Below are 144,179 nucleotides of genomic sequence, written 5' to 3'. Positions count from 1 at the left end.
TTCCCCCCCCCCCCCCCCCCCAGTGGAGAATCCGGTGCAGGAAAGACTGTCAACACCAAGCGTGTCATCCAGTACTTTGCGACAATCGCAGTAGCTGGTGGAGCGAAGAAATCAGAATCATCTTCTGGCAAAATAAAGGTTGGAAAACGTACAATACAAACCCTTGTATGCAGAAGAGATTTGGGGCGTTTCTGAGTCTTGACTAAATTAACTTTACTTCTAGGGGTCACTGGAGGATCAGATCATCGCAGCAAACCCCCTGCTGGAGGCCTATGGCAACGCCAAGACCGTGAGGAACGACAACTCGTCCCGCTTTGTAAGTTTGTTTCCGTTGTGTTCTTTCCCATCTATGTGAGGCCATTGTGATCTTGGGCGAGTTGTGCAAATATAACCAAAGCAACACCTTTCAAACCTTTATTTAAACTCAAAAGGCAACTGAGGTTTCCCTCGTTTACAGTCACATCGAGTGTGCATACAAAATTAAGCCAAAAAAAAGCATATAAAATCATAACAATAAGACAAGTAAGGATAACAATCAGTTAAAACATGTACAACTTGATTGACAAAGTTTGGAGATCAAGGTTTTAAACTCTGCAACAGAGGGGATAATCTCAAGCTTTAAGGACTGTTGGATTTCATTCCATGAGCTAAAGGGGCATCATAGCAAAATGCAGATTTACCCGAGCAAACTCTGGGACCTTAAGGACCAGCCAGTCACTAGAACGGGTTCCATACTATAGGTTCCAACATTCCATTCCAATAATAATATAAGGAGGTAGCTTACCAATAATGATGTAGTATAAGGAGGTAGCCTTAAAAATGTACAAATACCAGTGTTTATTGCGCCTCTCCCTCACACCACGACATCTCAATCTGCCTCAATAGGGAAAGTTTATCCGGATTCACTTTGGAACCACTGGAAAGCTGGCCTCCGCTGATATTGAAACATGTAAGAGTTTTTGTTTCAATATTCACCACGCATTCCCTGCAGTATAATACTATCCGTCCATTGAGCTGTGTTTAATAGGATGTTTCGTGTGGCTTAAATCCCATACAGATCTGCTGGAGAAGTCTAGAGTGACCTTCCAGCTGTCTGCTGAGAGGAGCTACCATATCTTCTACCAGCTCATGACTGGCCACAAACCTGAGCTAATAGGTAAAGACTGTTGATGAGAACTAGGACGTTTACTGATACAATGTACCTGGTCTCTCATGTGTTCCAATACATGTTTTTCAGAGGCTCTTCTCATCAGCAAGAACCCTTTCGACTATCACATGATCAGTCAGGGTGAAATCACTGTCAAGAGCATTGACGATGTGGAGGAGTTCATTGCTACTGATGTAAGTAATGGCTGTAAAAATATATATATAATATATACAGTATATATATATATATATATATATATATATATATATATATATATATATATATATATATATATATATATATATATATATATATATAATGATAATAATAAATAAAAATGCTATTTTAAAAGGGTCCGGTCAATGATACAGCGATACTGTTATTATAGTATTTCATATGTACCTATAAAATCAGCATAGTCTCTTGTCAGGAGGATTATAAATGAGTCTGTTTGACATTTCAGAGGATGTTTTCAAACTTTATTATCTAAAGATGGTAAGTTAGAGTGTTGTGTTCATTCATAGTTAAAGACAGTAGAGGTTTAGTACTTTATTTTCTAAAGATGGTAAGTTAGAGTGTTGTGTTCATTCATAGTTAAAGACAGTAGAGGTTTAGTACTTTATTTTCTAAAGATGGTAAGTTAGAGTGTTGTGTTCATTCATAGTTAAAGACAGTAGAGGTTTAGTACTTTATTATCTAAAGATGTTAAGTTAGAGTGTTATGCAGGGGCGCCACGGTGGCACACCATGTAAGTGTGCTCGCACTATCGCAGCGTCCGGGGTTTGAATCCGGCACAGAGACCTATGCTGCATGTCCTCCCCAAATCTTCCCCCAATTTTCCTCTGCCTGCCATCTGATAAAAAGCTGTAAAAATGCTAAAAAGAAATCTTAAATTTAAGTTAGAGTGTTGTGTTCATTCATAGTTAAAGAGTGTTGTGTTCATTCATAGTTAAAGACAGTAGAGGCTGAGTACTTTCTGGTGATATATCAAATTCACACTCCAAGTGATTTGGATTGATTTTAAAACTACAAATACATTTCAAAACAGACTTCAGTTCTTCAGTGCAAGGGTTCAATTGTTTCTATTGATTTACCCCACAGACGGCTATCGACATCTTGGGCTTCACTGCGGATGAGAAGCTGGGCATCTACAAGCTGACCGGTGCCGTGATGCATCACGGTAACATGAAGTTCAAGCAGAGGCAGCGTGAAGAGCAGGCTGAGCCTGATGGCACTGAGGGTAAGCCACTCTTTCAACATTAGCATTGTGGGAAATTGTTTCGCTAAGGCGTGTCATGAAAACAGTCCTTACATTGTGAAAATGTTGTCCCTTGAATTCTCCCTTGTTTTTTTAGTCGCTGATAAAATCTCGTACCTCATGTGCTTGAACTCCGCTGACGTGCTCAAAGCTCTGTGCTACCCCAGAGTGAAGGTGGGAAATGAGTTTGTGACCAAAGGTCAGACGGTAGATCAGGTAAGGAATAACATCCTCTAAGGCCCAAATTTGTTTAAAGTTTTGATTTATTTGTCACATAAGGTACATGTAGTGAAATGCTTGGTTCTGTATGAGTCTCCTAAGATTGTGCTTCATACAAAAAAATGTATTTAAAAGCTAAAGTTTAAAGGTAAAGACCAACACTATACAAAATGTACAAAATACAAAACGAAAACGTATATATATATATAAAAAGAGGTATAGTGCAAATATGTAGGAATAAATAGATAAAATATGGTGTGATGTTTAAAAAGTGTCTAAAGTGAATGAATGTTTAAGGTGAATGTTTAAAGTGAGTGTGTGCATGAGGGTGTTGTGTGTAGTAAATGTAGAATGGATGAGTGTTACAGTGAGTCCACATTGAGCATCCTGATGGCCTGATGGATAGAAGCTCCTTTTGAGTCTCTCTGTGCTGGCCATGAGGCTCCGGTAGCGCTTGTCTGAGGCAGTTCTTTGTTTGGGTGACTCATACAAAATGTGTCCTTTTATCATATTCATAAATTAACATATGTTTACATCTTTGACAACTATTATCTTTTGCTTTCACCCTAGGTTCACAACTCAACCATGGCTCTCTGCAAGTCCGTCTATGAGAAGATGTTCTTGTGGATGGTTGTCCGTATCAATGAGATGCTGGCCACAAAGCAGGCCAGGCAGTTCTACATCGGGGTGCTTGACATAGCTGGATTTGAGATCTTTGATGTGAGTATAACGATACAATATTCATCTACATGTCAATATTTACAGGTGTATGAAGATCTTCATTTATGCAATCACACTGGGCTTTGTTTCTGTAATAATCTAAGTTTAATTCTCTATGGAAATCAGTACAACAGCTTGGAGCAGCTGTGCATCAACTTCACCAACGAGAAACTGCAACAGTTTTTCAACCACCACATGTTTGTCCTGGAACAAGAGGAGTACAAGAAAGAGGGAATTGAATGGGAGTTCATTGACTTTGGTATGGATCTGGCTGCCTGCATTGAGCTTATTGAGAAGGTGGGTAACAGGCTACACTGTAAAACAAGGTGGTAATGGAATCAATTACATTACATTTCTAATATAATCCTTTCCACTGTGACAGCCAATGGGCATCTTCTCCATCCTTGAAGAGGAGTGTATGTTCCCCAAGGCCTCAGACACCACCTTCAAGAACAAGCTGCACGACCAGCATCTTGGCAAGACCAAGGCCTTTGAGAAGCCAAAGCCGGCCAAAGGCAAGGCCGAGGCCCACTTTGCTCTGGTGCATTACGCCGGGACGGTGGAGTACAGCATCACAGGCTGGCTGGACAAGAACAAGGACCCCCTGAATGACTCAGTCGTCCAGCTCTACCAGAAGTCCTCAATGAAACTGCTGGCTCTTCTCTACGCTTCACATGCTGGATCAGAAGGTATGCGTCTACAAGCATAGCGTATACAGTTACCATACAACATACTGTGTAGCTCACACAGCTCATACGCCACCAAGGAAAACATATATGGATGCAGGGCTTTCCCCAGGATCCCCAAAGGGGATGGTGCTGAGTTGCAACTAGGGGGCTGTGCCCCCCTTCCAGGAGGCAAAATGATTGTCAATAAAGAAAGTAATTTGCTGTAATTTCCTGCAACTTAAAAACATGATTTCAATAAAATAGCAAACACAAGGGTGAATTCCAAATAAGGTTGCACAATAATTTAACGTTGAAAACACACACACGCACACACACAGTGGAACACAGGACTGAGCAGTCACGTATTAGACAATGATGCGTCTGTTTCTAAGCTGGCCCCAAGCTTTCACTGCAATATTTTTTAATATTTATTATTTCTTTTTAAGCACATGGTGGCGCTGGCGTGTTGTCATAGTGGTGTTGTGCCCCTATACCATTGTATTGTATATAGGGGTGTAAGTAACAGTACATGTATTCGTCCCGCGACTTCACGGTACGGACGCCACGGTTCGGTACATCCAGCCATACGACAAATACGTCTCATACGACACTAGGTGAAACTAGGGTTGCATATTTTACAAATGTATGCTCAATATCTTTACTTTACTTTACACTGGCTTACTTTGATCTTTAACGTTCAATATTAAGCTTGTATTGCCAAATTTAGATGATGAATAAAACGTTGAAGCTTGTAAAGGCATGATGACAAGCAGACAGAACAAATTAACAACGCACACTCTGCACTGGGCTGTTTCTCCCCTCCCCTTTACTACAGGTGTCCCTGAAACAAAACCATGAATGAATGATATGTTTGTAACACAGAAGGGTCATTACAATAGGCTGAAAAATTTCAGCCCAATAATGTTAACCAATGGAAAGACACACACACACGCACACACACCAACTTTCTCCCGCGGACTTTCAGTCACAGCTGATCCGAGAAAAACGCACTACATACTTTTCCTGATCATCTGAGCTCCTCTCCAGTCGAGCTGCTGTGGTGTTTAAATCCAAAATATTGATAAATCATCTGCCATTTTTGTGTAACATGGCATCTCTTCTCTAGAGTCTTCTTTCTCTGCTTCACGTGAAGTTAAAGTCTAAATCTACTCTAGAAGTGAAACTGAAACTTAAAAAGCATACACCGTGGGGGGTGGGGGCGGTAGGCAATTCATTTATTCAGTGGATGCCTGAACACAGAATGACACCGGTATCAGTCACTACCGCGGCAAGCATATATGGAACTAAGTATAACTTAATAGAAAATAATTCTATTTCATAATTATTATTATAATAATTATTATAAATATATAATCATAATTATAAATAATGATTTCCCGTTGTACCGAACTCGTACCGATCCGTGACCCCAAAACCGAGGTACGTACCGAACCGTGGCTTCTATGTACCGTTACACCCCTAATTGTATACCATTATTGGATGACATTTGTGGTTTCATCAATTTCACCAGTATATTTGTCGATGTCTCCGATGATAGGAATAAGAGTATATAATTAAAATACTAATGTATTTACTGTGTTCAAGTTAATAATCAAATTTCAACTGTTTATACAGCTGAGGGTAAGAAAGCTGGCAAGAAGAATAAGGGGGGCTCTTTCCAAACGGTGTCAGCTCTCTTCAGGGTGAGGATTACAAATCTTTACTTGCTTCCTTTTTAAATAATATTTAGTGCCATGCTATATTCCTTACTAGAGGCAGTTTTCAGTAACATAGGCCTTGTTTCTGTTTAACCTTCTGTAGTGTGGTAGTGAAAGGGTTAAGTCGGGTCAGTGTCACTTTGTTTTTTGCACTCTTTTAGGAGAACCTGGGCAAGTTGATGACCAACTTAAGAAGCACTCATCCTCACTTCGTACGTTGTTTGATTCCAAACGAGTCAAAGACTCCAGGTAGGCCTAACTGGAATCCTCAAACTTGTACATATTTGCAAACATTGGTCCTCATTCTTGAATGGACATACGTGAAAGTTACCAAGGAATTTCTTTGTAACTCGATTTACATACTTATTCGTCATTCTCGAATGGCTTCGTATTGTAAATTCGTTGTAGGATTTACGAACTTGAAAAGGCAGTCGTAAGTCGGACAGACTGGTGTGTGCCCGTGTCTTCAACAGCTTTTTCTGGGACAAGTCATTGGGGATTGCCGATACTATTGACATCCATGGTATTAAATAATTATAATGATAATAAATACAATAATATTTGTATCATTAACAATTACATTTTGCATTTATAGTCCTGACTCAATGAGGCATTGTGAGCATTACACATACACACGCGCGCATGCGAAATGAATCGTTCCAGCAAAGTAGGCTTCTATTATTCTAATGACTTGTTTTATTAGGTATTATAGTAGTAAGTCCTACATGACATATTAGCATGACATCTCATTTAGTAATGTCAATACTCTTGACTCTTGACAAGCGCACAGTCGTTCAGTATTGGCATTACTAAATGAGATGTCTGGGTTTCATCACCTATACATTGTATGTTACTATTGCACTTTACTGTTACATTTGCACGCTGGTTGGATGGTGTATTGTACTTGTGCTGTATAATGACAATACATTTGAATCTAATCTCATTTTGAGATCAGTCGCAAATCGCTTCCGTGCTACCTGTTGAATGGGTCAGCATGGTGCAGATGCAATGCCGACCCTCTCGCTGTTTTGCACATGGCCCTTGCCGTTTTACACACGCCTCCTTCACCTTATAAGGAGCTGGTGGGGCGTGTCTGTATGCAAATGCAGGTGTACGAGAACGCGTTTGCAGTTTAAGAATGAGTGACGTTTTTCATTCATGAGAACCCTGCGAAGATTTGGGCCACTTAAGGAGACCGTTTCACACGTTCAGGAAATCCGGAGGAGGATTTTTGTAAATTTGTTAGTACGAAATACTAAATATATATATTTACAAAGGTACTTACGAACATGTTCGAGAATGCGGACCACTGTCTTCATGCCGTAGAATCAAGCTTAAGATTTGTCTTGAAGGTCTCATGGAGAACTTCCTGGTCATCCACCAGCTGAGGTGTAACGGCGTGCTGGAGGGCATCAGGATCTGCAGGAAGGGCTTCCCCAGCAGAATCACCTATGGTGACTTCAAGCAGAGGTAACCGACTAAATATCATTATTTAATATACATGATTTAGATTTTGCATATAATTATCTTCAAAATGATGCGATCCATCTAAATCAAATCATTTATGTTTTAGATACAAAGTATTGAACGCCAGTGTCATCCCTGAGGGACAGTTCATTGACAACAAGAAGGCCTCAGAGAAACTTCTGGGCTCCATCGATGTGGACCAGACTCAATACAAGTTTGGACACACAAAGGTAATCGGTTTCTCTCTTATGGGTGTTTTAAGTCTCAAGTGTGAACAGGCAGGGATATTCTGGGAGATATTTCGATATTTTTACAGATATTTCGGGAAGCAGGTGCTCAACCAAAGATATTTTGGGGCATGTTTTGCTGTGGTCTGGAACCTTTTTTCCCCCTCGGGCGACAGTGGCTCAGGAGGTAGAGCAGTCGTATGGTAATCGGAAGTTCCCGGTTTGATTCCCGCTCCACCCGGGCAGCATGTCGAAGTGTCCTTGAGCAAGACACTTAACCCCTAATTGCTCCCGATGAGCAGGTTGGCACCTTACATGGTTGCCTCCGCCATCCGTGTGAGTGAATGGGTGAATGTGAGGAACAAAATTGTAAAGCACTTTGGATAAAAAATGATTTACTCTCTCTCTCTCTCACTCTCTTTCCCCCCCCCCCCCCCCTTACTCTCCTTTGCAACTTGTCTTGCACTGTTGAGCCCTCGATGTTTACATTATGGTCAAAAGCATGACAATAAGTAATTGAATATAATAGAATCCAAGTAACACCAGCCAGAAAGAGGCACTTTTTGACTCTGGGGGGAAGAAGGGCAGGTGCTCAAGCATCCTATGTGTGCACAGTGCCTGTGAACAGTGGGGTGAACAGCGTCAACACTTGTGCAGCTAAACGTTGTGTTTCAGGTGTTCTTCAAAGCTGGTCTGCTGGGTCTCCTCGAGGAGATGAGAGACGATAAACTAGCCACCCTCGTCACCATGACCCAGGCTCTCTGCAGAGGCTACATCATGAGGAGAGAGTTTGTCAAGATGATGGAGAGGAGGTAAGAGGTTTAGCTTTAAACATCAGACAATGTGGGTAGATGTATCAAAGAGGAAGGTACTGGAGACACGGATCATCTTTAGAAACATATTTAATAGGGTGCAAAAAGTCACTGACGTTTCAACACAACAGTGTCTTCTTCAGAGTGATACATGGCATTAGAAAAACACTATGTGAAAACTCTTTTAAATAGTCTGTGTTTCTAATGCCATGTATCACTCTGAAGAAGACAGGGTTGTGTCTATTGATATTTAATAGGGTGATTTTTTGCGCCCTATTCAATATTTTTCTAAAGTAATTTTTCGTAGCAAACATTTGTAGCACCGGTACTCATCTGAACAGGTTTAGTGCATGAACTCTCAAATGGGTATGCTCGTATTATTATTATTATTATTATTATTATTATTATTATTATTATTATTATTATTATTATTATTATTATTATTATTATTATTATTATTATTATTATTATTATTATTATTATTATTATTATTATTATTATCATCATCATCATCATCATCATCATCATCATCATCATCATCATCATCATCATCATCATCATCACCATCATCATCATCATCATCATCATCATCATCATCATCATTATTATTATTATTATTATTATTATTATTATTATTATTATTATTATTATTATTATTATTATTATTATTATTATTATTATTATTATTATTATTATTATTATTATATTTGATTCTAATTACTTGACCCAAATATTCTGTTTTTAATAGGGAATCAATCTTCAGCATCCAGTACAACATCCGTTCATTCATGAATGTCAAAACATGGCCGTGGATGAAGCTCTACTTCAAGATCAAGCCTCTTCTGAAGAGCGCCGAGACGGAGAAGGAGATGGCTCAGATGAAACAGGACTTTGAGAAAACAAAGGAGGATCTGGCAAAGACTCTGGCCAAGAAGAAGGACTTGGAGGAGAGGATGGTTTCCCTGCAACAGGAAAAGAATGACTTGCAGCTACTAATTCAATCTGTGAGTCAAACTGCTGGTAGAAATTGTTATTGTTCTATCACTTATTCTTAACTCATTGACTGCCGGGGATTAGTCGCTCTAGCCACTTTAAAAGATAGGACTGCATCACCTTGTTTGTAGAGCTATAACTATATTCTATATTATAGCTATGGATACAATACTATGGCCCATTTGACATCACCTATCTATCGTTCAATATGTGAAAAAGAATAAATGTTTCCATCCATACGTTCCCGTGTTATACCGTGGTGAATATAAGTATGGTTTTAGAGCGGTCTAGGGTAATTCATGAAATGCTGAGTTATAGCCATACACGTCAATTCCACTATAGACGTTGCCATTTCTTGCCTGTATACGCTATTATCCCGAAATCAAATCTATATAATAGGTATTATGTTCCATCATGAATGCATGAAAAGGGGGGGGGGGGTCGTTTCTGATTATTTGATTGTCAGTAACGGCACTAAAAAACGCTTATCAGCCCGATCGATATCATTGCATTGCAGGATCAAGCAAAAATTGACGTCAAATCGTGATCGGGAGTATTCCAAAAATAATATTCCAATTGTTTGATTGCCATCTGGTATATCCAATGTCCATTTGGTCCACGGCATAATCCACCACAACATATGGATCGGGAATATTTGACGCGCTTAAATGGAACCGAGAGAACCGTTCGCCCCGCCCGAGAAGGACAAATGAAACCAGAGAAATATTTTTTTTAGCATTTTTACAGCTTTATTGGTCACGCAGGACCGACAGAGGAGAGGGCGAACGGGAGGAGAGGTGGGGAGGACATGCGACAAATAACGACAGGAGCTGGGATCGAACCCGGGTCGGCCGCGTAGGTGCGCGAGGCACTATGGTATGCGCCACGAGGGTGCCCCGAAACCCGAGACATTTGGCCATCCCACAGCCCAGGATACAAGGTTACAAAGGGTGCTCGATACCGCCGTCTAGCGTGATGCGGCCAGTATTGCACTTTTACATTCTCAGGCTGATTCCCCATGTTAACCCTGAGTCCGTGTGCCTATAATGAATAGAAATATTGAATAAAAGAAATAACGATCAAATAACGCGTTCAACGATTGGCGCCCAATAACGAGTATACTCGTCGTTGGCGGGGAATGAGTTAAGAATATAATATTCTTATACAAAATATATATATACAGTATATAAGGCGGTGTCACGTGCCTTTAATAGTGTATGGACCTAAAGAATGTAGTGATCTGTTTAAGGGTGGTGACACTGTCGGTGTTGGCGTTGATGTAGTCCACAACGGAGGAGGTGTAGGAGTCAATGTCAGTATGGCAGTCCAGAGTGGCCTGGGTGGGAAACATACTCCAGTCTGTGTGTTGAAACCAGTGCTGCAGCTCAGAGAGAGAGTCAGGCCATGTTTTGGACTGTTCTAACTGAGGGCTTAACATGTTTGATGAGTGGGGTGTACTTGGGTAGAAGAAACAAAGAAACTGATGGTCTGATTGTCCCAGGTGGGGGAGGGGAACAGCTTTGTATTACGTTGGAGGTCAGTGCCAATCTCTTCAAAAACTAAAAACATTTCATACTAAGAAAGGGGCTTGTTAGTGATCGATGGAAGAGCTCTCAAAATCCTGAAATGTAATTTTAACACTTAGGAAGGTGAGAACCTGTCTGATGCAGAAGACAGGTGTGAGGGGCTCATCAAGAACAAGATCCAGATGGAGGGAAAACTCAAAGAGACGACGGAGAGACTGGAGGACGAAGAGGAAGCCAATGGTGAGCTGACTGCCAAGAAAAGGAAGCTGGAGGACGAGTGTTCCGAGTTGAAGAAAGACATCGATGACTTGGAGCTCACCCTGGCCAAAGTGGAGAAGGAGAAACATGCCACTGAGAACAAGGTTGGTACATCATTCATACAGTTTATAACCACATAGGTGTTGAACACTGCAGTACATCAAAGTGCTTTTTGCTATGTCACCTGTATAGGTTAAAAATCTTGTGGAGGAAATGACTTCTCAAGATGAAATCATTGCCAAGTTGTCCAAGGAAAAGAAAGCCCTCCAAGAGTCCCACCAGCAGGTCCTTGATGATCTCCAAGCAGAGGAAGACAAAGTCAACACTCTGACCAAGGCCAACAGCAAGCTGGAACAGCAAGTGGATGACGTGAGACCAATAACACCAATATGTGAATAAAATGTACTTGAAAATGAATAACGAAAGAATAATACTTGATCTTTATTTAAATAGCTTGAAGGTTCCCTGGAGCAAGAGAAGAAGCTCCGCATGGATCTGGAGAGAGCCAAGAGGAAGCTTGAAGGAGATCTTAAACTGGCCCATGAATCCATAATGGATCTGGAGAACGACAAGCAGCAGTCTGATGAAAAGCTCAAGAAGTGAGTGAAATAAATCAGGCCTAAATCATGACTTCATGAACTTCTCCATGAGTTCTTTCCTCTTGTTAATCAGCATTAATTCAATTGAATAATAGTCTTTAACCTAGAACTGGAGAGCCTGGACTGGTCAGAAGAGCTCAGTGGTACACTAGTTGAAGAAACATGGCTTGGTTTCAAAACCAAATTCTCAACAATACTAAACGACATGGCCCCCCTAAGAACCACCAGAGTAAAAAATCGCGCTGAGCCGTGGATGCACTATGAAAACCAGAGACAAAAAATGCTCTGAGTTTCGTAAAAGTCAGTCAAAGCTTACCATTAAAATTTTCAAATGTATTCAAACTAGAAATGGTAACAACAGCTGAGGTACTCAAAAAAGTGAGCGCCCTCCAACCTAACAAGGCCACTGCCATGACAATATCCCCTCCAAATTCCTCAGAGACTCAGCAGCCGCCATCACCCCAGTCATCACACATAATAAACCTCTCCATAAAACAGGGACACATACCCAAAGACTTCAAAATTGCGAGAGTAACCCCCCTGCACAAAAAGGGCAGCAAATTAGACCCAGACTGTTTCTATTTTTTTTTCTTTTTTTTTTTATCTTTTTCCTCCTTCTTTTTCCGATTTTTCTCCCACCCCAATGTTAGTCGTTATGCCAATTCCCAATCCCCTTCCTGGTCGCGTGAATACTTTACCCAAGGCAGTTGTCCTTCCGCGTTTGGTTTGCGCGCCCTGATTGGCCTCTCAGCGCCCAATTGCGTTAGCCCTACTATCGCCGCACTACTCGCTCAATATACTACTATCACTCAACCATCAGCTTTCAGTTCCACCACAGCCCAAGTCCTCGCCCATTTCCTCGTATTGTTTTAATCTCCGCCGTGCATCATATACTAAAACTAACTATCACTCAACTCACTATCACTCAACTCGCTACCGCCGTGCATCATATACTAAAACTAACTATCACTCAACTCACTATCACTCAACTCGCTACAGAGAGATGAAAACAATACAATTGATGCACAGCGGTAGCAGTATAGTGATGCACGGCGGTAGTAGTTAGTGCATTCATTGATGTGCTAGTTAGTTAGTATATTGATGCACGGCGGTAGCGAGTTAGTTGATAGTAGTATATTGATGCAGGTAGGTAGCTGATGTGATGGACTTGTGGAACTGAGAGAAGTTCTGAAAGTTAGAAGCGAGTGTTAGGAGTAACGCGTAGGTAGCTGATGTGATGGACTTGTGGAACTGAGAGAAGTTCTGAAAGTTAGGAGCGAGCGTTAGGAGTAACGCGATTGGGCGCTGAGAGAAGCGGCAGTGGCCAATCGGGCCGCGTAAACCGAACGCGGAAGGACTTGGGGAAAGTATTCACGCTTCCTTGTCGTTGCGCACTCTACCCCCTACCGTCGGTCCGGGAGGGCGGAGACTATCACATGCTTCCTCCGACACATGTGTACTCAGTCCACCGCTTCTTTTCACCTGGCAGCGCGGACTCTCACTGGGAGAGTGTAACGTGTGGAAGGTCACACTACCTCTCCCAGATCCTTCCCTTGCTGTGCAGGCGCCCCGACCGAACTGTAGGAGTCGCTGTTTACAACGACCTGGACCCACCCTCGCCGGGTTTCCCACCCGCTAACACTGCCAATTGTGTTAGTATGGACGGTCGGCCAACTCGGAAGCACCACAGCTGGATTCGATCCCACTGTCTCTGTGGTGGTAGACAGACGCTTAGTCTGCTGCGCTACCTGGCCGCCCCTTCCTGTTTCTATTCTTACCTCCATCTCGAAAGTCATGGAAAAAATGTTATACGAACGGAAAAAAATCGAATCTATGAATTCCAATCTGGCTTCAGAACATCCCACTCCAATGACACATGCCTTCTCTATTTGAACAACGACATCAAACAAGAGGTGGACGCGGGCAAATACTGCGGCATGGTCATGCTGGACCTACAAAAGGCCTTCGACACTGTCAATCACTCCATTCTGATTGACAAGCTAAAAGCAATTGGTTTTGATAGTCTATCAGTGAGCTGGATGCAATCCTACCTGGAGGGGAGAGAACAGATGGTGGAGGTAAACGGTACCCTATCCCCCTCCCCCTCCCAGTGAGCTGTGGTGTTCCACAAGGAAGCATACTAGGACCGCTACTGTTCCTGAATTATGCAAATTACATGTCGTCAGCTTGTGACTGCAACTTGTTCCTGTTTGTGGACGACTCAGCCCTGCTGGTCTCTGACAAGAACAAGTTACAGGTTGAAAAAACCCTCAGCTCTGAACTAGGCAAAATCTGCACCTGGCTCGCTGATAACAAACTATCATTACACCTGGGTAAAACAGAGTCCATTCTCTTCGGTTCAAATAACAAACTCAGCAAGACCGACGGCATCTCAGTTACAGTGGGTGACAATATTGTCACAAGGAAAGATGAAATTACATACCTAGGTTCCATCCTAGAGGCAAATCTTTCCTGTGACAAAATGGCATCCAATGTAATAAAAAAAGTCAACCAACGAACTAGATTCTTGTACCGGATCTCCTCTCTGGTAAACAAGAATACCCTGAAGACTCTGGCAGGAGCACTCATTCAAGGGTACTACGACTATGCTTGCACCTCATGGTACCAAAGCACCTCAAAGGCGCTAAAAACAAGATTACAAACATCACAAAACAAACTGGTCAGACTACTGCTTGACCTTACTCCTAGAACCCACCTCACGCCTTCCCACTTTGACAACCTAGGATGGCTTAGAGTAGACGACAGAGTACAGCAACTTGCAATGGGCCTGGTCTACAAGATACACTACACGACTAAGGTACCCATGTACATGTCAAAATACTTCCCAAATGTCAGTGAATACCACGCCACAACACCAGAGGGAGCTCCATAAATCATGTTAAACCCAGATTCGGCTCAAATAAGGGACTAAACACGTTTAGCAATTATGCCACATCAATGTGGAACGCCCTACCCACAGCTGTAAAGGAATGTGAATCACTACCCACTTTCAAAACCACTCTCAAAGAGCACCTACGGGAGACTGCAATTCAAAACTGGCCCCTGTAAATGTCCTAACCCAACCTCCTCCAATGTACAGTAAATGTTCTAACCCAATAATACACGAGACCCTCTTCTTGGGACCAAGTAAGGTTTCATCGATAATCCAATGAGTGTTGATGATTTGTTGTCCCTATACAGAAAGGACTTTGAAACAAACCAGCTTCTTTGCAAGATTGAGGATGAACAATCACTTTCTGCTCAGCTTCAGAAAAGGATCAAGGAACTTCAGGTTAGTCCAGTAAAATACAGCAACTTTTTTTTCTGTGGCCTAGGTGAACCATATTTAAAATCATATTCATTTAATAAGTAGAATAATAGAATGCATCTACACTGTTTGTAATCCTTACAATTTCATATTTCAGGCTCGTATCGAGGAGCTAGAAGAGGAGATAGAGGCTGAACGCGCTGCTCGGGCCAAGGTGGAGAAGCAGAGGTCTGATCTCGCCAGGGAACTTGAGGAGATCAGCGAGAGGCTGGAAGAATCTGGCGGAGCCACGTCCGTTCAGATCGAGATGAACAAGAAGCGTGAGGCCGAGTTACAGAAGCTACGTCGGGATCTAGAAGAGTCCACCCTTCAGCACGAGGCCACCTCTGCAGCTCTCCGCAAGAAGCAGGCCGACAGTGTGGCAGAACTGGGAGAACAGATCGATAACCTTCAGCGCGTCAAGCAGAAACTGGAGAAAGAGAAGAGTGAATACAGGATGGAGGTTGATGATCTCTCAAGCAACATGGAGGCGATCGCCAAGTCAAAGGTAATAGATGACTCTTTCAATTAAAGATATCAATTAAAGCTATATGTAACTTTTTTTTAACTGTAGATGTTTTCTTAAAAAAGGTATTTGAAAGCTAACAGCACTTTGCTGAGTCAACATTTAATCGATTGTTTATTGAATGAATTAGTCTTGCAGTACCTTTATTCACTGATGACTACTATTTTATACAACATTAGCTCAGGAGGTAGAGCGGGTAGTCTGTTAATCGGAAATCGGAAGGTTCCTTGCCACCTCTGTCGTCGGTGTGTGAATGTGTAAGTGAATGGGCGAATGTGAGGAACAAAATTGTAAAGTGCTTTGGATAAAGGCACTATATAATGCGCCATTTACCATTTACCATTGAATTGACCCTTTCATTACAGGTCAATCTGGAGAAACTGTGCCGTTCTCTCGAGGATCAACTGAGTGAATTCAAGAGCAAGAATGAGGAACATGTGCGGCAACTGAATGACACAGTGATGCAACGGGCAAGACTGCAGACAGAAAACGGTGAGAAAGAAACACATGCAAATTGAGCAAAAGATTAGGAAAATTAACAGTAGGGTTAGCTTACCAACTCTTACTAGTTACGCTGCTGGCCAGTATATGACTACTACCATACTGTCTTTATACCTGTATCACTGTACATATTAATACTACAACTCTGTACATATATCTGATTAGCAAGCACTACACTCAGTAGTACAAATGTTTTGTACCCAGTTTAATCACCTGTACATTGTATATTGCTGTTGCACTTTACTATTACATTTGCACTCTGGTTGGATGCCAAACTTATTTTCGTTGTACTGTACTTGTGCTGTATAATGACAATACATTTGAATCTTATCTAAGGCTAATCTCAAATGTGTTCAGAGCAGAACGTTAGTAAGGCTAATCTCAAATGTGTTCAGAGCAGAACGTTAGTAAGGCTAATCTCAAATGTGTTCAGAGGAGAACGTTAGTAAAGTTAATCTCAAGTGGCATAATCATTTTCTCCATCCATTTCCAGGTGAATTCAGTCGCCTGCTGGAGGAGAAGGATTCCCTGGTTTCCCAGCTGACTAGAAGCAAGCAGGCGTACACCCAACAGCTGGAGGAGCTGAAGAGACACAATGAAGAGGAGATGAAGGTACAGCTGCAACAAAACAGTGGTGTAGTTAAGCATTACATCACGCGATGATGTGTGTTATAGAAATTAGATCACGCCTATGGGTGGTTGTTAGGCCCGAGGCGCAGCCGAGGATCGTTAGACCCCCATAGGTGTGATCTAATTTTTATAACACACGACTTCAAGTGGTGTAATACTTTTATACAATGGCCGAATTCATCCAACCTTATTGCTATACAATAAACACACAGTAATTGAAGCATAATGGAGATTTATTCACAAAACCATCCGCAGAAAAAGTAGGTCAAAAAATTTTATAAAAGAAGTTGCCTCTGTGTCTAGAAGCAGCTGGGAGGTGCGGTGCTTCAAAGCATGCCATCTAACAAAACCAATTACATAATCCAACATTTTGTAAACAACTAACATATTCCAGTTAACGGTATCTTTTTTAAATTATTCGTTACGAATATATCCATACTTCCATTGTGTCCGGGACGCGTGTAACTGTTCCGCAACAGTAAGTGACTTCCGGGGTAGGCCTGATTGGCCCCGACAGGCACGTGACGCGCAACTTTCTCTGCCGCGCGGCACGCTCCGCGGAGCCGAGCGGCAGAGCTTGCGGAATTACGTAACCGTCCAAATACGCCATAACTTTCATTCGGCGCTATAGCTCACCTGGCAGAACAGTGGTCCTGCGATCCTGCGGTCCGTTGTTGGTGAGTTCGAAACCCATCAAATCTTTTTTTTTTAATGTGATTTTTTTTTAACGTGTATTCTTTCGCCGGTTAAGGTTAGGCATGGTTAAGGTTAAGGTTAAGGTTAGGCATTGTTTCGGAGTTGGTTAAGGTTAGAACGGTTAAGTTTAGGCGCTGTTAAGGAGCTGGTTAAGGTTAGAGTTTGTCTTAGAGAATGGCAATATTCTTTCTATGGTTAAGGTTAGGCATGGTTAAGGTTAAGGTTAAGGTTAGGCATTGTTTCGGAGTTGGTTAAGGTTAGAACGGTTAAGTTTAGGCGCTGTTAAGGAGCTGGTTAAGGTTAGAGTTTGTGTTAGAGAATGGCAATAGACAGCCTATTTCCGCGCGACAGCTCTCAGCAGCCTCGTTGCGCGTCCTGAGTTTGCCGCATCACGTGCCTGTCGGGGCCAATCAGGCCTACCCCGGAAGTCACTTACTGTTGCGGAACAGGTACACGCGTCCGGGACATCCAGTGAAATCGCTTCGTGCGACAGTGTCCTTTTGTAGAGGCAGGTTGCTACAAAGCATGCCATCTAACAGTGAAGTTAACGGTTGTTATTTGATTGATTGATTGATTGATTGATTGATTGATTGATTGATTGATTGATTGATTGATTGAAAATGTTATAACCAGATTGCAGAATGGGTACAATACAGTACGGCTCAATACACACAATTGTTAAGGGGATGCAGACCAGAGAAATACTTTCGTCTTGTTTACATCAGGGTCCCCCATTTTCAATGCATCATAACATATATGACATACAGATAGACAGTGCTACATCTATACATAGGTTGCTACAAAGCATGCCACCTAACAGTGAAGTTAGCGGTTGTTATTTGATTGATTGATTGATTGATTGATTGAACATTTTATTAACAGATTGCAGAATGAGTACAATACAGTACAGCTCAATACACACAATTGTTAAGGGGATGCAGACCAGAGAAAGACTTTCGTCTTGTTTACATCAGGGTCCCCCCCATGTTCAATGCATCATAACATATATGACATACAGATAGACAGTGCTACATCTATACATAGGTTGCTACAAAGCATGCCATCTAACAGTGAAGTTAGCGGTTGTTATTTGATTGATTGATTGAAATTTTTATTAACAGTGAAATGACAGTGTCCTTTTGAAGGAGAGGGAGGTTCTACAACGAATGCCATCCAACAACACACTTCCCGCGATTTATATTTTGTTTCACAATGAGTCATGACCAACCAATTACATAATCCAACATTGTGTAAGCAACTAACACATTCCACATGACTTTATCGCTTTTGAATGAGTCGTTATGACGATATCAATACATCCATTCATAAAGATTATTGTCCGCCATCTTGGTTTCATTCATAAAAACACAAACGGCGGAGTGATTCGGAAAAAAAGTTATTCTGTTGTGGGCGGGTTCTGGGATCACGTGGAGTTGGAGTGTGTTATAAGAAATAACAACGTCTGAAAGAAGTGTTTCAGCCAATCAGAATCAAGAAATTTGAGCAGGTTGGCACCTTGCATGGTTGCCTCCGCCATCGGTGTGTGAATGTGTGAGTGGATGTGTGATTGTCTGAATGTGTGAATGAATGGGTCAAATGTGAGGAACAAATTGTAAAGCGCTTTGGATAAAACCGCTATATAATGCACCATTTACCATGTTTCCTGGAGAATCCCTCCCACCCCTCTACAACGAGCTAGTCAAGATGAGAAGCACGTTCAGTCACAGACTCATACCCCCCCGACACTCAACTAACCGCCTCGGCCAGTCCTTCATACCAGCGGCCATCAGGCACCACAACAGTGGGCAGGGACTGCTGCCAGACATCCAACTACAACTACTAGGAACCTAAAAAGGACAATAACACTACCTTATGCATACTGCACCTTATGTGAATACTGTATATCTCAGTTAGTTAGTTAGTTAATTATATTGACTTGTTATATTGTTTACACTGCTTGTTTTTACTACCTGTACCTCCCCTCCCCCTCCCCCATGCTGCTATGATGCCTGAATTTCCCCAAGGGGATCAATAAAGGAATATCTTATCTTATCTTTAATTCAAATCTGACCTTCGACCATTTTTTGTTCACATTATAATATATGTGTGTGTGTGTGTTCTCTGCACAAGGCCAAGAATGCCCTGGCCCATTCTGTCCAATCATCTCGTCACGACTGTGACCTGCTCAGAGAGCAGTACGAGGAGGAGCAGGAGGCCAAGGCTGAGCTGCAGCGTGGAATGTCCAAGGCCAACAGTGAGGTGGCTCAGTGGAGAAGCAAATATGAGACTGATGCCATCCAGCGCACTGAGGAGCTTGAGGAGGCCAAGTACTGATGCATAGTTCATATATTATAGGAGTACTGTCATGAATAGAAAGTCACTTCATCTAAAATAGGCCAACAGTCTGATACAAACGTGTATTTGTACAGGAAAAAGCTTGCCCAGCGTCTTCAGGATGCAGAGGAGTCCATTGAGGCTGTGAACTCAAAGTGTTCCTCTTTGGAAAAGACCAAGCAGAGACTGCAGGGTGAGGTGGAAGACCTCATGATTGATGTGGAGAGAGCCAACGCTCTGGCTGCCAACCTGGACAAGAAGCAGAGGAACTTTGACAAGGTTCGATTTTTATTCAGGCCAGTGGATCGATACAAATGGACCAGAAAATAAATTAATAAAGACTAATTATTTTCATCATGGTTTCAGATTCTTGCAGAGTGGAAGCAGAAGTTTGAGGAGAGCCAGGCAGAGTTGGAGGGAGCTCTGAAAGAGGCTCGCTCCCTCAGCACTGAGATGTTCAAGATGAAGAACTCGTATGAAGAAACCCTGGACCAACTGGAGACCCTGAAGAGGGAGAACAAGAACCTGCAACGTATAGAATTCGTTTTTTTTAAGCAACATTTTCTGATGGACGATTTGCATATAGTCTACAGCTCTGTGGTTTGACATCAGTACCTTTGTATAAGGCATCCAAATATTGGGTGCGTTCATCATTTTGAGCTCTAAGCTCAAGAGAGTGTTTTCTTGCCAAAGTGCTTTGTATCCTGATCCAGGATACAAATTGATCATTGTGTTGCAAACCAACGCAATGAACGTAAAAGAAAATACATTTTCTTTATCATTTTCTTTTACAGATCACGTTAAACTGAAATATTAACCAATTCAATTCAGTTCCCTGCTACTGTAATGACCACTGACTCCTTGTTTCTTACAGAGGAGATCTCTGACCTCACGGAGCAGATCGGCGAGGATGGAAAGACCATACATGAGCTGGAGAAGGGAAAGAAGATCGTGGAGTGTGAGAAGACAGAGCTGCAGACGTCGCTTGAGGAGGCAGAGGTACTGTTTGTCAAGAGATCTTGTATGAAGTACTGTTTTTTTTTTTAACAATAAAATAATCTGAAAATAACAATGTTACAATACAAAGATCATTTGCTGTGAAAATAAAAAATAATAAAGTAAGATAAGATAATAAACAAAACAGCCTCAAGTAATAGGGAAAAGCAATAATATGCTTATAGAATAGAAATACTTTATTCATCCCGAGAAAATGTTGGCACTACAAATCGCTCACAGTAAATAGTAAACATTTAGGTAGACAAACCAAAGTCACGAATAAGAATAAAAATAAGCCTAAGAATTAAGAATAAAATACGGTCCGGGATTTACATTTCCTATGTTACAGTATTCTAATATCATTCTTTCATATATCAATCACTTCATCATTAGTCCTACATTACCAAGTAGGCTACACCTTCAAACACAGTGTTCAATTGTCTTCCAGCTAAATCATCTGCAAACAAAAACACTTGACGATCAGTCCATCGATCAAGTTAATATACAACCATTACTGTTAATAAATAATAAGTTATTTTACAATCAATAGGCTACTGTCCATCCAGTATCTTTATAAAGCAAAAGGTATATGCTGACTAGATCAGAACAAAAACTGTAACAAACTAAGAACAAGACAAGTAATTTCTTTCAATATCTCCATTAATGAGAGTTACAACCTCTCTCCTGTTTTTTTTGTTACAGGCTACACTGGAGCACGAGGAGTCAAAGATCCTCCGTGTTCAGCTGGAGCTCACGCAGCTCAAAGGTGAGGTTGACAGGAAGATCGCAGAGAAGGACGAGGAGATCGACCAGATCAAGAGGAACAGCCAGAGAATCATTGAATCCATGCAGAGCGCTCTGGACATTGAGGTCAGGAGCAGAAACGATGCCATGAGAATCAAGAAGAAGATGGAGGGAGACCTCAATGAGATGGAGATCCAGCTGAGCCACGCCAACCGCCAGGCTTCTGAGGCCCAGAAACAACTGAGGAATATCCAGGGACAGCTCAAGGTAAATGACCTTATATTGAAATAGTATAATCAAATAAAGGACGATTTCTCTGTTTGCAATGCGACTACAATGTCCAAGACATCGCTTTATCACAATTTCAGGACGCCCTGCTGCACCTTGACGATGCTATCAGAGGACAGGAAGACATGAGGGAGCAGGTTGCCATGGTGGAGCGCAGGAACAACCTAATGCTGGCTGAGATCGAGGAGCTGAGAGCTGCTCTGGAGCAGACGGACAGAAGCCGCAAAGTGGCTGAGCAGGAGCTGATCGATACTAGTGAGCGTTGTGCACTGCTGCACTCTCAGGTAAACAGCGGCTCCTCACACTTCATTTCACATCAAACCTTTATTTAAACTCGAGTTTCCCCCTAAATAAGCAAAAAAAATAAATGGCATATAAAGTCACACAGCATATAAAGTCATAAAAATAAGACAAGTAAGGATAACTCTGCAACAGGGGGGAGAATCTCAAGCTTTAAGGACTTTGCTAGAGGCATCATAGCAAAATGCAGATTTACCCTGTTCCGAGCCACTAGAACGGGTTCCATAGGTATCAACATTCCATTCCAATAATGATGTAGTATAAGGAGGTAGCTTACCAATAAGGGCCTTAAAAATTTACAAATTCCAGTGTTTGTTGCGCCCCTCCATCAGCAAGGACCAACCAACCTACCACACAGTCGTATAAAGTTGCTACCAAATGATGACACTGTAATCACCAAAGACAAATGATTTGTTTAGAATACCAGCCTCCTCAATACAAAGAAGAAGCAGGAGGCTGACTTGATCCAGATCCAAGGTGAACTGGAAGATACCGTCCAGGAAGCGAGAAATGCTGAAGAGAAGGCCAAGAAGGCCATCACTGATGTGAGTCCTCCTATGGGTTATTATTAGCCAGTAAAACATACAGTAGCTTTTCTGCATGCACTGTAATCTACCATGTTAGCACACCTCATCAGAGGCCATGACTCCATCAGATCCAATGCTCTACCACTGGCTGGAGCATTGGGAAAGGTCTATCCTGCAAAATCGTACAATCTTACAACATTTCAGGCGGCCATGATGGCTGAGGAGCTGAAGAAGGAGCAGGATACCAGCTCTCACCTGGAGAGGATGAAGAAGAACCTGGAGGTCACCGTCAAGGACCTGCAGCTGCGCCTGGATGAGGCTGAGACCCTGGCCTTGAAGGGTGGCAAGAAGCAGCTCCAGAAACTGGAGACTAGGGTATGCGTCGTGAGGACTAGTATATTGCCACTTATTTTAAGAATATTTTGTCATTTTAAAGACCCATTTTCTTTTTCATTGAAGATTCGTGAGTTAGAGGGTGAAGTTGATGCTGAACAGAGACGCGGGGCTGAGGCCATCAAAGGTGTGCGTAAATATGAGAGGAAGGTGAAGGAGCTCACCTATCAGGTATGTTGCTGTTCTGGACAAGATGGCGGAGGATACTGAATACAGTAGGCTTAGGTTTGTCTCCCGTTAAGCCTTTATCATTCCTGACTTACAACAGACTGAGGAGGACAGGAAGAACGTCATCAGACTTCAGGATCTGGTGGACAAGCTGCAGCTCAAAGTGAAAGCGTACAAGAGACAGACTGAGGAAACTGTAAGTGCACGTAGTTCCCGTAGCCGTATCGGAGATTGTGGTTAGTGCTGGAGTTTTCCTGAGTTAAATTTGGTTTATTGTACAGGAGGAGCAGTCCAACACACACCTGACCAGGTACAGGAAGGCGACGCATGAGCTGGAGGAGGCCCAGGAGCGCGCTGACATCGCTGAGTCCCAGGTCGGCAAGCTGAGGGCAAAGAGCCGTGAGTTTAAGGTAAGCTCAACACAATATGACCTATTTTTTTTATTATGACTCATTTCTCTTAAAGGTCCAGTCCGTAATCCAAATGTGAACAAATGGGTAGCCTCACTACCAAAAGATACTGTTTTCATTCTATAGTTGATTGACTGAGCTCTTGATATAAGGGCCAATGCTACAAGTACAATGAGTTTTTAATTGTACTTGCTGTATTTTGTGGCTGTAAAAGGTTTGTTTATGTTGGTAATATGTGTAACTCTGGGGTAAAACTCAAGACATTTTCAAAAGGCTTATTTTCTACAAATCAAACTTTTCAAGAAAGTACATCAATACAACTCAAGTTTAAAGGAACACACCAACATTATAAGAAATGCGCTTACCGTCTTCTCCAGAGTCAGACAAGAAAATAGATACCAAGTTCCTCTCTGTGCGCTCAGTAGAAAGCTATCTGGCTGCAAGCTAGCCTAGCTTAACACAAATTAATGGAAGCGGATACAGACCAGCTAGCCTACTGATCTGCTTCCATTCATTTGTGCTAAGCTAGGCTTGCTTGCAGCCGGATAGCTTTCTACCGAACGCACAGAGAGGACATTTGTAGGAAATTGTTAATAGTAACAAAAAAACAACCCAGATCAGGGCTTTAATTTGCTCTAATTTCAACTCACTTTGCCAAAATCTGATCAGTTATTGTTTTTTCCTTCTAGGGCATGGATGCAGAAGAGTGAAGATGCAAAGCAATGTGAGACGAGCAACAAGGAGTCATACAATATGAATGTCTTGTTAAATGTCCACTGCAGTATTTTAATATGATTACTTTGGCAATAAAGGTAGATTTATGGCATCCTGTGTGTGTCTTAACCAATTCATTTGTTTACATGCAACTGCAAAAATTAACCCATTAATGGAGCAACAAGGCTGTCAAACCACCACCTCTTCCCTCTTCCTCTATCCAGCCACAGACATTTCATTTCAAACCTTTATTTAAACTCGAAAGGCAACTGAGGTCTCCCTCATTTACAGTCAGAAATAAGAAAACAACAAAAAAGGTATATAAAATCATAACAATAAGACAACAAGGCAAGACAAAAGTAAAGATAACAAATACATTAAAACATGTACAACTTGATTGACAAAGGTTGGAGATCAAGGTTTTAAACTCTGCAACAGAGGGTAGAATCTCCCTGTTGGAGTTAATTCCATGAGCTAGGGGCATCAAACAGTAGCAAAAGGCCGGTTTACCCTGTTCCCGAGCAAACTCAAGGGACCTAAAGACCAGCCAGTCACTAGATTATTTTAAAAATAAATTGTATTAAGTTTATTTGAATAGGAACAGTGCACATTATTCAACAGCAATGAGACAAAGTATCACCACTGTAAATATGCCAGTATTAGCTGGGTAGCTAGTTTTCAACTGCAGTCCCTAGGCAAGATGATAAATGCCAGGTAAAAACAGAACAGAGAGAGACATTTGAAGAGCATAATTATAACAGTATTCGAATATAACAGCATAGTTAAAAGTGGTCAATGCTATTAAATACACAATTAAATATTGGCAAAGTGGGGAAATTACAGAATAGGATGGGAGAATACAATACAGAACATCAGCAACATGTAGGCTTGCAAACAGGCATACAGACATACTGTACATTATTAAGAAACACACACTACTAATTAATCTATCATTAGTGTTGAATCTGAGGGCAGAGTGATATACAGAGTCCAGGGTTGAGGCTGCAGCGTGCCTATACAGTAATGAAATGTGGTGTGTGTCTGCACAACACACTGTATAGTAATGAGGTCAACACACAACCAATCAATCAATCAGCCAACCAATGTAGTACAAACAGTGTCATAGATGTGAAGCCAAGTGGTCTGTGAGCTGCCACTGTAGAGGTCGAGTGGCTAACTGTAAGTGAACAGGTTTAGTGCTAATCAGATGTATGTACAGACTACAGAGTTGTAGTACAATATGTACAGTGATACGGGTATAAAGACATGGTAGTAAGTCATATTGGCAGCGTAACTAGTAAGAGTAGGATATGTACAAATGTAGGATATGTACATATATATTAACCCTTTCACTGCCACACTACAGAAGGTTAACCCTTTACTATCACACTACCGACGGACCGACGGTTGTGATAGTAAAGGGTTAACCTTCTGTAGTGTGGCAGTGAAAGGGTTAACCTGCTGTTATGTGGCAGTGAAAGGGTTAACCCTCTGTGTATTGTCGCAGTGAAAGGGTTAACCGTTTGGTAGTGCAGCAGTGAAAGGGTTAAGTGGTACCATTGTATAATAATTCTTTACAACAACAACAATAATAATACAATAATGCTGTATACAGTAGAATGTATATTTATTCTCACCATATTATCTATCTATCCATACCTGTCTGTACTTACCTGCACATAATAATTTTACATATTTGTAGATACTAGATCTATACTATATATAGAGATATAGATCTAGTATAGATAATATTTCCATTCATAGTATTTTATCACTAGTCACCATTATGTTTTTGGAAGTACCATGATACTTTTCCGTAACGATGAGGGAGGTTCCTCGCCAGCTTCCTGAGACTGACCACTGAACAATTAAAATAAGGGTCTTCATTTTAGATTAAGATGTACATTTATTGGAGGAAGTGGATGGATAGAAGTACCACTGCTATTCAGTTTTGGGTCACCAGAGGTCAGCATTGCATGAAAAGCAATCTTCTCCGTTGCTGTCAGAGGGCTGTGGTGGTGGCTCAGCTACGTAATACTCGTTAACAGGGCACACGGGCCAGTGGAGTCTAAAAGTGGGTGGTGGTTGCCTGGTTGGTGGTGGTGGTGGTGGAGGATGCTGCACACCATGATGGTAGAAATGTTTTGTCGTTTGTATATTTAACGCAATCGTGCGAATTTGTTTTAAGTATGATTATTACAACCAAAGGACGCTGGATGAATCATTCAAGTTTTTGCAATGGGTTTTGTCATATTTACCGTGCCTACGAGTCTGCTCCTCGCGTGACGTGCGCAGTGCTCCTGCTGCATTCATGTAAACAACACTGCGTGCGGCTTCAGCGGTTGTTGTGAGTGAAGAAGCTGTACTGTTACAGCTTGAAAAGCTAGTTTGATCACAAACACGCGCAGTTTTTTAAGCTTTACGAGTTCAATCAATGTGTGTAATGGGGATAAATTAAACTAATAATTTCAAAGAATGCCGAGCAGATTTAAGGTTAGTCCAGTTACTTATGCAGAGGCTGGGCATCCATCCGTTAACGGTTAAGGTTAGCGACCACCGAGCGACCTCCGATTGACTTGTTGTCAGATGGACTTTGAGATCAGTATTAGCGTGCGGCAACCCACTTATTATTGCTATGCAGTCATTCGCGATTCTGGATTGATGTACAACTTCCAAGTATTCTCGGAAAATGACTGAACCACGGAAAAGCATAGTTGATGATGATGATGCTGATGATGGGGAGGATGCGGCTGCGCCCGCGAGCTCGAGAGCGCCGGTGACATGCGAGCGGATCTCTTTGCAAAAGAGTAGCATATGCTCCCGCTCCTACTACATGGTTGTGATGGTGTTTTTTCACGTCTACATTATCAACGTGATAATACTGCTACTGTATGTGCATTACAACAATGGTGCAGGGGAGCTCGCCACCCTGAGTCGCGAGGAGGCGCCGAGCGGTAATAATAATCAACATCAGCTCCTCGACTCCCAGTATGTTGGGCCGCCATCAAAATCGGAGTTACTGCGTAATGTTTTTCTTCCACGGGTCGAGGGTATAAAGGTAAGTCGTGTCTATCCCCATACTGTCTGTCTGTCTCTCTCTCTCTCTCTCTCTCTCTCTCTCTCTCTCTCTCTCTCTCTCTCTCTCTCTCTCTCTCTCTCTCTCTCTCTCTCTCTCTCTCTCTCTCTCTCACACACACATCTTCCTTCTATTTATCTTTCAGGTGGGACATGTCCAGAAGGTGTCACTAGTGCCAGGCAAAGTACATGAGATGAGGACACTTAGTCTGAAACCTCTGCTGTTTGGTGAGAGTACATCCACACCCTCCTATGATCTGACACTGTATTCAGGCATAATATTTAAAGCTGCACCTTGTGGTTTTGGAGGAGTACTGAATAAAATATCCCTGGAGCTGTTTGAAACTTGAATAACAATGTGTGTAGATATGTGTTTTCCACCAAATTGTAAAAAAGTACTGAAAATGGCTTAACAGCATCTCTACACCTTTACGCTCATTGAGAATGGAAGAATATATAAATATGCTAATTGGAAACAAAGCACCCATTGATATTTTTACCAGTAATTCCAAAAACTGTAGCCTACCTACTCAGCTTTCAAATCATATCCAATCACATTTATTTGTAAGGCCCGACAACACACGTTAATGTCCCCATGGGCCGGACACGTCTTCTTTATACAAGTCAAGAAGAAACATCACAATAAATCAAGAACAAAACAAAAACACCATGAAGTCCAAAATAAAATGTAAAATAAATAAATAAATGCAACACTCTCCCAGACATACCCCACGCGAAGGTAAGGAAAAACTCACTAAACCCTAGCAATAGGAAAAAAGCAGTTCAAGGGGGGATCTCCCTTCTTAGATGTCGGTGATGATAGTAGTTGCTATAAAACAGGCAAAACAGTTGGTAACCATGTACATACAATACGTGTAATGAAACACAAATAAGGACATGCAATAGCAACTGGGTACTGGGGTACATAAGAACATTTTGAAAGATTAAAAATAGAGCTGATGACGGATCCATTTGAGGTAGGCTTTCACCTATTAGCGGCACCAATGTACAGTTTCTACGTCTAATGTATATACTCTTTTCTTTCTGGACTCTTTTTGTATCACAAACAGTACTGTAATTGCAAATCTGGTATGTCATAAATGTATAGATGTAGCAGTACTGTCTATCGGTATGTCATGTATGTCACATATGTTACGATGAATTGAAAATGGGGGACCCTGATGTAAACAAGACGAAAGTCTTTCTCTGGTCTGCATCCCCTTAACAATTGTATGTATTGAGCTGTACTGTACTGTACCCATTCTGCAATCTGTTAATAAAGTTTTCAATCAATCAATCAAAACCACACATGCAACTCAGATTTCAGGGAAGTACAGAGAAGCTCTCCCTCTCCAGGGGAAGAAAGCTTTGCACAAATAGCAATCTGTATAGTCAAAGCCATGCCTTTTTGAGTAAAGGACCATACCAGTGTAATTTTGACTTATCGCCGGAGATTGCCTCAGTCTTTACAAATTTTGTGTTTGTTGCATAGGTGTGTATAATTTGTGTTTCAGTTTATCTCAGGCAGCGTACCTTTCTGAATGGCATTCACACTGCTGTCGATGTTGAAAGGGGGTGGAAATTGCTTTGTGATACTTGAAAGTTGTTTAGAAGTCATTAGGCGTAGGACAACCCTTGTGAAAGCCACAAGGTTGTATGTTTTTGCTAATATTATTACTTTATTACCCGACTACAAGCCATCCAAATCCATGCATCAATCAGGATCACCCGGAAGATCATACCAAGCGCACCCAGAAAGTGAAACCAAAGGTTCGACATGGGGATTCTAATGGCTTGTAGCGGCAACATTTACAGCAACATTTGCGAAAATAATGCAACCTAGTGATTTTCACAAGGGTGCCTAGTGACTTTCAAACACACCACACATTACACACTACACACACTACATTACACTGTTGGGTGGAATAAACCTTTACAACTATTTGGGTGGAATAAACCTTTACAACTATTTCTCACGCTAAGGGATTTAACTAGAGATGTCCGATATTATCGGCCGATATTGGCATTAAAATGTAATATGGGAAATTATCGGTATTGATTAAAAAGATTTGTTTTTATTTTATTTAACCTTTATTTACCCAGGCAAGCAAGTAAGAACAAATTATTATAAAAGCAGCCTGACCATGGGTGCCCTCGTGGCGCACCGCATAGTGCCTTGCACACCCACGCGGCCATCCCAGGTTCGCATCCCGCTCCCGGCGATATTTGTCGCATCTCTTCCCCACACAAGATGGCAAGATACAACGTCAGGAGAGCAGTAATAGAGGCAAAACGGCGTTACAGGGATAAAGTTGAACTTCAGTTTGAACAGGCTGACTCTAGAGGCATGTGGCAGGGCCTCAGAACAATGACAGACTACAAAGGAACCCCCCTCAAACTGAACAGTGACATCTCCTTAGCAAATGATCTCAACTCCTTCTATGCGAGGTTTGAGGCTGTGAATAACAACACCAGCCTACAAACCACGGCAATGGGGGGGGGGGGGTCTGCTGATGGAGACTCAGTGTTCAGGGTAACAGAGCATGAGGTGAGACGGATCTTTAAAAAAGTGGATATCAGGAAGGCAGCAGGACCGGACGGCATCCCCGGCCGCGTCCTAAAAGTCTGTGCCGACCAACTGGCCCCGGTATTCACTGACATCTTCAACCTGTCCTTGGAACAGGCCGTCATCCCCACCTGTCTGAAGAAGTCCACCATCATCCCTGTACCCAAAAAATCTACGCCCGCTTGCCTCAATGACTACCGCCCTGTAGCCCTCACCTCCATAGCCATGAAGTGCTTTGAGAAGCTAGTGAAGGGCTACATCTGTTCCTCCCTCCCCATCAACCTGGACCCTCTGCAATTTGCATATCGCCCCAACAGGTCCACGGAGGACGCCATAGCCCATGTGCTGCACACAGCAGCATCACATCTGGACAAGAGGCAGGGGAACTATGTGAGAATGCTGTTCATCGACTACAGCTCAGCATTCAATACCATAGTCCCCTCCAAACTCATAGCCAAGCTCAGGGACCTGGGCTTGAACTATGACCTGTGCCAGTGGGTCCTGGACTTCCTGACGGGCAGACCCCAGGTGGTAAGAGCCGGCAACTGCACCTCCTCATCCATCACGCTCAACATAGGGGCCCCCCAGGGCTGTGTTCTGAGCCCCCTCCTCTACTCCCTGTACACACATGACTGCGTAGCACAGCGGAACAACAACACCATCATCAAATTTGCTGATGACACAGTAGTGGTGGGCCTGATCTCTGCCAACGACGAAAGGGCCTACCTGGAAGAGGTAGAGAACCTGTCACAGTGGTGTCAGGAGAACTGCCTCTCCCTGAACGTCAGCAAAACAAAAGAGATGATTGTGGACTTCAGGAGGTCGGGGGTCAAGGACTACAGCCCCCTCAGCATAGACGGGGCACCAGTTGAGAGAGTGAACAGTTTCAAGTACCTCGGAGCCCACATATCCGAGGACTTGACATGGACCACACACATTGACAGTGTTGTGAAGAAGGCACGACAACGCCTCTACTTCCTCAGGCGCCTAAGGAAGTTCCAAGTCAGTCAGAAGATCCTTAGGAACTTCTACTCATGTACAATAGAGAGCATCCTGACCGGCAACATCACCTCCTGGTTTGGGAATAGCACTGCACAAGACCGTAGCAGACTACAAAGAGTGACACGCTCAGCCGAACGCACAATTAGAGGGGGGCTTCCCACCCTCCAGAACATTTACAACAAGCGGTGCAAGGGGAAGGCTAAGAGAATTATTAAGGACTCGAGCCACCCGAACAACTGCCTCTTTGAACTGCTGCCGTCAGGCAGGCGATACCGGAGTCTTATGGCGAGCACAGAAAGACTCAGAAGGAGCTTCTATCCCCAGGCCATCAGGCTGCTAAACGAACAATAATCGCTAAACGAACAATATTCACTATGCAACAACCATCAAATGCACACAGCACACACACCCACACGCACACACTCACTCAAACAACAACACACTGCAGCACCCACTCTCCACACTTTAGATCACACAAACACACTTACACTTTATATTTATTGATAAAGGATTTGCACTACAACTCGTACACCTACTGTGAATTGTACCTAAACTGCACCTCGTCCATTTATGCCTTGCATTATATAGTATTGTATATTAGTACACTGCACAGTATTGTATATTGTATGGTAACTACGTCTACGAACATTGTACATATGTCTAAACTGAACACTGTGACCTCTTTTTTTACTTCTAATTTTTACTATGTTTTTATTTCATACTTACCTTGTCATGCACAGTCTCTGGAGCGCAACAGTAAGAAGCATTTTGTACAAAAGTATTCTGTACTTCTGTATGACAACTATTAAAGAAACTTGAGAAACACATCTCCTCCCGTTCGCCCTCTCCTCTGTCGGTCCTGCGTGACCAGTAAAAGCTGAAGAAATGCTAAAAATAATATATATAAAAAAAAGGAGCCTGACCAAAAAGCAAAATCCTTTTGAGGGACGGGACAGGACAGGACGGGTGGGAAGCTGCAACAAAAACAAGGTTATGTACATGCATACAAGTAAATAAAATGCTAAATTACAGTAGCAATAGTATACAAGGAAAATTACAATGAATAAGTGAGAGATATCGGTGTTTTCAATGTATGTAATGTATATTGGGGGAGATGACAGCAGCTGGAGGGGCCAGGTCAGAGAGGTCGAAATGTGCATGGTTTAGCAGAGGGTGGTGGAAGCAGTCAGTGTGAGCAGCACACTGAGCAGCGAGCAGGGTGTTTACATTCCATCAAGAACATCAACAAGCTGATAAGAATAGCAACAGGCACAGGAGCGAGGGAGAAAGGTTTGATATCATTAATGAAACAGACGTTTAAAATGTGTGTTTAAAGGTTAAAGCTGTTGTCATGGCAGCGGCACATAGTAACCAGGAGAGGGGCGAGGCCGTCGTTGCTATGACGAAGATCCTATAAATCCGACAGTGTTTCCGGGTGTAAGGCAGACCAAGAGAGACTAGGGCAGACCAAAGAAACGAATCCCACGGGAGAGAAGACACCATCAGAGACTTTGAGACGGCTCCCTCCTCTCATCACAGAGAGGGGGGGGGGGGGGGGGGGGGGGGGGAATGCCACATCATCATTAGCTTTGGCTAACACGAGGAGGGTTTTGGCTAACGACAAAGGACTGAGCCACTATTGGACTGAATAGCAGAAGAGGCGATAGCAATGACAATACAATCTGATAACATCTGATTATGAGGTTCTGTTGATATAATAAACAACGCTCTTCCAAGAAAGGTATCATGCTGTCAAGGTGTCGAATTCTTACGAAGGTGGTGAATTATTATGGTTGCAGATTGGATTAACGGGGAAAGATAAGGATTGTACAGCCAGTATGAGAAGACGTCGGAGAGAAACAAACACAACGCAGAGGTCAGTAGATGGAGAGGATAACACAAGCCAAACAGACGAAGACGTGATACTGGCTGATTGATCAGAATCTAACATAAGGGAGAGAGAAGGAAAAAGAGAAAGGGAGAGTGAGAACCAGAGGGAGAGCGAGAAGAAAAGGGGAGATGCACAGATAATGTTTACATTTAGAAAGCCTTGTTGAATGCATCCAGTGAAATTAACCCATCAATGCATACTTTTATTGTCAAAAGTATGCCACTGAATGGCATTCACACGCTGTCGATGTTGAAAGGGGGTGGACATTTCTTTGTGATACTTGAAAGTTGTTTTATAGTCATTAGGCGTAGGTAATTAACCCTTGTGAAAGCCACAAGGTCGTATGTTTTCACTAATATTACTTTATTACCCGACTACAAGCCATCCAAATCCATGCATCAATCGGGATCACCCGGAAGATCATACCAAGCGCACCCAGAAAGTGAAACCAAAGGTTCGACATGGGGATTCTAATGGCTTGTAGCGGCAACATTTACAGCAACATTTGCGAAAATAATGCAACCTAGTGATTTTCACAAGGGTGCCTAGTGACTTTCAAACACACCACACATTACACACTATTACGCTATTACACTGTTGGGTGGAATAAACCTTTACAACTATTTGGGTGGAATAAACCTTTACAACTATTTGGGTGGAATACACCTTTAAAACTATTTGGGTGGAATAAACCTTTAAAACGATTTGGGTGGAATAAACATGCAGTTAAGGTGGCTGTTGTAAACAATACCCAGGCCCAGGTACGATGGCGGACGGTTATCCCATGATTTATGACGTAATGTTGTCTAATGTAATTAGATGGTATCGGCCTCAGAGAAGAGTGTCCTCCTCCCTACAGCTCTGTCTCTCTGTGCCTCACTGTGCAGAGATTCCCGGGTTCCTGTCTGACGACGAGTGTCGAATTGTGATGCAGCTCGCTCAGCTCAAGGGTCTAATAGAAAGCCAGCTGATGGTGCAGGAGGGACAGGAAGAGCTGGCAGAGGAGCTGAACCTCAGTCCAGATGAGATCTTCACCCTCCTCGATATCAACCAGGATGGCCAGTTGCAGCTCCACGAGGCACGTGTACATTAATGTGGCTTGAGAACAGGACTTCAGACGTATATAGTTATATTATCGTATAGCTCCGCTCTGCGTCATACTGGAATACACTTCCATATCAGTCTAAGCACTGAATAAATCTTCACATGCACCTATATACACACATCCATCTGGCCACACCCCCATCCGCTCCTCTACATAAGCAGGGGTGTGGCCATACTATCAGCTCCTTCCTTAGTTTTCACCACGGCAAGTGCCTGTACACCACTTTGAGATGGTGAAGTTTTGAAGAGGAGATACGATGAAGGAGCTACGTTGACATTATATCTTTGTTTTCTCTCTCACTATTTTCGAGGAAATACAACGATAATGTCTTCGCCACTGGGGTGTCTAGAAGATGATGATCATTCTGACCTCCACCGGCATTTTTGTATTAGGGGCTCGCGTCGCTGGCCTAATCCCCACCTGCATTCCTCCAAGCTGCAGCTGGACAGGTATTACCTCCGCTGCTGCAGCTGGACTATGCTTGAGAGGCGATTGGCTGTTGTGAGAGCTAGCTGCCTCTCCGGGTGAGTGATGGTTTTGATATGCGAGCGCCAGTTGTGTTGTTATGAGGGGAATAGCTACACGATTTACGAAAGCCGGCCCCAGGCTGGTACCCTTTTTTCTGCCTCTTAACGGCGTGGAGAGGGTTCTGGTTTGACGCCCACGCTGCATGAGCTCCTCATCGGGAGCTCTACTTGCCTGGGACCGTGTCCGAATCTGCGGTTCAAACCCCCGGATCTCTGGACTAACGGATACTATCTGTCACCGTGCGAGGCCCCATCTTTCAAGATGAAAGTTACCCAGCACGAGGGAAGTGGGTTTTGGTGTTTCGTTATCGGAATTTCTCCACGCCCCACGTTGGCTGCAGCCCATGGGGAATTGTGCTGGCACCGCTGTATCTGTTAATCACCGTTCTGAAGACTGTGTTAACTTCTTTTTCTCTTCTCTCTTAGGATGAGGAGGGGGACAGACGGCGGCTGTCTGAAGTGTTGGCCTATATTGTGTTCTCGTTGTACAGTTCGGTGATAGCTGCTTAGCTTGCGTTCTAGCTGGGTTGAGCTACCTGTTAGCCAGTTAGCTGTTAGCTGCGGCGCTAGCTCTGTATGCTCGCTAGGCTAGGAACGTTAGCCTCCTCAGAGTTTCAGAGCCTCCTCCTCGGAGAGTCCTAGTCCAATTGTTACATAGCTCAATGTTGCAATATTTCTTTTCAATTTATTGCTCACGTGGGAAGTCTCTCTGGGGGTTCCCCGTCCCCTCCTTTATGGAGCAGGTTGACAGGGTATTGTTTAGGGATTTCCCTGACTCCTCACCTGTAATGGTCTGTTGAGTCATGGGTTTCCCCCCGTCATAGGGTACGTCGCTCCCCGTCCCCTCTTTTATGGAGCATGGTTGACGGGGTGTTGTTTTCCCTCAGCCGCGTCATATGGGACCCATGTCTGTATTTTTTTCTGTGAAAAAAGCGGCTTCTTGTCGTTCTCCCAGGCGGCTTGGAGGAACGGTATCTGGGTTCTTGTTAGAATGTCCATTGATATGTTTTGGGTCTCGAGTCGACGTGTACATAGTGCTGGCCCTGGGTGCTTCTGATAGGAACCACGCATGGGCTTGCGTGCCTTGGTTGCTCATCATGGGGCAACTGGGATGGAGTTTATCTCGATGAATTCTCGTTCATATCTGGGGGATGTTAACAGAATAGATCAAAGCATTGGTAGAGGGGTCTCACGCCCTTGGGGTGGGCCACCGGGCGCGGTACGAAGGGGACCGTCTGTGTGGCGCCCTCTATAATGTTTTGGATCGACACGCGTACCTACCCCCCTCCTGGGACTAAGGATGGCGGGCACGGGACTGATTCTGGTCGCGCCGGTCCAGGTCAGTTAACCCGCCGGGGCGCAGATCTGCTGTTCTGGTACCCTGAGGGACTTGTGTTTTTTTCGGGGGGGGAAATGCCGGGTCGGCCCGGGCGTTGCAGGGTTTGACGTTATGGAGATGTTCGTGGTTGTGTTACTACGTGTTACCCCTCACTGTTGCTTGGTCCATGTTGTGTTGTACCTTGCGCTGCGCTGAGGGAGCCTGGTCCTTCTCCATTCTTTTTCGCCCCTCTCTTCTCCTGCTTAGGCAGGGCTGGGAGGGGGCTGTTGAGGTGGTTCTTGTGGAACTCCCCTGGCATCCCTGTGTACGTACCGGTCCGCCGGGCCCGGGTTCGAAATTGTTTTCGTTGACCCGTTTGGCCTGGGTTAACCCCTTTTTGAAAACTGGAACACTTGTACTGCGGTATAGCCAGTGTATACCCGCAGTTGTGTTTTGGAGTTTTTTATTGGGGGGTTATAGGAACACCCGCCTCATGTTAGAACCAAGGGGGTGGTTGGTTCCCTGGTGTGTTGGTAGCGGAGTCAACTCTTGGGGTAGGCCGGGTTTGGCCCTGTCTACCTGTGAGTGTGCCCCCGCACCTTTCATGACGTCTGCCAATCATGTCAGCCTTCTCTGCCTCGGCCCCTCTAGAGAGTCAAGGTTTTTTTTGTGGAGGCTGTGACATGGTGCACAACATGCCAGCATACGCCCCTTCCGCCAGGGTGCTGTTTCAGCAGACCCCTTTGGCGCCTGTCTAGTCCGCAGTGCTCCAGGCTCAGGTCGAGTGGCCTGTTGCCTGGATTGAGGGATCGACCTCTTTTGGGGGTCGTCTCCCCAGTGCGCTGCCTGCTCCCGCTGTGGGTGTAGCCTCTTGAGTGCTTCAGGCTTACAGCCATACCAACCTGAACACACCCGATCTCGTCCGATCTCGGAAGCTAAGCAGGTTCAGGCCTGGTTAGTACTTGGATGGGAGACTGCCTGGGAATACCAGGTGCAGTAAGCTAGGCGGCGTGCTGTAGGGGGGAAGGGCCTGCTCTTGGATGGGCCCTGTCCAAATACGCTGGCGATGTGGGGGGTGGTGTCACTAGCAGGGTTTCCGTTAGAAAAAATTGTTGCCGGTCTCAGGGTCAAATGAGAGAAATTCTGGTCAGAGTTTATTGAGCTTAAAAACAATTGATAGGCAGGCTATATAAAGAATGACATCCTCAAGGCATGTAGATTTATAATATTTTAACTTAAAACTACTTTTGCGTATACAGTCATTATATTCTAAATAAAATAAGTCCCGAGACTCCGTGCTGCTGCTGACTTTAAATCAAATAGGTGTCTGTGGGTAGTCGGCCCGACATTAATAAACAGCAGTCTGTTATAATCACATTTTTATGAGCTAACGAATTCCGTTATATTGGACATTTGTATTAATTATATCAAGCGAAGAACTGAGAAATTTGGCAGAGAGAGACGGCAACATTATCGTGGGTTTGCGTGATGACTCTCCACCTCCCAACGACTTATTTGCGAGAGTATGCCGCTGCAGAGCCACAGATTCAGCTGTTTTCAGGCCCTATCTGGGGACCGCTCAGCAGCGCCCCCCACCCAACAGCTGAATTGCCAATGGCTGAATTGGAGTACTGCACTGTGCCGGCACAGCTGGTGTGCAGCTGCGGCTCTGCAGCTGCATGCACTCGCAAATCTAGCAGCAAGCTCCCGCTGACACGTCATTGTCATTATTAGACCTGCTTGGTGAAGCAACGATGAAACAAATGTAATGATTGTTTCGTTCATCGCATAGGCTATTTAATTTTAGCCTATTTTAATACAATTCAAATAATCAAATTGTGCTTAGAGGGAATTATTTTCACCGGACATTAACACTGGAGAGATTAAATATGTCGGACTTCAACAGATTGTGCCTGTCAAATACCGGTAATTACCGGACAACAGAAACCCTGGTCACTAGTGACCGCCTGGTGGGGTCTCGATGCTGCGGCGTCGTTGGCCTCTCCAGGCCCCCTTTTCCGGGGGGGTCCAGTCCCTTCCTGGGTCTGGGTCCTCCTTCGCGCTCCGCTGCTACGGCCTTGCCACGGGGTTGGGCTTTTGCTTTTGACCCTGTGATATTAGGGGTTGTAACAGGGGTTTTGTTCCTTCCGTTCGTTCTTTAGTGGCATGTGGGTTGCGCGTTTGTGTAGTCGTGGGTGAGTCCCACGGTCTGCTCACCCTGTGCGTTTGAGTTGCTATACTCCTCTTCGCACAGTCGGATCCGATACCCTCCCGTCCTCCGCTAGGGGGGTCCGAGGGCTCGGGTCCTCCCCTGTTCTGATGGTTGTGGGGGGCCTCAGCGGCTACATTTGTCGAGCTCTCACTCTGCTTAGCTCCTGTATTCCAGTATGACGCAGAGCGGAGCTATACGATAATATAACGTACGGTTATGTATATATAGTGACGCTCTGCGTCGGACTCACTGAGGACCCCGTGGTCTTGCCTTTGTGGTGAAAGACTTGGGAAGGAGCTGATAGTATGGCCACACCCCTGCTTATGTAGAGGAGCGGATGGGGGTGTGGCCAGGTGGATGTGTGTATATAGGTGCATGTGAAGATTTATTCAGTGCTTAGACTGATATGGAAGTGTATTCCAGTATGACGCAGAGCGTCACTATACTCATATAACTATGGTTATATACATAACCGTACGATTCGTTTCTCACGCTAAGGGATTTAACTAGAGATGTCCAATATTATCGGCCTACCGATATTGGCATTCAAATGTAATATGGGAAATTATCGGTATCGATTAAAAAAATTTGTTTTTATTTTATTTAACCTTTATTTACCCAGGCAAGCAAGTAAGAACAAATTATTATATACAAAAGCAGCCTGACTAAAAAGCTAAATCCTTTTGAGGGAAGGGGGGGTGGGAAGCTGCAACAAAAACAAGGGTATGTACATGCATACAAGTAAATAAAATGCTAAATTACAGTAGCAATAGTATACAAGGAAAATTACAATAAATAAGGGAGAGAGAAGGAAAGAGAGAGAGGGAAAAAGAGAAAGGGAGAGTGAGAACCAGAGGGAGAGAGAGAAGAAAAGGGGAGATGCACAGATAATGTTTACATTTAGAAAGCCTTGTTGAATGCATCCAGTGAAATTAATCCATCAATGCATACTTTTATTGTCAAAAGTATGCATAACGTTGTGTTAATTCCACGACAAGAGATATGTGATGTTAGTGACCTGGGGGGCCCGCATATATCTGTATCGGTTGATATCAGTATCGGAAATTAAGAGTTGGACAATATCGGTATATCGGTAAAAAAGCCAATATCGAACATCCCTATAACTAAATTATTTCCCGCTGGGCCTTCCGCAGATCCTGACGCACTCTCGGGTGAGGGACGGCATCTGGCTCACCCCTGAGAACCTGAGAGAAATCTACGCCGGGCTCAAAGCTGACCGGGATGGTAATGGTAAGAAATTAACCATTTTGTCATTCTAAATATTAGTGGTTTCTTGCTGGGTTCTTGTTTGACATTTGAAGAAGAAGTATCTTATTTGTCATGCAGCAACATACACATGTAAGACGGGCGACACACAGGAACACACACACACAAGCATTGGGTCACCCATGAAATGCCTCTCTGCACTTGACCCATTCCGTCGTCCTTCCCCCCCCCAAGGGCAGTCAACTTTCCAGTCCTATGGATCCATGATAGACTAGTATATCTTCATATTCAGTAAACATTCCAGCCCTACATGGATCTATGATGGTATACCTTCATATTCAGTTTACCCTCATATTCAGTATACCTTCATATTCAGTTTACCTTCATATTCAGTTTACATTCATATTCAGTTTACATTCATATTCAGTTTACATTCATATTCAGTTTACATTCATATTTAGTTTACATTCATATTCAGTTTACCTTCATTCAGTTTACCTTCATATTCAATAGACCTCCCACCCCTTTTGATAGTCTAGTCTAGTTTGATATCAGTGAGCTGGATACAATCCTACCTGGAGGGGAGAGAACAGATGGTGGAGGTAAACGGTACCCTATCCCCCCCCCTCACAGTGAGCTGTGGTGTTCCACAAGGAAGCATACTAGGACCGCTACTATTCCTAATTTATGCAAATGACATGTCGTCAGCTTGTGACTGCAACTTGTTCCTGTTTCGGACGACTCAGCCCTGCTGGTCTCTGACAAGAACAAGTTACAGGTTGAAAAAGCCCTCAGCTCGGAACTAGGCAAAATCTGCATATGGCTCGCCGACAACAAACTATCATTACACATGGGTGTAGCCGGTCTGATCTTGTCTGCGTTGTGTTTTAGTCCATTTGACCCCTGTTAAGTGGGAGTTGAACCCCGGACGCCTGCGTCGCGGGCGGCATCACAGACCACTAAGCAAGAAGTGAATTCACTACTTGCTTCCGGGTCTGGATGCCTCTGGGGAGTGAGTTTTACTTGCAGTACCGCTTACCATCCACAGCCACGTCACTACTTGTACCCGTGACTGTGGATATACTGCGGTACCTCCGTTACACTCACCCCCCTAAACTCACTCCACCCAGGGCATCCGGGTCTAACGGCACCACATGTAGCCGGTGTGATCTTGTCTGCGTCGTGTTTTAGTCGATTCGACCCCTGTTAAGGGATCGCCCTGAGTGGGAGTTGAACCCCGGACGCCTGCGTCGCGGGCGGCATCACAGACCACTAAGCAAGAAGTGAATTCACTACTTGCTTCCGGGTCTGGATGCCTCTGGGGAGTGAGTTTTACTTGCAGTACCGCTTACCATCCACAGCCACGTCACTACTTGTACCCGTGACTGTGGATATACTGCGGTACCTCCGTTACACTCACCCCCCTAAACTCACTCCACCCAGGGCATCCGGGTCTAACGGCACCACATGTAGCCGGTGTGATCTTGTCTGCGTCGTGTTTTAGTCGATTCGACCCCTGTTAAGGGATCGCCCTGAGTGGGAGTTGAACCCCGGACGCCTGCGTCGCGGGCGGCATCACAGACCACTAAGCAAGAAGTGAATTCACTTCTTGCTTCCGGGTCTGGATGCCTCTGGGGAGTGAGTTTACTTGCAGTACCGCTTACCATCCACAGCCACGTCACTACTTGTACCCGTGACTGTGGATATACTGCGGTACCTCCGTTACACTCACCCCCCTAAACTCACTCCACCCAGGGCATCCGGGTCACGGCACCACATGTAGCCGGTCTGATCTTGTCTGTGTTGTGTTTTAGTCAATTCGACCCCTGTTAAGGGATCGCCCTGAGTGGGAGTTGAACCCCGGACGCCTGCGTCGCGGGCGGCATCACAGACCACTAAGCAAGAAGTGAATTCACTACTTGCTTCCGGGTCTGGATGCCTCTGGGGAGTGAGTTTTACTTGCAGTACCGCTTACCATCCACAGCCACGTCACTACTTGTACCCATGACTCTGGATATACTGCGGTACCTCCGTTACATGGGCAAAACAGAGTCCATTCTCTTCGGTTCAAATAACAAACTCAGCAAGACCGACGGCTTCTCAGTTACAGTGGGTGACAATATTGTCACAAGGAAAGATGAAATTACCTACCATCCTAGAGGCTAATCTTTCCTGTGACAAAATGGCATCCAATGTAATGAAAAAAGTCAACCAACGAACTCGATTCTTGTACCGGATCTCCTCTCTGGTAAACAAGAATACCCTGAAGACTCTAGCAGGAGCACTCATTCAAGGGTACTATGACTATGCTTGCACCTCATGGTACCAAAGCACCTCAAAGGCACTAAAAAACAAATTACAAACATCTCAAAACAAGCTAGTCAGACTACTGCTTGACCTGACTCCTAGAACCCACCTCACCCCTGCCCACTTTGACAACCTAGGATGGCTTAGAGTAGATGACAGAGTACAGCAACTTGCAATGGGCCTGGTCTACAAGATACACTACGCGACCAAGGTACCCATGTACATGTCAAAATACTTCCCAAAGGTCAGTGAATACCACGATCACAACACCAGAGGGAGCTTTTATACACTCTTTTTCTGGACACTTTTGTATCACAAACAGTACTGTATTTGCAAATCTGATATGTCATAAATGTATAGATGTAGCAGTACTGTCTATCTGTATGTCATGTATGTCATATATGTTAAGATGAATTGAAAATGGGGGACCCTGATGTAAACAAGACGAAAGTCTTTCTCTGGTCTGCATCCCCTTAACAATTGGATGTATTGAGCTGTACTGTACTGTACCCATTCTGCAATCTGTTAATAAACTTTTCAATCAATCAATCAACCCTACATGGATCTCTGATTGTATACCTTCACATTGGGTATACATGTACAGTACCTCCGAGCCCTACATAGATCCATGACTGTATACCGTCACATTGGGTATACATGTACCTCCCAGCCCTACATGGATCCATGACTGTATACCTTCACATTGGGTATATATGTACCTCCCAGCCCTACATGGATCCATGACTGTATACCTTCACATTGGGTATACATGTACCTCCCAGCCCTACATGGATCCATGACTGTATACCTTCACATTGGGTATACATGTACCTCCCAGCCCTACATGGATCCATGACTGTATACCTTCACGTTGGGTATACATGTACCTCCCAGCCCTACATGGATCCATGACTGTTAGGGGTGGGGGAAAAAATGTATACGTAGTAGTATCGCGATACTTTGCGTGGCGATACTGTATCGATACAGGGACGCCAAGTATCGATATGAAATTATTCATAAAAAAATAAATGCTCTCAGCCACATGTCTTGCTGTCTCCATCAGGCTTGCTGAGTCTGGAGGAGTTCAGACGTCTGAGCAGCGATGCATTCCAGAGGTTCCTGCTGCAGCAGGGGGTGGAAAGCAGTCAGCTGGTGAGGAACAGCAGACACACCTGGCTGTACCAGGGCAGAGGAGCCCACCAGGTCCTCCAAGACCTCAAGAACAGGTGAGGAACAGCAGACACACCTGCAGGCATTAAAGCGTTCCGTCTTGAGACGGAATTCCGTCCATTTGATTCGGAGTTCCGTCCATTTGATTCGGAGTCTGACGGATTTCCCGTCAATTGGCTACCTGGTATAATATGATTTGTAGATGCATACAGATTGAAACTAAATTGAGCCAATCAGGCATCAAATATCATGAAAAAGGGAATTTTTTTCCTACCGCGGCCACGCCAAGCAGTCATGGCGAGCAATAATGGCAGGACGCACGCAGCGACTCGAGAGACAGGATTACGCTAATAGTAGAAAAAAGTTTCAGTCAAGCGACCTGCACAACCCCGCCCCCACACACACACATGCTACTGCATCAAAGTTACTTATGATTAACAAAGGCATTCGATTTGTGGCATTAACGTTATAGTTACACGTTCAATAACATCAGCATATTTACCCAACCATATAGCATTGTTGTTGGTCATTCATAGCTCAGTTCCTTCCTTTGCTCAGAGAGCCCGTACTGAATTGTACCCATTCTGCAATCTGTTAATAAAGTTTTCAATCAGATAAATGTATAGAAAAGCTTTTATTATAACATTTGTTGCAGTAAAATCATCATGCCTCGTTTGGTACTCCTGTTATTAGCTCCGGTACGTTTGTTATTGATTCTCTCGTGTAAATCAATGGCGGACTTCCCGGAAGTAAAAAACGAATAAGCGCTTGCCGATTGGTGGTAAGAACAGCAGAGGCGGGTGCAAGCGGTGTGACGTAATTGGCAGAATCTACTGTCAATCAAAATTGTTCTGTTGCTGTCTACCTGCATTGCTTTGGTTGAGAGAGATAGTGCTCTCTTATTAAAACTCATAAACAAGTCTTGAGCAAGACAAGTTAGTCTGTTAGGTTATGAAAGCCAGTGAGTATTGTATGACTCAGACTTCAGCAATAATCATGACTCATGAGCATTATAAAATAAAAACACACATGGCATGGTGGAATACCATAAAGTACCATAAGTAAGTAAAGAGGCCTATGTTCATATCGGTGAGCACAATTTGTAACACAAAAAGAGAGACGTGTAGCCTATTTATTTATTTAATATTTTATTTATTAATTTTATTATTATTATTTTATTTGTTGCCATGCCTAAAATAATAGTCAAGCATAGGGCTAAAACATTTTCATAAACAATAATATAATTTTTTGTTATATGGTTATAATAAAAGCTTTTCTATACATTTGTCTGATTGATTGAAAACTTTATTAACAGATTGCAGAATGGGTACAGTACAGTATGGCTCAATACACACAATTGTTAAGGGGATGCAGACCAGAGAAAGATTTATTATGTGTCTAATCTGCCCTTCGCTTATCAATGACTCGTTTGCAGTCAACATTGTCGAAACGGATTGTTTTTTTATCGGTTCATTTTCGTTTTATAGCATTTTGAAAAGCCCTCGTTTTCAAGGAAAATATAAAGATTCCATGATAAAAGACATTTACTGGAATATTCTAGAATACACAAAAACTTTGTCATTTTTCGGCCTATTTATGAATAGTTTTCAAATAAACGCTAGATTATCGATAGTATATGTGTACGTATGCACGCTATAGACGATTCTCTTATTTCCTCATCAGCGATCACAGCCAAACAGCCACATCACACATAGGGGACACAAGTCAAGTCAAGTCAAGAGTTTTATTTGTCACGGCATACGAGTATACAATGAAATGCGGGTGGTCTTGCCCGCAACGATGTGCATAATACAATAGTAATAACATATAATAGAATCCAGCGAATTATTATCTCAGCGAATACAACTCTGATTATCCCAAGACTGGTCAAATAGATTCCTTACCTCAGATCAGATGTTCTCCAAAAAGATTATTCCAATTCCTGATCGCCATTCCAAATATCGATCACGCTTATTGATTGATTATTGGCTGCTGTAAATATATATTCCAGGCTGATTTCCGTCCTGCGAGCAGATCCCTCTTGAGCAGACTGCTCGCCAGCACAAGGAGCCAGTTGGCTCCCCCCCCAGAGATCTACAGATCCCAGGTCAGTCTAAGCGACTGACCTGCAGTTACACAGGGATAGACGATAGGGGGCACTTTTTTCCAATCTGAGCTCCTGTAGGGGCTGGTGTACCAACGGGAGACTCGGTTGATGAAATATGAATTCAGATCGCTAATAAAAAAATAAAACGATATTTGTCGTCGTGGGCACTCAATGGGGGGGCTGATAAAACGAGATATGTCGTCCGTGGCACTGAAAGGGTTGAAACGCTAACGCTATTAAAAAAAAATACAGTGGAGGTTAAAATAAGAATATGACTTGGCCTGAAAAAAAGTTCAGTCAGGAGATTTTTTTTGCTTTAATCCCCTGCACCTGGCTGTACCAGGGCAGAGGAGCCCACCCGGTCCTCCAAGACCTCAAGAACAGGTGAGGAACAGCAGACACACGCTTAAAGGATAGTTTGGATTCTTTTTACATAAATCAGAATCAGAAAAGTCTTTATTGCCAAGTAAGCTTGCAAGGAATTTGTCTTGGTCATTTGGTGCATCAACATTAACAGACAATATCAACACGTACAAAGCAAGTAGGAGTAAATTAAGAAATTGTAAATGAAAGTAGAATAAATTAAAATGGAATATATAAACTAAATTAGAATAAGAATACAGTGGAATAGAATATATATAACAGAGCTGTGCAGTATTGTGCAAAATATATGAACAGTGTCATGTTCAGATGCTCACAGTTTTGAGTATATGTGCAAATATATAGTCCAGGAAGGATTTGTTAATGTAACACACCCTTTTGGTATGAAATACTTGTGTAATCAATGCACAGCCATTTCCTGAGATAGCGAGACTTGTGGTCGATGTTCTGGCCACGTTTTGAGCAACCTAGGCAGCTTCAGGCAGGCAGCGCGCAAGGGTCCGGTAACAAGAACCTTTGAACCCATAGTACAACATGCAAACAAAGGTTATAACCTGTAACGACCCCTAGTGGTCCTGGGATAAGAAAGGGAACATAGAACATTCTCTTCCTCCTTTCCGTGGTCTCATGCCGCCATCTAGTGGGCACCATCAGATGGTGCAGGTGGCCATTTTGCCTATTCTGATAAATGTAATTAATGTACTTAATAGTTTAGGTAATGTAATTCTATGTGTGTTGTCGTTGTTGACGTTCCCTTCCCTGGTGTGATGTTTTCCCCTGTCTGGTTGTGTTTGTAATTATGCTTGGTTGGTTAATTATAATTATTTGTGTTTTAGACTGGCCTGGCCAGCTGTTGCCAATCATAATTAGTCTGGTATATATGTGTGTGTCTTCCTCTCCTCGTTGTGGCGTCATACCTCCAGTTTTCCCGTTTCCTGTCCACGTCGTTGTTGCCCTTTGTTTCATTCTAAGTAAGTGTTAGTGTTTTGATGTTGCCTGTTTGTTTTACGCATTCTCAAGTTCGTTCTCTAGTGCCAGCACGGCTGCGCCGTTTATGTTCTTTTTGTTTGTTCTCAAGTTCATTGTTTATCGTGCCAGCACGGCTGCACCGTTTATGTCCTATTTTCGTGTAGTGTTAAGTGAACTGTGACGGGGTCCTCTCTCGAACTCCGTTGATTCTCTCATTAACAGGTGTAGTCGGAAAGATCTCGTTGGTGGGTGTTTATTTCCCGCCTCCCAAAAGTGCAGAGGTGATATAGTTTTACAAAAAATGTGAAAAGTGAAAGTAACGTAAAACAAAATACCCTATACTTACTATATCTAACAAAAGTGGAAAAAGATAAAACAAATAAACAAAACACAATATACTTAATACTTAACACTACACAAAGTCTAAATACACAATATACACTACTACTTCCACTACAAGCAATACAAACACGTTTTACTAGGGATTCCGGTTACCTTCACTGTAACTCAGTCCATTCAAGACTGACCTCCCTGGGCCAACGCAGCTCCCTTGTATCCAATAGCCCCTCCCACTAGGCTTTAAACAGGATGTACATATTATTATTCTGATTAACACATTAAACCAATTCCTACACACAAAATATATATCCTCCACTATATCACATAACTTCCAACTGTTTTAAATTACAGATAACCAAGTAAACAGTACAATACAATAATATCGCTCACGTGACTATTACCTTGCGCCAACCCCTCCCATTTAACCTGGCGGATATGTGTGCTTCTGCTTGGCCAAACACGTCAACCTAGGAGTGCAGAGCGAAGCGAATGCATCATGACTGTGATGAATGAATGTCTTGCTGTATGAACGTCATTCTGCTATAACAACGGAAACGGAATGAAATTATTGTGCGCATTCGGACATCCTACGAAAGCTGACAGGAGGGAATGTTTGGTGTGTGTGTGTTGCTCCGCGGCATATGGTGTGTGTGCGTTCCCATGTGCGCTGTCCACATGAAACGCACCACATTACATTATACGGTTATGGTATATGAAAAGACAGACAATGAGTGTGTGTGTATGTACAGTATGCGCACTGCCCGCAAAGTCAGTGACGGAGCCGCACCGTCACATGAACTAAAGTAAAGTCATTATCTACACGAATCCTGCCGCCTCTGCCTCTCTCATCATCATTGTCCGCATTATTGGGTTCTCTCTCCTTTCCTCACTACCCCCACTCATAACAGAATGACGCCACCATTACAAAACCCAGCGGACAGATTAAGGGGAACGATGAGTATCTTACACAAATTAATGGAGGGGAACATGGCTAGCTACGCCCCAGCTAAATGTATTTTTTTGCTGCAGACAATTCAGTCCGTCGCGGATCAGAGTCCGGACCAGGAGGCAGAAATGAGGGTGATGGCCGACCAGGTCGGAGTCCTCATGGGGAGGTATTGTTGCTTTCCACCCTCTGACCTGCCTCGTTATCGTGGTCCTGCAGCTAACCAGTTCTCCACAGTGGGGGTAGCTCCGGTAGCTAGTTCTGCCCCGACAGCTAGCTTAGCCCCTACAGCTAGCCCAGGCCCCACGGTTAGCCTACATAGCCCCCACAGCTCGCAGACCTCCGAGGCCTAGCAAGGCTCGGAGGGCGAGCAGGGCTAGTACCGCTAACAAGGCCTCTACAGCTGATCCGGCCGTCGCTGCCAGCCTGGTTCCGGTCGGCGTAGTCCCGGCTGTCACCGTTCCCCCTCTGGCTTCCACGCCCAGACCAGCCGCTACGACTGGTTTGGCTGCTACGTTGGGTCCCGTGCCCTCATCTCCGGTCCCTACGCCATGCCTCGTCGCCGAGACCGGTCCAGTCTCCACGCCCTGCCCAGCCTCTACGCCTGGTCCGGCTGCTACACCGGGTCCAGGTTCCTCATCTCCGGATCCTACGCCTCGCCGCCGAGACCGGTCTCCACGCCCTGCCCAGCCTCTACGCCTGGTCCGGCTGCTACGCCGGGTTCCGGCTCCTCAACTGATCCTGGCTCCTCGACTGGTCCTGGCACTCCGTTTGGTCCAGCCCTACGCCGTGACCGGCGCCCTGGTCCTCGCCGTGGTCTTCGCTGTGGTCTTCGCAGTGGGCTACGCTGGGTCTTACTCCGGGGCTCGGCGCTGTCGCCCCTCCATTCCGGCTCTCCTGACCGGCCCTCTGTCCCCGTTCCCGACCCCCCTCTCCGGGTCTCTGCACCCATCCCCACCTCCCCTCGTCAGGCCTCTGTTCCCAGCTCCAGCCCTCCTCTCCGGGTCTCTGCACCCATCCCCACCCCCCCTCGTCGGGCCTCTGTTCCCAGCTCCAGCCCTCCCCTCCCGGCCTCTGCACCCGTTTTCTGCCCCCCTGGCTGCTATGCCCCTCCTGGGTTCTCTTCTCGGGCTCCCGGCCCCAGTTCTCCGGGTCCTCGCCCTCACCTCAGTCCGGGGTCTCGGCCTCCTGCCTCGCCCATTCCCGGACATTATCGAGCGTCTGGAAGCCGCCCGTTCGGGGGGGGGGGGGGGGGGGGGGGGGTACTGTAACGACCCCAGGCCCACAAGAAAGGGAACATTGGACATTCTCTTCCTCCTTTCGGTGGTCTCATGCCGCCATCTAGTGGGCACCATCAGATGGTGCAGGTGGCCATTTTGCCTATTCTGATAAATGTAATTAATGTAATTAATAGTTTGAGTAATGTAATTCTATGTGTGTTGTTGTTGACGTTCCCTTCCCTGGTGTGATGTTTTCCCCTGTCTGGTTCTGTTTGTAATTATGCTTATGTGTCTAGTTGGTTAATTGTTTGTGTTTTAGACTGGCCTGGCCAGCTGTTGCCAATCATAATTAGTCTGGTATATGTGTGTGTGTCATACCTCCAGTTTCCCAGTTTCCTGTCCACGTCGTTGTTGCCCTTTGTTTCATTCTAAGTAAGTGTTAGTGTTTTGATGTTGCCTGTTTGTTTTACGTGTTCTCAAGATCGTTGTCCTCTAGTGCCAGCATGGCAAGGACGCGGGAAGTCGGTCAGACTTGGGGGTGCGGGAGTCAGAGATAAATAATAATAATAATAACGTCATATTAAATGCATGCGCGAAGCGCATCATTCGTGATTTTCCATTCATTTGAAAGATCAATATTTTACACTACAACAGACAAACTTGAACATGTGGACAGTTCACACACGAAATGCAGCAGTTTTTTCTCTAATCAGAAGACGATTTATTGTCGATAGACGCAACTAGCGTTTGGACTTTCGTTTCGCACACCGCACAGGATCTGTGTGTGTGTGTGTCACTGTCACAACAACAATCGATAATAAAGCGATAATAAACACACATTACCTATTCCGAAGACGGTAAAACACCGAAGGTGGTCTTGCGTTCAGGAGTGGTGGAAATAAACTCCTTCATGACAACATGAATGTCCAGAATATCCTGATGCATATGCTGCAGCAAGTCCAGGTTATTATTATTAAAGAAATCCGATATCGTTTTTGAGACATTTCTTTTCTGAGACACACACACTCTCCACTTCAGTCAGTCCTCCCTCTCTGCAATTCGTTCCCGCTTACAACATCGCCGACAGATATATTCCTTTACTGCGAATTGTCCCAAAAACTATTCCAGGCCGCTATTTATTTTACCAACGGATTTCCAGTTCCGCGTTGACGCTTCCAGGCCGCGTCTATTCGAATCCCAACTGGTTCATGAGTCAGCTACACGCTGCTTTAATAACACTGCATTATCGAGACAGCGCCCCTATGGATCTGGCAATGAATTCCAAGAATAGGGTAAATCTGCAGTGCCGCTCCGCTCTATGACAATGGAATAAAGGCCAAAACAACCTTGCAGTTGCAGTTACACTCCCCGCCAGCAGGAGCACCCCCCGCACCCTCACTTCCCGCGCCCCTGCAGCACGGCTGCGCCGTTTATGTTCTTTTTGTTTGTTCTCAAGTTCATTGTTTATCGTGCCAGCACGGCTGCGCCGTTTATGTCTTATTTTCGTGTAGTGTTAAGTGAACTAAAGTAAAGTCATTATCTACACGAATCCTGCCGTCTCTGCCTCTCTCATCATCATTGTCCGCATTATTGGGTTCTCTCTCCTTTCCTCACTACCCCCACTCGTAACAATAACCATCCATAACAGAATGATGCAATATCTTGGAATATTGTGCCCCAGTGCGTTATGAAACAAAGTAGTTCCAAGATATTGCATCAGTCTGAAGAATCAAGCATGGGAAATACATGAGGACTGGTTAAAACGTGTGTTTGAGGGTGGCTGGGTAGCGCAGTGGACTAAGCACTCGCCTCGCAGAGACTCAGTGTTAGCAGCTGGGAAGCCGGTGGGGTATGTGTCCAGGTTGTTGTAAACTGTGACTCCTACTGGTCGGTCAGGGCGCCTGTTCAGCAGGGAGGAGATCTGGGGGAAATAGCATGAACGCACACGTTACGTTCCCCCAGTGAAACTCCTCGCTGTCAGGTGAAAAGAAGCGGTTTGCGACTCCACATGTATCGGAGGAGGCATGTGGTAGTACTACACCCTCCCCAGGCGGACAGTGGGGCAATGCATGCAACGACCATGAAGGGAATTGGCATAACGACTAAATTGGGATGGGTGGAAAAAATACAGAAAAGCCCCAAAATAAATTGAATAAAAAATTTAAAATGTGTGTTTGCATGTTGTGGTGTGGATTAAAAAGAAGATTTTTCTCAGACCCTGTGTGCTGCCTGTCTGAAGCTGCCTGGGTCTCGGTAAGTCAGCTAATGGCTCTGCATCAATTACACTTCTGGCAAGTATTTCACATCACTTTAGGCAGAAAATCAGAACTATTGCCAAAGTAGAGCATGCACATCCACTCCGGTGATCAGGTGCAGGACAAACTAAATATCAGCATCAGAAATAATAGAATCTGCACACTGTTAAACTTGCTCCCACTGTATTTATTGCGATCAACGTTTCAATCAAAGGATCTTCATCAGAAGTAGTCCTGTAGTCCTCTCTTCTCTTGCATTCTGTTCTCTATCAATCTATCTAACAGAGGGGCACACCTCTGGCAGCTAAGGGTAAGTGATATTGTTCGTCTAGTAGGGCCGAACTAGATTGCTACACTTTGTGTGCATAGTAGTATAGACATATTAGCATAGTAGGTAGGTAGTATTATAGGCATAGTAGCATAGTATATATATTGTATATATGTATATTGAACACTTTTGTTTACACTTGTTTATGTACTTTTGCCTTTCTATTTTATACTATTTTATTCTATTTTATCTAGCACACTCTCAGGAGCAAAACAGGAAAAAGCATTTCATATAAAAGTATTTCTGTATAACTAATAAAGAAACTTGAAACTTGAACTAGTACAATGTTGATAGTAGTATAGACATAGTAGATAGTAGTATAGACATAGTAGCACAGTACATAGTTGATAGTATTATAGACATTAGCATAGTAGGTAGTAGTATAGGTATAGTAGCATAGTACATAGTTGATAGTAGTAAAGACATAGTAGCATAGTACATAATAGTAAAAGACAGTAAGAAGGTTATTTCTGTATTTAAAAGAACAAGCCAACTCTGTGTGTTCAGTAGAAAGCTATCTGGCTGCATGTTAGCCTAGCTTAGCACAATGAATGGAAGCAGACATGTACGGGTAGCCTTCGAGAGAGGTGTTAGTTAGACAATGCGTAGCCCGTACATGTCCGCTTCCATTCATTGTGACTAAGGTAACGTGCAGCCAGATAACTCTACTGAACGCACAGAGAGGAAACTGGTATCTATCTTCTTGTCTCTCTCTGGAGAAGACAGTAAGCTAATTTCCCAAAATGTTGGCGTGTTCCTTTAATGTTTTGATTCAGATATTGATTCATGAAGATGTTTTCCTCCTGTCTGACAGGGTGACTGGCCTCACCCGGCTCCCCCCTGAGCTGGTGGACCTCAGCGAGCCTCTCCAGGTGGTTCGCTATGAGCAGGGGGGCCACTACCACGCCCACCACGACAGCGGCCCCGTCTACCCCGAGACCGCCTGCGCGCATACCCGCCTGGCCGCCAACACCTCCACTCCCTTCGAAACATCGTGCAGGTGAGGTCAGAGGGGGTCTGCGGTCGTTGAACTGGATCGAATCGACCAGCGTTATTGTATTGTTGTGTCATTCGTCCCTTGTGATTACAAAAAATGTGTGACGTTTCGCTCAATGCTCCGTATTTGGCTTTCCATCGTGATAACTGTCGGCATGTTCCTTTACATTAGCAAAGATGCGTTTGTTTTGTAAAAGACGTGTTTGTTTGTTGTGTTTGTGCATTTTGTGTGTCATTTTGAATATGTGACGCACCCAGGTACATCACAGTTCTCTTCTACCTGAACTCTGTTGAGGGGGGTGGAGAGACCGCCTTCCCTGTGGCAGACAATAGGACCTATGATGAAGTGGTGGGTAACTGTGTGTGTGGGTCGATGAATGTGGGTTAGGAATGTACATTTTACAATTTCATTTGAATTTGAAATATATTAATTTGACTACAAAACTGCTAGTCGAATGTAAATACAAAAAAATATCTAAAAATTGCGATGCAAACCAATAAATGGGTGTTACAAAACACAGCCCAATGACTAATGATAGTTTCCTATATAGACCACTGCAACACTTCCGGTATTCTGAAATCATGGGAGAGAGAGTAGGGGGATAAAATGAATGAATGTGGATGAGATTGCCCACGGAGTCTCTCCAGAGATCTAGGTTTATCAATCTGCACATGCAGAGTTGGGGAGTAGGTGCGAAAAAGTGGCTATAGCTCGGCCGAGAAAGTCGACTTGGGACTGGTCTCTCCGTGTTCAGGAAACTCAGGCGTATAAAAGTCTATTGGATCATGTCTCCAGCACCCCCACAGCCGTAGCACAACCACTTAATGTCAAGGCTCTCATCCACATTCATTAATCCCCCCCCCCCCCCCCCCCCCCCGCTCTCTCTCCCATGAGCTCAATGTAACGCAGAAGGGCAGTGGTCTATTGGTACGACCCGTAATAGCAAATACAACACACAATGAACTTGTTAATTGTAATAATTTTACACCTGCTTTTATGTGGTAATAATATTATTCGTCTTTAATCGTTAATATTCAAATTTCATTGACATTTGCCTCATCTCAGCCTTGTCATTGTCAATGGTATTCTTCAGGATAATGTGTCGGTTATGAGGTGGTGGGTAACCTCATGTATATGGGTCTCTATGTGTATATAGGTAGTAGGGCTGAACGATTAATAGATTTAAAATCTAAATCGCGATTTGAAATGATGCAATTAGCAAATCGCAAAGCCTGCAATTAAAAAATAAAGAAAATAAATATTTATTTTATTTTTAAAAACTTTACATTTATTTAACCAGGAAGTCCCATTGAGATACAATATCTCCTTTGCAAGGGAGACCTGGCCAAGATGACAGCAATAACATTTGCAATACATCACACAGCAATAAAATGTGCGATACATCACACAAGAACGTAATAAAAGTGCATGTATACAATATACAATACATCACATGAAAACACAAAGCAGAATAGTCTACATCAGGGGTAGGCAACCCTAGGCATGCGTGCCTGCATAGGCACGCGGGGGAATTTGCACATGCACAGGGGGCAGCATTAAAAAAATCAAAAATAAATATATTATAGTTTTTTTTTTATCATTTTTTTTTTTGCTTTGAAATATTATAGTGAAATATTTTGCACTGTTGTCGCATTCATTTTGTTGAAATCCTCCCACAGGTTCTTTTTACTACCACATATTTAATTGAGACCCTTTATTTGTTTATTATTACAATTTAGCTGGAAATACATTGCTACATCATTCAGTAACATTTGCAGAGCCTTATAAGAAAAACATTATTACGGTCACCATTGTGACCAGTGGGATTAATCAACTAATTTTATTATTTATTTTTCTATTTCATTGAACATTGCACATGTTAAAAGCAATTTTTTTTACTCAAAATGTGTGAGTATTACCAAGTCAACTTGTGTTCTTAAAACAATGACAATAAACATAGTTTTATTAGGTTGAAATAATGTGGTTGTGTACTTATTTTTCTGTTAACTTATTATGGATTGAAAACTGAAAACCTTAATGCACAGTAACTGAACTCAATATTTTTAAGTTCTGGTAATTTATTATTATAATTTTTTTTACAGTGTAGTCTTGCGATCAATCAAAACTTATTTACATGATATACCTCACATTCACCCTCCATTCACATCCTGGTGTTCTCCTGGTGTTCTCCATTAGGCCTGTAGGTGGAGCTATGACAGCACACGTACAGTACACACACCGATGGTGTGTGATGTGTCCAAAAATGAATGGGCAAATGTGAGTGAAATGGTCGCACTGTATGCAGCTGTTTGTCTGCATTGCATTCCCCCCCCCCCCCCCCCCAACTCAGATTTAGGGTTGATACAACCATCATAATAATATTGTTAATAATAACATTAACAATAATGATGTAATAATGTAAAAATTATCATTAAAAAGACCTGATTATGAGAAAAAAAATTACGATGCATGGAATATTGTTGAGGCACACTAGTTACAACTATATTTCAAACAGGCACTCCATGTCAAAAAGGTTGCTGACCCTTGGTCTACATGATAGTAAAAGTGTATGACAGTATAATACAGGGTAATACAGTAATTTTGCAGTTTTGCAGTTGGGACCCGACTACAGAAAGCAGTGACATTCTTCTTGTAGGAAGTTATGTAATACAGATTTAAATTCACCAAGAGATACCGGGTGTCTAAATGGATATGGTCCTGTAGCGTAGCCCATTCCATGCCCAAGGTGCGAAGCTTGAGAAAGCTGTTCCTAGCTAACCCTGCTCAAGACAGAGTAAACATCTGAGCTGAGTAAGGAAAGGGTGGGGGAGCGGGGCTTGGGGGCGGGGGGGGAGCCCGTCTCTCTCTCTCTACTGGTTCAATTAATGTTTAAGTAGAAAAACGTTGCACTATAAAAATGAACTGGATAGTTGATGATAATAAACATTTAACTTCATTAGCTGAAGTATTCTAAAATCATTTAAGCCATTCTCCTTTTCTGTGTGTGTGTGTGTGTGTGTGTGTGTGTGTGTGTGTGCACGTGTCTCATATCTGGTCTGACATCAGAGGAGTTTGATAGTATTTACTGAGGATTGCCAGATAATGTTGATATTTAAACATAAAAAAAATTATAATACAAAATAAATATACATGATCATGCAACATAAAAAAATGTGTTGTAGGAACGGTTTTGGAGAGGGAGGTAAGGGCTTTTAGATTGTGTGTTGTGAAGTTTAGACTTCAGAGAGGGAGAGTAAAGTACAGAAAAAAAAGGTACCGTTGGGTACCGGTATCGATTCCCAGGTAAAAAGAAACATTTTCAGGCTCGGTGTCCCGAATAGACCCACCGCGTAGGCCAGATGCAAGCCGCATTTTACAATAAACCTCTGTGGGGCTGCTTAAAAAAATTATAATTATAATCCCAACTTTTTTTGAACAAGGTTTTTTTATTTGAAGATTCAGTTTTCACAGGCGGTCCCACATGGGCCAAAATAAAATAAAAATAAAATAAGGCCCTCCCCTCCCCCCACCCCTATACCAGACAAAATCATTCCAAAATACCTTAAAGCATTTATTAATCATTGTTTTTCCTTTTAGCTTTTAAATCACCAGACAGCAGTGACATATGCATCTCTTGTATTCTGTAGATAGAGAAAAAGAAAAGCAAGAACACAAAAGAATAACAAACTGAGAGACTAGGAAGGCCAGTCAGATCGCCTCTGTCACACCATCCGCCTCCATACCCTCAAAGAAAGTTAGGAAAGGATCCCAAATATTGTGGAATTTTTCGGTACAACCTCTGACAGTATACCTGATCTTCTCCAGTTTAATATGATACATGACCTCTCTCATCCAGTGGCCGTACACCGGTGGACCTGGGTCTTTCCATTTGAACAGTATTAGCCTTCTGGCCAAGAGTGAACAGAAGGCCAGCATTCTAGATTCCCACCATCTAAAGTGGATGTCCGTTGGGGCCACTCCGAATAATGCAATATATGGAGATGGCTCTACTACCTTTCCAAATATCTTAGAGAAGGTGTCAAAGATGGCCTTCCAATAGTTGTGCAACTTTGGGCACGTCCAGAACATATGGAGCTGAGTGGCTGGAGCCTGTCTGCAGCGGTCACATAGAGGGTCTATGTCGGGATATATTTTAGAGAGCCTGTCTTTAGACCAATGCAGTCAGTGTACAATTTTAAATTGGATAACAGCATGTTTAAGGCATGGAGGAAGAGAAAATCCCCTGTATTATTTTGTCCCATGTGTCCTCTGTGATTGGCTCATCTAAGTCTGTCTCCCATCTGGCCCTAAGGAGATCCAGAGGTGTCAAGTTGCTTCTATTAAGTCATTCGTAGATTCTGCTTATAGCTTGTTTCTGGATCAGTTTACAGTTCAGGATTGAGTCTAAGAGAGAGGCAGGAGGACACAATGGGTAGCAGTCCGAGTTTGAAGTTACAAAGCTCCGGAGTTGCAGATATCTATAGAAGTGTGACCTGGGGATTTTGTATTTCTGTACCAGCTGTTCAAAGGAGGCAAAGTTGTCGTCTATATAGAGGTCAGACAGTGTAATCACTCCACTTCCAACCCAACTGTCAAAGGTCTTATCCATCATTGAGGGGATAAACATGTGGTTTCTGCTCTCCCCTACCTGGTTGTTGTGCGCATGTTCCTCCTACTGGTCGGTACAAGGGAACCCTGAAGTCCACCACATGCTTCCTCCGACACATGTGGAGACAGCCAGTGGCTCTCTTCTCACCTGGCAGCGAGGACTCTCATTGGTGAAGCGTAACGTGTGGGAGGTCACGCTGCCTTCACCATTTCCTGCCTTTCGCTGAGCAGGCGCCCAGACCTGACCTGTAGGCGTCGCTGTCCACAACGCCAGATTACCACCCACGACTTCCCTCCCCCTAACTCAGCCAAACGAGTTAGTATGACGACCGGCCTAAGCCGCAGGGCAATGCTGACTCCGGGAGATGAGACCGCAGCCTTTTGCATTGGTGACGAGCGCAATCTCCGCTACGCCACCCGACCGCCTAATTGGTAGAAAGTTTTAAAGCATTTATTAATTGTAAGGTTGTCAGTGGCTTTTGAGCCCTGCTCGTCATTGATAGTGGGGATGGTCTGGTTGGCAGTTCTTTGTCGCAACTGATGGGCAAGTATCCATCCGGCCTTTTCCCCGTGTTCATAGTACCCTTGTCGTGATTTAGTGATGAGATATTCAGCCTGTCGTGTTGACAGGAGATCAAACTCAGTTCGTAGTGACATACGTTTTTTCAATGTGTCAGCTGATGGCGAGTGGCTATATAATCTATCTAGCTCCAGAATCTCGTTTGTCAGTTGTTTAAGGCGTGCCGTGTTTATCTTCTTTTGGTTGGCGCAATATGAAATCACCTGCCCTCTTAAGTACGCCTTCAGTGACTCCCATATGGTTAAAGAAGACATTCCAGGGGTCTGATTAATGTTCGAGAAATAGTGTGATTTCCGAGGTGATGAAGTTTGTGAAGGCTTCCTCTGAAAGGAGCAGCGGGTTGAGTCTCCACTGGCGGTGGCCGAGCTGTGTATTGGGGATACTCATTCTCATAACTAAGGGACCATGGTCCGAAATAACTATCACTCCATAGTCACATTTGGTTACGAGGGAGAGGAGTCTCTTATCCAAGAGAAAGTTGTCTATGCGCGAAAAGGTATTATGGACTGGGGAGAAGAAGGAGTATCCTCTGGATGTAGGATTACGAAACCGTCACACGTCAGCTACCCCATATGATTTGAGAAAGAGCTGTATTGCGCGGGCTGATTTAGACAGGGGGGCCCTTCTGGGTGAGCTACGGTCCAGCACCGGGGAGAGTGCGCAATTCATGTCGCCGCCTAGGATGAGATGGTGTGAGGTCATATCCGGTAGGCGAGAAAAAAGGCTGGTGAAGTACGAAGGATTGTCCCAGTTTGGCGCGTAGATATTAGCCAGAATGACCAGGAATTAATGGAGCTTCCCCACCACTATAATATAGCGCCCTGCGGAGTCAGCCTCTACACTTGACATAGTGAATGGTATGTTTTTATCAATTAATATGGCTGCTCCTCTGGCCCTTGAGTGGAAGTTGGAGTGATACATCATTGGATGCCATTTTGTCACAGGAAAGATTTGCCTCTAGGATGGAACCTAGGTATGTAATTTCATCTTTCCTTGTGACAATATTGTCACCCACTGTAACTGAGAAGCCATCGGTCTTGCTGAGTTTGTTATTTGAAACGAAGAGAATGGACTCTGTTTTACCCAGGTGTAATGATAGTTTGTTATCAGCGAGCCAGATGCAGATGTTTGCCTAGTTCTGAGCTGAGGGTTTTTTCAACCTGTAACTTGTTCTTGTCAGAGACCAGCAGGGCTGAGTCATCCGCGAACAGGAACAAGTTGCAGTCACAAGCTGACGACATGGCATTTGCATAAATTAGGAACAGTAGCGGTCCTAGTATGCTTCCTTGTGGAACACCACAGCTCACTGGGAGGGGGGGGGGGGATAGGGTACCGTTTACCTCCACCATCTATTCTCTCCCCTCCAGGTAGGATTGCATCCAGCTCACTGATAGACTATCAAAACCTATTGCTTTTAGCTTGTCAATTAGAATGGAGTGATTGACAGTGTCGAAGGCCTTTTGTAGGTCCAGCATGACCATGCCGCAGTATTTGCCTGAGTCCACCTCTTGTTTGATGTGGTTGTTCAAATAGAGAAGGCATGTGTCAGTGGAGTGGGATGTTCTGAAGCCAGATTGGAATTCGTAGATTAGATTTTTTCCCGCTAGGTACTTTTCGACCTGTTCGTATACTATTTTTTCCATGACTTTCGAGATGGAGGTAAGGATAGAAACCATTCTAATATACATTTCTCTCTGATAAATCAGTGGATTTAGAATTTTACGCTGCAGTTTAAAAAAAAGGAGAAATCGCTAGCTAAAACTAGCTTAGCGTCACAGATCAGGTCACGCGACGTCAACAGCATCACGTCATGTAGGGTTGGTTAGCAATTTGGCTTTTAGAAATTGGAACGTTAACAAAACATAAAATCCTTTGGTGAAACGCAATTTTCCCATTAACCCCCACATGTAGCATCAAGGACAACAGAGGAAATGCACCCCACATGTAGCATCAAGGACAACAGAGGAAATGCACCGGGGCTCCTCATAATGATGTGAACATGTGAGAGGTCTATTGTTTGTCAAGTGCCTGTTATTTAGGTCAATAGTTTCCCTGAAGTTCTGCTGTGTGTTCTTTAGTCTCTCATACAGAACGACGTGGACCTTCTGGACACCAGAAAGAACTGCGACAAGAGCAACCTGAGAGTGAAGCCGACCAAAGGGACCGCTGTGTTCTGGTACAACTACCTGTCTGACGGCAGAGGTGCGTACCATCGGCACAAGTCGTGTGCTATCTGGAGGGGCGTACCATCGGCACAGGTCGTGTACTATCTGGAGAGGCGTACCATCGGCACAGGTCGTGTACTATCTGGAGGGGCGTACCATCGGCACAGGTCGTGTACTATCTGGAGGGGCGTACCATCGGCACAGGTCGTGTACTATCTGGAGAGGCGTACCATCGGCACAGGTTGTGTACTATCTGGAGGGGCGTACCATCGGCACAGGTCGTGTACTATCTGGAAGGGCGTACCATCGGCACAGGTCGTGTACTATCTGGAAGGGCGTACCATCGGCACATGTCGTGTACTATCTGGAAGGGCGTAGCATCGGCACATGTCGTGTACTATCTGGAGGGGCGTACCATCGGCACATGTCATGTACTATCTGGAGGGGCGTACCATCGGCACAGGTTGTGCACTATCTGGAGGGCGGGCTTAGGACAGATACTGCCGCAAGCGGTAATTCTGGGCGTCTGGCCCATATGGGAAGATTAATGATGCGACAGTATGTAGGGCGTATGCGATACGAACATAAAGGTTAATGAGATAGAGATTAATGTTACTCAGACCTGGGCCTTGTTATTTTGTGGGATATTTATTTTAGATTTATTTAGTTATTTAAGTGTTTTTCTGTGTTTCTTTTTTTTTCTCTGTTTAGTGAATAAAGAGTAATACAAATCTATAAATATAACACGCTGTAATTGCGTAAGTAGGGTCTATTTATAGAAACGGGGCAGTCTTGGACTTGAGGAGGGAGAATCAACCCTGACATTTAGTGTCTCAACCAGCCACTAGTCATCCAGACCCAGTGAATCGGACACGCATTGAGCAGGCAACCATGAATAGGGAACACAATAGGGCTCTCAGCGGAGAACGAGAAGTCAGCTAACTAGGAGCTCTTTTGTACTGATGCTGATTTATTTCTCCTCACAGGATGGGTGGGGGAGCAGGACGAGTACTCTCTCCATGGAGGCTGCATCGTCACCCGTGGCATTAAGTGGGTCGCCAACAAGTGGATCAACATCGATCCGGACTACCAGCGCCAGGCTCGCTACCAGCAGCTGGTCTCGGATCAGCCGGAGGGGGACGAGGAGGAGCGGGCGAAGCCGAACCGGGAACTGCACAACACTGACATCCACCAAGACCTGTAGCTACCCAGCAGCTGGTCTCGGATCAGCCGGAGGAGGGACGAGGAGGAGTGGGCGAAGCCGGACCTGGAACTGCACAACACTGACGTCCACCAAGACCTGTAGCTTTAGAGACCAAAACGAAGTCTTCCTGCACCTTTGATTTACATCCCCTGCGGCCAGTAGAAATAAATTATATTCAGGGACTGAGGTCACAGTGGGTTTATGCAAATGTAAAGGGATCTTTGTTATGTTATTCAGTGTTGTTTTCTTTTTTAAGTTACCCGTTTTAGAGGATTTGCACTGGTACTTTACATTCATAGATGAGAAAGCTTCTCTTTGCATGTTTTAGCTGCACACTTTTTTTCTTATTGTAAGTCGTCACGGACAATAATTGCACTTGAAAAATTAGATGGGCTATATTGTAAACATTGTGTTGTTCTATCTTGTTATTTGTGAGAGAGAAAAAAGAAGAAAAAAAAGCTCTCATACTTCAAATGTGATGCATGTTTATTTGACTTAAAACACATTATTAATTTATTTATATCTCTTAATTTATATTATAAAATCTCCTTGATTAATGTACTTCAGGTATGGTTAAAAGTATATATATTTTCAGATGATCCATTTTCATCTTTTTTAATGCACTGAATCACTTTCCCTTGTTACAAATAAAATATTAAAGTTTAAAAAAAAATAACTAAAACCAAATCAGTATTCAAGGTGTTTTGTCTTAGTTTCTTTACACATTTACACTTATTGGAAACAAATACATAACAATAACTTAAGAACAAAATCTCTATTTAACTATAATTTCTTTCTCAACCTGCCCAAATACTTAGGAAATATTTACAAAATACTTTCACAAGCTCAGCCAAAGCTCAGGATGAGTATTTTATATGAACTTCTCATCGCCCTCGTCCAGACTGTAATGACCACTAAAAACAACCAATGTGATGTTCTTATCACTAAATGAGATGTTTTGCATCCTTTAGTTTCCTGCAGGTGTCTTGATGGTGAAAAGGTCCATCGTCACAGTCTCACGCTGAACTGTGTTTCCTGCGTTTCCTGCAATGAGACATAAATATATATATATATATATTGTTTAAAAAATGTTGTTCAAACGAGCGTCGTCTGCTGTAACGGACAGATCAACACTTGTATGTGAGTTAGATAGATAGGTAGATAGATGATAGGTAGATAGATAGATAGATAGATAGATAGATAGATAGATACTTAATAGTTAGTTATAGTTGTCGCTACAGCAACGTACCTCTGGACCCTGTAGGCTCGGCAGTGATAGCGCTCCTTGATGGCCGACACAGTGCAGCACAGCGTCGTGGACGCTGGCGAAGAGGCGGCTCTTTGTGATGGGGTCAGAGAAGAAGTCTCCTAGCTCCAGCTGCTCCACCACAGAGGCTGGGGAGAGGAGGCACAGAAGAGCAGAATAGGGCCATGATAAAAAAATATATGATAATTACATTGTCCTTTGACTTGAGAATGAAGTCAAGATTTGGAGAATATAGTTGTCATTTTGAGATAAAGTCAAAACTTTAGGATAAACTTTTGACTTTTATTCTATTCTGAACGGATAATATTTTTTTTCTTCATGGTCCTCCCTGTTACTCAAAAAAGGAAACACAGACACACTCCCAAAGGGCTTAAAGGAACACTCCAAACATTTTGGGAAACATATTTGCCATCTTCCCCAGAATCAGAAGAAGATTAACATCAGTTTAATCTCTATGTCCAGTAAACCCCAGAGAGGGTTTTATTGTGTTTTTATCCTTTTGATCAATATTCTTTGTATTGTATTGCACAATCCTTGTTTTATTGCTTCAATAAAGACATCGATCAATAAAGAAAAACTCCTTTAAAACAGCTCTCAAAACCCACTTTTTCACTTTTGCTTTTGACCACTAACTGGTTTTTGTTTTGTTTTGTTTTGTTCTGTCTTTTGTTGCTTATATTGTAAAGTGTCTTTGAGCACTGTAAAAGAGCTATAACAATTTAATGTATTATTATTATTATTAGTATTAGTATTATTATTATTATTATTATTATTATTAGCTCCATCAAAAGTGAAGAAATGTTCCAACAACTCCAAAATTGACACACAAGAGATCCAACTGTTATGATTTTTTCTCATCTGACAGAATAAGGTACAATCAAATGCAAATCTACTTCCAAGTGTTTCATTGTACAGATGCACAGATGATGACACCGTCAAAACAAGGTATGAACTGAGACATCCAAGGAGGAACATCTTAGACAACAGCCATGAAGGAGGTAGTAACTTACCCTGACACCCAGCCATGAAGGAGGTAGTGACTTACCCTGACACCCAGCCATGAAGGAGGTAGAGACTTACCCTGACACCCAGCCATGAAGGAGGTAGTAACTTCAAGTCAAGAGTTTTATTTGTCACGGCATACAAGTATACAATGAAATGCGGGTGGTCTTGCCCGCAACGATGTGCAATACAGTGGTACAACATATAATAGAATCTAATAAAAATAAACAGGTAACAGGTAACATGGTGGGACATCTCGGTATCTGTACATAGTTATTTACAGAGCATATAGGACATGCTGGGTCCTTTGGTAGTGCAATACACTGTTACTGTTGTTATACTATTTCTAAAGTGACCTTTCCCTTTTGGCCATAAGTGTGGGCGTGTACGGCATGAGTGTGTGCCTGCTCATGTTAAAGTGGCTGCTAGTGTGTGAGCGTGCACAGCGTGCGTGTCATGTGTGCTTGTGTGTGAGAAGTTCAGTGTTCTGTGGCACTCAGTGTTCATTGTTCAAGGCTCTGATGGCCTGGGGGAAGAAGCTGAGCCGAAGCCTCTCTGTCCTAGTAGCTGGGGTTCGCAGGCGTCTGCCTGACCTCAGCAGCTGGAACAGGCTGTTATTGGGGTGGTGGGGGTCTTTCATTATTCTGCATGCTCTGGATTTGCACCTCTTGTTGTATAGAACCTGCAAGGGAGGTAGTGCAATACCCGTGGTACGCTCGGCTGAGCGCACCACTCTCTGTAGGGCCTTCTTGTCCTGTGCCGTGCTGTTTCCATACCAGGCAGTGATGTTTCCAGTCAGGATGCTCTCTACAGCTCCGGAGTAGAAGGACTGGAGTATCTTCCCTGATACTCTGAACTTCCTTAACTGTCTCAGGTGGTAGAGGCGCTGCTTCGCCTTTTTTTACGACTGTCTATGTGTGTTGACCATGTCAGATCCTCTGCGATGTGGACCCCCAGGTACTTAAAGCTGCTCACCCTGTCCACGGTAGCCCCGTTTATCATCAGTGGTGTGTGTGTCTCCTGCTGTCCTCTCCTATAATCCACGATTAGCTCCTTGGTTTTACTAATGTTCAGGAGCAGGCTGTTGTCCTGGCACCAGCGTTCCAGTACCTCAACCTCCTCCCGGTAGGCCTTCTCGTCGTTGTCCGAGATCAGCCCCACCACCACCGTGTCGTCTGCAAACTTCACTATGGAGTTGGAGCTGAACTTGGCCACACAATCGTGTGTGTAGAGTGAGTACAGCATGGGGCTCAGAACACAGCCCTGGGGGGACCCGATGCTCAGGGTGATGGTGTTGGAGGTCTGACCCCCCACCCTGACCGCCTGGGGTCTTTCACTCAGAAAGTCCAGTACCCAGGCGCTCAGGGCGGAGCTCAGACCCAGCTCGATCAGCTTGTCCACCAGTCTGGTGGGGACTATGGTGTTGAACGCTGAGCTGTAGTCAATGAACAACAGTCTCACATAGCCCCCCTTCTGACGGTCAACTTACCCTGACATGAAGGAGGTAGTGACTTACCCTGACATGAAGGAGGTAGTAACTTACCCTGACACCCAGCCATGAAGGAGGTAGTAACTTACCCTGACACCCAGCCATGAAGGAGGTAGAGACTTACCCTGACACCCTGACATGAAGGAGGTAGTAACTTACCCTGACACCCAGCCATGAAGGAGGTAGAGACTTACCCTGACACCCAGCCATGAAGGAGGTAGTGACTTACCCTGACACCCAGCCATGAAGGAGGTAGAGACTTACCCTGACATGAAGGAGGTAGTGACTTACCCTGACATGAAGGAGGTAGAGACTTACCCTGACACCCAGCCATGAAGGAGGTAGAGACTTACCCTGACATGAAGGAGGTAGTGACTTACCCTGACATGAAGGAGGTAAAGACTTACCCTGACACCCAGCCATGAAGGAGGTAGAGACTTACCCTGACATGAAGGAGGTAGTAACTTACCCTGACACCCAGCCATGAAGGAGGTAGTGACTTACCCTGACACCCAGCCATGAAGGAGGTAGAGACTTACCCTGACATGAAGGAGGTAGTAACTTACCCTGACACCCAGCCATGAAGGAGGTAGTGACTTACCCTGACACCCAGCCATGAAGGAGGTAGTGACTTACCCTGACACCCAGCCATGAAGGAGGTAGTGACTTACCCTGACACCCAGCCATGAAGGAGGTAGTGACTTACCCTGACACCCAGCCATGAAGGAGGTAGTGACTTACCCTGACACCCAGCCATGAAGGAGGTAGTGACTTACCCTGACATGAAGGAGGTAGTAACTTACCCTGACACCCTGACATGAAGGAGGTAGTAACTTACCCTGACACCCAGCCATGAAGGAGGTAGTGACTTACCCTGACACCCAGCCATGAAGGAGGTAGTGACTTACCCTGACATGAAGGAGGTAGTAACTTACCCTGACACCCAGCCATGAAGGAGGTAGAGACTTACCCTGACACCCAGCCATGAAGGAGGTAGAGACTTACCCTGACACCCAGCCATGAAGGAGGTAGTAACTTACCCTGACACCCAGCCATGAAGGAGGTAGTCACTTACCCTGACACCCAGCCATGAAGGAGGTAGAGACTTACCCTGACATGAAGGAGGTAGTAACTTACCCTGACACCCAGCCATGAAGGAGGTAGAGACTTACCCTGACACCCAGCCATGAAGGAGGTAGAGACTTACCCTGACACCCAGCCATGAAGGAGGTAGAGACTTACCCTGACACCCAGCCATGAAGGAGGTAGAGACTTACCCTGACACCCAGCCATGAAGGAGGTAGTAACTTACCCTGACACCCAGCCATGAAGGAGGTAGTCACTTACCCTGACACCCTGACATGAAGGAGGTAGAGACTTACCCTGACACCCAGCCATGAAGGAGATAGTAACTTACCCTGACATGAAGGAGGTAGTAACTTACCCTGACACCCAGCCATGAAGGAGGTAGAGACTTACCCTGACACCCAGCCATAAAGGAGGTAGAGACTTACCCTGACACCCAGCCATGAAGGAGGTAGTAACTTACCCTGACATGAAGGAGGTAGTAACTTACCCAGCCATGAAGGAGGTAGAGACTTACCCTGACACCCTGACATGAAGGAGGTAGTAACTTACCCTGACACCCTGACATGAAGGAGGTAGAGACTTACCCTGACACCCAGCCATGAAGGAGGTAGTAACTTACCCTGACATGAAGGAGGTAGTAACTTACCCTGACACCCAGCCATGAAGGAGGTAGAGACTTACCCTGACACCCAGCCATGAAGGAGGTAGTAACTTACCCTGACACCCAGCCATGAAGGAGGTAGAGACTTACCCCGACACCCAGCCATGAAGGAGGTAGTAACTTACCCTGACACCCAGCCATGAAGGAGGTAGAGACTTACCCTGACACCCTGACATGAAGGAGGTAGTGACTTACCCTGACATGAAGGAGGTAGTAACTTACCCTGACACCCAGCCATGAAGGAGGTAGAGACTTACCCTGACACCCTGACATGAAGGAGGTAGTAACTTACCCTGACACCCAGCCATGAAGGAGATAGTAACTTACCCTGACATGAAGGAGGTAGTGACTTACCCTGACATGAAGGAGGTAGAGACTTACCCTGACATGAAGGAGGTAGTAACTTACCCTGACACCCAGCCATGAAGGAGGTAGAGACTTACCCTGACACCCAGCCATGAAGGAGGTAGTAACTTACCCTGACACCCAGCCATGAAGGAGGTAGTCACTTACCCTGACACCCAGCCATGAAGGAGGTAGTAACTTACCCTGACACCCAGCCATGAAGGAGGTAGAGACTTACCCTGACACCCAGCCATGAAGGAGGTAGTAACTTACCCTGACACCCTGACATGAAGGAGGTAGTGACTTACCCTGACACCCAGCCATGAAGGAGGTAGTCACTTACCCTGACACCCAGCCATGAAGGAGGTAGTAACTTACCCCGACACCCAGCCATGAAGGAGGTAGAGACTTACCCTGACACCCAGCCATGAAGGAGGTAGTCACTTACCCTGACACCCAGCCATGAAGGAGGTAGTAACTTACCCTGACACCCAGCCATGAAGGAGGTAGTCACTTACCCTGACACCCAGCCATGAAGGAGGTAGTCACTTACCCTGACACCCTGACATGAAGGAGGTAGTAACTTACCCTGACACCCTGACATGAAGGAGGTAGTAACTTACCCTGACACCCAGCCATGAAGGAGGTAGTAACTTACCCTGACACCCAGCCATGAAGGAGGTAGTCACTTACCCTGACACCCTGACATGAAGGAGGTAGTAACTTACCCTGACACCCAGCCATGTAGACATGTACATCAATCTCACTGAAGTCCTGGAATATCTGTCAACAAATGAGACAGGAAGACTCATTTTTGTACAAACCCTTTCAGAATGTATTGTTCTATTGTTATTAGATGCAAAGCACCTCTATAGGCAATGTCAATAACCCCTGAAACAGACTGGAAGCACCTCTATGAACAGGCGATGTCAATAACCCCTGAAACAGACTGGAAGCACCTCTATGATAAACACCTCTGCAAGACCTCATTCTATCACCTAAAAAATATATCCAAACTCCGTCCCACTTTAACCCTGTCAGACGCAGAGAAGCTTGTCCATGCCTTTGTCTCCTCAAGACTGGACTACTGTAACGGACTCTTCATCAGGATTCCTGGCAAGAGCATCCAAAAGCTGCAATACATCCAAAACAGCGCTGCCAGGATCCTGATGAGAGTCCGTAAACACGAGCACATAACCCCCATCCTTCACTCACTACATTGGCTCCCCGTCTCATCCCGGATCAACTACAAAATCCTGATGCTCACCCATAACTGCATAAATGGACACGCATCCCTATACCTTCAGGCACTCATCACTCCACAATCCTCCACCCGTACCCTCAGATCTGCAGGTAGCCTGCTCCTTCGGGTCCCCAGTACCCGGCTCTGCACCATGGGTGACAGAGCCTTCTGCTTGTCTGCACCACGCCTGTGGAACAGCCTCCCCATCCAGCTGAGGGCACCACAGAGCCTGGACTCTTTTAAAGCAGGCTTTTTTTTGTTGTTGTGCTGTTGTCTTGCATTTTCTGTTTATACTATGTTTTTAACTATGTTCTATTTTTTATTATTATGTTTTTTTTAATTTATTAACACATTGGGGACGAACAACGGATATCTCCGTGTTTCGATTCCACCCGTTGTGGACAGAAGCACGGATATATCCGTGGCAAGTTGTTATTGCTTTTATTCCATTTTAATAACCTATTCAAGGTCGCAGAGCGGCACTGCAGATTTACCCTACTCTTTGAATTCGAGAAGGTGCAATACCAGCCAGATCCTCTTAGGGGCGATATCGCGATAATGCAGTGTGCACTGTGGCTGAAGGGAGCAATCTTTTTTTTAACTTTTTTTTGAGTTTCCAGTAGCTGGATTCTATATGTGTAGCCTGTACCTTGGATTACGTTTTGCATCGCAGAAATAAGGGGATTTATCATCAGCCAATGGACATATCGATCTACCAGATGGCGATCGATAACGGGGAAATGCTCGGGGGGATCCCACCGGACCACGGTAAGATCTTTTTCACGTAAAGTACATCCCGATCGGGCCTTGTTTTGATAGCCATCCAGGAGTTCGGCCTATGAGGCTAATGAGGCTAACGCGGTTATTGGTAATCAATAATCAGAAATGACGTCCCCGCCCCCCCCCCCTCTTTCATGCATACATGCGTGAGGATCGTGCCGATCATATGCAGTTTGAGTCTTAACTGGAGCGTATCTATAACCGAAATGCCATTGGATTTAACGTTATTAGCTATTAGCCCTGTATCTCGGCTTCCAGGAAATATACTAGACCAAATCCGGTATAACGCTTATATTCACGGTGCTATAAAATGAGAACGTATTGATGATTTTTTTTTCTTTAAGCCATTTTGAAGGGACGGTTTATGGTCTCAATTCACAATGAGATTGGACAGATAGCAATACTATAAAGTATAGATTTAGCTCTACAAACAGCCCCACATCTGTTTACATTTCCTGGTCCTCTTGAGAATAATTAGACTCATCCCAGTGGCCGCGATTGTGTTAATAATTATTAAAAAAATTACTATGTTTTAACCCTGTAGCACTTTGGGATCCTAGTGAATGAAAAGTGGAATACAAATACAATTTATTATTTTCTGAGCACACTGCAGCAACTACAGAATACATTTAAAACCCCCATGCTTGATGCGTTTGCTCTACCGCTAACATGCCTATCATGTTATGCTAACCATGCTGCTTCGCTTCTGATCTGTTTCTGGGGTAACTCACTCGGCTTGCTAGTCTCGCGTATAGCCATATCTCTCTCCACACTATGTTAGCGCTGGCCAGAGAACGTCAAATCCTCTACCGAACTCCTAACCTAAATTGTATTTGATTTACCTTGTTTTAACCATACATTTCCAAAACCAAGAGGATTTGATTACGCGCATAATTAACCTCTCCGGTTCCACCACACTTCCCTACCTGGTCCCAACCTAATCCTCACCAACTCCAACGGCCTTGCGCCCCCTCAGAGACAACGCCTCTAAAAGACTTACGTTCCTCATGGTCTTGATGGCGACAGTATCGATGAAGTTGGCCGTGGAGAGGTCCAAGACGATGGAGTGAATGTCCCAGGTCCACTTCCCCAGGGACCCGAGGGAGATGCGCTCCAGGTCGCGGCTGAGGGTGTCGTCGTCGCTGTTGGAGCCCAGCGTGGTGGTGTCCCCGTCCTGTAGCTCGGACATGGACCCCAGGGTGATGGTGTCGGGGTCGCCTCCCTTCAGGTACTCCCAGCTGCGGTGGTGGCCTTCGGGCGCCGTTGGCGCGACGAACACCGTGCCGTTCTCCCGCTCGCTCCAGTCCTTCCGCTCCTCCTCCTCCTCCTGTGTCTCCTTCCCGTCTCTCCAGCGCCCGGCCTCCTCTTCCACCGAGAACACAGGCCCTCCTCCTCCTTCACCTCCTCCTCCGGCCATCTTTGCAGCTGCCCTCTGAGCCCGTCTCTGTCCGGTGGTCAGTAGAAGTCACACTTAACGTGGCACTTCGCCGAAAAACCACGCTGATATATTTAGCACATAATCTCCTTCTTTTGTGTTAATTATAGCTCAATCAAATTATGTAGATGAAAAAATAGGGATTTCATTTCATCATTTAATTGAGCCATAATTAACGCAACAGTTTCAGTGTCCTCCGATGACATCACTGGAGGACTTATTCAAACTCGTTAACTCATTAATAATTGTCAAAAACGAAATGAATAGTAAATCAGCATTGTTTCAATGAGTGTGAGAATACAAGGTTCATTGACACACTGGTGCAGGTCCACAGGTGACCAGGACGTCACAGTACCTTTCTCTTGGCCTCTCTCTTTGCTCTCCTCTCGGCTCTCCTCTCCCTGCGTCTCTGTTTGGCCTCCTGTCTCCTCTTATAGATGATCATCTTGCTGATGTCAAGCCCACTCTAAATACAAGTCAAGTCAAGTGGTCCTTTATTAATAAGAGGTACAGGCAGGAAAAAAAGATAATAGAAATAGTAATAATAATAGAGTAGAGTAGAACATAATAATAATAGTGGATTGACAGAATAGCAGATGTTTGTAATGACAATTTGATTCACACAATTTATATCAATGACCTGCAGTCGAAGGAGACTGGTCTCGAAGAGATGTTAGGGAAACTAGATGTAATGGCAATAAAAGTGCCCATATGAAAATGAACTGTAGTCAAACCTATAGTATTCATTGATTGAGTGATTCATTGTGTTCCTGTTTTACTATATAACGACTATGGTATTAATATAGTATTTGGTGTGAATGAGGAAAAGAAAACTATAATAAATACTATAATACTATAGTTAAAAAATATATCAAATGCCCCTTTTCATATGGGTAAGGACAGGTGTTTTTTGTCACCGTAAAACATAAGGACAAACCTTCTCTTTCAGAGCTTCCAGGTAGAGGTCGGCGTTGGCGAAGTACACAGTGGCAGAGGAACGGAAGATGGTGACACCTGGGACCTCTCTCGCCTGATGGACACAGGGTGGTCAGAGACCATGGACGCAATGTTTTCAATCATTTAAAGGGACATGTTATACGAGGGGACATGTTATGAGGGGACATGTTATGATGGGACAAGTTATGATGGGACAAGTTATGGGGGGACATGTTATATGAGGGGACATGTTATGATGGGACAAGTTATGAGGGGACATGTTATATGAGGGGACATGTTATGATGGGACAAGTTATGAGGGGACATGTTATATGAGGGGACATGTTATGATGGGACAAGTTATGAGGGGACATGTCATGATGGGACAAGTTATGAGGGGACATGTTATATGAGGGGACATGTTATGATGGGACAAGTTATGAGGGGACATGTCATGATGGGACAAGTTATGAGGGGACATGTTATATGAGGGGACATGTCATGATGGGAGATGTCATGAGGGGACATGTTATATGAGGGGACATGTTATATGAGGGGACATGTTATGAGGGGACATGTTATATGAGGGGACATGTTATGAGGGGACATGTTATGGAGAATGTGGTTCGCTGAGTCTTTGTATGGATTTGTCAGTCTGAACCTTTATTTAGGCGATGGGGGGAAATTACATAATGTACTATTTGCCGTTTGGCCAGAGTTTGAAGTCTGACCAAACGGAAGAATTAGCTTTAATAAATCAATTAACAAAAAAAAATAAAAAATCAATTAACTGTGCTTTTCGGAGCCAGGAACACTGCCCCTATCTAATGTATCGCTTAGTTTGTGACGTTTTTTACTCTTGGGTGTGGGGTAGCCAGGCAGGGAAGGATATAATTAATTTAAGAGGTGCTGGAAAATATTTAGATCTAGTTCATTTGCTATAAAAATATTAAATGATCAAGTAGTATAGAATGATTGAAAAGATACATAATATGTCCTCTTTAATAAATAATAATCTATAAAGATACATAATATGTCCCCTTTAATAAATAATAATATATAAAGATACATATACACTTTAAGGCATTATTTTCTCTTTCTTCCTGTTGCGTCTTACCTCTCTGTGAGTCTCCATGTCCAGATAGAGCTCTGTACCAGCGATATGTCCCAGAACAGAGTATGTTGGCCTGAAAGATAAGACAGAAACATTGCTTGGTACAGCTTTTACATACTCATAGTATCACTTAACTAGAGCAGTAGTTTGTGTTAAATAGTATCACTGAACTAGAGCAGTAGTAGGTGTTAAATAGTATCATTGAACTAGAGCAGTAGTAGGTGTTAAATAGTATCACTGAACTAGAGCAGTAGTAGGTGTTAAATAGTATCACTGAACCAGAGCAGTAGTATCACTGAACTAGAGCAATCGTAAGTGTTAAATATTATCACTGAACTAGAGCAATTGTAAGTGTTAAATATTATCACTGAACTAGAGCAATCGTAAGTGTTAAATATTATCACTGAACTAGAGCAATTGTAAGTGTTAAATATTATCATTGAACTAGAGCAATCGTAAGTGTTAAATATTATCACTGAACTAGAGCAATCGTAAGTGTTAAATATTATCATTGAACTAGAGCAATCGTAAGTGTTAAATATTATCACTGAACTAGAGCAGCAGTAGGTGTTAATATCACTGAACTAGAGCAGCAGTAGGTGTTAATATCACTGAACTAGAGCAGCAGTAGGTGTCAATATAACTGAACTAGAGCAGCAGTAGGTGTTAATATCACTGAACTAGAGCAGTAGTAGGTGTTAATATCACAGAACTAGAGCAGCAGTAGGTGTTAATATCACTGAACTAGAGCAGCAGTAGGTGTTAATATCACTGAACTAGAGCAGCAGTAGGTGTTAATATCACTGAACTAGAGCAGCAGTAGGTGTTATTATCACTGAACTAGAGCAGCAGTAGGTGTTAATATAACTGAACTAGAGCAGCAGTAGGTGTTAATATCACTGAACTAGAGCAGCAGTAGGTGTTAATATCACTGAACTAGAGCAGCAGTAGGTGTTAATATCACAGAACTAGAGCAGCAGTAGGTGTTAATATAACTGAACTAGAGCAGCAGTAGGTGTTAATATCACTGAACTAGAGCAGCAGTAGGTGTTAATATAACTGAACTAGAGCAGCAGTAGGTGTTAATATCACTGAACTAGAGCAGCAGTAGGTGTTAATATCACTGAACTAGAGCAGCAGTAGGTGTTAATATCACTGAACTAGAGCAGCAGTAGGTGTTAATATAACTGAACTAGAGCAGCAGTAGGTGTTAATATCACAGAACTAGAGCAGTAGTAGGTGTTAATATCACTGAACTAGAGCAGCAGTAGGTGTTAATATAACTGAACTAGAGCAGCAGTAGGTGTTAATATAACTGAACTAGAGCAGCAGTAGGTGTTAATATCACTGAACTAGAGCAGCAGTAGGTGTTAATATAACTGAACTAGAGCAGTAGTAGGTGTTAATATCACTGAACTAGAGCAGCAGTAGGTGTTAATATAACTGAACTAGAGCAGCAGTAGGTGTTAATATAACTGAACTAGAGCAGCAGTAGGTGTTAATATAACTGAACTAGAGCAGTAGTAGGTGTTAATATAACTGAACTAGAGCAGTAGTAGGTGTTAATATCACTGAACTAGAGCAGCAGTAGGTGTTAATATAACTGAACTAGAGCAGCAGTAGCCAGGTGTTAATATAACTGAACTAGAGCAGCAGTAGGTGTCAATATCACTGAACTAGAGCAGCAGTAGGTGTTAATATAACTGAACTAGAGCAGCAGTAGGTGTTAATATAACTGAACTAGAGCAGTAGTAGGTGTTAATATAACTGAACTAGAGCAGCAGTAGGTGTTAATATCACTGAACTAGAGCAGTAGTAGGTGTTAATATAACTGAACTAGAGCAGCAGTAGGTGTTAATATAACTGAACTAGAGCAGCAGTAGGTGTCAATATCACTGAACTAGAGCAGTAGTAGGTGTCAATATCACTGAACTAGAGCAGTAGTAGGTGTCAATATAACTGAACTAGAGCAGCAGTAGGTGTTAATATAACTGAACTAGAGCAGCAGTAGGTGTTAATATAACTGAACTAGAGCAGTAGTAGGTGTTAATATCACTGAACTAGAGCAGCAGTAGGTGTTAATATAACTGAACTAGAGCAGCAGTAGGTGTTAATATAACTGAACTAGAGCAGTAGTAGGTGTTAATATAACTGAACTAGAGCAGTAGTAGGTGTTAATATCACTGAACTAGAGCAGCAGTAGGTGTTAATATAACTGAACTAGAGCAGCAGTAGCCAGGTGTTAATATAACTGAACTAGAGCAGCAGTAGGTGTCAATATCACTGAACTAGAGCAGCAGTAGGTGTTAATATAACTGAACTAGAGCAGCAGTAGGTGTTAATATAACTGAACTAGAGCAGTAGTAGGTGTTAATATAACTGAACTAGAGCAGCAGTAGGTGTTAATATAACTGAACTAGAGCAGCAGTAGGTGTCAATATCACTGAACTAGAGCAGTAGTAGGTGTCAATATCACTGAACTAGAGCAGTAGTAGGTGTCAATATAACTGAACTAGAGCAGCAGTAGGTGTTAATATAACTGAACTAGAGCAGTAGTAGGTGTTAATATCACTGAACTAGAGCAGTAGTAGGTGTCAATATAACTGAACTAGAGCAGCAGTAGGTGTTAATATAACTGAACTAGAGCAGCAGTAGGTGTTAATATAACTGAACTAGAGCAGTAGTAGGTGTTAATATCACTGAACTAGAGCAGCAGTAGGTGTTAATATAACTGAACTAGAGCAGTAGTAGGTGTCAATATGGTGTTGAGGTGACGCACAACTGAGTCCTGAAGATAACAGTCAGCAGAGCGAAGGTGATGGAAGCTGCCAGGCCCATGTCCAGGTTGAACAGTAGTGTTGCCACCCAGGTGACCAGCCACACCACCTGGGGAGGAGAGGAGAACGGGGTCTTCTATATAGACAGCAGAATAATACTGCACTTCCTCAGACTTAACCCTTTCTTTCACTACCACACTGCAAAGGGTTAACCTTTCACTACCACACTGCAAACGGTTATCTGGTACCAGTAGTGTGGTAGTGAAAGGTTAACCTTCTGTAGTGTGGTAGTGAAAGGTTTTCTGTAGTGTGGTAGTGAAAGGGTTAACCTTCTGTATGTGGTAGTGAAAGGTTAACCTTCTGTAGTGTGGTAGTGAAAGGTTAACCTTCTGTAGTGTGGAAGTGAAAGGTTAACCTTCTGTAGTGTGGTAGTGAAAGGGTTAACCTTCTGTAGTGTGGAAGTGAAAGGTTAACCTTCTGTAGTGTGGAAGTGAACGGTTAACCTTCTGTAGTGTGGAAGTGAACGGTTAACCTTCTGTAGTGTGGTAGTGAAAGGGTTAACCTTCTGTAGTGTGGAAGTGAAAGGTTAACCTTCTGTAGTGTGGTAGTGAAAGGGTTAACCTTCTGTAGTGTGGAAGTGAAAGGTTAACCTTCTGTAGTGTGGAAGTGAACGGTTAACCTTCTGTAGTGTGGTAGTGAAAGGGTTAACCTTCTTAGTGTGGAAGTGAAAGGTTAACCTTCTGTAGTGTGGTAGACAGGCCACCTTGTTAATAATAATGCAGGACCTGTTGCAGAGGTTTATGGTTTGATTCAGTTTTAAATAGACAATAATAAAAAGAGTAAGATCAAATAGACAGAGTAAAATAGTGCAATAGAATAGAGTAGATTAAAAAAAAATTACAGTGCAATAAAATAGTTCTGGATTACTGTTCAACAGTTCAAAGTCGTCTTTACCTTCTCTGTTTGGTATCCACATAGTGAAAGGGTTAACCTTCTGTAGTGTGGTACTGTAGACTGGTAGTGAAAGGGCTAAAGACCCCATGACCTTTTCACCTGATGACTGTGGATATACTTCTATGTATTGACAGGAATCTCGTATTTTTTTACATAAATGAATTCCCTTCTTATATTAAGTCCCAAACAAATATCCTGTTTGATTTGGAAAACCATGGAGACAAAATGCTCCAAATTACATTTCATGGGGTATAAACCTTTCACTACCACACTACAAAGCGTTAACGCTTTCACTACCACACTACAGAAGGTTAACCTTTCACTACCACACTACAGATGGATAACCATCTGTAGTGTGGTAGTGAAAGGGTTAATCTCCTATAGTGTGGTAGTGAAAGGCTTAACGTCTTATGATAATATTTGTAATGAAAGATTGACACATTTATACGTTTATTCTCCTACCAGATCAACTTTGCTGCGTCTCCACAGAGTGATGATGTCAGAGTACTGCTTGAACATCCCCTTGAGATTGACAAAGACGATAGCTGCAAGGACTGCCTGAGACAAAACAGATTGACAAAGATGATATCTGCAAGGACTGTCTGAGACAAAACAGATTGACAAAGATGATATCTGCAAGGACTGTCTGAGACAAAACAGATTGACAAAGACGATAGCTGCAAGGACTGTCTGAGACAAAACAGATTGACAAAGACGATAGCTGCAAGGACTGCCTGAGACAAAACAGATTGACAAAGATGATATCTGCAAGGACTGTCTCAGACAAAAACAGATTTACAAGGACTGTCTGAGACAAAACAGATTGACAAAGACGATAGCTGCAAGGACTGTCTGAGACAGGCACGTGCACACATAGAGGCCAAGGGGTGCCTGAGCACCTGCCTTTTTGAGCCTCATCAAAAAAGTGCCCTTTTTGAAAAAAAATTAAAATAATTTTTTTTTTATTTTATTTTATTTTACTGTTACGCATATAGACTGCCCTTCCAACTGAAAAATGTCAGGATAGAATCAAAATATTAGGTAAAGAGAGAGAGATGCCCCATATTCCATTGCTGTTTGCACGGCCTCCTCAGCATGCCTCTCCGCGGACCTATATATTTTATGCATAGCGTGGGTGGTGATGATGATCATGATAGAAACCGCTGTTGAATGCTGGTATTACACTCATTGAGGGACACAAAGAAGTCAAGTCCGATGGGATTTGGGAATCTCAAATACAAATCGGGATTGGAATAAAAAATGCATTTATATTAAACAATACAGAATATACAGCACTTCTTGGGGTCTGTAGGGTAAGCACTTATTCCCCCCCCCCTGAACATTTATGGAGATGTAGGGCCTTTTAAGTCAGTGATAAAAGTGTCTTTCAAGGATAAGTGAGCTCCTGCACTGATTATTATAGTTCAATATTCAATATTTGATCACCAAAACCCCCCAAAAAGCATAAAAAGGGGGCCCCCCGCCCGAAAAGGGCCCTTACAAATCGCGCTCGCGCGCTAAGCGCGCTCGCTTAATATATATACACAAGTGTAGTGCCCTTTTCAGCCTTTGAGCACCTGCCCCTCTAAAGTCCTGTGCACGTCCCTGGTCTGAGACAAAACAGATTGACAAAGACGATAGCTGCAAGGACTGTCTGAGACAAAACAGATTGACAAAGACGATAGCTGCAAGGACTGTCTGAGACAAAACAGATTGACAAAGACGATAGCTGCAAGGACTGTCTGAGACAAAACAGATTGACAAAGACGATAGCTGCAACTAGGACTGTCTGAGACAAAACAGATTGACTCACTCAAAAGATAAACAGGACATAAAGCAGAGAGACGTGTACCTTAGGCAGTTCCTGGAACAGTGATAAACAGGACATAAAGCAGAGAGACGTGTACCTTAGGCAGTTCCTGGAACAGTGATAAACAGGACATAAAGCAGAGAGACGTGTACCTTAGGCAGTTCCTGTAACAGTGATAAACAGGACATAAAGCAGAGAGATGTGTACCTTAGGCAGTTCCTGGAACAGTGGCCCAAGCTTCAGTATTGTCACCAACACTATTACAGCTGACGCCATCCCAGCCATCTGCAAAAACAAAAACAAAGGTAGTGGATTTATTATGTTTTTGATTAATGAGCATCGGACCTTTCAGAACCGGAAGTGGTTATTTGACGGAACGCCTGTCTAATGACCACTTCCAGTTCTGAACGGTCCTGAACTTCCCGGTCACCACTGATGCGAAAATGATTGATCACCGTTGTAGCCAACGAGCATCCGCTCCGAAAGAGATCCCAACACGGGCGGGTGAGTGTGGGGAAAAGTCGAAGAAGTCCATTGTTTTGACCTGCGCGACTGAATGAATGGCAGCAGACGGCCATTTTGGATAATCATGCTGTATTTTTACCGGTACACACATTACCAAAACCTTTCTCAAACACTCATTTTCCGTTGGATTTTTATAAAATTTGGACCTGTACTACATAAGACTTCAGGCTATGAAACCGCTGTGTTTTCCAGCTCCTACATCTATGCTGGAACTTAAAAACAGACATTTGGCAATCTTTATTGACTTAGCAACTTCTCTTTCAAAAGAGACCAGACTCATGCATGTGCTATAAGTATAAAGTATAAAGCTAAGCTTTTCAAAAATGGTATGCAGTCGTCAAAAACTAAAACAAAAATGGCCCCGTTTTTGGGTGAAGCTTAGAGGTTAAAAAAGACATGTAGACAGTTTTTTTTATCTGCTTGACCATGGTACCGCCTGACCGTGTTACTGCCTGACCATGGTACTGCCTGACCATGGTACTGCCTGACCATGGTACTGCCTGACCATGGTACTGCCTGACCGTGGTACTGCCTGCCTGACCGTGGTACTGCCTGCCTGACCGTGGTACTGCCTGCCTGACCATGGTACTGCCTGACCGTGGTACTGCCTGCCTGACCGTGGTACCGCCTGCCTGACCGTGGTACTGCCTGCCTGACCATGGTACTGCCTGACCGTGGTACTGCCTGCCTGACCATGGTACCGCCTACCTGACCGTGGTACTGCCTGACCGTAGTACTGCCTGCCTGACCGTGGTACCGCCTGCCTGACCGTGGTACTCCCTGCCTGACCGTGGTACCGCCTGACCATGGTACCGCCTGCCTGACCGTGGTACTGCCTGCCTGACCATGGTACTGCCTGCCTGACCGTGGTACCGCCTGCCTGACCGTGGTACTGCCTACCTGACCGTGGTACTGCCTGACCGTGGTACTGCCTGCCTGACTGTGGTACTACCTGACCGTGGTACTGCCTGACCAGGGTACTGCCTGCCTGACCGTGGTACCGCCTGACCGTGGTACCGCCTGACCGTGGTACCGCCTGACCGTGGTACTGCCTGCCTGACCGTGGTACTGCCTGCCTGACCGTGGTACTGCCTGCCTGACCGTGGTACCGCCTGCCTGACCGTGGTACTGCCTGACCGTGGTACTGCCTGCCTGACCGTGGTACTGCCTGCCTGACCGTGGTACTGCCTGACCGTGGTACTGCTTGCCTGACCGTGGTACTGCCTGCCTGACTGTGGTACTGCCTGACCGTGGTACTGCCTGCCTGACCGTGGTACTGCCTGACTGTGGTACTGCCTGACCGTGGTACTGCCTGCCTGACCGTGGTACTGCCTGACCGTGGTACTGCCTGACCGTGGTACTGCCTGCCTGACTGTGGTACTGCCTGCCTGACTGTGGTACTGCCTGCCTGACCGTGGTACTGCCTGACCGTGGTACTGCCTGCCTGACCGTGGTACTGCCTGACCGTGGTACTGCCTGCCTGACCGTGGTACCGCCTGACTGTGGTTCAGTGTGTCCCTGGTTCCTCTCACCTGTGTTTTTCCTCCAGTAGTCTCCTGGACAAGACTGCGGGACATGGAGGAGCAAACAGAGTAGCACTGGAAGAAGCCTCCCACAGCGTTACTGAGACCCAGCGCCACCAGCTCCTTCAGCAGGACAGAGATGGAACAGGTAGAAACAGGAAGGAATGTGTGTGTGTTGGGTGGTGTTGGGTGGTGTTGGGTGGTGTTGGCCATAGTCATGTCATTGTTTGTAGGTACTTTTACTGAACAGTATAGATTCAGACCATTAATTTAAGGTCTCTGGACAAATACAATATTAAGTTAAGATAGAATAAATTTTTCACCATTAGAGAGATCTAACATCTTTCTGTGTGAATATTGAGTGTCTTCGTTTGCATTTCTGTATATGTATATGTCTCTGGGGAAATTCTCCGGATGTCCAGTATCGTATCGGAGCATCATTTACATCGGGAGTTCCGGTTCACCTGGTTGCTGTCCACCTTGTAGCCATGCTTTAGTGCAAATGTCTTTCCAAGTGAAATGGATATGGCATATCCCACGATGGCCAAGGCGAAGGCATCACTGATAACTTCTCCGAACAGGCTCACGTCAGGTAAACATGGCGGACTTAGACTGGTGGATAGGTAAAGAAGGAAGAAGGATTGTTCATGAAGGAAGTGCCAAACCAACCAACCAACCAACCAACCACAGTTCACCAGACGTTTACTTACCCACTTGGAATGTTCCCCACTACAGAAATAGTGTAGTTGCTGTTCAAGTGAGTATAGGATGATATCAGTGTGGCTGCTGCAATCTAGTCACAGAAAAAAAACATTATATGCACGTGCACACACACATTAACATTTTATTTTATTTTATTATTATACATTTTTGCCTTTCTACCTTTTTCTCCCATCCCCCAATTTAGTCGTTATACCAATTCCATTCCTGGTCACTGCGCTGCCTTACTGTCGGTCTGGGCAGGGTGTAGACTACCACATGCTGCCCTACTGTCGGTCTGGGGAGGATGTAGACTACCACATGCTGCCCTACTGTCGGTCTGGGGAGGATGTAGACTACCACATGCTGCCCTACTGTTGTTCTGCAGAGGGTGTAGACTACCACATGCTGCCCTACTGTCGTTCTGCAGAGGGTGTAGACTACCACATGCTGGCCTACTGTCGGTCTGGGTAGGGTGTAGACTACCACATGCTGCCCTACTGTCGGTCTGGGGAGGGTGTAGACTACCACATGCTGCCCTACTGTCGTTCTGCAGAGGGTGTAGACTACCACATGCTGCCCTACTGTCGGTCTGGGGAGGGTCTAGACTACCACATGCTGCCCTACTGTCGGTCTGGGGAGGGTGTAGACTAGCACATGCTGCCCTACTGTTGTTCTGCAGAGGGTCTAGACTACTACATGCTGCCCTACTGTCGGTCTGGGGAGGGTGTAGACTACCACATGCTGCCCTACTGTCGGTCTGGGGAGGGTGTAGACTATGACATGCTGCCCTACTGTCGGTCTGGGTAGGGTGTAGACTACCACATGATGCCCTACTGTCGGTCTGGGGAGGGTGTAGACTACGACATGCTGCCCTACTGTCGGTCTGTGGAGGGTGTAGACTACCACATGCTGCCCTACTGTCGGTCTGTGGAGGGTCTAGACTACCACATGCTGCCCTACTGTTGGTCTGGGGAGGGTCAACTACCACATGCTGCCCTACTGTTGTTCTGCAGAGGGTCTAGACTACTACATGCTGCCCTACTGTCGGTCTGTGGAGGGTGTAGACTACCACATGCTGCCCTACTGTCAGTCTGGGGAGGGTGTAGACTACCACATGCTGCCCTACTGTCGGTCTGGGTAGGGTGTAGACTACCACATGCTGCCCTACTGTCGGTCTGGGTAGGGTGTAGACTACCACATGCTGCCCTACTGTCGGTCTGGGGAGGGTGTAGACCAGGGGTGGCCAACCCACGGCTCGCGAGCCGCATGCGGCTCTTTGCCCGTCAATGTGCGGCTCTTCCATCCATAAAAAAAAATAAAAAAAAAATAAATTTTTTTTTTTTTTTTTTTTTTTTATGTCACTCATTCAATAAGGACGTAGAATAAACATTTACAATTTTTTTTTAAATTGTCCATTTGCATGTTCTTGGTATCTGAATCTAGGGACATATATGGATCAGTGTCAGAAATAGTGTGTCTGTTACTAGGCTTGAGTAAATTGTAATGAACCAAAGGAGAATATCAATTCTATTTAAAAAAAAAAAATCTTTGACTGTAAATAACACCATGCTAAAATTGACCAGACCTGAAAAATCTAAGCAAATGAATAAAGGGAAGATGATTAAACAGAAGGTTTTGTAGATACAGTACTGAATTCTGCCATCTTTTTTATAATGTAAATTTCTCCACCATTTTTCATCATATTGCAACACCGTTTTTTGCAAGACGTTCACAGAAAGGTAGAGAAACGAACTGCGTTCTGTTTTATGGCAATAACGTTCAGGTTTGTGGGAGATAATCCCAAAAAATAAGAGAAATTAAAAAGTAAATCCAGAAGTCAGATGATTGACAGGGGCTGGTGTGAGCTGGGTAGGGTAGTTTTTCGAAATTTGAAAGACCTGAGTCTCTTCCTTCAAAAGACTACACTCACTTTTGGCTGTGCCACTTCCTCCTGTCAATATGCGCCGGTTTCCGACTCAATGCCCTGAGATTTCTATAATCTTATATTTCACTAATAACAGTTAAAATAATTGGTAAACAAACATAATGCTGAAAATATACACTTTTACTGTATATCTCGGGCTTAAGAGGTTAACCCTGTGAGGCCCAAATTAAAAAGAAATTAGCAACTTCAGAGGCCAGAGGGTGGGACATATAAACACATTTACTATCAAATAGCATTGTGAGGCTGAACAACAGGACCAATTGACTATACATGTGCTTAAAGGGGAACTATCTTATAAATGGCTTTTTTCAGTGTTTACCATTGTTTCTTAGCTATGTGGACTTATATTAATAGGATATATGTCTCTAATTCTCATATTGGCGAATTCTTCCAATTCTCCTCTCACAATATTCACCCTCACTGAACTGAGTCATCTGAAAATGTGCATATCTGTGATGTCAGAGATTTCTCAGCTGCATAATAATGTGGCAGTTGATGTGGCAGTTGGCACCAGGCCACACAGTGGTTGGAGCCCAGCCTCAAAACGGCTTAAGATCTTGAGGTAGAAAAATGCGGTTTTTAGTACTTGATTAGAAATACAAAACAATGCATTTTTTTTGAAAAGAACCTAGGTGTTCCATAGACTCACAGGAATTGTGTAAAAGTGCCCAAATAGTGAAAGAAATAGTAAAATAGTTCCCCTTTCACATTTTTTAAATAAACATTATTTTTTTAAATGGCTAAAAGTGATTTTGTAATTTTGCAACCGTGGGTCTCACAGGGTACTTTTAACCCTGTGAGGCCCAAATAAAAAAGACATTAGCAACTTCAGAGGCCAGAGGGTGAGACCTATAAACACATGAAGGGTGCCGTGACTGAAAAAAAAGGTTGAGAAACGCTGGTATATGGTGTGGCTCTTTGTGGTACCACAGTCATTTTTTTGTGGCTCTTAGTCTCTGACTGGTTGGCCACCCCTGGTGTAGACTATGACATGCTGCCCTACTGTCGGTCTGGGTAGGGTGTAGACTACCACAATCCACATGCTGCCCTACTGTTGGTCTGGGGAGGGTGTAGACTACGACATGCTGCCCTACTGTCGGTCTGGGTAGGGTGTAGACTACCACATGCTGCCCTACTGTCAGTCTGGGGAGGGTGTAGACTACCACATGCTGCCCTACTGTCGGTCTGGGGAGGGTGTAGACTACCACATGCTGCCCTACTGTCGGTCTGGGGAGGGTGTAGACTACCACATGCTGCCCTACTGTCAGTCTGGGTAGGGTGTAGACTACCACATGCTACCCTACTGTCGGTCTGGGGAGGGTGTAGACTACCACATGCTGCCCTACTGTCAGTCTGGGGAGGGTGTAGACTACCACATGCTGTCCTACTGTCGGTCTGGGGAGGGTGTAGACTACCACATGCTGCCCTACTGTCGGTCTGGGGAGGGTGTAGACTACCACATGCTGCCCTACTGTCGGTCTGGGGAGGGTGTAGACTACCACATGCTGACCTACTGTCGGTCTGGGGAGGGTGTAGACTACCACATGCTGCCCTACTGTCGGTCTGGGGAGGGTGTAGACTACCACATGCTGCCCTACTGTCGGTCTGTGGAGGGTGTAGACTACGACATGCTGCCCTACTGTCGGTCTGGGGAGGGTGTAGACTACCACATGCTGCCCTACTGTCGGTCTGGACTGGAGAGGGTGTAGACTACCACATGCTGCCCTACTGTCGGTCTGGGGAGGGTGTAGACTACCACATGCTGCCCTACTGTCAGTCTGGGGAGGGTGTAGACTACCACATGCTGCCCTACTGTCGTTCTGTGGAGGGTGTAGATATACCACATGCTGCCCTACTGTCGGTCTGGGGAGGGTGTAGACTACCAAGTGCCTCCTCTGATACATGTGGAGTTGCCAGCCACTTCTTTTCAACCAACAGCGAGGGGGTTCACTCCCCCAGATCACCTCCCCACTGAACAGGTGCCCAGACTGACCAGTAGGAGTTGCTGTTGCAACGATCAGGACTCATACCCCCATGGCCCAACTGTGTTCATAGGGACGACTGAACACAGGTACTGCTGACACTGGGATTTGAACCTCTACACTACTCTTCAACACACTTGAATCACTAAACTTATGGTAAAATCTGGTCAATCATATATCACTAGTGTGCCTAATGATTAGTTGAAAATGCTTCATTTTCTGCTGTGTCTAGCAGAAATACACTGAGTGGCCAGACCCCTGATTCAGCTTGTTCTATTTTTTATTCCACTGTGTCCACTGTCTTCCAGTGCACCAGATGGTACACAAGAGGTGTGTCATAGATGCAAAGCATCGAGGCAGATTCTCTCAACATGAATAGAAGTGGGCTGAGTGGCTAACGGTGAGTGAGTGAGTGAGTGAGTGAGTGAGTGAGTGAGTGAGTGAGTGAGTGAGTGAGTGAGTGAGTGAGTGAGTGAATGAGTGACATTGCAGGGCTATGAGTATGAGGTGCTTTGCACAGGGTGGGAAAGTACTTTTACTCAAGGAGAGAGAGAGAGAGAGAGAGAGAGAGAGAGAGAGAGAGAGAGAGAGAGAGAGAGAGAGAGAGAGATAGAGAGAGAGAGAGAGAGATGTAGACTGACGGTGATGAGTTCCACCGGGATGGGCACTGGTAGCTTGGGGCTGAGGAAGGAGTTGAGCTCTTTAGCCGCGATGAGGAACACCATGGACACGGCGCTGACCAGCAGGGTGGGGAGGTGGGTCTTGGGAAGCAGGGAACAGACGTCCACAAGGGTCTGAGGGGAAAGGAAAGGCAGTAAAAGCACATAGCAAGTGGGTAACGGCACTGGTACCGTTCACAGTCATCAATCTGAACTGTAGCTGTATTTTGTCCAGTTCAGCATAACTGGCCCAAACTGTGCTTGAAAGGACAACGCGAGCATAAAGACAGTGCAGACAAGCACTACACTGTTAAAAAGGGTAGGAATCAGTACAAAATACTTGATGGTAAATGGTGCATTTATATAGCGCTTTTATCCAAAGCACTTTACAATTTTGTGCCTGACATTCACCCATTCACTCACACATTCACACACTGACGGTAGCGGCAACCATGCAAGGTGCCAACCTGCTCATCGGGAGCAATTAGGGGTTAAGTGTCTTACTCAAGGACACTTCGACACGCTGCCCGGGAGGAGTGGGAATCGAACCGGGAACCTTCCAATTACCTCCTGAGCCACAGTCGTCCCTGGTGACGGTACTCACATACACCAGTGACATCGGCCCACTGTGACGCGTTGGTGACACTCCAAAGATGTACTTCAGCTGTGCCACCACGGCGTGGGCGGCAGCGGCTGTGGTGTAGGCCCGCACCAGTGGCTCAGACAGGTAGGTTCCCACAAAGCCAAACTTCAGCAGACCCAGGACCACCTGTTCAAACACACATTCGTGAACACCTTTATTTTGGTCCGTGGTTGTAGCAGTAGTGATGATGTATTGATGTGGGATGAGGTCCGACCTGGATGAGACCCCCCAGCACGGTGGTAGCAGCAGCCACCTGCACCCTGTATGAGTCCCTGGCAGCTACGTCCACCTCGGCAGTGAGGTTGGTCCCGTTCACGATGAGGAAGGCTGCGTCCGGAGCGAGCCTCTCTGTCACACTGCCCACCATGATGCTCAGCACCGCGAATGTACCTGAGCAACACACACACACACACACGCATACACACACACACACACACACACACGCATACAGATATATACACACACACACGCACACACACCCACACACACACACACACACACACTTATACACACACACTTATACACACACATACACACACACATACACATACAGTACACACACGCACACACATACACATACAGTACACACACACACATACACACACAAACACACATATACACATACACACACATACAGTACACACACGCAAATACATACACATACATACACACACACATACAGTACACATACACACCCACACACACATACATACATACACATACACATTTATACAAGGCCATTACTGGTGATCTTCCATCTTATATCTCCACACTGTTGAACTGGTCATTGATCTTTACCATATACTGGTTCCAGTGACTGGCTTGTACTTCAGGAACCTAAGTTAACACATGGAACATTTAACAATCCACTCTGAAACTCAACACATGGAACATTTAACAATCCACTCTGAAACTCAACACATGGAACATTTAACAATCCACTCTGAAACTCAACACATGGAATATCTTACAATCCACTCTGAAACTCAACACATAGAACATCTAACAATCCACTCTGAAACTCAACACATGGAATATCTTACAATCCACTCTGAAACTCAACACATGGAACATCTAACAATCCACTCTGAAACTCAACACATGGAACATCTAACAATCCACTCTGAAACTCAACACATGGAACATCTAACAATCCACTCTGAAACTCAACACATGGAACATTTAACAATCCACTCTGAAACTCAACACATGGAACATTTAACAATCCACTCTGAAACTCAACACATGGAACATCTTACAATCCACTCTGAAACTCAACACATGGAACATCTAACAATCCACTCTGAAACTCAACACATGGAACATCTAACAATCCACTCTGAAACTCAACACATGGAACATCTTACAATCCACTCTGAAACTCAACACATGGAACATCTAACAATCCACTCTGAAACTCAACACATGGAACATCTTACAATCCACTCTGAAACTCAACACATGGAACATCTTACAATCCACTCTGAAACTCAACACATGGAACATCTAACAATACACTCTGAAACTCAACACACTGGTATAAATTGTTCAGTTTAGATCTTTGATCACCAATAATTCTGTCACAGTCTGCAGTTTCAAATGATTTTAAATTGTACTATTATAATTCGTTTAATTACTCTCTTCTCATTGTTTAACTTTTTATATTGTGTGATTTTCTCGACATCATTGTAAACGAGAGCTTTCTCTCAATGATCCATCGAGATTAAATGAATTGAACTGAATACATGTAAACCCAGGGGGGTCTTGTACCACTGGTACACTACCATTTCTATCGACTTACCTATGGAAATATGGCGGGACGTCCCAAAGAAGAAATAGACTAATGCTGGATAGAGAGATGTGTAGAGTCCAAATACGGGTGGTAAGGAGGCCAACAGAGCGTATGCCATGCCTGCAGAATCAAGGTAAGAGGTCTAGTTGCTGTAGCCTCCCACAGAAACAGTTTCACAAAGCTTTACTCATCTAGGTTTAATAGCAGAATACCTCTCCTCCTCAAGCGGTAGTATAAATGATAGTACTTCACCATATACTTTCTTCTTCTTTCTTCTTTCTTTCGTACATGGGGGTACAGTTCATCTTTGCACAATATCTCCAACATCTTTTTTTTTAACATGATATACACCCATGGCCGAAAAGGAGCAGGATGAAGAAAACTTATGTTTCCTGCCCCCTTCCAAACTTCATAATTATTTTAACATAATGGTCAGCTCAAGTGCACCTTACAGCTTCATACCACATAATAATAATATAATAATAATCATTACCATAACTATGATAATAATAATAATAATAATAATAATAATAATAATAATAATAATAATAATAATAATAATAATAATAATAATAATAATAATAATAATAATAATAATAATAATAATAATAATAATAATAATAATAATAATAATAATAATAATAATAATAATAATAATAATAATAATAATAATAATAATAATAATAATAATAATAATAATAATAATAATAATAATAATAATAATAATAATAATAATAATAATAATAATAATAATAATAATAATAATAATAATAATAATAATAATAATAATAATAATAATAATAATAATAATAATAATAATAATAATAATAATAATAATAATAATAATAATAATAATAATAATAATAATAATAATAATAATAATAATAATAATAATAATAATAATAATAATAATAATAATAATAATAATAATAATAATAATAATAATAATAATAATAATAATAATAATAATAATGGGTCTCATTCCCCAATATTTTCCAAAGAGTTCTCTTGGAAGACTTATCTTGGAACCGACTGAGACAGAATCAATGACAAGTTCACTCTGAGTCCTCCACACGCTGGTAATATGTCTTAAGTGTCTCAAACAATCACAGCTGTGATATCTGCGTTGGGGAATGGCACCATGTCTCAAACATGAACGCGTGTTCCCGTCTAGGTCATTTGCATACAAAACAACGCCTCCAGAGCTCCTTATAAGGTAACTAATGATGCAGCCATGTGAAAATGGACGCGGAAGCGTTTTACGACCCATCGAAATTAGATTAATTGTATTGTCATCATATATAGTACAGCTCGGGCACCTGCCGCAGCGCGCGCACACACACGCGCGCACGCGCTGTACTGTATAGCCCCCATCAATACCCTTCACAACACAACATTGGCAACCGGTGGGCTGAGCCAGATGTGGCAGATCTGGCATCAGCTCACACACCTAATTAACATTATCATCTGCCATTTATGTTTGTTATGTTCATTGTCTATGTTGTCATTGTTGTTTCCATTGTGTTAGATTTGTGTTCCCCTGTCTGTGTTTTGTAAAGGTGTTTTAGTCTGTTGGTCTCAGTTTGTTCTATTGTTATTGTTTTCCCCTTGTGCTCTATGTCTGTGCTCTGTGTTCTGTTAGTTTTGTCTACCACACCTGTGTCCTGTTTGTAATTACCTTTTGTCTCTAATTAGTGTTTGTATATCAAGTGTCTGGACCAGCAGAGACTTGCTGGTTCATTGTCTAAATGTTACCTGTGTTTGTCGTCGTGTATCCTGTCTTGTGAGTAAACACTGTTATCGTCACCACGTCGTCTCTTCGTATTCACTCTGCTACCTGGGTTCACCATGCCGAGTAAGCGCAATATATGCTCTGCCCTATACAGTATAGGTACAGTCTGTATACAGACTGTACTTATACTGTACGTAGGGCAGAGCAAGTAACTAGAATATATTAAGCCTATACTGTTCATTCATTAGACACGTAGGCCATACTGGCGCACACAAGACTTGTTATGGAATATTAATGCAGTCTATTTCCACGCGATTAGCTTTAGTTCTTATTTATTTATTTATCCACTGTCATTTCAGTGTTGGTGTATAGGCTATATAGTGTATTTCAATATAAGTTTAATTGATTAATGATATATTCGAAGGAATGCAGGTTTATAGCTATATCAAACAAAGGTCTGTCCCATTGTATACCAATCAATGGGATATATTGCATGTTGACCTGCATTCTTTCAAATGTATAATTAATCATTAAAACAGATATGTAACAAATAAGAAATACAAATTCCACAGAAGGTATTAAATAATTATTATTTTCAATCATTTCACAATAATTGCATAATTGTGTTTGAATATCTGAGTAATTAAAGTAATTATACATTTGTCCAAAATAGCTGGTTCAGATATGGTTAATCCAGCTGCCCTGTGATCAGATGAATCCATATTATTTATTTTTCCGACACCAAATGCGTAATTTCTTATCGTACAAATATTGTCATATTTATTTTAATTATGATTAAGTAATTAATTCCAAGGAGGCCTGTAGCGTTGACATGAAGGAATCACTATGAGAACACAGTCTGTCAAGTTAATAACATTTTCAATTAGTCAATCAATCATAAGTGTGCTCCTCAGCACTCTTAAATCTGTTCTCAGCCACGCTCAAATCCAATCTCAGGAAAATTTGGGGAATCGCGCTACCAGCCCTAATATGTCTTAAATGGGCAGAAATCTGCCTAAGAGGACATTTTTGGTCGTAAATACGTTCGGGAATGAGACCCATTGATAATATGACCATGAATAATAATAACAATAATAACAGTAATATAACAATAATAATAATAATATTGCTAGCTACCAATAAACAAACAAACAAAAAAAAACTGCGTCACGAGCCTCAGGCCCTGTTTAGACGGAAACGCTAGCAGGTGAATCCGCAAAAAAAAAATTCGGATGTGCCTTTCGTATACGGAAACAGCGTTTTTACGGGGTGAAACCGTAAAAAAGTGAGACCACCTTCCAGGGTGGAATTCCTAGAAACGATAAACCTTCGCGCTCTCATCTAAACTGTCAAACCGCATAAAACGATGACGAAAGGGTTGTCAAGGCTCTCGTCGCGCGTACTGCTTACATCACAGACATGCGCCAGTAGCCTAGAAGCGTAAACAAAGCATGTCTGATTCTATCCATGGCGATCACCTGAAGGCTACATTGGCAGTACTTTTAAATACACAAGAATCTGTCCCGCGGCTATCACAACTATTAGTGACTGGACCCACTGTCTGTGAGTGACTCTGCTTTGGTCCAATCACATTCCCCCACCCACAGTCTGCGAATCAGAGGCAGAGTAGGGCGGGTCTTCACAGCACGTCATGTGACATATGCGCCAATCGTGTGACAGCGGGGCTCCGTCGTCTCGAGTCGTTACAGCCTCGTATGCACGCAGAATTCCATCCCAAAACGCTAGTCTAAACGCAAAATTAAAAGTGAGACCGCAAGACGACTTTTGCGGTTTCTGTTCAGACTCTCTCCGTCTAAACGTAGCCTCAGATGCATGAAAAAAAAGAAAGAAAAAAAAATCAGATACAGAGAAATGTATACCTGCTGTTCATATGTTCTCATTGTTCTGTCTTTAAAAGTCTTTTTTAGTTGGAAAATATTTGTACAGTATACTTCAACTCATTATAAAGAGAATTCCAGAGTTTGACTCCCACCACTGATATACACATCTGTTTCAGGGTTGTCCGTGCACACTGATGTTTAAAATGACCTTCCCTTCTATGCTCTCCATTTTGTGATATGAGGACAAACCTGTTTTGTAGATTGGCTGGTAATGCTTTACTTTTGGCCTTGTGCATAACTACTAATGTCTGTAACTTAACTAGCTCTTGCAATTTCAATAATCCAGAATTAATAAATAATATGTTAGTGTGTTCTCGATAGTCTGCTTTACAAATAATCCTAATAGCTCTCTTCTGTAGGAGATACAGTGGTTTTATATTACTCTTGTTACCCCATACTTCCACACAGTAATTAAGATAAGGCAATATGAGTGCACAGTACAATGTTCGCATTGCTTTGTTATCTTTAACTTTATTCACAATCAAAATACTCTTAGAATTTTTTTTCCTTACGTGTGCAATATGAGGTTTCCAGGTCAAACCTTCGTCGAGCAATACTCCCAAAAAACACAGTTATGTAACCCTTTCAATATTAACTCCATCTATTGACAATACAACATTTTCCTCTTTTTTCTCTTACTAAAGATCATAAACTTTGTTTTTTTTCCACATTTAATGATTTATTTTCCTTAAACCATTTCTTGAATTTGTCCATGCATGATAATGCTTGCTAAAGCTTTTAAATCATATCCTGAGCTGTAAGAATTTGTATATACTGTATATACACGGTAAATGCTAAATGGTGCATTTATATAGCAGCTTTTATCCAAAGCGCTTTATGAGTTTGTTCCTCACATTCACTCTCACATTCACACACCGACAACGGAGGCAACCATGCAAGGTGCCAAGGACACTTCAACATGCTGCCTGGGAGGAGCAGGAATCAAACCTGGAACCTTCCGATTACCAGACGACCGCTCTACCTACTGAGCCACTGTCACCCCCATATATATATATAGTTGACCATTCAGGACAGTTGTTACCTTGTGGTAGGTGCATTATGCCCACACTGATACCAGAGATGAGGTCCGGCATGCCGTATTCCCACACAGAGTATTTGGGCAGCCAGTATAGTACAGGCAAACTGCCCAGTACAGTTCTCTTCAGCCTGGGTACTGTACATCTTGTGAGAGATTTTGGGCACAAGGAGACATACAGTAGGTGAAGCAAAACAAGACTTGGAGAAACATTGTCCATGTATTTATTTGCATATATGTGCTTCAAAACATACTTTCACAGAGGAACGATCAATCCCAGATCAATTAAAGATAAGATCAGACAACAGCACTTGTGACTCTTGTAGTGTCAGTCGCCTTCCTTAAGCCAGTGTTAAGCTACTGTATGGGAAGCAACCCGTAGGTTAATGGCCCAGGTCAGATTCAGATTTCAGATTCAGATTATTTTATTGTCACAGCTTTTTAAATGTACATACAATCGTAGTAGATTTGTAAACATAGTACACAACGTATATTCTATCTATACAAACTATAACTATAAGCTTTAACTATAAATATACTGTAAACTATAACTATAAACTAAATAAGCTATAAACTATAAACTAAAACTATAAAACTAAACTAAACATAATACACAACGTATATTCCATCTATACAAACTATGCTATACTAACTGTATACATAATCTATAAACTAAACTATAGAACTAAACATAATACACAACATATATTCTATCTATACAAACTTATACAATATGAGGTATATATGAGCTGCAGTGTGCTTGTGTGATGTGTAAGTCGACTCAGGTCTATGTAGATCAAAATCATCTAAACTTCACAGGCGATCAAGACACGCGATTGTCTCCTTACCTCAGGGAGTCTTTGAGGCGTTCAGTGAGAGAGGGGTGAGCGTCGGAATAGCTCATCCTCTGAGCCACCTCCTCCAGCCTCTCCTCATCCAACACGTCCCTCTCCACCCTGTACCTCCCGGGCCTGCGAGACGAGGCCATCGCCCTCAGAACCTCTGGGCTGAGTTGTGAATCTTTCACTCTCCCGAAGATCCTCTAAAAAGAGGGATATTCCAACCACTTTTTTTTCTTTTTACTTATATCCCAAAGGCTTTTATTTTCAATATGTCTGATTGAAGTGTTCACACAACGCAGACTGTCCACCCAAAAGACCAGAGCTGTGTGTGACCACTGTGTCGCCTACATGTACTACATGTACACCAAACTAATGTTTAACTACAGAGGGGAGAATAATGATTAGTTGGCTTTTTTATTACAACAAAGGGTCACAGGAAGAGACAGAACTATTGGTGATTACTACACCAGCAGAAGTGATCCTAATGAGCCGTGAAATACTCAAAACACTGAGTCCTGTCATCTATTACTGTCTGCTCTTTCCAACCGGAAGACGTACAAAGTATGGAAAATGCAGTGTCGGTCGGAAAATGATTATAATTGTCCTCGTCTGTCGACAAAGCAGTATTCTAGTGAGGATAAGCATTTAATATGTTTAAAAATGTAACAGTGGCTTATTTAAAATATCTGACTCATTATTTATAATGTGAATACAGAATAAGAATGAGAATAGCTGGCGGCTGGGTGGCGCAGCGGACATTGCACTCGTCACCAACGCAAGAGACACCGGGTTCGAATCCGGCTGTCGCCGTTGCCTCCGGCTTGGGCCGGCCGTCATACTAACTCAATTGGCAGAGTTAGCGGGTGGGAAGTCGAAGGGTGGTAGTCTGGTCGTTGTGAACAGCGACTCCTACAGGTCGGTTGGGGCGCCTGCACAGCAAAGTCAGGAAAATGGCAGGGGCAGTGTGAGCCTCCTACACGTTACTCCTCACCAAATGAGAGTCCACGCTGGCAGGTGAAAAGATGTGACAGGCTGCCTCCACATGTATCGGAGGGGACATGTGATGCAAGGCTTCTATCCTCCCTACAACCGGCCAGTGGGGGGCATATGCGAGCAACGATCAGGACAGGGGAGGGAGAATTGGCACGAGAGGTAAATTGGGATGGGGAGAAAAAATCACAGAAAAAAGGAGGAGAAAAAGTAGATACAAAAAATTAGAATAGCTAGTACACTTAGATGTAGGGCTGGGTATTGTTTGACATTTTTCGATACCGGTGCTAATACCGGTTATAAATTGTACTATTTTTTTTCTCTATTCCTTACTTCTCTGAGTTATGTGCGTTGCGTGTGCTGTGTGAGCCAATCAGAGGCTTTGTTTACATTTTGGATGATGGTTGAACAGAAGAAATGTCTTGGAACAAACATGCTTATTGGCTCACTGTCACTGATGAGATAACTACTTAGATATTGAATGTGTCAACTGTCAAGTCAAGTGTTCCTTTATTAATCCCCTTCAGATGTCATAGCAGCTTGGGGGGGGGGGGGTTACAGGCAGAATATGTAATGATAATAATAGGACTAGAAATGTAACATAGTAATAATGGTGATAGTGATAATAGTGATAACACTGCAGTAGTGAATGGCATGATTCAATCAGTCAATAATAATAGTGATGATAGTATACATGGTCCATAACGTAATAACTAGTGCTGTCAATGGATTAAAATATTTAATCTGATTAATCGCATGATTGTCCATAGTTAACTCGCGATTAATCGCAAATCTATTTTTTTTTAAAGTTTTAATACTCTTATCAACATGAGTCAACAAATGCCTGCTTTATGCAGCCATTTAACACAAAAGGATGACCCATTGCAAATTTGCATCAAATTCAAAACAGAGTGATGCACAAAATAACTTAAAAGAAAATAATAATTTATAACCATGAATAAAGTGTGCATGAAATAATAGGGGAAAGAAAACGTTAGGAACTTGTTACATTCACCCACACAAGGGCTGAGGACTCACAATTCCGTCCCCCCCCTCTCTCTCTCTCTCACACACACTCTCCCAGCTCTCTTTCTCTCTTGCACCTTCCTCATCTCTCTCACCCCCCCCTCTCTCTCTCTCTATCTCACACACACACACACACACACACACACACACACACACACACACACACACACACACACACACACACTTTGAGTCAGAAAGTAACAAAAATGATTATTATTATTTTTTTAAGTTAATCGTGAGTTTAAAAAAATAGTGGGGTTAACTTTGACAGCCTTAGTAATAACACCAGAGTCGGTGCTGCGTTTATTATTATAAGAGTCAGTCCTAACAGTTCTCAAGTTCACCAGCCGTTAGCTTTCCAGCAATTGGCAGCAGTCCATGCCCACGGTTGTGGAGCCTGATAGCTGATACCATAAAAAGCCAAAGCCTGAGCCTGATAACCATAAAGGTTTATCACTTTGATACCCAGTGCTACTTAGATTTCTATAAAAATGGTTGGAACTCAACTGTAGGATCAGATCTACACTAATAAACAGGGTCTATCTTCAAATGTCCATACTTTATTGATAAATATTAAAAGGCCTGTACCACACCAGTCACAAAATGTCAGCAAGTCATATAAATAAAGTATGAACAACTGAAGATACAGCCTGCTTAACTTTAAAGTTAAGTTTTGAACCTTACTTGCACCAAAACCTACAACCATGATCTGATATCCCTCTTTACCACGGTGGCCCCTTCCTCTTACCCTTTGAAATCTGTGTTGTTGACTGGGCCTTTAAGAGAGAGGGCTGTCATGAAATCTGAACCCAACCTCCCAGCAAATATTTCAGTTCAGAATGATTGCAGAGACACATGCACACGTGACTGCTGCAGCCAGAGCCACAACTAACAAGTGTAGCTATTTGTCTGCTATACCGTATAATAGTTAGTCAACCAATGAATGACTAAATGACACGTTGTTTGTCACTGTGTATTGTGTTGCAGAGTGCAATAAAAAGAACATCCTAAACATAACCCAAGTCTCTCTGACCCCCTTGCCGCCACAGGCCCACAGCAGTCTATTTTTGGGTTAGTTGCTCAGAGGGGCAGAGCAGTCAGGGGAGGGTAACCCGCTTTGTCCCTGGATTGCGAGACCCTTCTTTCCAATATATTCAACAACATCAACAACACATGCAGAGCGATGAAAGAACGGGATAGTATTGGTCTTTTTAGGCCACAGATAACTGGATTTCTGAAGAGTGGAGGACGTTGACGTGTTTGGTAAGCTTATAATTACATGGGAAAGGTCAAACAGTAATCGCTTATCTCTAACATTAACAGTGCACACCGTATTGGTTTGTGTGGTGATATTTAACTGGTTTGTGTTGTTAGATCCATGTGATTCTGTTGAAATTGAAGCATACTAGGGCGGCTAAGTGGCGCAGTGGGCAAGGCGCTCGCCAACAACGCAGGATATGCTGGGTTCGAGCCCAGCTCTCTGCGTTGCTTCCGGCTTGGCTGGTCGTTCATACTAATACAATTGGCAGTATTAGGGGGTGGGAAAGCCGGTGGGTGGGGATCGGACGTTGTGGACAGCGACTCCTACAGGTCGGTTGGTGCGCCTGTACAGCAGAATCAGGAAGTATCGGGGGCAGCGTGAGCCTCCCATGCGTTACTCCTCGCCACTGAGACATCGCGCTGTGCAGGTGAAAATATGCGACGGCTGCCTCCTCGTGTACCGGAGGGGACACGTGATGCAAGGCTTCATCCACATTGCAGCTGACCAGTGGGAGGCATGGTCTAACAACGTTCGAGACAGGGGAGGGTAGAATTGGATAATACGAAATTAGGATGGGAGAAAAATAGAAAATGGGGAGAAAAAGTAGATAAAAAAAATAAGTAGTATAATCACTGCTGATTAAAATAAAGGCTAATGCATTATTTGGACTCCCGACAACTCATATGTAATTCTGCCGAGGTGGTTGGGGTTATTTTAAGCATAAGCAGGATGGATATTATGGTTATAAGAATAACATGATGTTTTACAAACCATTTATGGTCAATTAAGTAATTACCCAGAAATTACTAATCTATGATGAGACGTTTTCCTATTGACTTTAGAATGAAGAAAATAATGATCAATACAAAGTTGAGAATTGCTCAATAGTTCTAGAACAACAACCAGAAACTCAGATAACTTAATGTTTAATTACACTACTTCAGTGGCTGTTATCTTGTAAGTAGGATGGCATCTCAACACTTGTTTCCCCCTCTTCTTGTTTCCAGAGACAACCCCCACGCACGGTTCTTACCAGTTATTTTTAAGACCCCTATCCACCTTATTTTACATTTCAAATCCAAACTGTTTCTGAAAAGTGAACTAAAATGGATCTCAGAGCCAAACACGGGCTGGTCCTGCTGGACCAGTTGAGGAACATGAGGGAGACTGATAAGCTTTCGGACGTGGTGCTGGTCGCTGAGGGCATCAGCTTCCCCTGCCACAGAGTGGTGTTGTCCGCCTTCAGTCCCTACTTCCGGGTCATGTTCACCTGTGGCCTGCGTGAGTGCAGCACCAGGGAAGTGTTCTTGCGGGACACTCCCGCGGACAGCCTGGCCTTGCTCTTGAACTACATGTACTGCTCCGATCTCGCGCTCACCAACGACAACGTGCAGGGTGTCTCCATCGCGGCGTTCCTCCTGCAAATGGATGACGTCTTCACCCGCTGCCAGCAGCACATGACAGAGAACATGGACACCTCCAACTGCCTCGGGGTGTACTACTATGCCCGCGATCTGGGCGCAGAGAAACTGGCCGACCACGCCCAGCGCTTCCTGCGGCAAAACTTCGTCCAGGTCTGCCAGGGCGAGGAGGTGATGGAGTTGGAGGCCCATCAGCTGGGGAAGCTGCTCGGTTCTGACGACCTCAACATTTCACGGGAGGAGACCATCCTGGATGTGGTGCTGCGCTGGGTCAAGTGCAGCACTCTGGGAGACGGAGAGGAACGCAGCCGGCATCTCCCAGAGCTCCTGAAAAAGGTCAGACTGCCTCTAGTGCACCCCGACTACCTGAGAGAGACGAGGAAGAGGAACACGGCCCTGCTGGCCGATGCAGAGTGCCTGGGGATGCTGGAAGAGGCTCTGGAGGCCACGGCGATGCACCCTGCAGCCGCACCGCGCAAACTCAAACTGCGCTTCGGCATGGAGACCACGGACCTGCTGGTCTGCATCGGCAACGACGCCGGAGGGATTAGGTCACGATACGGCAATTTAGCCGAACGCAGCTTTTGCTACGCCCCGTCCACGGGCCGCACGCACTACATCACCTCGCCTCGCTACGGAGAGGCCCTGGGCTACGTGTGTGCAGGTGTCGTCACTGAAGAGAATGACATCATCGTGGCAGGCGAGGCGGGCGCACGCAAAATGGCTCGACAGAAGGACCAGCATGTGGAAATCTTTAAGTAAGGAGAATTCACATGCACCTGAATGAGATACCGTACATTTAGACAGACGTGTCCCACGTTTCATCCCATGTAAAAGTCTTTAGACTTTTACTCATTTAGCTGACGCTTTTATCCAAAGTGGCTTGCAAGTTCTGCACATCAGGTCAGCAGGAAGGATACAACTCTGGCAGCTGAGTAACAATGTTCATCAAACAGTGTTGAAACTTGGGTGCTACAGTCTTGAGTGCATAGTAGTGAAGACATATTAGTATAGTAGGTAGTAATATAGGCAAGGAAGATTATTTAGTGGAAAAGTGCATGATAGTAAAAGACAGTAGGCTACTATCAGTACAGGTTCGTTTTTTCACATTTGATGTAACTTCCCATGCATAGTAGTAGCTAGTAGGTGAGTGATTATTGTGATTGTCTGGGGTTCCCCAGGTACAGAGTGGAGGCCCAAGGCAGCTGGGAGCAGCTGAGCTCAGCGGAGTACCGTGACTCCTACGCTCTGGGCACGCTGGGCGACACCGTGTATCTGCTGGGGGGACAGATGAGACTGAAGAACCAGTTCCTCATCACCAACTCTGTGGAGCGCTGGTCTCTGCAGGGCGGGCCCTGGCGCAGCTCCGCCCCACTCCCCATACCTCTGGCCTATCACAGCGTGGTCGCAATGAAAGGTCGCCTCTATGTTATGGGTGGTCGAACTCCACAGGTAATGTGAACAGTAAAGGAATTTCATTACACACACACATACACATTGTTGTTTGATACAATTGCACAATTAGAGTGCGAATCACAGACTAGCTAATACAATAGTCCTCGACTTCACAGTTATGAAATATAATGTTGACGTGTGATACATTACTGAGTGTGTTGACATGCATTATTGTCTGCGATATTGACTATAATATTCCAAATAATAGCTCATAACCCTGTTAATTTGTTACTGAAGATGAGCTCAAAATTATATGAATCTTAATATCCAGATCGGTATTACGCCAACATCCATTGAATAGCTAAATATTCTGAATATAGCCATGGAAACTGAGCTCACACAACCAAAAGTAAACAGGAAAGGCTTATACAAGTATCCTGAATAAGTCAGCCTCAACAGGCACTTTTTCAGGTTTCTCATAAATGACATAAGAACTTATTCAGGTTATTGTAAATGGGATATATGCACACAAGGATATAAAGACTACCAAGGCCCAGAAATAGTAATATCCTATTAGTTTTATGTCACTTGGAGATTCATAACCATAATATTAAATGTCCAGGTAGGGAAATGAGGAAATATCCTGCAGCTGAATGGGGAAACACCATAGGGAAGACTGAAGATGGAAATGGATAAAACATAACTTTTCACAATGGCGCGAATGCTCAATGGCGGCCAGTGTTGGAAAATAATTGCTCGACTTAACATGATGCACTAACAAAATAAACGTTTAAAAAATTTAATGTTTTTTTTGTATCCACTTTTTCTCCTCCTATTTTCTTTTTTTGTGATCAAATCTTTTTATTTTATTTTTTCCAACATGAAACAAAACATATCACAATACAATAATAATACATAAAAAGACATCCCAGGACAATAACTTAACACAACATGACAAGACAATAATTGAGACAGACTGTACCGTGATCATCCCCCAAGCCCCCTCACCATACACAGCAGCCACGATCCCCAACCCTCGAGGACCCCGAGTCCGGCGCCCCAGCAAGTCAAAGCATCATGCCTCTTTAACACCACGACCCGCCGAGGGCCCCCCCCCCCCCACCCGAGCCTGCGACCATCCGACCCAAAGCCAAAGGGGCCCAGAACATACACATAATCAATTATACAAAAAACACCAACAACAAAAAAAGAACGAAAAACCGATATACATGGACACTCGCTTGTTTTTAGAATTTCCAAACTTATATGTGTTCTTTTAACTTTGCCACAGCAGCCAACCAAATAGCGATATTAGATTCATTAACCCCTATAGCACGTGCAGTGGATATCTCCAGATAGATCACATAGGTGAGAATCCATACCTTCGGGCAGAGTTTGTCTGGGTGAATCCAACGTGAGGCAATAAAAAAATGTGCGGCTGTGAGGCCGGCCAAAATGAGTCTTTTCACATGTGTAGCATGGGCGGAGTTTATGGGGGTTCAGGGGGTGCATTGCACCCCCTGGTGGCCGGGGGTGAAATTGCCTTTTTTTTTTTTTTTTTTTTTAATCAAGATTATTTTTATTTTAATAAAATTATAATAATTGTGAGAAACAAATCTGAATTCTATTATGTTTTGTTTTACAATACATTAATTTTATAGTAGTAATCATGTCACATTATAAGGCGAACCTTCTGTAGTGTGGCAGTGAAAGGGTTAACGGCAACGCGGGCCAGCAGCAGCAGCAGCAGCGTGATACAAAGCCACTTATTCTGAGATGATAATTAATGTATCTGGATAACCAATGCACGAATTTTGTCGAGGCAGGTAGCGTTATTTCGGGAAAATTGATATCTATAGCCTGGTATATTTTTCGTCCACGAAAAATGGAGGCTGTAATAATTATTATTGCTCGAGTCTCTATGAATAATAATAATTAGAGCCTAAGTCAGTTAAAAATGATCCCCCGTAGTGCTGTGTGTGTGAGTGTTTGTGTGTGCTGCTGTACTACCTAAATAAAATAAAAAATTAGGGGTTAGGGCATTGTAAAAACGCTAAAATAATAAAATAAAGGTCCAAAAAAATCGCGCGTTCGCCAAGCAGTCGCACCCCCTGGCGTCAAGTTCAAACTCCGCCTATGATGTGTAGAGGTCGGTAATTGAGAGACATCATTCAATAACAATACAGAAGGAGATACAGGTATGGTCAGAGTCAGAGAGAAAATATCTGAGAGCTGAGAGGTAACATTTTCCCCAAAAATCTCAACAGGAGGGCATTCCCAGTACATATGCATAAATGTTCCTGTGGCACCGTTTGGACACAAGGTACATCGAGAGTCAGGTCTGAGACCCATTCAATTCAATCGTCTCTAGGGGTTAAATAAGTCCTGTGAACAAAATTTCAGAGAGAGAGCCAGATTCGATACCAGAGTCTCTGCAGTGGTAGACAGACGCTTAGTCCGCTGTGCTACCCGGCCGCTCTGCAGACAGTTTTTATACAGGCTAAATACAATGGCGGTCAATAGAAACAGTATGTTTTTCCCCTCAAAAGTAGGTGTGACCCCGGAAAAATAGAAAGTACCCGGATTTGCCAGTCTGATGTAATCCTTTCCCCCTCCTCTCTGACTGTGCACCTGTTCTGGTCTGTCACCCCCCCCCCCCTCTCTACCCCCAGTCCCACCGGGTGGATGATGAGCCGGATCGCTTGAGTAGCCGGCTTCTGGAGTTTGACCCTGACGAAAATAAGTGGGTGGAGCTCAGACCGATGAAGTACTCCAAATATCGCTTCAGTGCTGTGGCACTCAATGGGGAAATCTACGTGATGGGTAAGATTATGTTTATTTTGTAGATGTCTTTTAAATAGTAAAAAATTTTAATAAAAAACTTGACATTGCTGCTCTTGCATTAAAACACATTGATTCCAATGTTGGCCTGTTTGATAAATATTTCCCTTAATCAAAGGTTCTTCATGTGCAGAGTGCGTTTCAAGATTAAAACCCATTCAAGAATCCATGGTGTAGTTTCAAATGAATAAAGTCATGATAATTATTTTGTTAATTCATGTAAAGTTGACTTGTTGGAGATACAAGGATCTGATGACAGCAGTCTGTACATGTGGTACTATATCTTCATTATGGTTGTCTGCCACTGATTGAATTCATATAATAATAATAATAATAATAATAATAATAATAATAATAATAATAATAATAATAATAATAATAATAATAATAATAATAATAATAATAATAATAATAATAATAATAATAATAATAATAATAATTAATAATAAGAAGAAGAAGAAACGTATAGTTTATAGTAGTATAGTACCATACAAGAATTGCAGCCCAAAGTGCTTCACATCAGTAGAATAGACATACAATGAGCATAAAATAGACTATAATAAAAGCAACGTTTTTCACCAGATTGAAATGCGTTATTTTTGTAGACGTTCACAGAAAGGTATAGAAACAATATATATTGTATTTTATGGCAATAACGTGAGATATAATCACGAAAATAACGTGATTGACGGTGATAACTTGCCGTCACGCTCTAAGACAAACTCTAACGTTACCTTGTCCTTAACCTACTTCGAACGAAGAGTGGCTTTCCCAGTGTAGAAACTGGCGTCGGCCAATCAGAGAGCGTCTCCGCGAAATGCGGCTACGGAAAAAAACTGACGTCGGTCAATCAGAGAGCGTCTCCGAGAAATGCGGCTATGGAAATTATAGACGCTGCTTGCTTAGACCGCTTCAAATCGCGCCCGGCTTCCATCATAATACATCATATTTCAACGCACAGCGCGTTACGCAGTGATTGGCTGCGATGGATACAGCGATGAAACCAGTGCACGGCGTGCACGCGCACTCAAAGCGCTATTGCGTCTAGCCCGAGAGAAATGCGGCTAGGAGAAATGCGGCTACGGTAACGGAACGTATTCTCTATCAGACGTTATATTGTGCATTGGAAACACAAATATACTTAAAATTGGTAAATATTATTCATTTTAAACATGTTTATATTTATAGGGCTATAAAAATAAAAATAAAAAATTTTATATTTCTTGTTCTTCTCTCTTTTAACCAGGGTTAACCAGGGGGGGCGGCGCCCCAGCGCCCCTAGTGGCGAGCCGCCACTGCTCTAAGACAAACTCTAACCGTAACCAACTTCGAAAGAGTGCCTAAGCTTAACCAGTGATAGAAACAGGCGTCACACGATTGGCGCAGATGTCACATGACCAGAAACGTCAGTGGCAATCAGATCGCAGAACGCGAACGCGGAACTGGAGGTTAGTTGGTAAAAGTATTGACGCCCCCGGGTCTCCTCTTTCTTAGGACTACAACGGTTTCATGATGGCTTCCTTTATTTGCGTCTAATTCATCCGGTTTCCGATCCAATGCGCTGAGATTTCTATGAACTCATATTTAGCTAAAAACACTTCAAATCATTTGTAAACAAACGTAGTGCTGAAAATATACACTTTAACTGCTGTTTTGATAGGCTTAGGGTCTTTACTCTTGGCTACATTTGAAAAAGAAACGCAACATTAATTAATACGGACTGTATTAATTTATTTATGACGTGAAATAAATCTCGGGCCGGTCGTGCTTAAGGGGTTAAAGCCTGACAGTTTTCCTTCCTGTTTGATACCCACAGTTTAAAACTGGACACTTTGTTCCTGCTTGATACCAACCGTTTAAAACCTGACAGTCTTTCTTCCTGCTTGATACTGTACCAACAGTTTAAAACCTGACAGTCTTTCTTCCTGCTTGATACCCAGTTTAAAACCTGAGTCTTTCTTCCTGTTTTATACCCACACAGTTTAAAGCCTGATGGTCCTTCTTCCTGCTTGATACCCACACAGTTTAAGAATTGATTTCTACAAGCATCTGTAACACAATGATCTCAACCTTGTTTACACCGATAGGGGGCATTGGCTGTGAGGGGTTGGACTGTGGGCAGTCCCGTCGCTGCCTAGATGCCGTGGAGATCTACAACCCCGATGGGGACTACTGGAGGGAGGGACCTCCTCTCCCGTCGCCCCAGCTGTCCCTGCGCAGTAGTGCCTCAAACGCAGGAGTAGTGGGAGGCAAACTTTACGTGTGTGGATACTACAAAGGAGCAGGTATTGGATCAATATGTCCATTAGATCAATCCAATATGTGCTTTGTATGACTTTCTAAGGTGTTCAAAACATTTGTCTCACCACGTCAAATCTGTACCTCTCTTCTTCTGTTCCTCACTAGACCGCCATGAAGACATAACAAAGGACATTCTGGAGCTCGACCCATGGGAGAACCGGTGGACGGTGGTGGTGCGGCAAGCTCTGATGCACGACAGCTATGACGTCTGCTTGGTGGCGACCCTCAACCCCCGGGGACTCATGTCCCCACCCGCAGACCTGGTCGCTCAGTGACACCTCGGCAGTGTTAATCTTGGCAGCTATTTTAATTTTAGTTTTAGTCTTAGTCATGTGTCAAATGCTCCTTTTTCATTTTCACCATATTTAGTCACCTGCATTTATTTTTCGTCTAGTCAGTTTTAGTCAACTACAGGTCTGAGCATTTTAGTCTTAGACAGTTTTAGTCTCGATTTTGTCCTTTTTTGTTTTAATTGCAGAAAACGGATGACATTTTTGTCTAGTTTTCGTTGATGAAAAAAAAGGTACTGCTACAGTCAGTCAAATTCACATTAATTTCTATTGGGATCATAGACTCATGTAGACGCCCCTCTCCCCCCATAACGTAATGAGTTAAAGATGTAAACAGTTAAAGACCCTCACCAGTCTTAAAATAACAGAAACAATAAAGTGAACCGAACGTTTCCACAGCCCATGTGAAGCAGACATGACCCCTGGTTGTACAAAAAGAATATACATATAGAGCATAGAAGTGCTCCACATATATACACCATAAGACATAATCGAACCAATAGTTTTAGTCTTAGTCATGTGTCAAATGCTCCTTTTTCGTTTCATCATATTTAGTCACCTTCATTTATTTTTCATTTTAGTCTTAGTCAGTTTTAGTCAACTACAGGTCTGAGCATTTTAGTCTTAGTCAGTTTTAGTCTCGATTTTGTCTTTTTTGTTTTAGTCTAGATTTAGTCAGGCGAAAAAGCTTCGTTGACGACCATATTTAGTCATCATTTTCGTTGACAAAATTAACACTGCACCTCGGTCGAATCTCGTGATGCTTAGAAGACATTGTGAGAGCTTAGTAAGGCACTTATCGCTGGGCCAAATAATCATGTATAGCGCTGCTCCTGTTGCTGTTTGTTGCTCACTAAAAGGTACTAGCCCCTTTCGTGACGCGAAACAAGTATCACAGAGACATTTCAAAAGTACTCACAGTTGCACAAGGGTTTCGGACAAAAATCCGGGATGGTTTGAAAGCTTGGCGTTGCTAATAAACATTTTAAATATTTTTTATAAACGTGTAAACATCCACCGAGGTCAGCATTGCATCAAAATGGCTTCTTCTCTTCTTCTGCTTTGTGACATGCCTGGTGCCATATATATATATCTATATATATATATATCTATGCCTGGTGCACCCAGCAATCACAGCGCTCCGGCATGTCACAAAGCGGAAGAAGAGAGTAAGCCATTTTGATGCAATGCTGCAATGCTCGGTGGATGTTTACACGTTTATAAAAATTATTTAAAATGTTTATTAGCAACGCCGAGCTGATTGATTGAATTGATTGAAAAGTTTATTAACAGATTGCAGAATGGGTACAGTACAGTACATCTCAATACATACAATTGTTAAGGGGATGCAGACCAGAGAAAGACTTTCGTCTTGTTTCCACCAGGGTCCCCCATTTTCTTTCAAACCATCCCGTATTTTTTCCGAAACCCTTGTGCAACTGTGAGTACCTTTGACATTTCTCTGTGATACTTGTATAATGAACGGTTCGGCCAGAACCAGTCCTTCATGGGCAACATTGCTTGGTATCCTATTGAGGAGCAAGTGACTGTGTTTTCACGGCCAAACCTTGTTGGCGTGCATCACAGTCACGAAAGGGGCTAGGTGTTCACATAACTAACTCTGACCTGACCTGAGGGCACTGCACAATCTACTGTATGTCAATTTACGCACATTTTACGATTAGGGAGGATGAATGAAACATAATTTTGTAAATATTTTTTTAATGTTAATTTATTGTGCCTACATCTTGTCCAAAGTTTGATACATTGTAACATGCAGCATGCTGTTATGAAGAGTATAGGGAGGTGCAGTACTTACGTCATTGTTGTTTCCAGCTGGTCCACCTCGCTTGAAATTGCAATGTATTTCCAATGGACACATTTCTAAATCGTCTTGTTTATAACAAATAAAGCATGAACATTGGCATGGTATGTATTCATCCACAATATATAGCTCAACATGAAACAATTCGCAATTATTGCTTAAACAATAATGTTAGTGATAGAAGGGAACTCATTTTGTGCAAAAATGGATAGCTTGCCAATGTTCATGAGGCAGAATTATTACAATAGCCGATAATACATTTTCCCAATGATAAATCCCTATACGGGTGGACCGCATGGGAAACTAAAGTGACGTCAGACTACACCTCCCTATAGTGGACATGGAATAACTCTACAAAGAGGCGCACACCATTAAATACATCACCCTTCCCCCCACCACCATTAAATACATCACGTCCCCCACCCCAAAAAAAGAAAAATGCACAGCACTTTAACCACATGTACAGTATGTGGTTGGGTTGAGATGCCGGATCAGTCATTTCAATTTGAATGGGAATAAGTAAAAACAGAAATACTTGCAAATTAAAGAGTTTACAGTTTGTATGCTAGTATTACAAAAGTATCTATGCTTTTGCAGACAAAAATTGCTGTCTTTTATGAACCTGCTTTAGCAATAAACAGGCACATTAGCCTTGCATGTGGCAAACAGAAACACAGAACACTTGATTGTTTTGAGTTGTGGTTTTAGATGCATAATAATGTGTTTGTCCATTTATTAATGTTCACAAGATGTGAGATGTGTCATGCCAGGTTGGTGCAGCTACTGTACACGTCATGGTTTTCGGCTTGTGTTTCTCTGAGTAGGGATGTAATGTATATCTGTGAAGACCAAGCCAATATTCAAAAATCACATCACTAAATTATATGGGGAAATCATCCGAGCATAGGTAAAAAGGTTTCCATTTATATGGCTCTATGGTTACCTCATCTGTGCCGCTGAGCTGGCCTAGAAAGGGTTAAAACTGTGTCAAATGTTTTACATGTATGTGAGCGAGGTCATATCCGTCTGCACTATAATCCCGAAAACAGGTGATGGTAGAGGGAGGTGTCCAGTTAGTGACAACTGACACGTGACCAGCGAGTGCTGACCTTTTTCTTTTTTTCTTTCCTCTAAGGGAAATAACTGCCGGTTGCTTTTCAAAGCTCATTCCTATTCTGTCACGCAGAGTGTGTTCAGAGCTATTTGTTTCTCAAAGACACAAAGAGGTCAGAACCCGTGGATTGTGGAATTTTTTTTATGGGAGAAACTATCCGTAATTCATGCCAAAGCCTTTTCAGGTGTCTGGTTGCCGATTTATTTTGTACATAATCTCATATGCAACCAAACACTCTAAACAGTTATGCAGACATTCATTTAGTTTGACAGTTATTGAGTTTGACTATTGCCACCAGTGATGTCATCTGGGACATCATTGTGTTGTGTTCATTACAGCTCAATGAGGTATAATAAGTTACATGTAACAGGATAAGGTAACAGTCCCCAATACCCCAAGACAAGGTATTGCTATTTTCTTTTTTACATCTACATAATTTCCTGGTGCTGTAATTAACACAACATATTCCATGGCCATATTCAAACTAATTTACTCTCAAAGATTGGAGAACTAAATTAATGTGTGCAAAACTGTTTAGTTTTTGGACGTGTGAGATTATGTGCAGAATTGTGCCCCTTTAACAACCACACTATAGAAGGTTAACCCTTTCACTACCACACTACAGATGGGTAACTGTGTGGTAGTGAAAGGTTAACCTTCTGTAGTGTGGTAGTGAAAGGTTAACCTTCTGTAGTGTGGTATTGAAAGGGTTGACCGTCTGTAGTGGTAGTGAAAGGTTAACCTGTAGTGTGGTAGTGAAAGGGTTAACCGTCTGTAGAGTGGTAGTGAAAGGTTAACCGTCTGTAGTGTGGTAGTGAAAGGGTTAACCTTCTGTAGTGAAAGCGTTAAACCTTTGTAATGTGGTAGTGAAAGGGTTAAGCTAAATAAAATTCTGCAAGCTAATAAAAAGAGCGGGAAAAGGTAGTTGAATGAGGCTGCTGGAACAGACCAACATTATGGGAAATGCGCTTAGCGTCTAGATTCTAGTGTGTTCCTTTAAGATAATATTTAGGGCATTTCTGCTCTATTAGGACAGTGAATAACAAGGAGTCAGGGGGGAGAGAGAAGGGGGGTGACATGCAACCAAGATCTCAGGTCAGATTTGAACCTATGTATGTTGCACTTAATGTGGTCTGGGCCTTAACATGGTGAGTCACCAGGATGCCACAGCAGCCTCATTCAACTACCTTTTCCCTGCTCTTTTTTTATTAGCTTGCAGAAGATAGACACCAATTTCCTCTCAGTGCGTTCAGTAGAAAGCTATCCGGCTGCAAGCTAGCCTAGCTTAGCACAAATGAAAGGAAGCTGGTCTGTATCCACTTCCATTAATTTGTGCTACTTGTCGTACAGAACTTGTAAGTCGCTTTGGATAAAAGTGTCAGCTAAATGACAAAATCTAAAATGTAAATGAGAAGATGTTAAGCACATTTCCCATGTTGGCGTGTTCCTTTAACATTTTAGGTACATTTAAATATGGATAGTACCTTGTGTGACCCAGACTTGAAAGGTGTCAACTTTTCCATCCTTACACGACACAAAAGAACATTAAACACAAGAGGTAGTGTCTATAATATTATAATATTTTATTGCTGCTGATGACGTGCTGTTTAACATTTCAGTGAAGGAGTTTGGAAGAAACAAAACACAGCTCAGAGGAGCATAGTTAACACATTTTAGAAAAGAAACGTGTATACCAGTCCAGAACTAAGAACACAATAGCTTTTCACTCAAGCTCCTTACTCCTCTACAGGGAACGGATCAGAATCACAGCTGTCAAACAACACCTGCCAGAAGTCGTTCTTTATCTTGGTCCCAGTGGGCAGGTTTGCAGTGATGCACGCAGGGCTGCTAGTGTCCAGAGACCACAAATTGTACGGGGTGAGGTTGCCTCCTGTGGTTTTGTTAGAACTGGAAGCCCTGTCGCACCCTATCCGAGGGTCTGGCTTGGGACTGGCCATCCTGTTCCAAGAGTGATGTTGCTTGAGAGGTGACGGCACTTCCGGTTTGATGTGTCCGGTGTTCTCGTCCCAAACGCCGCCGTGTGCCGGTTGTCTCCTGTTCCTCTTGCGGCGTCTCGCGACAGAGCTGCCCTCCACCACGACACAGTCAGGGGAGGTAACAGCGAGCTGTTCAGGCGGGCTATTCTGCTGGAGGCCGGAGAGCGGGCGGACTGGCCCCGGTGACGTCTGGACGGTGCTGTCAGTCACCCTGACAGGGTCAGGCTGGGCGGGATGCTTGGACACCAAGGTGCTGAGCAGGCCCAAGGCCTCTTGAAGCATGTTCTGTTCTCTTCCCTGTTCCTCTCGAACAGCCTCCAGGTTCTTCTGCAAGGCCTGCACATGGGAGCTCATCTCTGTAGACGCCTCATCTGTCTGAAACAAAAAACGATAAATAATCATTATACAATGGCATGCACATTTCTTGATTCTGATTGGCTGAAACAGTGAAGTTACCGGTTGTTATTTCGTATACCACACTCCACGTGACCCCAGAACCCGCCCACAACTGAATTACTTTTTTTCCGAATGAATCCGCCGTTCATTCTTTTCCAAATTAAACCAAGATGGCGGACAATAATCTTTATGAATGGATGTATTGATTTCGTCATAACGACTCATTCAAAAAAGATACAATCACCTGGAATATGTTAGTTGTTTACACAATGTTGGATTATGTAATTGGTTTGTCATGACCCATTGTAAAACAAAATATAAATCGGGGGGGGGGGGGGGGGCGGAGAAGGAAAAAAGACATGCTGACATTGACGAAAACGAACGTATCATTGTACATTTTGATCTATGTACATGTATGATGTTACCCCGAATATGTAAAGCCGCGGGGACCGACACGATTTACACCAATCATTGTTTAAGAAGCACAGTGAAGTTACCGGTTGTTATTTGATTGATTGATTGATTGAACGTTTTATTAACAGATTGCAGAATGGGTACAATACAGTACAGCTCAACACACAATTGTTAAGGGGATGCAGATCAGAGAAAGACTTTCGTCTTGTTTACATCAGGGTCCCCCATTTTCAATTCATCATAACATATATGACATACATGACATAGATAGACAGTACTGCTACATCTATACATTTATGACATACCAGATTTACAAATACAGTACTGTTTGTGATACAAGAGTAAAAAAAGAGAGTATATACATTTGACAAAGAAACTGTACATTGGAGGAGGTTGGTAGGTAGGAGATTGGTAGGTGGAGTGGAGGGGGGGATATTTTGTACAACACACTCCACGTGACCTCAGAACCTCAATGTAAATAAACCATAATCACCCTACAAAAACAGTACTGTATTTGTAAATCTGGTATGTCATAAATGTATAGATGTAGCAGTACTGTCTATCTGTATGTCATGTATGTCTGTAAACTTGTGCATAACGGAGTCATTTTATATGAAGTTTGTTGTTAGATGGCATGCTTTGTAGCAACCTCCCTCTGCTGCAAAAATGAAGCAATTTCTCTGGATGTCCCGGACACAATGGAAGTATGGATATATTCGTAACGAATAATTAAAAAGGGATAGTCAACTGGAATGTTAGTTGTTTACACAATGTTGGATTATGTAATTGGTTTGTCATGACCCATTGTCAAAACAATAATACATCGCAGGATTTATATGAAGTTTGTTGTTAGATGGCATGCTTTGAAGCAACCTCCCTCTGCTTCTAGACACGGAGGCAATTTTTTTTTTTTTTGCCTACTTTTTCTGCGGATGGTTGTGAATAAATCTCCATTATGCTTCAATTACTGTGTTTATTCTATAGCAATATTGTTGGGTGAATTCGGCCATTGTATAAAAGTATTACACCACTTGAAGTTGTCCGTTATAGGAATTAGACCACGCCTATGGGGGGTCTAACGACCCTCGGATGCGCCTCGGTCCTAACAACCACCCATAGGCGTGATCTAATTCCTATAACACACTGTCACGTGATGGAATGCTTAATCATGTTACTGTAAGTATTGATTGTTAAAATAATTGGAATTGACTCCATTTGATTTTCTTCTCCCTGCTCTTTTTTGGTCATGGAATTTTCTAATCGAGATGTGCATTGATTATAAAACACTTTTATTTTATGGAACTGTGCATTACCATGAACAGAACAAATAAAAATGTAATTAAATCACCATGATTCAGAAATGACAGTCACTGGCTGCCAAGAGAGGAAGTCACATTTAAGGTTGCTATCATCTTGCTTAAAAGCGAAGTACTAATCACCTTGAGTAGTCTTTCCCCCATTTTTGTCAGCTCTTGTGTCTGGGAGCTCACTTTATTCAGCATAATCTCAAACTGCTGTACAATGTCATTGTGAAGACTGGAGAGATTGTGCTGCACTGCAATAAACAAACAAATAAATAAATAGTAGAATGAATATAAATGTATGCAAATGTCTATGTGAAACATTTCTTTCAAAGTATGTCTCTGAAGACAACTATTTCAAGACAAATTAAATTTCTCCAAGTTAGTTTACATAACTTCCTTGCTGGGTAAAGGGCACCCTCTAGTGGTCATGGAACACTTCATGAATATTAAAGAAACTATATCATTGGTCCAAGTTACAGGCGTTTAACAAACCGATGCTCAAAATAACGATGATGATTAATATACTACAGATAAACACTTCCTAGGACCCACAAGGAAACATACGTGTTGTTGCAAATTTGTCAAATCCCTCCAAGATTGTTTTGCATACAGCAGTGTTCTTCTCTGTGTCAACGACTGAGTGTTTCATCTAAAAAAAAGATTATAATAAAAAGATTGCAGCGTTATAATTCCACATCAAAATTATGAGAAGAAATAAATACAAGCTTGTGTGTATTAAAAAAGAAAGGAAAATTGTTACTATGACTTACATTGTTGAGCATTTCTCGAAAATATAGGCATTCCTTTGCTAAGAGATCACTGATGAGATGACACAAACAAGGGCCAGGCATTACAATGGATTTTTCTTTTCAATCATACAGGTAGAAATCCAGTGAATTTTCATATTTTAACCATTTTCCATTGAACAAATACCTTTCACTTTTTTCTTTTGCCTTTTTCTTATCCTCTTCAAACCTCTCCAGCATGCGACCCCTCCCTTCTCCTCCAAACAGGAAAGGTTTAGTGTGGTAGTTACTTGGATTCTTTGGGTCACTTCCCTAGACAGCATTTGTGTAAGAATGTTTAGGGAGGACAGATACGTGACACCATGTGTCGGTCTTGATTGAATTAACATTTACACATTAAAGGGGTATGTCACCCATTTTAAGAATTCACATGTTCTTCCTGTGCCCCACGACAGTTCAGTCAGTATTTGTGAACATGCACCACTCTCTCCTTAACTACAAATCAGAGAGAGAACCCTCAGTGGGGTTGGGTACTGAAATTAAATGTTTTGTTATTACAGAGAGTTAAATACAGAAAAAAGGTAACATTGGGTACAGACTACCGATACCGAATTCCAGGAACTGGTACCGGTACAAATGGGTCGGGTTGGGGTCCTATGTAAATGGTCTCATACTACTGTAATCAAACCAGGACACCTATATTATTCCACAATCACCTAAACCTGAAAAGGAGAGAACGTAGTTATGAGGCTCTTATTTCAGGAAGAGCCTGGGTGTACAGCAATGTAAAAACTGAATAAATTGATAGTGCATCCATTAAAATCCATAAAATACCTCCTGTGAGTGTGAGCTTTGTTGTGATGTCCTAGAGGGACAACTCATCTCCTGAGACATGCGCTGTGATGTCCTAGAGGGACAACTCATCTCCTGAGACATGCGCTGAGAGTTTTCAGGCCATAATTCAGAGCCACACATAAACTGTGAGTCTGTTAAACCGGCATGGTTAGTCACTCCAATCCTGTTGGTATTGCTGGTAAACAAACAAACAACAAATCTTATGTCTTTGCAACACAAGTTAAAGAAAGGTATAATACCCAGCACACAGTTCCATCAATTATTTGACAACATTGTATTATTATTATTATTATTATTATTATTATTAATTATTAACAGTAATAAGTAAGGGAATAGTCAGCCACTTGTAATTTTACCAATCATAAAGTACAATACAACCTCCAACCTGGATGGTGTCAGACATTGTCTGGTAAAGTATTCAAAATGTATTTGCTAGCTACCATATTATGAGGCGCCGACTTGGTGGCAAAATAAAATGATGGTTACTGTAGCTCAAGTGTTCTTGCTTGGTAAACTAATACCTGTTTCCAGCTGGGATGCTAAACATCTCTTTAATGTCCCACACATTAGGATTCATTGCAGCAGCTCACGGTGACCCGTCCTGTTTTGAAAGATGATGGAAGTTAACGTTAGTTAGCATAATGTTAGCTTAACAACATGTCACGTTAGTGACAATTAGGCGACACGGTACACCTGAGCTAAGTTACCTGATTCAGCAACACGGTGTATGAAATGTTAGTTAGCTAAGTGCTAACCTATTGTTGTCCTAAACCTACCTGTTTAGACACCGCGGTGATGTAATGTATCAGTATTGCATAATATACTGTTTTTAAAATAACTCCAATCTCCACATATTTATCACCAAGGCGAGCTGTTCCTGATCAAGTGCGTCAGGACATTTAAACATCCCGCCCGCCAGTGGCCGTCACGCGCGCGAGCGAGGCTTCTGTGGCCAAACGGACTACAGTTGCGATTTGCGAATGAGCCAGCTGGCTAAAACTGACACAGAAATGTTGATTAATGTTGTGTACTTTCTTTAAATAAACTGAAACTGAAGTATCCCCTCCATTTAAACAGTGTTCCGGTGAATCCGGTGGCTTCCATGGGGGCAGTACAGAGTTGCAGCCAGGCCTCAACCTCCTGCAAGGATGCTGCAAGTACTAAAGGTTGTACACTATTGATTGATTGATTGATTGATTGATTGAAAACTTTATTAACAGATTGCAGAATGGGTACAATACAGTACAGCTCAATGCACACAATTGTTAAGGGGATGCAGACCAGAGAAAGACTTTCGTCTTGTTTACATCAGGGTTCCCCATTTTCAATTCATCACACTATGTATGTAACTATATAAACACACACACATACAACGTTCAAAGTTTAAGTAGTATTTAAAGCCTAGTGCATTATTTTAAAGTATTTATCATATTCATAAAATGCTCCTTAATTCGAAATGATATAATTTAATTCTTAACACGTTCATTGTGGGGCTGGGGGTGTAGTAGTTGCTTGCACCCCTGATTCCACTTGTGGAGGAGGGTGCCTGACTGCCCATCATATGTATACTCTGTCAGGATCTAGGGGTAACAGTACTGTATATTTGAATACCGTTTATGTCACAAATGTATCAGTACTAAATACCTATATGTCCCTATGCCATAAATGTCATGTATGTTGTGTATGTCATAAATGTCTATATGAATTGAAAATGGGGGACCCTGATGGAAACAAGACACACGTCTTTTTCAGGTCTGCATCCCCAATTGTATGTATTGAGCCGTACTGTATTGTACCCATTCTGCAATCTGTTAAATAAAGTTCATTCATTCATTAATTCATTCATTCATTCATTCATTCATTCATTCATTCATTCATTCATTCATTCATTCATTCATATTGAATCTATGGAGCCACAACTATGGAGAGGTGCTGTGCCCCCACAGCCCTTGAGCAAAGCACTGGACCAAAACTGTCCCGAAGGCACTGCACTACTATGTGAACTTAATTGACAGTGGAATATGCGGCCATTTTCCGGTAGCTTGTGTAGTTCCCCACAAGCTACGTAAAAGTAGAGTGAAATATTGATGTGTTGTTCCTAAATAATATTTCGTTTGGGTTTTTATTTTGAAAAACGCGACCCGGAAATACTACTGTCCACTCGCCGCATACAACAATAACAATAACACAGCTGTTGACAAGTTCGCTGATTGACAGCTCGGAGTCAGTGTCGTAGTTTGCTGGTAAGTTGTTGCACGTGGTGCGTTTCTAATAACTGACACGCAGCAGTTATCTGCTAGGTATGTCATCGGCAACAGAACTGGTATAATAAGCTAGCTAACGTTAACCTGTACTGTTTTGTCAAATGTGTCTTGTTTCTCTCTCTAGCTGAAGCTACCACTAACTAGCTAGTTATCGGGTCGCATAATAATAATAATTCCAATGCCATTTAAAATGTGACTGCACGTTTCACTTTCAGCTAACGTTAGGTGTAGGCTTTTTCTATTGTGCAACTGTTGTGCAAAATGTAAGTAACCATTTGAACAGATTTTGGGGGCATGGGGAATGTTGTGTAGCCGAGGGCGTGATTTGTGTGCTGCTGAACCCACCACTACTACTAACCGCAAGATTTCCTGGCTTGTTGCGAGGCTACTAAACTACTGATGCATACAACTGATTTGTTTTTATTTTATTATAGAGCAACGGGCGAACCACTATTGAGTTCGATCCCTAATCGGCCCTAAACACAGTTGTGTTCAACACAGGTAGAGATGGGCACAAAAACATAAAATATAGTTACAAATGAGTGACAAATGCTCCTTAAACAATGCATCTAAATAAACTGCAAAATACTGGTAGAGACTAATGTATTTAAAATCGAATGCATGTATTTTGAATTTTCTAAATCATGAAAATACATAATTTGAAACAAGGATTTCTGAACATTCATAAGTAAACAAACGTCTACCCATTTTGTTTACACCAAAACAGAACGGCTATCGCGTGTCTTATTCTCTGTCTATTTAGTTGGGAAATGCTATTTCACTTATCGGTTTCCATTTGATATGGTTGCATAATTGAGCAGCCTATATTGGTGTCCCACTGGTCTGAGAATAGTTTTAATGGTACATAACTCTATTCCACTGATCTGAGAACAGTGAATGGTAAATAACTATTCCTCTGGTCTGAGAACAGCCTGAATGGTAAATTACTCTGTATTCCACTGGTCTGGAATGTGATTTAATTTGAAAGAATATCCATTCTCATTAGACTAATATGACAGCTGTCTCAGTGGCTTAACAAAGTTGTTTTTATAAATGTGTCTTACATATCTTGAGAGGATGTATTTTCTAAATACAAAAGTACTGTCATCAAGATTAGATTAGATTAAATGTATTGTCATTATACAGCACAAGTACAGTACAACGAAAAGAGGTTTGGCATCCAACCAGAGTGCAGAGAGTCCAATAAGATATACAAAAGACAAAATACATCAAAGTAATAGGCCTACATATTTCAAATAGTCTACATATCATGGAAATACTGCCCATCTCTGCAACTACTAGCTAGCTAACCTTATTAACCAATTAGCCTGCCTAAACTAAGTTTGTTTTACCCTAATTGTGTCTGATCCTAACACACTTATCTTACCTGCCTTACCCTTCTATTGCTTAATTTCTTCGCTGAGTCAAATTAATTGTGTCTGTATGTGTGAGATGGGCAGTAGTTGCATTACATGTATTTGAAATGTATGCAATTACTTTAACGTGTTTTGTATTTTGCAGCCATCATAAAATCATCATGTAATATGTAACAAGACGGTAGCCCTACTTGTGTTCTTCTGAGCATAGTATTTTTGGATTTAGACAATACCAAAATACTTCCTCATCAAAGATGGGTAAGCAAAATAAATACAAACAACCTTTTCAAGCCACTGGTACAGCTGGATGCTGCATATAATGTGAATGAATACTGGTATTAATTTAGAAAACGGGCAACATTTTAGGAGTACAAGGCCGGCTCTTTACCCTTTCTAATCTTTATCTTGTATTTTTTCGGTATGGGTAGATTTACTTTGTTCACGAATGGTCAGAAATCCCTGTTTCAAATATGTATTTTCAGTATTTAGAAAATATGAAATAGGGTATTTTAATTAAATTTACATTCCTTCCCACCAGTACATTTGTTAAAGGGAGTATTTGTCATTTGTAACAAGATAGCATTTTGGTGTACATTTGTCTGTGCGTGTACTCACTGTATGATTATATTATTATTAGGGGTGCACCGATATGAAAATTGGCCACCGATACCGATACCGATTGTTCAACTAACACAATCGGCCGATACCGATACCGATACCGATAATTGTGGCAAAAAATAAGTGTTTTTAATTTTTTTTATTTATTTTTTTTATTTTTTTTTATTTTTTTAATGAAACTACTGTATATTTGTATGTGTGTTTGTATTTGTAGGCCTCTTTACTTACTTAAAAAAGGAAACATCAAGAAATATGTTTATGGTATCACTGATCCCTCTCCCAGTATCGTCTGGCGGCCTGCAGAGGGATACTATTTTCTCAACCAGAGCTTTCAACCAATGCAATGGAACCATTCTGGCGGCCTGCAGCGGGATACTATTCTCTCAACCAGAGCTTTCAACCAATGCAATTGAACCATTTTGATTGACAGTCGATTCGGCCAATTACGCCACACCGCTAGCACCCACCTCCTGCTTACCACCAAGCGTTTATTCATTTTTCTACTTCGGGGCATGCCGCCATTGATCTGCTTGCGAGAATGCGAGTCAAACTTAGAACCACAACAAGCTAATACGTTAGCTGCCCGGCAGTGCCCGCCGACCAGCGCGCTCCACAGGATGGCCAAACGAGACACAATGATTTTACTGCAACAAATTTTATAATAAAACAAAGCCTTTCTATACATTTGTCTGGTTGAAAACTTTATTAACAGATTGCAGAATGTGTAGTTGGGTACGGAATGAGCAACGGAATGTAACCGAGCTATGCACGGCTTGCTTGCTATCTTCGGGTAAATACTATGCTGATGTAATTGAACGTGTAACTAACTATAATAACGTTAATGCCACAAAACGAATGTTTGTGTCATTTTAACAGCAGATACTTTCTTAAATGCCATCCTCCCGACAGAGCGGTGTTGATGGGGAGCTCTGATGGATTCGCTTGGTTGTGTTATTAACATTGAACAGCTAACCGAAAGCTAGGGTTAACTAATGTTAAAGGTTTAGCCATAACGTTACGTTGGCTAAAGTTGGGGCTATTCTTAATCCAGTAATAATGGCTGCAGACCTGCAAGCAAAGTACAGCAAGTTGGCAAAGGAGTATTCCAACGTAAATCACATTTTCACCAGTAACGTTAGTCTTCTGCCTCCCGGCTATGAACGGACTCGGAGTAATGCCTTGCTGCTATGGGTAATAATAATATGCTGATGTTATTGTCCGTGTAACACTAACTATATAACGTTAATGCCACAAAACGAATGCCTTGTTAATCATAAATAGTAACTTTGATGCAGTAGCTTGTGTGTGTGGGGGGGGGACGGCGGGCGTTGTGCAGGTAGGTCGCGAGTGAATTTTTTTTTTGCCTTTTGACGCTACACAAATGGATGGTTAGTTATCGGCGACTGCTATCGGCACATTTGAGCTTATCGGCCGATAGGCCGATAGCAGTCAACAAGGCACTTATCGGCCGATACCGATACCCGACCGATATATCGGTGCACCCCTAATTATTATCTTGATATGGAAAAACACATTGAAGCTACTTCCTCCTCAAAATACTTAAAAAAATGAGAAATTCAGCTTTTGACCCCGATTTCTTCCACGGAGAATTGCATGGAACTTCTCAAAACTGTACTTAATAATGAATTCATATGACACATTTATGAATGAAATGCATTTTTGACCGGTTGCAGTAAGATCTTGAGAAGCAGATTTTTTTTTGTTCAGTCATTATTGCGATAAATGTTCCATCTAATTTCAGTCTGTTTTGATCTCCAAGGGTCCAAATATGGCTCTGCCTTTCCTTATGGTCTTGGCAGCGACTGTGATTCTTATCAGACCCGAGACACCAGTAACTAAGGTAGAAGAAATGGATACAATTTAGCTACAGGACTAATGTTTCTTCAGTTAACATGTAGCCTGGGTATTGACGTGTAAATTCTATTATATCCATAGGCTCTACGTCAAAATGCACTGGAGTGTTGTGGGGAAAGACAGCGATCGAACAGTTCGTGTTCAAATGACACGCATTGTGAACCAGGTAACCTGTCCTCTGTCACAGAAGGTTATGAAGCAGCAGCCACACAACAAGCTCAAAGTATCTCGCACTTGCTGAGATTCAGACTTACTTTCAGCTTTAACCCTTTCACTACCACTCTACCAAAGGGTTAACCCTTTCACTGTGACAATACAGAAGGTTAACCCTTTCACTGCCACACAACAGAAGGTTAACCCTTTCACTACCACACTACAGACTGTTCTGTTTCATTAGGGGCTCTGCTTGGCATCAGTACTGCACTATCTCGCGTACGTGCACGCGTACTGAATAAACCACAAATGTACCTCTAATACCAGTATTAGTCTGACCACACCCCTCATCAGCTTACCTTCATAAGCAGGTGTGTGGTCACCTGCTCTCCTCCTTCTCGCTTTCACCACAAGGAAGAAGTGCCTCGGTAGATCCCCACACTTGACACCATGATGGAAGAAAGGTTTAGGAGCAGCTTTGGGAAACAAGGATACGTTGACATCATATCTTTATTTTCTCTCTCACTATTTTCGAGAAAATACGGCGATATTGTCTTCGTACTGGAGTGTCTGGAAGATGATGATCATTCTAAAAACCCTCCACCGGTTTTCGTATTGGGAGCACGCCGCTGCATGCTTCTCAACTGCAGTTCCTTGCTGTGTTTGTTGGGGTGAAACCTGTCAGGCCACAGCTGAACTGTCGGACATGCCGCTGTTGTGAGAAGCGGTGCGTTCCAGGTTGGGTGAGTAGTGTTTGCTGGCGGGCTCCACTTGTCTGTTAGTGCTATGGGGGCTACTTGACAAAGTTTATGGAAACCGGCCCCAGACTAGGGTCCTTTGTTCAGCCACCTAGGCGACAGAAGGCCTTGGTCTGGAGACCATTATAGTTTTAACTAGTGGGCCGCGACCATTGACACTGGTGATCCCTGTGTGTTCTGGACGAGTGGATTCTCTCTGTCACCGTGTTAAGGCCCCATCTTTCATATCCAAATGAGAGTATTCCTTCACGAGGGGATATGTGCATGTAATGTGTGATAGCGGCAGATTCATGTTCAAAGTCAGCTACACAGGCCAGTTGGTACTGTGCTGATTCCGTCGGATGTGGTAATGTCACCGTTGTGAAGCGGTGTTGACATCTTGTTTTCTCTTTTCTCTTAAAAAGTGAGGAGAGGTTCAGAACGGCGGCCTGTCTGGGTGAGTGTTATGTCATTGTTTACATGTTCATAGCTTACGGTTAGCCGGTCAGCTGTTAACTGCTGCGTTAGCCTGCTGGATCGCTGCATGGCCTGCTTAAGGCCTACTATTAGCCAGTCAGCTGTTAGCTGCGGGGCTAGCATGTCGTGGTCGCTAGGTAACGTTAGCTTGCTGCTATGGCCATGGCCTGGCGCGGGGTAGCTTAGCTTCTCGCGCGCCGCCGTGAGCTCGCTTCTGATCGCGTGCGTCGTTAGATCGGCGTCTCGCGAGCAGAAGCAATAGCACCCGAACGGTTGGAGCAGCCGTTAGCTTGATGCTATTCTGTTGAACGTGCTTTGATTTTAACATGTTTTACACTCTTGACCACGACGTCATCCTTGACGGGGGATGTTCGTCGACCCTGCCCTGAGCCTGGACGGGGATTGCGTCAACAAAGAGGACTGTAGCGACTGGTTGGAGCGGCGACGCTGCCCGGATCGAACAACACAGGACGGCTGTGTTCTACGGTGTCTTGTGACTGCACTTCGCTGATCTGCGTTCCGGGTAGGAACGGGGTTGACCAGACCTCATAACACGTCTTCTGGTTTTACTTTGCTAAATGTATTGTGAATAACGGTGTTTTTCCCAAAACGTGTGTTGCTACAATGCATTTAGGATACGTTGCGGGTTATGTGCGAGCTGTTTTTGTCACTGGCAGTTAGCTTCTCCGTGCAAACGGGATGTAATGATCTGGTTGTTGTGTGAGTAACACGGCCGTGTACTCACAACTAAGGTAACTAACCTATGAAGCTATGCTTGGTGACAAGTGAGTAAAAGAATGTTCTTTCTCAGACTGTAATGACAATGAACAGTGTGTTCACACATTAACAGGTTTTCCTGTTTTAACTGGCCGTATTGAGGGTAAAATAGGAGGATTGTGTTTTCCCCCCCGGTTCCCTGGGGACTTTATCACCTCCTATCAGACATGTTGTGCATTAATTGTGTCTTTTGTGTGGTAGGGATACGATGTAACTCTTAGCTTGATTGCTGAGGTTGTGCTAAATCTGCTGGAGAAACTTATTTCCTAAAGGGAAATTGGTTTGGTTGCTGTCATGTGTGCTTAGCAAGGCCTGTGGTCGATACTAATCAAGAATGATGTATTCTCTCATTGTGAAAAAAACGGCGTTCCTCTGTTGAGTGTTTTTGCCATTTTTTGTAGGTGATGATGGGTTGTGTGTGTCATGTGACCTACAACTGGGTTGTACTGGCCACAGAAGCACATGTGTATGTTGGACCGGGGTTCTTAGAGCCCTCTCTATTCTGTGTTTTTCCTTAGTAAAAATCAGATAGCAGGTTAGCTCATGCGCTGTGTGGAGCTGTGAAACGCTTCATAGAGCTGACTATGACTGTGTCATATTCTCTTTTTGTCGTTACGTCGTATCATGGGTGTGGGGTCGTAAAGGGGTGGACTGGTAACCTTTCCTCTCCCCATTGTTCTGTCGGTCAGGGGTACACCCCCTGTCCTTCAAGGTTCCCGTCACGTGGCGGTTCGGCACGTTACGGGGGGGGGGGGGGGGGGGGGGAGTTCCTGGTCCCACGGCCTGGTATATTGGGCGTGTGCACCGCAGGAATTCCCCCGCCATAGAGTACGTCACCGTTTACTCAGCACTGTCGTCATGGCTTACAGCCATGCCATTCTGTACACGCTCGATCTCGTCGGATCTCGGCCGCTACACAGGTTGGTCCTGGTTAGTACTTGGTTGGGAGACCGCCGGGGAATACCAGGTACGGTGTGCTTGGGGGCTGGTTCTCCATTATTTTTCGCTCCTCTCTCACGCATGGCGAAGAGGGGCCTGTAGGGGTGGTTTTTTGACCTCCTCTGGTGACCCTGTGCTTCCCGTACCGCCAGGCCCGGTCCGAAGTGATGTTTGCGACCCGTAGGCCTGGGTTAACCCTTTTTGGAAACTGAAACACTTGTACTGCGGTATAGCCGGTGTATACCCGCAGGTGTGTTTTGGAGTTTTTTCTTGAGGGGTTATAGGAACAACCACCGCATTGGGTAACACCGAGGTGGTTGATTCCCTGGTGTGTTGGAGCAGTGTCAACTCCCGGGTTCACCGTTTGAGGGTGCCCCTGCACGTTCATGACGTCTGCCAATCGTGTCAGCCTTCTCTGCCTCGACCCCTCTGGGTGGGGGTTTTTAAATGGAGGCTTGGTCATGCAACACCGCCAGCTTACGCTCCTTCCGCCGGGGCGGCTGTGTTCAGCTGTCCCCTCTGGCGCCTGTCTCGTCCGCAGTCTCCAGGCTAGGGTTAACAGCCTGTTGCCTGGTTTTTCCCCGGTGCGCTGCCTGCTTCCGTTGGTTAACCTTTTTTGTGTGCTTACGGCCATGCTGACTGTCTGTTCTGCAGGGTTAGTGTGCCAGGCGGTGTACTGTTGGGGGGACGGGGCCCGCTCGGTTTACGGCCATACCGACCTGAACACGCCCGATCTCGTCCGATCTCGGAAGCTAGGCAGGTTCTGGCCTGGTTAGTACTTGGGATACCGCCTGGGATTACCAGGTGCAGTAACTGGGGGGCCTTTGTCCGAATACGCTGGCGATGTGGGGGGCGGGGCACTACGTGCCCACCTGGTGGGGTCTTGATGCTGGCATCATGGACTTCTCCGGGCCCCCATTCCAGGGAGTCCAGTCCTTTTGGTGGGTCTGGGTCTTCCTTCGCGCTCCGCTGCTACGGCCTTGCCACGGGGTTGGGTTTGCCCTTGACCCCGTGATTCTGGGGGCAGTAACGAGGTTGTTCCTCCGTTCGTTCCCGGGTGGCATGCGGGTTGTGCGTGTGTGTAGTCGTGGGGTCAAGCCACGGTCTGCTCACCCTGTGCGTTAAGTTGCTTGAGTGCCTCTTCGCACGGTCGGGTCCGTCGCCTTCCCGTGAAGCCTCTAATAGGGGGGATACCCTCCATTAGGGGGGGTCGGGGGGGCTCGGCCCTCCCTGTTCTGATGGTTTTGGGGGGCTGTCAGCGGGGTGTATTTGTCAGCCAGCGGCTCCGCTTGGCCTCCCTTTGTGCAGTAGTGATGCCAAGCAGAGCCCCTAATGAAACAGAACGTTAGGTTATGACTATAACCAAGTTCTGTTAATTAGGGGTGACGCTTGGCATCAGACGGCCGCTGCAGCCCTTGACCTCACCTTGTGGTGAAAGCTTGGGAAGGAGGAGAGCAGGTGACCACACACCTGCTTATGAAGGTAAGCTGATGAGGGGTATGGTCAGACTAATACTGGTATTAGAGGTACATTTGTGGTTTATTCAGTACGCGTGCACGTACGCGAGATAGTGCAGTACTGATGCCAAGCGTCACCCCTAATTAACAGAACTTGGTTATAGTCATAACCTAACGTTAACCGTCTGTAGTGTGGTAGTGAAAGGGTTCATTTAAAGGGGCACTTCACCAAAAAAAAAACAATGCATTTTTGTTGCACGTAATCTCACACACATCCAAAAAAACTCGACAGTTTTGCACATACTCATTTTATTGAGAGTAAATTAGTTTGAATATATGGCCACCAGTGATGTCACCGGGGACATTGAATCCTTGTGTTGTGTTAATTACAGCTCCATGAAATGATAAGGTAGCAGTACCTACAAGACGATGTATTGCTGTTTTCTCATCACATGGTGCTGTAATTAACAGAACACAAGGATTCAGCGTCTCTGATGGCATCACTGGTGGCCATATTTAAAGTAATTTACTCAACAACTGTCAAGCTAAATTAATGTGTGCAAAGCTGTTGAGAGTTTTTGGACATGTGTGAGATTATGTGCAAAATATATATGCATTATCTTTTGGTGAAATGCCCCTTTTTAAGGCCATATCGAATCAAGAGTTCAGACTGACACTAGTGATCGAGTGGTCAGCCAGTCAGCTTTATTGGTGGTGTGTCACAGGCTCAAGCCCCGTGAAGGTCAAACAGATAGCAGTGTCCTCGCTCTAGAATGACTGGTACATACTGTATCTTTATAATGGATTCCGTACAGTCGGATGTACAGTCAGACATACGGTGACCTCATTGTTCCTGGAGACGGATTTGCATTTGTGTGTTTTGCTTTGTGTAGTTGCCTAGTAACGGGGTTGTTGTACCTTCAGAGATTGCCCTACTACACTATCCCAGGAGGAACACTATGAATATAGCATGGAATATAAATGTAATATCAGTCCTTCTAAGGCGAGGGATATAATAGAGATAGAGATATATATATATATATATATATATATATATAGCCTAATCCTTGATAACACCATACAGTACATACTAGCATGACACCTAGGCTGTAGGTAATTTTGTTTCAACAGTTCGGTATTGGCTACAGATAATCCTTTCTGTAACATGTAGCGCATGACAGTGACATCATAGGATGGATGGGCATTGAATCCCCTCGAGAGCATCGCTGGGCAAAGAGGAAAATCAATTCATCATCCTTGTTTTCAATCCCCAGGATGCTACCTGCGTGTCCTTGAGAACAGCATTGCTGTTTGCATACACTGTGACTCAGCAACTGTGGACCTGGAGAATCTAACGGCCTGCAGCTTTAGTAAGCATTGGACTTTGACTGTCTTTTGAGAAACACACGATATGTTTATGGTGCATAGCTTTGGGTTTCTGACCTCTGACCTTTTTGTGTCTTCACTAGACTACACTGTGGAGAGGAAGAACCGTACGACAATAACTACTGTTCTTCCGAAAATTGGTAAGAAAAGTTAAAATATCATTGATTGATGTATGATTGGATTCAAATGTATTGTCATTATTATACAATAGTAAGTACAGTACAACAAAAATAGGTTTGGCATCCAACTAGAGTGCAAATGTAACAGTAATAGTTACAATAGTGATATACAATGCACAGGTGATTAAACTTGGTATAACATTTATAAATTAGTATTATGTACTGCAATAGTGCTAATCAGATGTATGTACAGAGTTGTAGTATTAATATGTACAGTGATACAGGTATAAAGACACTGGTAGTAAGTCATACTGGCCAGCAGCGTAACTAGTAAGAGTAGGTAAGGGATATGTACAGATATAGATCTAGTAAATACATATACCAAAAAGTTATTATATGCAGGTATGTACAGACAGATGTGGATAGCTGTATACTATAATAATATATACGGTCAGGTCCATACATATTTGGACATCAACACAATTTTCATAATTTTGGCTCTGTACACCACCATAATGGATTTGAAATTAAATTTAAGTGCAAACTGTCAGCTTTAATTTGAGGGTATTTACATCCAAATCAGGTGAACTGTGTAGGAATTGCAACAATGTGCCTCCCCATTTTTAAGGGACCAAAGGTAATTAGACAATTGGCTGCTCAGCTGTTCCATGGCCAGGTGTGTGTTATTCCCTCATTTCATTTACAAGGAGCAGATACAGGGTTAATTTCAAGTGTGGTATTTGCATATGTTGCTGTCAACTCTCAATATGAGGTCCAAAGAGCTGTCACTATCATTGAAGCAAGCCATCATTAGGCTGAAAAATCAAGACAAAACCATCAGAGAGATTGCAAAAATATTAGGTGTGGCCAAATCAACCGTTTGGCATATTCTTAAAAAGAAGGAACACACTGGTGAGCTCAGCAACACCAAAATACCCAGAAGACCACAGAAAACAACAGTGGTGGATGACAGAAGAATTCTTTCCCTGGTGAAGAAAAACCCCTTCACAACAGTTGGCCAGATCAAGAACACTCTCCAGGAGGTAGGCGTATCTGTCAAAGTCAATCAATTTGTACCGGAATGATGGGAAGAGAAGAGTATGGAGAAGGAAAGGAACTGCTCATGATCCAAAGCATACCACCTCATCAGTGAAGCGTGGTTGTAGGGTTATGGCGTGGGCATGTATGGCTGCCAATGGAACTGGTTCCCTTGTATTTACTGATGTTACTGCTGATGAAAGCGGCAAGATGAATTCTGAAGTGTTTCGGGTCATATCTGCTCATATTCAGTCAAATGCTTCACAGTGCAGATGGACAATGACCGGAAGCATACTGCGAAAGCAACCAAAGAGTTTTTTTTTTTTTTTTTTTTTTTTTTTTTTTTTTTTAAACTTAAATTTTTTATTAACATTTATTTAGACAGACAGCACTTACAAAAAATAAATAATAAAAAATGAAGAGACTAGTATCACAATAAAAACAAAAGGAAAAAACAGTGCACATAAATATTTACATGGGTATCACATGGTTAGTTGTCTGGTTCCCCTACTGTTGTTTTCTAGGTATTTGATACAAAGGCTGATTGTGTATCCCCCTTAAACAGGTAATTCCTACTCAGAGACAATAAATGCTGACTAAGGTTTGTATGTGTGATCTGGGTCCAGAGACCCTCCTTGAGTTTCTTTCTTCCCTTCTCCTTCGTCCTTTCTTTTTTTTTCTCTTGTTTATTAACTTTCACTTTGCCTTTTTGTTTCACCCATACACAAACCACATCATCCCTGAATATTTAATATCACACCGTTAAACAGACATAAATAATAAGGTATAAAAGCATTCAGCACTTGTAATATCCCAAAAACAAAATAGATAATATTAACTAAAGTACAGGTGTGTGACATGGGTTCATAGACCCTGCTTGAACATCTTTCCTCCTTTACCCTTCGCTCTCTTGTGTTGCATTTGGTTCTTCCTCTGTGATGTCGTTCTCGTTCCTTTTATAATCCTCCCACTTTCCCCATCTTTCCCCAAATTTCTCTTCCTGTAACCTCAGCATGTGTGTTATCCTTTCCATATCCTGTATTTCTTCCACTATTCCTACCCATTTTGCTATTGTCGGTGGGTCTTCCTTATACCACAGTCTCGTTATTGCTTTTCTGGCCGCTATCAACATTATCTTTATTAAATATTTGTCCCCCCCTTGTATTCCCTCGTGTGTCAGGTCTCCTAAGTAAAGCACCAGTCCTGTTTGTGGTATCCCGTATCCTAATATTCTGATCATTGCTTCCCCTATCTCCTCCCAATACCCCTTCAGCTTCTGACATCCCCAGAATATGTGCGTGTGATTTGCCCCCTCCTTCCCACACATCCTCCAGCATGCTTTTTGTGTTGGTGCATATTTTCCCTTCAGCTCTGGGGTTATAAAGAATCTGATTATATTTTTCCATCCAAATTCTTTCCATATTCTCGATCCTGTTGTTGAATGTTGTACCTCGCATATGTTCCCCCATTCCTTCCCTGTTATTTCTATCTCTAGCTCTCTCTCCCATTTCTCCCTTATGTAATCGGTCGTGTGTCCCTTGCTGGTCATTATAGCCCGGTATATTGCTGATATTACTCTTCCTTGCCCCCCTTCGTATGCCCATACTATCATCTTTATTATTCCATTCTGTTCCTCGTCTTTGGCCCCCCTTATTTCTTTGTTGTAGTAGTCTCTAACCTGTAGATATCTGAAGTGGTCCCTGTTTTCTAGTCCAAATGTCTCCTTTAATTTTTGTAGTGTCTGCATTTCTCCCTTCTCTATCATTTTGCATATTGCTGTTGCCCCCCCCCCCTCTCCCACCTTCTGAATCCATGGTCTAACCTCCCTGGTTTGAATCTCTTGTCATGTGCTACCCATCTCAGGACCCCTGACTGCTTCTCCAATTTGTGTGTTTTTACTACTCTGTTCCATATGGTCAAGGTGTATTTGGTGATTGGATCTAATAGTCCCTCTTTTTCTTTAAATAGTTCCCTATCCCCCACCAGAGCTTGTACCTTGTATCCCTCCCCTTCTTTTTCAATGTCTTTCCATCTTGCCTCATATCTGTCGTTACACCAGCACGTCACTGCTCTCAGTTGTGCTGCATAGTAATAATCTTGTAGGCTGGGTACTGCCATCCCTCCCTCTTCCTTTGGTAGTTGTAGTGTTTTATATCTGACCCGTGGTCTTCTCCCCGCCCATATGAACCTCGATATCAGTCTGTCCCACTCCCTGAATTGATTCTGTGGTATTTGTATCGGTAGTGACTGGAATAGGTACAGTAACCTTGATAGTATGTTCATTTTAATGACCTCTATTCTTGAATTGAAGTCCAAGGGCATTACTGTCCATCTCTCTAGGTCTCTCTTGATGTTCTGATTTATCTGTGTATAATTCGCCTCAAACAGTTTCTCCACCCCTCTCGTGATGTTCACCCCTAAGTATTTAATCTTGTCCATGTCCCATCTTATCCCGTACTGTTCTCTAATTTCCGTCGTTGGAGAGTAGTTCCATGCTAAGGTCTGTGTCTTTGTCACGTTTAGTTTGTATCCTGAGTAGTGACCATATTCCTTCAGTAGATCCATCAGTGCCGGGAAGCTCTTTTCTGGTTGCCTCATGTATACTATCACGTCGTCTGCAAATAAGCCTAGTTTATATTCCGTTCCCTTTATCCTTACTCCCTTGATGTCCTCGGTCTGCCTGATCAGTTGTGCCAGTGGTTCTATGAAAACGGCGAAGAGCGTCGGTGAGAGACAACATCCCTGTCTGGTAGCCCTCTCTAATCTGATTCTATCCGTCAAGCTGCCATTCACCTTAACCCTCGCTGTCGGCTCTTGATATAGCGCCTTGATCATCTTCATCGCCCTCCCGTTCAGTCCGAACCTCATCAATGTTTTATATAAAAATGTCCAGCTCACACTGTCGAACGCTTTTTCTGCATCTAGGCTAATCAGTACCGCGCTACCCCCTTGTTTTTGTATCTCCTCTACTATGTGTAATGTCTTTCTCATGTTGTCCTGTGTCTGTCTCCCTTTAATAAATCCAGTTTGATCTTCATCTATAATGTCTGGCATAAACGTCTCAAATCTTTTTGATATTATCGATGTATACATCTTGTAATCTACGTTGAGTATGGACACGGGTCTGAAACTACTACATAATTCCCTATCCTTCCCTTCCTTCGGTATCGTGGTGATTATGGCTTCCTTCCACGAGGGGGGCATTTTCCCCTCTTCCATCGTGTGTCTGAACGCCGCCCCTAACATGGGTGCTAATTCAGTTCTAAATGTCTTGTAGAATTCCGATGGGAATCCGTCGCTCCCCGGAGACTTGTTGTTTTTAGCTCTACTAATTGCATCTTCCAGTTCTTGTTCCGTAATTATTTTATTTAACTCTTCATTCTGTTCTTTCCCTATCGATGGTAACTCTAGCTTCTCCAGATATGTTTCTATTTCCTCTTCTCCCGCTGCTTTTGGCTGTGTGTATAATTTCTCATAGTATTCTCTAAATGTCCTCTCTATTTCAGCTGGGTCCCTCAATATTTCATTAGTCTTTGTATCCCTTATTGTGTGTATCGTGTTCAACTTCTGTTGCGTTCTAATTCTCCTAGCCAACAGTCTGGTCGCTTTTGGTCCCCCTTCATAGTATGTTTGTTTCATGAACCTCGCTTTCTTTTCTATTTCCGTCAATAATTCCCTATTTATCCTGGCCTTTACTTCTTTGATTTCTCTGAGCGTTTCCTGTTCTTTTGATATCTGGTGTCTCCCCTCTAGCTTCTTTAGCTTCCCTATTAGATTGTGATATGTCTCCGTTCTAGCCTTCTTCAGCATTGCTGTTTTTTCCATCAATTTCCCCCTTATCACTACCTTCAGTGTGTCCCATAGAATGTTCGGGTCTACCGCCCCGTTGTCATTTTCTTCCTTATATCTGGCTATCTCCTCCTTGATCTGACTCACCACCCCTTTGTTATTTAATATTCCTACATTTAGTCTCCAAATCGTGTTCCTCCGTCTCCCTTCTAGATCTACTGTCAGATATATGGCACTGTGATCCGATATGTCCGCCACTCCTATACTGCTCTCCCGTGCCCTGTAACTGTCCCCCGTCGTCATCAAAAAGTAGTCTATTCTCGCATACGTCACGTGTGGGTGTGAGTAATGTGTGTATTCCCTGTCCATGGCGTGCATCTCCCTCCAAACGTCTGTAATTCCCATTTCCGTCATCTGAATATTCATATATCTACTGATGGGCGCCCGTCCTTTTCTAGTACTCGTGGTGTCTAGGTCGTGATTCAGTACTACGTTAAAATCTCCCGTACATATCAATATCCCTTCTAGTTCCATCACTATCATGTCAAAAATGGTCTCATATAAATCCCTCTCACTCTCTGGGGGTGCATAAACATTTACTAACGTAACCATTTGGCCCTCCATTTTCCCCTTCACCAAAACAAACCTTCCCTCCTTGTCTCTTACTTCCTTGATCAATTCAAATTTGACTGTTTTTGATTAACGTGATTACTCCTCTCCTCGGGTTTTGTTCAAAGGAACTATAGTATGCATTTTCATATCCAAATCTCTTCAGTTTCTCATGACCCTGTGCTACCAAATGTGTCTCCTGCAGAAAAATCACTTCCATCTCACTTTTTTTACATTTCAACATCACTTTGCCCCTTTTTATCGCATTATTCATTCCATTAACGTTTAACGACATCATTTTTATACCTTTAACCCTTGTCATCTTTCTTCTTCTTTCGTCTGTCAGTCCCCCCCATGTCACACTCATTCCCCCCTCCGGTTGGAGCCTCCGCTCTCTTCACCGAATACATATAATGATTAACATAAATAAAAAACATAAACTTTACATAAAGTGCTCCCAAGGCGTTCGGGGGGTCCCTGTGTCCCCCCCTGTCCCCTGCTGGTGGGTGAGGGGTAATTGCCCTCCTAGCGAGGGGCCCCCTCCTGACTGCTTGGGGGTTTGAAACCCTTGCCCCCAATCGCTCGTCATATTTGTCCAGCTTTCTTACTGTTTTTTTTTTTGCTTTCGAGCTCCTGGTCAAAGCGCTCTGTCCTTCCTTTTGATCAAAGACCCTCTTTTCTTGTTCCCTCTCAATGTGACTCATATGTTTCATTGTCCCTCCTTCCTCCCATATCCGTGTGCGGTATCTCCCGTGTACCCCTTATTATTTTCTTTTCCTCTCCTCTATTTTCTATGTGATGTCCATTTATCCCCTTAATCCCTCCCAACTGTGTTACTCACAGCGTGTTTCTATGTATCTGTTTCAGTATGGTCTGTGTCTCGCCTATCAAACCTAGTTATATTTCCATTTATTTCCTCCATCAGCTTGTGTATTATGTGTCCATGTATACGTTACGTTCATTTCTATATCCTGCCTCTACCTGGGAATGTGTGTTTATGCATATGTTATTTCAGTTTCTATACTTTGTCTCTATTTGAATAGTTTTTTCAATCGCTTGTGCGTGTACTCATCCGTTCGTCTCCTCCCGCCTCCTCTCCGTCTGGCCTCCTCATCCGTCTCCGTCCTCGCTCCGTCACGTTTCACCTCCGCCTTCTCCTCTCTCCTCCCTCCGGTTTCGGTCTTCCACTCTGATCCATCTGCGTGCTCCTTCCAATCTCTGCTGCAGGCTCCGCGTCTGTTCCTCCCGCCTCCTTCCTTCTCCGTCCTCCGCCATCCTCATCCCTCGCCGTCTCATCTCTCGCTCCGCTTCTCGTGCCGTCGCGTACATCGCCGCTCCTTCCCCCCAGTGAATCCTTAGCGAGGTCATGGGTGACTGGAATCTCATTCCGTTTTCTTTCAGGGTTTTCTTCAGTCCCGCGTAGGACCTGCGTGTTATCGCTACCGCTGTCGAGTAGTCGTGATCAAATGATAGTCTTTTCCCTTCGATTTCAATCTTCTTGGTCCACGCGGTTCTGAGTACCAATTCCTTAACCTCGAATCTCAGAAAGTTAATAATCACCGCCCTCGGAGGTCTGTCCGGTTGTGGTCTCGGAGCCAACGCCCTGTGGGCCCTCTGTATCTCCATTTTTTCCAGTCCCGTTTCCTTCATTTGTTCTTTGATACGTTTTTCCACATATAGGGTCACCGATTCCCCTTCGACTCCTTCTTTCAGTCCCCATATTCTGATGTTATTTCTCCGTGACCTCCCCTCCATGTCCGACATCTTTGTCTCCATCTGTTCTTGTTTCTGAATCACAAATGTTAATACCTCGTGTATCTCCGTGTTCCATTCCTCCGCGTGAGCCGTCCTAGTCTGTAACTCGGTCACGTTTCTGTTCTGTTCCGCCATCTTCTCCTCCACCCTTTTGATTTCTGTATTCATTTCACCTCTGAAGTCCTCCTGTTCCTTCCTCAATTCCTCCCGTAGCTTCCCAATATCATTCCTTATCGTGTCCGTGTTCAGTTTTATCGCCGCTGTTATGTTCTCCAGTATCCCGGCCTGCATGTTCACGGCCCATCCTGGCATTACCGTGTCTGCCTCAGCGGTACCTCCCCCTTCTTTCGCCTGGCTTTTCTCGGCTTCGCTCCGGGGATTCTGTTTCTTCGGATTCTCTCCTTCTCGTATGTTCTCCATTTCTATTTCCTTCACAATCGTTGTCTCTTCCTTACTTCTCGTGAGCATTTTCCTTTTTAATTACTTTTCGGGTCTTTTTTTATCCGTTTTTTCACTCATTTGACCAGGAGCTCTTTCGCACGTGTGTTACCCGTCTGCTCTCATACCGGAAGTCCAACCAAAGAGTTTTTAAGGCAAATACCTGGAATTTTATGCAATGGCTGAATCCAGTTGAGCATGCATTTCACTAGCTGAAGACAAAACTTAAGGGAAAATGCCCCAAGAGCAAGCAGGAACTGAAGGCAGTTGCAGTAGAGGCCTGGCAGAGCATCACCAAGGATGAAACCCAGTGTCTGGTGATGTTTATCGGTTCCAGACCTCAGGCTGTCATTGACTGCAAAGGATTTGCAGTAGTATTAAAAGTGACAATTTGATTTATGATTGTTAGTTTGTCCAATTACTTTTGGTCCCTTAAAGAGGAGATGCACATGTAGAAACCGTTGTAATTCCTACACTGTTCACCTGATTTGGATGTGAAATTGTGTCAATGTCCAAATATTTATGGACCTGATTGTATATACAGTTTTATTGTACATGCTATCATACAGAGTTATTTGCGGGTGTATAAGTAGGTATATAGAAGGATTATATGCAGGTATATTCAGACAGATATATATATACTGTATACAGTATATATATACAGTAGATGTCATGTATACAGTATATATATATACAGTAGATATGTCATGTATAACTCTAACATGTAACGACTGATTATATGATCAATGTGAGGAATGTGCTGGACTGTATTTCTGTTTTTATTTTTTGGTTTTCCTATCCTTTTAGTTTTGTATCACAATGATGTGATGTGGAAAACATGTAAAGAGACTATCTGAATAATGGAAAATGCAATAAAAAAAAAGTTTAAATCAAAGAAATATATGTATATATATACAGCACTATTGTACATGCTATCATACAGAGTTATATGGATCGACTAGTATGAGGTAGGTAATTGTGACCGTGTAGGTAGGGCATTTGTAGACAGTGAAAGTAGTAGGTAGGTATAAATTGCGTATAGGCAACAGAGTTCAAAGTTTGTACAGTATGGGTAACGGAGCCTAGGGTATAGGCAATGGAGTTCAGTGTTTATAGGTATGGTGGGTGAGGGGGGGGGGGGGGGGGGGCTGTCATCATGGTACAGAGTTCAGGGAGATGACGATCAAGATGAAATCTAATCACTATACATTATACCAACATGTAATTACCACAGTAATTTCATCATGAAGATGTAATCACGGTTTACATTATACCAACATGTCATTACCACAGTAATTTCATCATGAAGATGTAATCACTGTATACCACATGTCATTTCATAATGAAGATTTAATCACTGTATACCACATATCATTACAACAGCCATTTCATTATGTGAGAATTATGATTGTAATCTCTTTTCTTATTCTATAACCACACATTCATTCTTTCAACTAACGTGGCTGATACCTTGCTCACTCACTTCTAGATCGACATACCTTGCATGGCTGCTTATATTACTTAGATGACATGAATATAACAGGAGTGGTTGTGTGTCTAGTCCAGGGTTCACAGTTAAAGCCAGACAGAGTCTTTATCACAGTAGCATAGAATTAACCAGGCAGGTCGATTCTTAATTACAATGACAGCCTGGCGAGAGGACAAAAGGGCCTCTTGAAGGGTAACTGGGACAATAAAATAAAAGTGAAAAACGAAAGATTTTTATAAACCAAAAAGAACAATCCAGATAAGACTATTGGACACAGACAATGCATACATCAGAGTTAAAGGAAATAATGAACCGGGTTCCCATGCTAAGAGGTTTGTTGTGTTCTCTCCTCTGTCTCAACAGGTGGTCCAGGTGTAGCAGCCTCTCTCCTCCTGGGGACTCTGCTGATCAGTCTATTCCTGATCCTCTCCGTCGCCTCCTTCTTCTACCTCAAACGCTCCAACCGCCTGCCTGGCTTCTTCTACCGTCGAAACAAAGGTCAGTGGTTCTCTGTCTGCGTGTTACGACGACAGGTGGCAGGGATTTATGGAGCTCAACAGAGTCTCGTGAGGTAGAGGTTCCTGTTTTCCATGCTATGATTCAGATTATTTTATTGTTGCAGATTTTTTAAATGCAGTGTAAACAAAGGTGCAGATGATGGTCTGTATGCCCTATCGGGTTATAATATACCTTACAATAAATATAGGCAATAAAGAAATTCTTAATATAATATATACTATGAGTAAAAGTAAACCGTATACACAAGGTGCAGGGGAGGGTCTGTACCCTAACTGGCATGATATACGTCATTATGTGATGGTGTGTATGTATATTAAGTGTTTATATAAAGTGTGAAAATACTGAAGGGGCACGGGCTGCCCACCCCAGAAAGAAACGCCCCTAAATAATGCTGTTCTAGCTCAAAGTAATTTTTTGTACTCTAATGTATGAATCATTTATGTTTGTGTACTTCCACAGCCTTCATATTCCAACCGAGTGAGACGGTAAGTTATTCTTTTCATTATTATTTTAATGTAAAAAGAAAAATACACTATAGAGAATTTATAAAACATAGAACTAAAGAGGCAGAAAATAAATATAAGAAATATAAAAATAAGTTAACATTATGAGAAGATGTAAGAAGGATCATTATAGTAGAATATTAGATAACAACAAATATAATATTAAAGGTGTTTGGAATATATTAAATGGTATTATCAGGAATGGATCAAGACAAATAAACTATCTTCAGTATTTTATGGAAAATGATCAAACTATTAGCAATATGGATGATGTGGTTAACAACTTTAATAATTTTTTTGTAAATATTGGACCAGAATTAGCGGGAAAAATCCCAGATCCAGTGACTCCTGAAGACATAAGACAATTATATTGAAAGAAATCCTAGTTTAATGTTTCTGGAAGCGGTAGATGAAAATGAAATTATAGAAACTACTAATAAATGTAAAAACAAGACATCTACAGACGGTAATGAAATAGATATGAAAATAGTAAAAAATGTCATTAGTGGGATTTCAAAACCACTCACGCACATCTGCAATTTATCATTCAAAACTGGTCGATTTCCGAATAAAATGAAAATAGCAAAAGTCATACCTCTGTTCAAGACTGGAGATAAACACCTCTTCACAAATTATAGGCCTGTTTCTCTACGTCCTCAGTTTTCAAAAATATTAGAAAAACTCTATAACAACAGATTAGATAAATTCATTGATAAACATAATTTACTCACCGATAGCCAGTATGGATTCAGAACACACCAGTCAACATCACTAGCATTAATAGAACTCATTGAAAAAATCACAAATTCCATAGATAAAAAAAAACATGTAGCTGGAGTATTCATTGATCTAAAAAAAAGCATTTGATACTATTAATCATGATATATTAATCAGAAAATTGGAAAGATATGGGATCAGGGGGGTAGTATTGGACTGGGTGAGAAGCTATCTAAATAAAAGACAACAATTTGTGACAATGAGAGATTATAAATCTGAATGTTTGGACATTGTCTGTGGTGTCCCCCAGGGGTCAGTGTTGGGTCCAAAACTGTTCATCTTGTACATTAACGAGATATGTAAAGTATCCAATATATTTAAATGTATTTTATTTGCGGATGCCACTAATCTTTTTTTTTCTGGTGAGAATATCCAGCAGCTTTTAGAGGTCATCACATCTGAAATGAAGAAATTTAAAAAATTGTTTGATAGAAACAAATTATCATTGAATTTGAGCAAAACTAAAATTATGTTATTTGGAAACTGTAGATTAAATACTCAAGTACAAGTTAAAATAAATTATGTGATTATTGAAAGAGTTTATGAAAATAAATTCCTAGGTGTAATAATAGACCATAAAATCTGTTGGAAACCTCACATAAAACATGTCTAATCTAAACTGTCAAGAAGCATTTTCAGTCATGAGTAAAGTAAAGCACATTCTGGATAGAAAATCACTACATTCTCTACTGTTCACTAGTTTTACCATATTTAAATTACTGTGCTGAAGTCTGGGGAAACAATTATAAGTCTACACTACAACCACTTTTTATACTCCAAAAAAGGGCCATAAGGATAGTTCACATTGCAGGTTATCGTGATCACACAATCATATTATTTTTAAAGTCAAAAACATTAAAGTTAAATGATCTTGTGGAATTTAAAACGGCACAATTAATGTATAAAGCAAAAGGTCATGTATTTCCAGGAAACATTCAAGAACTGTTCTTTGATAGGGAGGGGGGTTATAATCTGAGGGGAGAACTCAATTTAAAAGTGCTTAATGTACGCACTACCATGAGAAGACACTGCATCTCAATATGTGGAGTGAAACTGTGGAACAGTCTAAATGTGGTGCTAAAGCAATGTCCAAACATGAGACAATTCAAACTGATGTATAAGGAAATGATGTTCACGAGGTACAGGGATGAGGAAGGGACTTGATATTCACGGGTGTTTACATTTAAATTTTATTTCTTTCATGTTTTACATATATAGTTTATTTAATTTTTTTTGCATATATATATATATATATATATATATTATTTTTATTTTTAATGTTTTAAAATAGTACACTCATTTGAGTAGTGGAAAAGGGGTAGGATTAAATAAGTGTATACTTCTTCCTACTCCTTTTCGAACATGTAGATTGAGTTGTGTTTTGCTTTTGTTATTGTTTGTTTGTATTCATTGCATGTTCGAAATAAAGATTTAAAAAAAAAAAAAAAAAAAAAGGCACGAGTTGCATTTGTTGGTTGTGGTTTGTAAACACAACATTCAAAGTGGCCCTCTGGCCTGGCTCATGAAATTCAGATCAAACTATCAAACTAGGCATTGCAGATCAAATATGAATTAAGATCCTATTTCCCACCTAAAATTTAGTTGGAAACATATTTTAGTGAACCGTTTACGTGGAAAAAGAGAATGTTTATGAGTAAGCCACCATGTTTTTCCTAGGCCGCATTCCGGAATGAAACTCACACTCTGTGTGTTGTTTTGGCTATTCACCCACTGTCTGAAGGTTGGCATCCAGACAGAGGGAAGGGTCTTGGCACACACCCGTCACAGACTCCTAGTGGGTCATAAGTGAGATGATTGAGAGGGATTATTTTTGTATGAGTCTATATGTTACGGGTCCCAAAGCTGTCGGGTACCGTTAACAAATCATGTTTGTTTGATGTCGTCATTCCCCCCTGAAACACATAGGAATTGTGACCACGGAAGGAAGACACAAACTGTTCACTTCATTGTCCAAATCTCCTCTTAAGAGTTTTATTAACAAACTCCTTATCAAAACATCATTTTCCAATCATAATACATTTGTCCGACTGCATCAGTGTTAATGGTTACCAAAACATTAATTTAAATCATATACACATCTGTCCGACTGCATCAGTGTCTCTGTTTCGATGTCAATAACGTCCAATATGCGCGTGCATGTGTGGGCTCTCCTTATAAATGACAGCTCAAGATCACACCTTTGAAGGAAAGAGGGTGTGAGTGTGAGAGAGAGTGAGTGGGTGAGGGAGAGATGAGAGAGAGTGGTAGAGAGAGAGAGGGATGAGTGAGAGAGATGAGAGAGAGAGAGATGAGTGAGAGAGGGAGTGGTAGAGAGAGATAGAGACATGATCCTCCTTTGGGGCGTCTTTGCCACCTATATACAGTACTATATACAGTACTAGTAGTGCATATACTACAACATAGTGCAATCAAATCACCTAGAAGTTACACTTCACAAGTACCAGTAGTTCAATGAGCACCATAGATAAACGTACTTTTACCTTTAAACTACTTGTAGTAGTTTAAGACTGTTCTTAAACTTCATAGAGAATCTTCATTAACCCAAAATATTAGCTAACTTCAAGCTTCACAAAATGGCGTCTTCCTAGCTTTAAGCTCTAACTAGTGCATTTGTGAAATGTACTTCATACAACCTTAGAACTAAATTCACGGATAACCAATTACCTTATTCAACATCATTTGTGAAGTGTTCAGGGCTCCAGCATTGAATACTAGATTACCCAGTATGGTTGTCAATATCCCAGTGTACCCAACCCCCCCCCACCCAACCTCCTCCAATGTACAGTTTCTACGTCAAATGTATATACTCCCTTTTCCTGACTCCTTCTGTATCACAAACGGTACTGTATTTGCAAATCTGGTATGTCATAAATGTATAGATGTAGCAGTACTGACTATCTGTATGTCATGTATGTCATATATGTCCTGATGAATTGAAAATGGGGGACCCTGATGTAAACAAGACGAAAGTCTTTCTCTGGTCTGCATCCCCTTAACAATTGTGTGTATTGAGCTGTACTGTATTGTACCCATTCTGCAATCTGTTAATAAAGTTTTCAATCAATCAATCAATCAAACAATATACACAATACTTATTACATCTTCTATGACCCAGTGGCACGTGCACGCTGTAGGTAACTAATAACGTGACAATTGCCATTTTATCCAAGTGCCGTGGCATGTCGCTATGCGCACTCACACTGTATATCAAATATTATATACATTATTAACTATTCAAATTAGTTAACAATCCTCATTACATTCATGCTACCTAACCTAACGTTTAGCTTTAGGAGGTAGAGTTTCTGTACTTTTCACAGTATACTGACCTGAAACTCATAGAAATAGTCACCACGGAAGGAAGACACAAACTGTTCACTTCATTGTCCAAATCTCCTCTGAGGAGAGGGCGGAAACCGCCGCCTTAAGGGGACCTTAACGCAACATCACCTGAACTAATAGGTTCTTCCTTAATAACATATGGCTTCTCCTCACAGTAAATGTGAAATTAGTTAATTATGTTCTCACTTGTATCCTTACAGGTTTAACAAAAATTCTACTACAATGCTTCTACTAATAATAATCAGATATAAACGATTGCAAAAATTACACAAGATATTCACATATTCTTGAGTACTAATATACATAGTTTTTTGGGATAATTCTACTCATTGTGCCTTTTAAGTAACCTTTTCTTTCTTTTCTTTCTGTAAAAAAAAGGAGTACATATGAATACGTAGGGTAACAAGCCATGCTCAAACGTTCACTTTGCTGCAACCAATGCAACACTTTTTTGTTATGGAATTAGTCATAACTCCTTGTTTCTGGAACAGAATCATATGGTAAAAGTGGATAATGTTTGTATTGACTTTTTTGTGGTCTTTATCTAGGCCATCATGATACCCTCGACTTCAGGTAAGAATACTATATTTGCTAACTATCTAAGCTACTGTACACAACAGCCATACTGTATTATCTCACATGTATGTAATATAGCTTTTTAGAAAACCTTTAGTTTACTGGTAATAACAATGTCACACATTGCTAAATCAAATATGAAACGATGTACGACTCGGTAACTCAAAACTGAATAAGGAGTTATCTGGAAATATTAAAGGTGCTATAGATACATTTTTATGTAGATTAATAATAATAATAAAAAAATCCCCTCACAATAAATATTGATGAATGAATTTATCATAAAAAAAAAAGATTTGGCGTGTCCAAAATGAATGTTGCATGCACATATCCCCTCCCTACTTTCCATTTCCCCACGTGGAATTCATAAATGACATGCTGGTGCTCTCTAGTCCGACACCTAGTGGCTGAATGTTAATCTATAGCACCTTTTAAGCAGTACTGTTGACGTCCCAGTTAGTGTTTGTAAAGTCAAAACCTTGGTTTTGTGTGTAAACGCTGTTGCTCCTCTCTGTCACTCTCTGTTTCATGTAAAGTGAGGAAGCAGCGATATGTCCGAAGGGAGCGGCCTGCTGCACGGTCATCACTGAGCAGCGCGACACGCCCCACTGCCCCCACCAAGGTCTATAACGTGTAGACAGCGTCACGTAGCCGGTGCTCAGTAGGGAAGAGAAGCTCGGGTCAGCTGTGTTTCCTATCAGGAAGGACTCCGCCGGTGATGTAAGAAGAAAAGGACAGTTCACGCATGTATAGGTGGCGGTGGAATTAAAGGGGAATCCCGCACATTTTAATGTACGTGTTATCGCTGCACCGCGGCGCGGTTCAGTCAGTGTTTGTGAACAAGCGACCCCTGAAACCCTTCAAAACAAAACCTTCAAAATCTCAGGCTGCTCCATGAGCCGCGAATGAGGCGCTGACATTGTGGGCCCAGATAATGTTGAGCTCTTGCATCCAAATGAGGTTTATATTCTAGTATTGCTAACGGCTCTAAACCAGAATTTCATCCTCATTTTGGGTGTGAGCCCAGATTTTACATCCCAATGATGTTCTCTAGCTGATTTTTTAGAAGCTATTGAAGAGGAGTGGCGCATGTTCACAGATGTTGACTGAGGCGTCCTGGGGCACAGGAATAACGTGTGTGAATTCTTTAAATTAGTGGCATTCCCCTTAAGTGTCAGTCTCTGCTGTATCCTCGTTATTGGGGACGTTTTTTTCTTTCTTCAACCCAATTATATATTTTCTGATGTGAACATTTTAATTCCTTTTGTCTCCGTTCAGTCCGTTGGCGCATCCTCAAAAACCTCAAGATGATCAAAATATCCCATAATTTCTCGACAAAAGCGCACACACGATAGCACTGTGGTGAACGACGAGTACTTTCCTCAGTGTAATGGTTGTTAATTGAATTTGCTGTAGTTTAGCTTTTGAATCAGAACAACGTGTCGGGAAGCACCTTGTTCTGTATATGTTGTCAGCTCGCATGGAGCTTGTAACGGCATACTTGCATGAAGATGTTGACTTGCAGGCCGCGTGTGGGTTTAACGTGGGACCTGCTCGTATGACCGCAGACGCACCGCTCTGCTCTCCTTCTATCCATCACTGCGTGTCAAGCCAGTGTTGATTCATTAGGTTTGAACAAATCACCCTAACGGTTTTGAGGAAACGGTGACGGCCTCTGTTTACTGGAAGCTTCTTTTTCTTGTTTTCTTGTTGTCTTTTGAATCTGTTTACATATGTGGTATTTATTTCTACTTTTTTATTATGTTTGTTTTAATAATATGGAAAACGGGCCAACTGGCATTATTTAATCTATTGTCATGAACCAATGGTTGGTTTCTGCTGTGGTAAGGTACTGTGTTAGACGTCTTCCATGATGTCTGATCTGATCCAAATGTTTCTTTAATTGCCCACACAATATAGTTTTATTATTATTATTATAATCTAGCTGTTCTTAAACATACCTTCTTTCTCCTTGAACCCTTAACCAAGATGAATGTATTGGTCATGTTTCTTAACTGCACACAACAGAACGTACATTAATGTACGCAATGCTCTCGTTGCATTCTTGGATGTTGCTAATCCTCATTTCAAAGCCCCTTTTCATCTTCATTGCACATTCTGTAAGCCAAAAAAAACTACAGGCCAGTTCAAATCCCCATCTTGTTCCATAGAGCAGACAAATCTAGATGCTGGAATAGCTTGTCTTGAAATGTGGAATTAACTGCACTTTATTTGACTTGAGTGTTTAGGCCAGTGATGAACTCTAAACCTAAAGCTCTGAATCCTACTGAATAGAGCTCCACAGTGACCCCCCCCCCCCCCCCCCACACTATGGTTCCAGAAGAATTTCCTCTCTGTCTGTAGTAGCCTCTAGTGAAAGAAGATATTAGCTACAGTACTTTTTCCATGCAACATAGAAACACAGTTGCATATATATATATATATAATATATATGTATATATGTGTGTGTATATTGTGCTTGCTGAAACCAGGAAATGGTGATTTAAAGAGTTAGTTTAAAATGGTGTTTGGACCATAAGAATCAATCTTCCCCACATGAATTACATAATTAATGGCATAAACAACCATTACGTGACCTGGGAGTCCAGTGGGTTTCTATGTTACATAGTGAAATGATTGTTTTTTTTTTTTAACTAAAGGGGGTAGGTGGGCAGAGCTCTGTGTTGCCATCGTTTGCTAGTTTGTACAGTGCAATTTAGATGATGTTCTGTAGATTGGAACATCATTGCTATAGAAATGCCAACCTCACTTGATTTGATAATATTAAGGATCTAGGTGGTCACTATTGTCTTTGCCAAATGCTGTCTGTCATTCCTGTGCCATTATGTGCTTAAAATGCAGCCATGAAAGGTTGCAGTGATGGCCATTTAATGATATCTATCTGTGATTACTTATTGGGTATTTGAATTATATCCTGTGGCCTTTTAAAACTACTTTTTTTTTATTTAATTTTTTAACAAGGCTGGATACCTGTGTTTTACTTGCTGGATGGTGCAACATATTTTATTTTATATAAGTTTTATATTTTCACAACATTTGAGTTTTGGAAAAAGGTTGATTTCCACTTTGACTTTATGTGTGGAGGATTCTGAAGTGAAGCTATGTCCAACAGAATGGGATGCAGTGATTGTAACATGTCTTGTTCCGGGAAATAATGTCCATCTTTTGCTTTGTACATTAGCTGTTGTACAGCCATCCATCAAATGTAATACATTGTACATATAGTTTTATACAAATGTTTGTTTTTGTAATGATGTACATATTTATTGATTCTAGTTTAAATTGTCACAACAAAGTATGCTCTGAAGACAGTATGTATTGTTTATGGAAATAAAGCACCTTTCTCATAATCCTCGTTTCTCTCTGCCATAATATGGAAATTATGTGTCATGAAATTGAGATACAGCATTTTTGGCTCATAGGAATGAATGATCATCATTGCATTTATATAACACTTTTTTCTAGACAGACTCAAAGTGCTTTTTACAATGTAGGATGGAAATGTCCTCCTTCACCACCATGTGTAGCACCCAACCTTGGCTGCCATATACTGGCACCAGGCAGGCACACATCACACTACACAATGGCTGAAAGGCTCAGGAGACCGGGATTGATATTAGCCAATTAAGGGGGGGGAGTGATGATTAGGTGGCCTTGATGTCAGAGATTGGGAATTTAGCCAGGAACGTCGGGGAACCCCTTACTCTCTGTGATAGGCACCCTGGGTTCTTTAAAGAACATCCAAAGGTGAAACATTGTTGTAAATATTGATGGTCTACTCTGTCAGAGTTGATAAATCGTCAAAATCTACCTGGATGGTTCTAAAGAGAAACTGCTATAAATTTAAGGCACAATTTATGTCTTGGCCAATTCCAGCACTGCAACGCATAAGAATCTGTATTCTTTTCTATCTGAAAGGATGCTTCAAGTTCCCCTGATGGGACGGTTTGCAAGACCTCCTGAGTAGCTGCCTCTAGAGCAGTCGTCTGGTAATCCGGAGGTTCCCGGTTCGATTCCCGGGCAGCGTGTCGAAGTGTCTTTGAGCAAGACACTTAACCCCTAACTGCTCCCGATGAGCAGGTCGGCACCTTGCATGATTGCCTCTGCCGTCCGTCTGTG

General features: G+C 42.9%; 6 protein-coding genes across 6 annotated transcripts in view; 4 read left to right on the top strand and 2 right to left on the bottom strand.

Moving 5' to 3' along the window:
* The window catches only part of LOC311229985 (myosin heavy chain, fast skeletal muscle-like), a gene marked incomplete at its 5' end in the record, with an annotated part of 29,765 nt that extends 5,602 nt beyond the window's left edge, over positions 1 to 24,163 (top strand). The window contains 35 exons of the mRNA XM_084316104.1: positions 24 to 138; positions 224 to 316; positions 886 to 949; positions 1,058 to 1,156; positions 1,238 to 1,341; positions 2,249 to 2,387; positions 2,503 to 2,621; positions 3,195 to 3,344; positions 3,471 to 3,641; positions 3,727 to 4,033; positions 5,648 to 5,715; positions 5,892 to 5,979; positions 7,083 to 7,200; positions 7,304 to 7,427; positions 8,100 to 8,236; positions 8,985 to 9,240; positions 10,875 to 11,117; positions 11,206 to 11,382; positions 11,467 to 11,612; positions 14,814 to 14,904; positions 15,038 to 15,427; positions 15,811 to 15,937; positions 16,440 to 16,558; positions 19,403 to 19,599; positions 19,702 to 19,885; positions 19,973 to 20,138; positions 20,481 to 20,605; positions 21,305 to 21,613; positions 21,715 to 21,918; positions 22,354 to 22,479; positions 22,666 to 22,836; positions 22,921 to 23,025; positions 23,123 to 23,218; positions 23,304 to 23,432; positions 24,122 to 24,163. Coding sequence (XP_084172230.1) covers positions 24 to 138; positions 224 to 316; positions 886 to 949; positions 1,058 to 1,156; positions 1,238 to 1,341; positions 2,249 to 2,387; positions 2,503 to 2,621; positions 3,195 to 3,344; positions 3,471 to 3,641; positions 3,727 to 4,033; positions 5,648 to 5,715; positions 5,892 to 5,979; positions 7,083 to 7,200; positions 7,304 to 7,427; positions 8,100 to 8,236; positions 8,985 to 9,240; positions 10,875 to 11,117; positions 11,206 to 11,382; positions 11,467 to 11,612; positions 14,814 to 14,904; positions 15,038 to 15,427; positions 15,811 to 15,937; positions 16,440 to 16,558; positions 19,403 to 19,599; positions 19,702 to 19,885; positions 19,973 to 20,138; positions 20,481 to 20,605; positions 21,305 to 21,613; positions 21,715 to 21,918; positions 22,354 to 22,479; positions 22,666 to 22,836; positions 22,921 to 23,025; positions 23,123 to 23,218; positions 23,304 to 23,432; positions 24,122 to 24,142 — 5,278 coding nt within the window. The 3' untranslated portion in view covers positions 24,143 to 24,163. The remainder of the gene's footprint in view (positions 1 to 23; positions 139 to 223; positions 317 to 885; positions 950 to 1,057; positions 1,157 to 1,237; positions 1,342 to 2,248; positions 2,388 to 2,502; positions 2,622 to 3,194; positions 3,345 to 3,470; positions 3,642 to 3,726; positions 4,034 to 5,647; positions 5,716 to 5,891; positions 5,980 to 7,082; positions 7,201 to 7,303; positions 7,428 to 8,099; positions 8,237 to 8,984; positions 9,241 to 10,874; positions 11,118 to 11,205; positions 11,383 to 11,466; positions 11,613 to 14,813; positions 14,905 to 15,037; positions 15,428 to 15,810; positions 15,938 to 16,439; positions 16,559 to 19,402; positions 19,600 to 19,701; positions 19,886 to 19,972; positions 20,139 to 20,480; positions 20,606 to 21,304; positions 21,614 to 21,714; positions 21,919 to 22,353; positions 22,480 to 22,665; positions 22,837 to 22,920; positions 23,026 to 23,122; positions 23,219 to 23,303; positions 23,433 to 24,121) is intronic.
* A 2,672-nt stretch (positions 24,164 to 26,835) lies between these two features.
* On the top strand, positions 26,836 to 60,645 carry p4htmb (prolyl 4-hydroxylase, transmembrane b; the record flags this gene model as incomplete). Its single annotated transcript, XM_084315775.1, has 9 exons — positions 26,836 to 27,204; positions 27,368 to 27,449; positions 33,568 to 33,764; positions 38,997 to 39,093; positions 42,440 to 42,602; positions 51,906 to 52,091; positions 52,346 to 52,436; positions 59,355 to 59,478; positions 60,428 to 60,645. 9 exons carry the CDS (start codon positions 26,836 to 26,838, stop codon positions 60,643 to 60,645), a joined length of 1,527 nt encoding a protein of 508 aa, XP_084171901.1.
* A 1,219-nt stretch (positions 60,646 to 61,864) lies between these two features.
* On the bottom strand, positions 61,865 to 92,975 carry slc26a6l1 (solute carrier family 26 member 6, like 1; the record flags this gene model as incomplete). The annotated part of the gene is made up of 18 exons (XM_084315774.1): positions 61,865 to 62,040; positions 67,227 to 67,281; positions 69,522 to 69,965; positions 70,312 to 70,422; positions 70,894 to 70,986; positions 72,010 to 72,079; positions 74,786 to 74,892; positions 76,200 to 76,295; positions 77,755 to 77,832; positions 79,605 to 79,718; positions 80,060 to 80,207; positions 80,306 to 80,388; positions 84,866 to 85,018; positions 85,488 to 85,652; positions 85,741 to 85,916; positions 87,328 to 87,438; positions 91,994 to 92,133; positions 92,836 to 92,975. 18 exons carry the CDS (start codon positions 92,973 to 92,975, stop codon positions 61,865 to 61,867), a joined length of 2,460 nt encoding a protein of 819 aa, XP_084171900.1.
* A 4,237-nt stretch (positions 92,976 to 97,212) lies between these two features.
* On the top strand, positions 97,213 to 104,448 carry kbtbd12 (kelch repeat and BTB (POZ) domain containing 12; the record flags this gene model as incomplete). The annotated part of the gene is made up of 5 exons (XM_084316043.1): positions 97,213 to 98,285; positions 98,709 to 98,979; positions 101,595 to 101,745; positions 103,851 to 104,048; positions 104,170 to 104,448. 5 exons carry the CDS (start codon positions 97,213 to 97,215, stop codon positions 104,337 to 104,339), a joined length of 1,863 nt encoding a protein of 620 aa, XP_084172169.1. The 3' UTR covers positions 104,340 to 104,448.
* A 4,516-nt stretch (positions 104,449 to 108,964) lies between these two features.
* On the bottom strand, positions 108,965 to 113,905 carry ccdc36 (coiled-coil domain containing 36). Its single transcript, XM_084317660.1, has 8 exons — positions 113,782 to 113,905; positions 113,527 to 113,606; positions 112,985 to 113,180; positions 112,338 to 112,462; positions 112,175 to 112,223; positions 111,969 to 112,053; positions 111,540 to 111,655; positions 108,965 to 109,665 (listed from the first exon to the last, which is right to left on the bottom strand). The coding sequence occupies exons 2-8, from the start codon at positions 113,580 to 113,582 to the stop codon at positions 109,030 to 109,032; spliced, it is 1,263 nt and encodes a 420-aa protein (XP_084173786.1). The 5' UTR covers positions 113,583 to 113,606; positions 113,782 to 113,905; the 3' UTR covers positions 108,965 to 109,029.
* Positions 113,906 to 115,176: 1,271 nt separating this feature from the next.
* cUnh1orf159 (chromosome Un C1orf159 homolog) lies at positions 115,177 to 143,359 on the top strand. The gene is made up of 9 exons (XM_084317039.1): positions 115,177 to 115,248; positions 119,044 to 119,124; positions 119,220 to 119,304; positions 124,953 to 125,048; positions 125,148 to 125,204; positions 134,665 to 134,799; positions 135,280 to 135,305; positions 140,012 to 140,036; positions 140,576 to 143,359. Exons 2-9 carry the CDS (start codon positions 119,053 to 119,055, stop codon positions 140,674 to 140,676), a joined length of 597 nt encoding a protein of 198 aa, XP_084173165.1. The 5' UTR covers positions 115,177 to 115,248; positions 119,044 to 119,052; the 3' UTR covers positions 140,677 to 143,359.
* The last annotated feature ends 820 nt before the right edge of the window (positions 143,360 to 144,179 follow it).

This window comes from Notolepis coatsorum, assembly GCF_963971535.1.
Source record: "Notolepis coatsorum genome assembly, chromosome: 6".
Taxonomy (NCBI): Eukaryota; Metazoa; Chordata; class Actinopteri; order Aulopiformes; family Paralepididae; genus Notolepis; species Notolepis coatsorum.
This window is presented reverse-complemented; position numbering and strand designations above follow the sequence as displayed.

Excerpts from the sequence above, each read along its gene's own strand:
- ccdc36 (XM_084317660.1), bottom strand. The coding sequence starts at position 113,582 with ATGAATCCTAATGTGTGGGACATTAAAGAGATGTTTAGCATCCCAGCT. Across the intron at positions 113,181-113,526 it reads AGCATCCCAGCTGGAAACAG|CAATACCAACAGGATTGGAG; the intron begins GTATTAGTTTAC and ends TTTGTTTACCAG. Across the intron at positions 112,054-112,174 it reads TTCGAGAAATGCTCAACAAT|ATGAAACACTCAGTCGTTGA; the intron begins GTAAGTCATAGT and ends TCTTTTTTTTAG.
- cUnh1orf159 (XM_084317039.1), top strand. The coding sequence starts at position 119,053 with ATGGCTCTGCCTTTCCTTATGGTCTTGGCAGCGACTGTGATTCTTATC. Across the intron at positions 119,305-124,952 it reads TGACACGCATTGTGAACCAG|GATGCTACCTGCGTGTCCTT; the intron begins GTAACCTGTCCT and ends TTCAATCCCCAG. Across the intron at positions 140,037-140,575 it reads CATGATACCCTCGACTTCAG|TGAGGAAGCAGCGATATGTC; the intron begins GTAAGAATACTA and ends TTTCATGTAAAG.